Raw genomic sequence first — 144,179 nt, 5'->3', positions numbered from 1 at the left:
CTAAACTGTGATGTGGTTCTTAAAATCATCTGAAACTGGCCAAAGTGATCAAATAAGATAATTTTCATGACATTATGCATTTCCTGTACATACCTCACTGTGAGAACCTTATCCACAAATTTCCCAGTCAACTGTAAAGACTTGGTGCTGAAACAAGGTCCACTTATGTCTGTAGGATGAAGTTGCACAAAGAAATTAAAGAATAGGTGATAATTATTATTTTTCCCACTGCATATTAACAGAAATAAAATAAATATAATGGGCCCTTTGTATCCACTGGGATTTGGTTCCAAGACTAATTTCTTCTAATTTATCTGATCCCATGGTATTGTATGCATTGTATTTTATGTATTGTATTTCCTCATATCTTACCATGTTTGATGTTAACTGTTTTGATGTGGTTGATTGACCAGTCAATAAACTTTTAACTAACTAACACTGGGGTTTGGTTCCAGGATACCAAAATCCATGGATGCTCAAGTCCATTATATACAGTAGTATCGCAAAATGGTATCCCTTATATAAAATGGCAAAATCAAGGTTTGAATTTTGGAATTTTTTTCAGGTGTGTGGGGGGGTATATTTTCAAGCTGTGGACGGCTGAATAATAACAATAACACTTAACCCTATATCTTAGTTTTATTATATTGGAATCACTGCAAAATAAATGTATTTTTTCTTTGTAAAAAATTAACTAGCAGTACTTAGTCAGGCTGTATCAGAGTGCAAATACAGGATTATACTGGTAGTATTAATTACATGTTTTATTTCCATCTCATTTTTAATCTTGTTTATGCTGTGCTTCCTGTGACATCAGAGAAGCAACACCTTTCCAAATGGCAAGCTCCCAAAGTAAAACTTCCATATCAGAAAATACATCTGAATCGCAAGAGCCAGTGTGGTTATTTGAGGGTTGGACTAGGACTCTGGGAGACCAGACTTCAAAATCCTGTTCAGCATGGAAACCTACTTACTAGGTGACCTTGGGAAAATCTCAATCTCTTAGCCTTAGAGGAAGGCATTGGCAAACCTCCTCTGAATAAATCTCACCAACAAAATCCTTTGATAGGGTCACTGTAAGTTTAAGTTGACTTGATGACACATAACAATATTAAACCATTTATAAATAGGGAACATCATAAAACAAAACAGAATATTTGAACCACCTTTGTTCCATGAAACAGACAGAAAGCACAAAAGCTACTAAAATTTCTCTTACCTTTGTAAAACTGACAGTTACTGTGGGTCTGGTCTTCAATGGAGTGGCCAGTCTTTAAGGACTGCTGCAGTACAGGGAAACCCTCAGACTCCACACCCTGAAAAAGAGAAAACAACACAATGGTTTAGTCTTTGAGTTCAGTTAATCACTACATTTGTTTCCCCAAGTTTTACTGTTAGTACTTCAAGGATGGGCATAGTGGCCCACCAAGGCTAATACTGCATGCAGAGAACTGCAAGTCTGGAAGCTTTCAAGGAATGTGATTCTTGGCTGAAACATGGCAAGGCAGTACTCAAAGCTCACTTCTAAAAATGCCACCAATGCTGCCAGGCAGCTACATCCCAGCTCCCGGGTACTCTTAGCCCACCGCTTTTCAAAAATGGGAGCTTGGCCAGCTGACTGTTGCTGGGAGCCGGGATGCAGTCGCCTGGCAACATTGGTGGCATTTTTTACTGTGATAATTCCCTATTTCGTCCCCTAATTTGATTGTATCCTGGAAGGTGTAAATTGCTTTAATTTGAATGGGATAATCTCCTAAATTATAATATTTCCTAGTTTTCATACAGGATGCCAAACTTTCAGTCCTCCTGTATTCAGATGATATTGTCTTGATTTCTGCCACCTTAGTCAGGATGTGGAGCCTTTTAAAGAAGTTGAATGAGGTTTTGTTTGTTTGTTTGTTTTACTTAAAACAGTGATTAACAGTTAACCACTCCAAAACTAAAGTGGTAGTCTTTGTATATTGAATTGAGATGACTTATAGGTTTTAGCAATAAACAAACTCACAGTGATAATAGTGAGAAACATTCAAGTGCTGCGCTTCCATCAAGATTGATGGGGGTTAACATTGTTTGGTTAGATGGCACTCTTTGTTTTAAGCTCGACAAATTGCCTGGTTTAACCTTGATGGGAATTAAGGCAAGTTTTAATTGCAGTACTAAGGGTTTCTTCAGGCTTTTCTTTAAAAAAAAAATAATCCAAATCTTTATCACTTAAGGAAATCTTGGAGGTTTCTGCATGTGCATCAACTGAGGGATTGGGGGACAATTCATACTGCAGAACTATAGCATTATTATACTACTTTAACTGCCATGGTTCCATCCTGTCGAATGCTGTGGTTGTCAGTTTAGGAAAGGGCATTGAGGATTTTCAGCAAGAGAGCTCCAGTGCCTCACCAACCTATAAAACCCAGAATATCATAGGATGGAATCATGGCAGTGACCATGGAATAATAGCAGTACAGTTCTGTAGTGTGAATGGGTTCTAGGAATCACAGGCTTAAACTGGATTCATATAAAATTCTGGTTCCTACTGATCTCCACTATTGTAGATCTGTTCAGACATTCTTTTAAAATGGTCCATGAAGAGAGGATAGCAATGTCAAACAAGCAAACACCACCTTCATCTTCATTTCCCTTCTTGCACGCATTGGTATTTTCTGCAGTGAGAAGCCTCTTTTAAACATTGAGGACCTCCCTTGTCCAGCAAATCCTAATAATTCAGGGCTTTACCTTACTCAAGAGACTTCATGGATACAAAAGGCTCTCTGTTGCAAAGAGGATAGGGCTACAATATTTTCATTCTTGGTTATGCCCAACAACAGTTCAGTGAACTACAGTATTTAAAGACATGTCTCAATAGGGCTACAGCTTCTAAAGAAATGTATGTCTTAATGTGACTACCCACAATAATTCAGGAAAAAAATCCCTCTAGATCTTGAGTGCACTTGAATACAATCAAAGCACAAGAGAGCAAGAGCATAAGCTCAGTTCTTGGTGTCATTTACCAAGAAGCTGTTGTAGTTGGCTTTTCTGTTTAAACTATTCAAGTCTACTGCATTTCTCTTTAGTTACCTCAATATAAATTCATATAATTCTACCAGGGCTTTTTTTTAAAGGGGGGAGCAATAACTATGGTTTCCAAAATGCACACATGTGAGAGCTAAAGTTACACAGATGCTTACAATCACAGAAATATGTGGGTTCAAATGTTTCAGTGCAGCAGCTGAGCCCGCTAACAATCCACAGTGAGCTCCTGCTGGGAGTATCACTGCATCCAGATTTGGCACTTGCTCATAGATTTCCAGCCCCATGGTCCCCAGGCCTGACAAATAGATGGCACTGTCCTCTCTGCAAAAGCAAACAGAAAAGGGGGGGGGGGATAGCTTATCAACAAGAAACAATACCTCAGTTATCTCTTCCTAATATCTAAAACAAATGTTAACCTCCATGGGCATGTTGTTAAAGATGTTCCAAATCTGTCTCAAATGCTAGTACTGTAAACCTCTTACAAATTTGATGTAGATTTTCGTGCAAGAGAGATATCAGTATTACTTATATTTTTGCATATTTTGTTGATGATATTGACCACACTAAAAATACCTACAAGACACTTAAACGGCTGGCACTCTTCATCAAAAATTAGGTACTAGTTCTGCTCCCTTTATAATATTGTGAGAACTTTATTTAAAAAACAACAATAATGCAATTCTTACTGCTTATAGTGGAAAAGTTTTACTACATTCTATGAATTCGTGACACCAAGAGAGACAGTAAAGAGGTGACAACAAACAATATGAAAACACTACAGTTCTGTTTTCTGTGTTGTGAGGGGGGATAATTTATTTTATATTATGTTGATTTTCTTTAAAAGCTGCATAATTTAATTTATTAAGATCAACACTTTGGTTTTAATCTCTGCTCTCCCCCCCACGCCATCCTCAAAGAAATCTCACACTATTAGGTTACCTACTCCATCAGTGCAAGCTTCAGGAGACCCACTTGCAGAGAACTGCTATTCCATCCCATGTTATGATAGCATCATATCGAAAGTTATGCATGTCTGTTTCCTGAAGACATACAATATCTGGATTCAATTCCCTCACATCTCATAATATTGTGTGTTATTTCGTCACAGAGCCAAAACCACTGAAATTCAGGGAAACTACTTAGAGGTCAGTTCTACCTCATAAGATGTAGCTAGTAATTATGTTATCCTGGCTGTCTCCATAGTACACTAACACATTAACCATGGCTATTATACAAGAGTTCCATCTGCATTACATCATGTTTCTTCCTTGATTTCCATCTTCCTATTCCTTGTGGCGAATTATGTTTATAGGACTCCATTTCTTCCTACTTTGCCTAGTTCTCCACTCTGGTCAATATAGGTTCTGTCATCACTGTAAACTCTGGTGTGTTACAGACGCGCCGAAGGGGCATATTAGGGTTCGGAAGGGGCATGGTAGGGTTGAGAAGTCCGTACAAAATGGCAGCACCCGTCCACAGGGGGGGCGCTATTTTGATGTCGCGGATGCATAGCGTCTGGATGTCATGCGGCGGAAGTGATGCCATGAGTGCATGACTAGACCCTTGGAATGGACTTTAGACTACATTTATGCTAATCCCTTTTGCTTCTTGAAATATGTCTAGGCTTTGCAGTCTGGACTTTCACTCTGAACTCCTACTTCCTGTTTTCTGCCAGATAATGTAAACAGGACACCTCTTATTTCATCATGAGGGAAAACTTAGTTTAGTATTCACAATAGCACACAATACAGTACACAGTCAATTACAGTTTTCCATTTAGCCTGTTGTGCAAATAGAAAGCAGACCAAAACTGCTTAAGTCTCTCTTTCCATCATCCAAAGCCAAAATCTGATACTTTTAACAACAAATTTGGAAGATCTTCCTGAGCAGTGTGAGGAAGATTTCAGTCAGCCTAAGTGGTAAAACAGTTTCAATAAGTAAATCATGAATAAACACAAGCAAACTAAGGTGCTGTACACACAGCCCCTAAGGGATGGTGCAACAGCGCCTCTTTCCTAGCCAGATCTGGGCCACTGCAATCGCATGCCGTGGCTTCAATCCGGCCTTTCCAGGATGCAAAAAGGAGCTGCAAAAGCAGCTCCTTTTGCGCCCTGCAATGAGTGCGATAGCCACAGTGCTGCGGCTATGTGGCACTTCTTCGGCGCTGTGTCATACAGATGCAGCGCTGGAGGAGCGCCATGACACGTGCATTGTGTGGAGAGGCGCGTGGCATCAGGGTGCCCTGGGAGGCAAAGATGGGGCATGTGTCATGTGGATGTGATGCCCCAAATCTGCCCCCAGGCCAGTCTTAATGAACAGTCTGAAAAGCCCCTAGGTTTTGAAGTGGGGGTAGCTATATCAAACTGGAAAATTTGAGGATAAAATTATTCGTGATTGGGCGGGCTAGAAATAAATTATTATTATTATTATTATTATTATTTATTAGTTCTTCTTTGGTTTGTTAACCTGATGGATAATAAATTATTAAAATTCTTGTGCAAAATAGCACTTGGAAACTGTTTATTCCATTTACTTTCTCAAATAGAGAAACCAAGTCAAGATCAAGACACATATCACCCCAGGCTCCTGGCTGTGCAGGGAGGAAAATATTATTCTACTCCCAAAGCATCTCAACAAACAAAACTACTGTGACCATTATGGTGAACAAGTATGTGTTATGTTTTCCACTTGGAAAATCCAGAACCAAGTTGATTTATCCCTGTCTAGTTAGGAAAATTGCATAAGATAATTCATAGGTCACTAAATATTGCCTTTCCTCAGAGATCTGTGGTCTCATTTTGTTAAAATGATGATGTGTGAAAACAAAAAGCACAATTCCAAGATAATGACACTTTCTGTACATGACAATCCCAATAGCTCCAGAGCCCTACATACACATTTGTTTCGAACAGCAGCCAACTATGAAAATACCTTAGGGCCAAATACAGTACTGACTTCTTTTAAAAGACATGTTGATTTTGGAAAACCTACTACCCTGGATTCATAAACTGGATTCATACAAGTCATCTTTCAGTGCTGAAAAGGCTTCTGTGTGAATTTACTGTTGAGGAACTAGGTCAGTAGCTCTGGTTACTAACAACAGTTACCAAACAAATTCACAAAATGACAGCAGCTGTTTAATACAAGGTTTTGCTGTATATGACATTTGGTGTTTTCTCCCATTATTATATTTTTATTACTCCTGTGGGAATAATTCCTTGATGAAAGGAACTGAAGATAGCACTTTAAGAACTGCTGTCTCACAAATGAGTCGTATTCCCTTTTAAGACCTGTTGAAGTGCACAGATTGTCTTTCAACATGGTAAGATACAGAATATCTGAGAAAGAAGGAACAATGATCAAATGGGGAATTGATTTGTCTACACTGAACCAAGGGTTAAATGAAAGCTCAGATGCTGAGCAACTCTGATCAATTTTGAGAAGGTATTAACTGCCACAGTTTTAAACACAAACAAGCCCAAATTAAACGAAACAATGCATTGTTATCCTGGATCTAAGTCAAGTTTTATTTGGCATTATTTATTTGGCATTACCTCTCCACCCAATAAGAACTCAGAACAATTGTACAAATAAAAATGAGGATGCATAAAAGTGAGAAAACTGTTCCATAAAAGCAGGAATTAATAGCAGAGCTGCATTAAATATTAAAAGATTGCAGGACCAACATTTTCTTTACAAGCCATCTAAAGGACAAGCAAAAGAATACTAAACCTAATCTCCATGGAAATGGAGTTCCACACTGTTTACCGAAAAGGGTCTGTTTCCGATATCCACTACTCTCACATTTGTAGGCATGAGAAATGTAAAATGTACCCAGACAACAAGCCTTAATTTTGTAAAATGTCCACTTACTCTTCAAGATACAGGTAACCGTTTTCTTGTGCTAGCCTTCTAGCTTGCAGCTGGGAATCTCTTGCTGTAGAGCCATAGGAAATGACCATGGCTCCATATTCGCGGCACATTTTAACTCGAGCTGGCAAGGTGCTGGTGGACATGATGACAAACACAGGAATTTGGTGCTCCGAGGCATGATATGCAACTGCCATGGAAAAGTTACTGTCTGAGGCAACAATTACACCCTTTCTTTGCTGATCCTACAAACACACGAATGATCAAAACACAGGACATTGGTTAGCAACTAGATTTACTGGAGGTCTACTTTGAAGACAAGGCTAGTTCTTAAAACAGCTGCTACTTCCTCCACAGATCCTTTTTGTCTCTTGGTTGGCAAATGCAGAGCAGAACATTTCTCTAACATAAAGATTGGTTTTGAAGACTGTAAGCACCTGAGTCCAAATCATATAGCATATTGGATAATAACATTTATGATGCCAGTCAATTTATGTACTTTTACGTGTGAACATACTCATTAGTATGGTTTCAGAATATGTCTTGCCAAATGACTTAAATGGGTAAATGAAAAAGGTGAGCTAATAATCCTTCATCAGGTTTGTTGTTTTGTTATGTGCCTTCAAGTTAATTCCAATTTACAGCAACCCGATCCTAGAGTTTTCTTGGCAAAATTCATTGAAAAGAAGTTTGCCACTAACTTTCTCTAATGCTGAGAGAGTGTGACTTGCCCAAAGTCACTCAGTAGATTTCCATGACTGAGGAGAGATTCAAACCCTGGTCTCCTGGAGTCTTACTCCAATATTAAGACTGAAGGGCAGGGTATAAATACCATAACTAAATAATAAATAAATAATTTTTCAGATTTTTAAAAGTTTTCAGGGAGAAAGCAAGAAAAAGGATAGCATGAAGACATTGGGAGGTGAAGACATTTTCTAGTTCCTGTGCTACAGAAGGTGGATACATCAGTGCTTGAAGAGGTAAGGAGCTTTTTCCAACTCCATGTCGCAAAATGCTTTGCTGGTTTTGACTTAACAATCATGAGTCAGTTGTTAAAACTGCAGGAGCACAATCTATCTAATATCAGAGGCTGAAACCATGAAACTCAGGACTCAAACAGCATTTTCTCCAAGTCATTGGAGAAATAAGACAGGGCAGTGATATGTGTGGTGCATTGACAGAGTATGGCAGTAGGGTTTATCTATGGAAATCCTTCTTCAAAACCACACAGAGCTGTGAATATTGGGTAAGTCATTCTCAGCTTAGGCAATTTTGTGAAAAAGTAACAGGGAGAGGTGTTTGGGATCATTTGTCAGGCTAACCTAACTTTAACCTCATTGGGTTGTTAATAACATTTAGCAGACATCCAGTTCGTTCTGATGCTTAAATTTGCTTCACTAGTTTTCCTACCTGTTGTAAAGACATTAGAAGGTAAAGTACACCCCGCTCCTTCACAGATCCTGTGTACTGAAGGTATTCTTTCTTTAGATAAATGTCCATTCCATACTGCTTTGAAAGCCTAGAATACTGAAAACAGGGGGACATTACTGGGTTACGTTGTTCAGCCTGTTACACACGTACTTGTGTTAAACACATATTTTGCAGTCTAAGGGAAGAAGAGAAATGACCAAAAGAGAGAGAGAATTCAGTCAGTTTTGCAGTATTCATTCACAAGTCTGTTCCACCCTATTTCTACATCAAACACAGGACAGGTTTTCTCAGTGCTTCAGGCAAACTTCTTTTAAAGCTGCAGGGAAGGTAACAGTATTTTAGAACATTTAAAAAACAAATTTGTACAGATTTTACACCTTAAAATGTACACTTTTGTACATGTTTTGTGCCAAAATAGGACTTCTGGCATGTTGAGGGTTTTTTTACGTCAAGGTCTTCTATTGTAAAATTCAGATATAATGCAAAAAAAGAAAGGTGAACTACATTCTCACACCCTTTTTCATTTGGAAAACCAAGCTGACTTACTTAAAAATACAGATTAGCAAAATCTTCAAGCATCTGTACAATCAAGTCACTTGTAGTTTGAAAGAATTTTCCATTCTAATCACTTAGTGATGATTTCTACTTGCTGTAGACCAGTGTTTTTAAAGCTATCTGATGTGGTGGACCAGCACTTCCCCCCCAATGTGCCAAGACCAGTACCATGCTTATGCCACATTATTATCATATTTGCATAGTTTCAGGGAGACTTGACATGAACTGGGAGCCATTGACTCATGGACTGGTATCAATCAATCACTTTGAGTAGCGGTGCTCTAGATAAGTTGCCACTCTAGAAGACTGGCAATGTATATGCCTGATTGTGTTTACTTCACAAGACCTATTCTCTTTATGAGCTCTGCTCAGTCTATTGATTTCTGCCAAAGTCCAGCACCATGCAAGATGTGGCATATGAGCACCCATTAGATCAAGATTTTGTGTTAGATATAAAGATATAATATTCTGACTGACCATTGCTTTACAAAGGTAACCATGCCTTTGAACTGGAAGTACTAGACACTGAACATGGGACTTTGTGCATACAAAACGTGTGCTCTATTATCTAATGATGATGTCTACTTGGATTTTTGATGTAAATATTGGCAAGCAAGTGATGCTACTGTGGCTGTGCAAGCAAGTTAAACAGCTGCCTCCAGAAGCTGCCCACCCCATCCTATATACCTGACCATATGACACATAGGTATAACCACCTCCAATGTATGGCTTGTCTCACTTTTTTGCATCATCTAGGCTAATTCTTCATTCCTCATTTATTATTGTGGCATAAACATGGTTTATAGTTAGGATCATAATGATCTCTGTAAGACTCAGACTACATATAGAAAATATAAGTCTGGGGTGCAAATTATGTGGCCCTCCAGATATCATTGAACTACAACTCCCATAATTTCCTTACTCTTTGCTATGCTGGTGAGGGCTGATGGGATTTACAATTCAATAATTACTTGAGAGTCACACCATTCTCATCCCTTTTATGGATGCATAACATTTAGAATAATAATAATATTTCTGTAGACTGCCCCCATTTTCTTGCAGTCTCTATCCTCACATATTTTCTTCTTCAAACACAACCAGATATTTTTTAACATGTTAGTATCCAGCATATAAATTCCAAATATCTCATTGCATGTAAAGCCAATAGGATCAAGTCTGTTTCAGTTAGAATTGCTACCTTTTCCCATACTGCATTCCGCTGCTCATGCATAGAACTCCACATATCTGAATTCTGACATTCAGCATTTCACCACATGTTATTAATATATTTTCATATTTGTTATAAGACTCATCATAATGCTAGGACCTTTTCTTAAAAGCTGAGTTTCCTGAAACTCTCAGAATGTTGAATTCTATGACCATGACCAAAGACTGCATGTTTTCTGTGCAGTATACATGTATCCCTGAGTAATTTCACCATTATTGGTTCTGACATTGAACAGCAACATTAATACGGGAGAACAATGGCAAGCACGATGCCAAACACCACCAAACATGGACACAACCAATGTGAAACTAAGGGATGGTTTAATAATGGGAGAACAAAGCATGTGGATAGGACAGAAATGGCCAGGAGTAGACACTATAGAACAGGGGCAGCTCCAACATGACATTTTGTATTTGTAGACTAGGACCAGATCCACACTAGCAAAAAATAAATAAATCCTGCTCTCTCTGTCCATCCCATCTTCCCTCCATCCTGCTCTTTTGTACTGATTTGTATTGGGCCAGGAAAAATGTGTGTCAGTCAATACAAGTTTGAATCTAAATTTTTATATGTTAGCGTGGTGTAAGCAGGTGGAATCTGGAGGAAATACTGCACACTGAACCTGAATTAATTTGCTGGTATGGATTCAGCCAAAGTCCTTGCCTATGAGTATTCCTTGCTTAAGAAAACCCTATGAAATTGATGGGGTGGCCATAAGCTGACAGGTAACATCACACAAAATGCATCAGGGCTATTATTAAAACTGGGTTTCAGAGAGAAAGGTGCTTGTGTCAGAATTCTGGTGCAATGCCAGATTTTTTTTTTCAGGAATGCACTAAATACAAAATGATGTAATGTGTCTGAAAAAACACCTCAGACAATGCAGAGAAAAAGCAGTATCAAATGATTTACTTATTATGCCCTGGCATGTCACAAAAAATGAACCCAATGTCTTTGACTTTCTTCATGGCCATATTAGGTATCTAGAAGATAGCTAGTCAAACTTTCAAGCTCTTGAACATAATGAAGTATGAAAGGGGCATGTTGGCTTAGGTCTTTCACAGTTATCTATACTTAATATACAGAACACTGTAAAAGCTCAGCTTCAAATAGTTTTCAGGGACTCTGGCTTACATACCTTTGCTTGTCTTGGTTCTGATTTGACTTAAAGAGGCCTGTAGCTTCTCATCTTTGATGGAAACAATACTATGATATTTTCTCAGTAATCACCTTAGGTAGTCAGGTGGGACCTTTCTCACTAAACAATTATGGCACAAAGATTCCACTTTAACATGGCTGGATCCTAGGGAATCCTGTGGTTTGCAATTGAGTGAGAGATGCTGGAGGAGGTCTCTGGATACGAATTCTACATGTTCATTCCCAAACTGCAAATCCCTGGATTTTATAAGACAGACCCATGGCAGTTGAAATGAAATCATAGTGCTATAATTATGTAGTGTGGCAGACCTGCATAGATCATATCAGACCACACAAATCAAATACTACTCTGATATGATGAATAACATGGATGATAGAGAGGAAGCCAACATAAACATAGCCTATGGGACATCAGCTGGGATAATCAGAACAAAACCTGACTGAAATAACACTTGCCTTCTGCAAGCAAACTCAAACAAGGCCACAGTTTCCACAACAATTGTTCCACTGAAATCAATGAGGTGTCTCGCAATCAAAGGGTACCTCGGGTATTTTCACAAGCATTGTGAACTAACACTGTGAAACAAGAAATACCATACCATACAAGGTGTTTTCTGAACTCCACACTGGATTTTGAAAGCTGCTGCACTGATATCTTCAAATCTAATAGATTTATTGTAGGCCGGTTGGCTAATCCTATCTGGATGGGTGACTGAGTCCTTTAGCAATTCCTCATTATGGCCAATTATTTTCATTTCCCACGTCTTCACTCCCCCATTTAAATAATCTTCCTCGCCAAAATCTTTCAGTCTTTCCGGGTTGATACCAGGTGGCCGTTGTCCAATGTGGCCATTCCTGACAGGCCCATCCTTACAGCAATGAAGTTCACAATGTGGAGGGGCATCTAGTTTTCTTATTTTGCTTTCATCCCTAAAGAAAAAAGAAAGAACCATGTTATGAAACATTAACTAAAGCAAAACTTAGAATGTGAAAGAGGGAGAGACATACACCCAGTGCCTGGATTTCACTTACAATACCCATGTGTCAACACAAACAACACATATCAAAGCTCATGTGATTTGGGTGGCCACAAAATGTAAATCATACCAGAGAAGATACATTCATGAGTTAATTGTTCTTTTGTGATATTTGGCCAAAGAACATACAATGCACAGATCATCCAGCATCCAGAGCCAAGCATTTAAGTGGAGCCTAGAATCCTGCTATTCAGTATGGTGGTCCATGAACTGATTGATGCTGGTTCCTCAGCCATTTGGCTGCCAATTCTTGATGAATTTCCAGGAGAGAAAGAAACAATGGCCCCGTCCAGATGGACAGGAAAGGACGCCCTCATCACATGCAAGGGGCGGCGCTTCTAGAACCTCTCGCCCCTCGCATGTGATAAGGGCGTCAAAATGGCAGTACCCTGTACAGATGGGCGCCACCATTGTGACATGCCAGACACATAGCGTCCACATGTCACGGCGCTATTATGATGTTGTGAGTGCACCACTGGCGCACTGCGATGTTGTAATGACATCGCAAGAAGAACCCGCTTTTCGCGGGTTCTTTTTGGTCCGCAGGGAAGTCTCGCAGTCTGGAGGCTGCGGCTTCCCCGTGGACCAAAACTAGCTGCTGGGAGACTGTCCTTTTTGGATGGTCTGTCCCACGCCAATAGAAGCTAATGGATACAAATATGGTACTAGTTGGTCTCTCGAGTCAAACAGCTTGGGAAGCACAGGCCTAAAGGTCTGGTCTAACTCCAGTAGAAAATAAATGTCTTCTGTGCTGGTCAGCTGGACTTAGGGGTTCTGTTAAAGAACAAATTAGCTACCACAAACATGAAGTTTGTATCCCTGTGTCTTTGGGCTCAAGCTCACATGAGTTAGGGAAATTATCCTTGGGATTGTTGAAAGAGAGCTCAATTATGGGCATGAGCGAGTGGAGAGAATAGAGGCTATGCTCAGTTGTAGAGAGCATGCTTTGCCTGTGCAAGATTCCAAATTCAATTCCTAACTTCCCAAGTTAAAAGGAGTGTTTGATCTCAGCAGCTGGAATGGAAAAGACCTGAGATCAAGGTGTCAGAGCTCCTCTCCCATTTGAAGAATAGAAATACTGAGTTAAATGGATCAACTTGAAAAAGCATGCAAAAGGTACTATTTGAAGTACAACCTGCATGCTCCTGCTGGCTGGGAGATTCTGATAACTGTAGCCCCAAAGAAACATAGTGAACCTCAGACAGAATCAGTACAGTATATGACACTTCTTTACATGTAAATTTGTGTTTGAAGGTAGAGGAAGAAGTTCATGGTTATTCGGCCAGCCCACAAGAGTGATAGCCATTAGTGATAGCCCAGCCACTCTCATCATTTCTCATCACAATTAGATTATCAAAACATGACAAGGATTTGATCTCTCCCACCTTTAGTGATATGTTTGACATGTATAGCCATGCTTGGTACATCAGCCCTTCTGCCATGAAATTTATAGCATTACATTTATAGCAATGAATGTCACACACCAACAACTGCATCAAGAACAGCAACATCCATAACTGAAAGGTGCCAGAATGATTTCCATATACTCCATCTGGTCTTCCCAGCAGTGGTAAGAAGTCCAGGCCAATTTTTCCATGTTGCTGTCAGTTTTGAAAGAAAGGCTTGAGTGGGTATAGTCTAGCCACATTCCAAAACAGAATGGATTCATGAATGAAGCCATGTTAATTCATTGTAGCAAAACCAGCCTTCAGCATTTGCCACTCACATACACACACATATAAACACAGAAAGCTTATTAATAAAACATTCCAGACCAAAAGGGAAGAAAATTCAACAACACCATGGGTGCAACATATTTCAATGCAGAATAAAAACAGAATTTAAGAAGCCAAAATAGAGATGGCACTACCTTTATGAGGGAGTGTGATTGTGTGCTTCTGTGAGTGAAGAGGCTATGCTGATGGTAACTGTACTGCTAGCAGGTTTCCCATGTCAGACAGGCTTTTGCTGAGGAGCTAGACTGATGACTTTATCACACGAGGCTGTCTTTCCACTAAAATAATGTTATTTTCAAACATGCTATGCAAGCAGAATTGCTTTCTTCCCTACCACATTTTAGGGAATCTTTCTAGCACTGCAACTTTCATTCATGCTAACAGGTTATCTCACACAGCAGTTGGTGGCACTATAGTTAACACTTCTTAGTACTGTACTGAAGAAGGTACAGTAAACCTCTTTTGAATGTCTCTTATCATAAAATCCCAATGATGAGACAATCCAAAATGAAACATAAGATGACATCAGAAGATGAAATTCACAGGCTGAACAGCACTCAAAGAGCTATTATGGTATGATAGAGGATAACTACAGCAGCCCTGTGGCTAACGACACACCTGGGCTCAAGCCAAAAGGATGTTCAGCTTTTGACATGCTCAGAGGTGAAAGAAAAGTCTGAAGCTACACAACTCATGTTACAGGAACATGGAATGTGAGAAGCATGAATCAGGGGAAGCTAGACATAAACAAGAAACAGAACATATAAACATTGCAGTACTTGGGTTGAGTGAGCTAAATTGAACAGGAATGGGACATTTGAGCTGAATTATTACACTGTGTTTTGATCCGGAAATGAAAATATAAGAAGAAATGGAATTAATTAATTTGATTTAATTTGTTTTATTTATATACCGCTATACCAAAGATCATAGCGGTGAACAGCAAGTAAGCTAATTTGCCCCCCAACAGTCTGGGTACTCATTTTAGCGACCTTGGAAGGATGCAAGCCTGAGTCGAGCTTCATCCAGGGATGAAGCATTTGAAAATGAAGCTACAATTTTAGAAAGTGGAGTGCACTCAGAGCATTTGAGACAAATAAATCAGCAGGAACAGATGGCATACCAATAGAGCTGCTTCAGTCTGCAGAAGCAGAATCTACTCTAGCTCTAACAAAAATCTGTCAACAAATATGGAAACAAAACAATGGTGCACACACTGGGAATGCTCGATATACAGTACATCGCAGTCCCCAAGAAAGAGGACACAAGAGATTTCAGTAAGCACAGGACTATTGCATTAATTTCCCATGCAAGCAAAATGATGGTCAAAATTCTATAACAATAGCTTTTACCATATATGGAGCAAGAAATGCCAGGTATCCAACACTGGTTCAGAAAAGGAAGAACGCTAGGGATCATACTGCAAACATATATTTTATAATGGATCACATTAAAGAATTTCAGAAGAAAATCAGCCTGTGCTTTATAGATTATAGCAAAGCCTTCAGTTATATAGATCATGAAAAATTATGGATTCCTGTTAAAGAAATGGCTCTGCCATCACATTTTATGGTCTTATTGCATAACCTGTACTCAGGACAAGAGAAGAGAGTATGGAAAAACAGAATGGTCTCTAGTTGGCAAGGGGGCCAGGCAAGGGTGCATTTTATCACCCTATCTGTTTAACTTGTATGGTGAACATACAAGTAAAGCATGGTTAGACTTGGAAGAAGGAGGTGTGAAATTTGGAGGGAGGAACACCAACAATTTACGACATGCAGATGACACCACACTACTAGCAGAAAATAGCAAAAACCTAGAGCAATTACTGAAGAAAGTCAAGGAAGAAAGTATAAAGGCAATTTTAGAGTTGAACATTAAGAAAATAATAATAATGACCACAGATGACTTACATAACTTTAAAGACGAGGAAGATAATGAAATAGTTATAGATTTTCCATACTTTGGCTCAGTCATTAATCAGAATGGAGAGTTCTATGGACACTGTGAATGTTTAAAAAGAAAAAGGAGTTTATCGCATGGCTTCAAAATCTGGCTTACCCCTGCTACATTCCCAAAATCTCTTTTGGGATAAAATTTGGTATTATCACATGCAAAATGCTGCCAATGTCGCTGCCCGGCTAAATTTCGGCTAACTTCTGGCTAGAAGCCACACTCAGCCAGCCTCTTTCCAAAACCAGGAAGCTCCCGGCTTTGCAAATCAGCCAGCTGAGTGCAGCTTCTAGTCGGATGTTATCTGGAATTCAGCTGGGTGGCAGCATTGGCAGCATTTTGCATGTGATAATACCTAACTTTATCACGAAAGAGACTTCAACGCAGCAAGGGTAAGCTGGGTTTTTAAGCCATGTGATAAACTCCAAACAAATAAATCCTAGAGCAAATTAAGACTGGACTGTCCCTAGAAGGCAAGATGACTAAACTGAGACTGTTGTACTTTGCACACATCACATATGTACTTTGCACATAGGACTCACTAGTAAGGACAATAATGCTTGGTAAGGTAGAAGGCAATAGGAAAAGAGGAAGACCTCATTACAGGTGGATAGAAATCAAGGAAGCCATGGCCCTGAGTCTGCAAGACCCAAGCAAGGCTATCAATGATATAGAGACAGGGAGGTCTCTCATTCACGGGATCACCATAAGCCAAAGTCAACTTGACAGCAGCTAACAAGAAAAATAATGCTGGAAGTTACTCTCGTTACAGTCATAGCTTGTAGCTTTGACATCTGCTGAATCCTATCTAGAGCAATCTGCTCAGAATGCCACTCTCTCCTCCACAAAAGCAGCATGAGCCAGTGAAGTTACTGCTGGCAAGCCTTGCTTGTCAAAGGCATTGTTGTGATCAAAGAGTGGAAATAAAAAAATGCAGTTATATTACTATCATCATTGTAAAAAAGAGAAAGGATTAGATATATCCTAGTCAGTTTTATCAACCCATTTGGTTATTATCACAGTAATCCTGCGTCTGAAAACAAAGACTGACAGTATAATCCTTTGTGTGTTTACTCAGAATTAAGCCCCACTGTGTCCAGTCAGGTTTATTTGTAAGTTATCATGCTCAGAGCTTTCGGTTTGAGTTGTTTTCAGCAAACAGTGAGAGGTAGTTTTATTTTATATATTTGCATGCAGATGTTTTCAATTTTAGCATTAGATATATATTAAGATTTGGATCCATGGCTCTCCATATATATAGTCACAATTTGAACTTCAGTGGAATTAGTAAAACATGCAATGTGATTTTAAACCTACTTTTTGGCAAATAGCTTCTTGGTATGGCTGGGGAGAAAAAAACAACACAGAAAACTCATATGGATACATTATAAAGATAAATAAAAAGAGCAGAACAGAACAAGGATACTAAAAGTTTCCCTGGGATAGAAAATACTTAATATTCAATTTTTCTCCTTCATGAAAAAAGAGAGAGAGAGAGAGCAAGGGGGCTTTTGGTGTGATGTGTCAAATGACTTCATCCCAAGAGCCCTTTAACACTCTCTTTTTCACCATGAGCAGAAAGTAGTATAAAAATGAGATTCCACACACATTATTCAACATATTTATTTTCCAGTTACCTTTGATAAAGCATGCTCATAAATGCTTATAAATAAGTCTTTCAGGAAGGATCTCTATTCTAAAGTAAAATTAATCCTGCCTGTTTTATACATTCCTGTTGATTGTTCCTAAAGGATTGCTGATACTGTTGCATTGTTGTGTGCCTTCACATTTCTGAGTTATAGTGACACTAACAAAAATCTATCATGCTGTTTTGTAGCAAGATTTGTTCAGCAGGAGTTTGCCTTTGCCATTCTCTATGTCTGAGAGAGTATGACTTGGCCAGGATCACTCAGTGAGTTTCCATGGCCAAGTGGAGATCTGAACTCTGTTTTCCAGAGTCCTAGTAAACCACTACTCCACACTTGTCTCTATAGATCTCCTATTAAATGCCTCTTGAATAACCTCTCTTAATTGCCCTCTCTTAAAGTCAATTGCTGCTTCATAGCATTTTCATTTATTTTTAATACTAAAATGTCTGGTTGTTTCTTTTAAAGTCCCCTCTCCCTGTAGAAACTGATGCCTCTTCCAAATTGACTTAAAATGTACCATTTCTTGCAATATACAGTAGTTCCTTGAGTTTTGCTAGGTTTTGCTGGTTGTTGTTGATGCCTTCATGTCTACCTGCTCCATGCTTTGCAAAGGGAGGCTATGTGGAGTTATAGAGGTCTTCCAAAGCTTTGTTAACATTAGCAGATGGTTTGCTGAAGTGGTCCTCTGATTTGAAGGCCAATTTTTCTCCTCATTGACTTTTTTAAAAAAATTAAGAGTCATAGAATTATAGTGCTATTTCATTGTTCCAATATATGCACTTTAAAAAGAAGAGAAGAGAAGAGAAGAGAAGGAAACATATTGTTTTGATTATGTCTTGGAATTAAAAAAGAAATTATAATTTCACAGCAGCATCAGAAATTGGCAGAAAGTATTCCAGAACAATGGGAATATATAGAAGAAATATTGCAATCTGCCAATGCATTTGCCCCATTAGAAAAGCTGTTGAGTTTTTCAAGAGCCAATTAATGGATTATTTGCTATCAGTCACCAGCAGAATTAATGATTTTCAAGTTCATCTGCTTTCATCTCAGGGTGAGCAACTTTGATGAGTCTGAAGGGAAATTGTCTATAGTGGTTCCTTCTGAAGGTCAAAGCTACTTCCAGAATGTTCCCCAATATTAATGTCCCTGTATATGAAAACAATTTTAAAAACCAGAAGAGGCAAGTGGTCCACTTCCGGTTTGAATCATAGGTATTTCTGCTGTTCATTTGGTGTGTGTGTGTGTGTGTGTGTGTGTGTGTGTGCTACTACCTATTTGAAAAAGGTAGGAGGCTTCTAGTTTTGTTGTCTGTTGTTACTTCTCTGTCCATTTGTTCCACTGCTTTGGGAGGCTGTTTGTAGCTATTTCTTGGAAATGCACTAGAGGTCTTCCAAGGGTTTTTAAAGAACAGGGCATTGTTTGCTAAGGTGGTCCAATGGTTTAAATAGCATTTTTTCTCCTCTCTGCATTTTTTTAAAACAATCTTAATGTTATTGTATCCAGGGGTAGCCATGTTGGCCATACAGCAAAGTACAATAATATCCAAAATCCACACAACAGGGATCCCTTTATTGGTCAACCAAAATGCACAAAATACACGATGCAAGCTTTTGAATCTCCACTGGCTTCTTCATCAGAGAAAGGTGTTTAAAAAATCAAACAGAAGAGAGAGAAAAATGACAATGTTGGAGTCATAGGCATACATTTTGTTAAGATGTTGTCATAATGGTTCTCAGATAAGACGGTACAGAGAGATATCCATGTAGGCAGAAGCCCATTCTTTCTTCTTGGCCATATAGGCTCTGGGAGACAAAGGGTTGTAAACTCCAGGAAATAGAATTAAAAGTACATTAGCAATGCAAAAAGAAACTTCCATTGAGATCCATGTTGTCTCTGTCCTATGCCAGCCACAATTATTTTAAATTTAACACTTCCCAATAGAAGACTGAGTTCAGCTATTGCTTCCTAGCCTAGCCTAGGGGATTAGTGAGTCCATTCCCCTTGAATAACCTCTCACTGAATCACACATGTCACTTTTTGTTTCTGTGTGATGTTTAATTACCAGTGTCTTCTCTTTTGAAAATCATACAGTATTGTCATTAACAGGGCTGTGCTTTATTTCCACAGGACTTTTGTAGTAATTTCTGCCACTGTTTTAAAACTCTGTTTTACTGAGTGCCTTTTAAAGTTTATACTGATTTTCAAAGCCACGTGTAATGTTATCATTGTTGATAGTACGATCGGCGCTCAATATCCACAGATTCTTTATCCACGGGTTCAATCATCAACAGCTTGAAAATATTTTAAATATATATATAAATTCCAAAAAGCAAACCTTGATTTTGTCATTATATATATACAACACCATTTCACTATGCCATTGTATTTAATGGGACTTGAGCATCCGTGGATTTTGGTATCCATGAGGGGTCCTGGAAGCAAACCCCATTGGGTGCCAAGAGCCCACTGTAGTACTGTACACAGTTAACTAGTATAGGCTGCTCTACCCTGATAGTAAAAGAGTGAGAGGTATGTCTATTTAGTCAAAGGGAGCAACAAAAGCAGTTAAACCTACAGTCTCTAAACATCAGATGAAGTTGCTAGGGAACCCTAGTGAACGCAGCTTTCTACTGGGTACACACCGTTCATCCTTCACCAAAGAAAATGATATGATAGCCCTGTTTAAATATTTGAAAGGATGTCATATTGAGGAGGGAGCAAGCTTGTTTTCTGCTGCTCCAGAGACTAGGACCCGGAGCAATGGATGCAAGCTACAGGAAAAGAGATTCCACCTCAACATTAGGAAGAACTTCATGACAGTAAGGGCTGTTCGACAGTGGAACACACTTCCTAGGAGTGTAGTGGAGTCTCCCTCCTTGGAGGTCTTCAAACGGAGGCTGGATGGCCATCTGTTGGGGATGCTTTGATTTGGATTTCCTGCATGGCAGGGGGTTGGACTGGATGGCCCTTGTGGTCTCTTCCAACTCTATGATTCTATGATTCTATGAAAAGTGCATTGCTACTTAACGTAGCAGCATATGAAATTTAATGGATCCTCTAGTTCACCTGGTCTAATTCTACTTCTAGCTACTATGGAAAAAGCAATACCACAGCAGGAGAGGCATCAATTATTTAATTGCAATCAACAAGATTTATACAAGTGTATCTTCAATTATACTGTTTCCATCAATTAGGAAGATTGGTAATGGAGGTTCCAGTTTGGAAAATGCCTAAACATTGGCCTAATTTCTTCTGCAGGCTCAGCTCTTCGGACTCAAGATTGTAGGATGGGGGATGAAAGTGTCTTGAACCTTCCACAAGGCTCCTTAATCTCAACTGATGACCCCAGACACTTCTGTAATGCAATTAGCTTTAAGCACAACCCATAATGAGACCAGAGTGGTATAGTGGTTTGGGTGCTGCACTAGGATTCTGGAGACCAGCATTTGAATCCCCACTCAGCCATAGAAACCCACTGAGTAGCCCTGGCAAATCACACTTTTTCAGCCTCAGAGGAAGGCAAAGGCAAACCCCTTCTGAGCAAATCTTGCCAAGAAAACCCTGTGATAGTTTCGCCTTAGGGTTACCATAAATAGGAAATGACTTGAAGTCATACAACAGCAACAACAAACAGCCCATGTGACAGTTACCATCTTCTGATATTTTCTTCACCCATTTCAGCAAGGTCTTTACAGATATAGGTTTAAAAATAGAAAAAAAAAAAAAGATCCCAATCAGAAAGGGAAAACAAATCTCCTTGTTCCAGTCTGTAACATGATAAAGTAAATTGATGAATTCTAACCATTTATTCAGATATTAATACGTTTTATCCACATTCTGAAAATAAACAGTCTGACTTGAAATTCTTAGGAAAAAGGAGCAGTAAACATGGAACTTATTATTGTTGTTTCTATTATTATGATCATTATTATTATTACCTATAAAGTATGGCAATGCAATAAACAAAGAAGTGAAGCAACACTCCAACTACTACACCATACGGAGGCAGGAAGGATCCAGGGGAGGTGATGGCCACCGGCTTGGCCCCAGGTACAAACTTAGGGCTGTCCATAATTCCTAAAGGGGAGAAACCAACACTCTAAGTCTACGTCACATTGGCAACATTCTCCAACCTTTGCCAGAAAGGATCATATTCTTCCTCTTCTCGGATGCGTTCCCTGGGAGTTCGGTTCTTTAAAGCCCTGGAGTAGAGAAATTGTGCAACCAAATTCATAGCAATTCCTTGGTGGTTATTGAAATGGTGGAATTCCCAGACAATGGGCAAAACTTGCCTTTCCAAAACCTGCCAAGAAGGGCAGGGAACTACACAAAAAAGTGCGTGCCTGGTGAGCAGCCTGCTGCAAGCTGTCCTCCCACTCAAGATGGGACAAAGGAATGACTTTGAGTATTGGCCGCTGCTATATAAAGAGATTATTTTGCAGACCAACCTGTCCCTGTCAATTTCAGTCACAGCCTGGATTATACTTACTTGGCGATCTGTTAGCTGAATGTTTAAAGCTTTAGACACTTAACAGTGAACTAGAGAACGCTTTCCTGGTTTGTTATAAAGTGAAAGCATATTTGGGTTTGTTTGTTTTTTGAGAGAAAGCATACAGAATGATTAAAGTTTTGTAGCCCAATATAAACAGACATTTGGCAATGGTGTAGGATTTCTCTATAGAAGAGGTTCTTAACACGATGGCTGCTGCTCTCTCCTTTACTCATGCATTGTTGGGTTACCTATCTGTTTTATTGCATTGGTTATATTTTCTTTTCTTTTTTCTTTTTTGCATGAGTGCCATTATTTTGAAGAATGGTAAGGGTATAAATCCAATAAATCAATAAAAGCATACTTCTTACAGCAAACATATTGAAAGGCCAAAGGGTCCAAAGTCCAAAAATTAGGTACTGGTTGGAGACCATGGGACTGTACCAACAGTCAGATTGGGGCTGTGGCAACTGCACGCCGCAGCATTGATCAGGTCTTTCCAGGGTGCAAAAAGTATAGCGACTGCACCACAGCTAGCGCGCCCTTTCTAGGGCACAAAATGAAGACATTTTATGCAACTTCTTTTTGTGCCCTGGAAAGGCCAGATCAGGGCTGCAGTGTGCAGTTGCCATGACCTCATCTAGCTAGAAAAGGGGCGGCATCATGCCATCCCTTAGGGACTGTCTACAGCCCCAGCAGCTCCTTTTTGCACTATGGAAAGCGCGCAATATCTGTGGCACTGCATCATATGGATGTAACGCCAGAGGGGCGCTGTGACACCATGTATTGTGTGGAGTGGCGTGTGACATTATGCCACCTAGGGGCGGAGTTGGGGTGTGCATCATGTGGACATGATGCCCCGACTCCACCCGCAGGCCGGCCTAAATGGCCAGTCTGAAGAGCCCCTATGTGAAGGCTGACAATGGAGAGAATGAAGGCGAGGAGACAGAAAGACTATGGCTCTGTAACAAACAGTCAAGCTCTGTAACAAAATGTATGTCCAAACAGGCATTAGGCCCACTGAGCAAGGGATTCTACAATTTTTTCAGTCTCTTCTGGCTAGGCTGTTTGTTTCATTTTCCCAAGTATGGACTTTCCGAACACACATCAAGCACTGGTGCAATCATGATACATATTCAGTGATAGTGCCGAACAAATGCAAAGGAGCAAAATGAAGGAGTGTGTGTGTGTGTGTGTGTGTGTGTGACAAAATAATTTTTGTCACAAACTCAGATATTGTAACAGCTTCAAATCATAAATGAACATATACATTTTTGCCCCAATCCAGCAAGAAAGATTTTTACATAGAAGAATTTTTCATTAATGCTGCAGATATTAGTGAATAATTACCAGTGTATCTGTACAGCAACATCATTAAGCTCACTAAACTAACCAGATGCTTTTGTGATGTTAACAAGTGCAAAGGAAGCTGTAAGGGGCCCATCTATTATATAGAAGAAAGGTCTATGTTTGAAGAGCCTTCAGGGCAGTCTTCTATATGAAGAGCCAAAGCACCCTAAGAAGGGCAAGCACGGGCCTGGAAAATGACCATCAATCGTTGGCCCCTGAGTAGGTCACCTGGTCTTTACATACCTGCCACAGTGAGATGTATTCTATTTCCATTAAAATGACAGTAATTCTTTCTAAGTTGCATCTACATATGCATTAATCAACACACACAAATTCTATGCAATTCTATATTTTTTTAGTAATGTATTTTCTCTTTTCACAATACAGAACTGAAGACCCAAGAAGCTGCCTCATACCATCACATAGGTTTTATCTCTATGGCTCAGTATTGTCTGCTATGCAGCATTCTGGTTCTAAGGCAGAGGTCTGTGAAGAGACCACCTACTAATGTTTTGGAATGTTTTGCTTGGAATATTTTGCATTCCTAACTAGAGTACTGGAATGAGTTGCCTAGAACTAAAGCCAAAAGGAGCCATTCTGTTTTAATCTCAACTCTACAATCCAACATTTCAAATCTGAAGTCTCTATATAGTTGAAGTCTCCACAGAGTTTAGATTTATGTACAGAAGTTTAGGTTTCTTTTTAAAGAGCATAAACTTTGCAGCCCAGCAATGTCACTTGTAAAAAGCCCATTGTTTTGAATGAATTCAAATAGTCACCCACACACATAATTTTTCTTAAATTAGCCATTTGTTTTCTGCATTTTTAAAGCCATGACATGAACCTTAGGAAGCTTTTATGAAAGAAAGAAAGAAAGAAAGAAAGAAAGAAAGAAAGAAAGAAAGAGGTTCCCTTTCAGGGACAAGCCAGACCTACTTTATGTGATCTAGTCCAATGAGACTGTGATTTGGGTGCAGCTTACAACACATAGAGGACAAAGTTCAGCTATTTAGACACAGTAGGATCAGCACAGTGGGTGCAGGTTGAAGAACTGTAATTTTGTTAGCATATAGAACTGTGGTAGCAAACCTATGGCACAAAGCCATTTTTCAGGGCACAAGGAGGGCAGGAAAGAGGATGAACAGAACCTGTTCCCCCTCTTGCCGGCTGTCCTCAGCCTTCAGTTGTCTCTGGGGAAGTCCTGCCCGCAGAGGTCCCACCCCAGAAGGTGGAATTCCCACCCCTAGAAGGCAAAAGTCTCGCCCTCTGATGTCCTGCCCCCAGAAAGTCCCACCCACAGGCACCACATGTTTGGGCACTCACTCTCCAAAAGGTTCACCATCACTGATACAGAACATGGACATCTGCCTATAGGTATCAGGTTTGGGATCAGAGGATATTAGAGAACACAAACAAATAAGCTTCATTTATATACCACTTCATACCGCCTAAGCGGTTTACAACTGTAAGCTAATTTGCCCCCAACAATCTGGGTACTCATTTTAGTGACCTCGGAAGGATGCAAGCCTGAGTCAAGCTTGAGCCCTTTTGCTGATCTTGAACTCGCAACCTTGTGGTTTTGAGTGAGTGGCTGCAGTACAGGCATTTAACCACTGCGCCACCAGGGCTCCACCAGACACACTGTCTCAGGGCTTGTCTACACAAACCAAATACAGTGGACCCTTGTTATACGCTGGGATTTGGTTCCAAGATCCCCTGTGCATAACAAAATCTGTGTATGCTCAAGTCCCATTAAATATAATGACATAGCAAAATGTTGTTCCTTATAAAAAATGGAAAATCAAGGTTTGATATTTGAAATTTATACTTTTTGGGAACATTTTCAAACTGTGGATGCTTGAATCCATGTATAAAAAAATCAGTGTATAAGAAAGGTTGACTGTAAAATGGCATCATCCTATCATCATGTCAACTTGTCTTCATGATGCAGGGCTAAATCCCCAATTTGAGTACGGACTGTCTTCATGATATAAGGCCAGTTCTGCCTTGGATCCACCCTGTGTGTGCCTTCAAGTTGTTTCCAACTTATGTGACCCTAAAGTGAATCTATCATGAGCTTTTCTTGGCAAGAAACTTGTCATTGCCAACCTCTGAGGATGAGAGTGTATGACGTGCCCAAAGTCACTCAATGGGTTTCACAGCCAAGCAGAAATCAAACCCTGGTCTCCAGAGTCATAATCCAACACTCAAACTGTTACACCACATGGGCCACCCAATCCCTCCCTCAAATCAGATTTTTACAAAATTGCCCTTTGCTTCAGATTTTGCAGGAAAAACCAGAGCACTCTGGAGCAAAACCAGACAGCTGTTGGCGTGAGTTGCTCCTTCTGAGGTGCCAGTGAGGTGCGCAACCATGTGAGCGGAACTGAGAACTTCATTTTTTACCTCAGAAGGAGTGTCTTGTGCTGGCAGCAACTGATGACATAGTTGGAACACGTATTTAGACACCACCTGGCATTGCAATGAAGTGTGGAGGTAATGATGTGATCTGGGATAGCTCCGGGACCAGAATATTTTGGAAGCAGCCTGCAGTATTCTGGCCAGTGTAGACAAACTTTCACAGAGTCTTTTACTAAATCATAAAATGGGTATGTTAACCAGGGTCTACAGCTCTTTCTTGCAGCTCTCTCTGGTGTGGTCTGTTCTTTGTTCTCTCTCATATCCCTCAAGCACATGAGCACAGAGAATGAAGAGGAGACTCAGTCATTCGGAAACAGAGCAAACTGTCCTGAGGACAACATTCAAGTCCAGGTTACTCCCAGGCACCATTTTTTCCCATGAAAAAATGCAACCCCAAAATGTGCTTGGAAGACTCATTATGACAATGATTTTCAGATCAAACCTTTCACCAAGTTTAATTGCAATGATACTGTAACAGACTGAGCTCCATCAGAAAAGTTCTGAGTAGCCATTCTTGGTTTAAAATTAACTACGACCATAGCCAGAGCTGTTTAGCTTCTTAATGGCAGATAAACTGGTAAAGAAGCTATTATTATACTGGCCTTCCTATCATTCATGCCTGCCAAACATCATTGCTGGTGGAAAATCCTCTTATCTACTTCTCCATGCCTTTAATTGTCCAGACATAGCCTTCATAATTCTTGCAACAGATAATCTTTCACTACAGCATCCACTGTTATATATACAGAGAATATAGGGACAAAAGTGTTTTTCCCTTTCTTCTTATGGGCAACTAACTTTTTAAAAATGTGTCACACTGTTTCTTTAACTCTGGCCCCACTCTCTTTCCACTGTGTAATCTCATTCAAATCCTCTGCCTAACAAGGACAACAGTTACTAAAGAATTAATCTGGACTTTCCCACTGCCCTTTTTCTGTACACTCTTAGGAAATTTAGCATCAGCACCCTTCCTTTTTTACTAAGACTTTTTACAGGTAGATTATCCTCTGTGACCATCCCCTTCACTCCCCTCTGCAGGAATGCCTTTAAATATATTTTATTAGGTTTCAGACAAATACTTATATGATAAGAAATGAGTAATTTGTTCCCACAATTTCATATAATCTATCACAGAGTTTAGAAGTGATTTGTAACAAATAAAGAGCTTCATGCAATTTGTTCCATTTTGCAATAACTACAGCTGCATCTGCACTGCAGAAATAATCCAGTTTGACACCACTTTAACTGCCATGGAGCAAAGGTATAGAATTCTGGGAACTGTAGTATTGTGAGACATTTAGTCAGAGTGTGCTGATGCCATAACAAACTACAGTTCCCAGAATTCCATACGATTGAGCCATGGCAGTTAAAGTGGTGTCAAACTGGATTGTTTCTCAAGTGCAGATGCAGCCTCAAGTATAGTTATGTTACATTATGACTGTAGTACAACAAAGGATCACTTGTGTCTTTTTGTGATGTAACATATGAATCAATGTTTTGTCGTCTTCAGAGTATCACTAGCCCTGTCATTAATATCTAGATTTCACTGGGAAGAGATGTGTTTATAGGCAGACAGAGAGGATGCCAGCTTTACTAAGCTTGATCCTGATCAGCTTTCTCATGTGACATTGTTGTCTGTTCTTTGCAAAGAATGACCCCAATGTTCACTTATCACCAGAGGCTTTAGCAGAGGCACAAAAATATTTTTCCTCCACAATTTTTAATAAGATAAAGATTATCTGTATGTCGGACAACCACACACTCTCAAAACATCCCCCACTTGAAGTGGTGTGGCTCCAGCTGCAAAAACCAGAAGGCTAATTTTATTTCTGGTTTTGTAAATCTCTGAAAACTGGTATTGAGTCAGTGCATAAATGGCCCTGAGAGGATCAAAGTCTTGGGAGATTAAATAAACACAAAAAGGTGAATTGTACTGAGGAGGCCAGGAATCAGTACTAGAGGAACAGACTAGGCTGAAATGACTTACCAAAGGGCAAAGGCTCTATTACAAAAAGAACAATCAAATTAGGGATATAGCTATATCTGCCATATGGATCTGTAGACTTCCTCCCCTTCCCACTTCCATGACCAGTCCATGGTTGCTTCCCTCTTACCTGAGCTGACATGTTTACATGAACCAAAACTCTCATTTTGCTTTTTAAAAAATTGCATTTTGCAATTTATATATGTTGCCTCTCACTTACTGTTTGTGCTATGTTGTAAACACATTTGCATTTCCCCCCTTTATGCACATTTATAGTGGACTAGGAAGAGCCAGTGTGACATAGTGGTTGGAGTGTTGGACTATAACTCTGGAGACCAGGGTTCAATTCCAAGCTTGGCCATGAAATCCACAGGGTGACCTTGAGTAAGTCACATTCTCTCAGAGGAAGGCAATGACAAACCTCCTCTGAACAAATCATGCCAAGAAAACCCCAAGATAAATTTGCCTTAGGGTCACCATAAGTCAGAAACAACTTGAAGCCACACAACAACAACAACAACAACAACAACAACAATGTCATAGTGGAGTTGATGGCTTACAAAACCTTTTTAAACTCAGTGATTCTGAGAAGGTGTCAGCAAGTGCAGAATATTTTCCATAACCAATGAATAATGAAGAGTTTCTAGAATTAGGAGAAACTTTCAGGAATGTCTAGGTAGACATGAATTTGCAGTTCTTTCACTAGAAACCTGTTTGTTTTTTCTTGGCTGAAACTCAAGAAGGATTGAATCAGCCAACATACTGACTCCTGAGAACGGTTCTGCCAGCTGAACTATTTCGAGTTTTTGATAACAGCAACAGAAGACAAATCCCTCTTTATGTTTTAAATGTTTGTAGAATGAGCACTAGAGTTGAGACAGCAAAACACAACTATGTGGTCATTTGTGTGAATAACTAATACACATTCAAGCAGCCATTTGTCCCCGCTGTAATCATTTTACCAAGCCCCTAGTTCTGTTTCCATTTCATGGAAACCTAGCCATGAAATCACCCTCCTATATGATAGCAACAACAGGCTATTTAACTCAATATGCAAGTTGTAGAAGGAGATGGAGAGATAACTTCCAGAGAAGTAACTGGGTTTTTCTGCTGGGAAGAATAATCTTGTAGAATCCTGAAAAGAAACAAATGTACTATTGTATAAGTTATAAACTACAGTTAACGCTATCAGATACAAGAGGTATTATCTCCATGAAATTGGTAGAAAAAACTGTAGATAGTGGAAACACATGGCAGTGAAATGCAAAGTGTGGCAATGCAACTAAAATTTAAATGCATGTACACAAGCAAAATAGACAGCTGCTGGGTTTTTTCCAGCTCAGCATGGGCTCCAGTTCATAGTTTTAAGATACCTGAAAGTGTTTAAAGGAGGATGTCATTTCCCCTAGTGTCCAGCAGCCTTTCCCTTTAGAAGTGTTTGCCATTCTGGTCCTCTAAAGTCAGCATGGCCATGTTGGCAGGGAGCAATGGGAGTGGAAATCCAGCATAGCTGTATGGCTCTAGGTTGGGGGAGGCTATTGAATGCACCCATTTCTTCCATCTCACTGATTGTCCAGGTAGAAGTGTTTTTGCAGGTATTAAAACTACCAAAATCTTTATTTAAAAACCAGAGTAAAAAGTAATGTCAGATCTAGCATGAAAAGTGATCCTTTGTCCAAATAATCTTCAAATATATGTATTTTAAATATAGAATCTGTCTTCATCTATTATTTACATATTTTGCTAAGGAAAGAAGAAAGTGTATTTTCTAATTACTTGAAAAATCTAAATTGATAATTTCTCAGAACCGTCATTTTCTTTTATGCTACTGATCAAGAACATTCTTCCTTTGCCCCAAAGTATTCTGTTTCTGTCTGGACAGATACTGCAGAGTGAATCCTGGTGAGTGAAAATGCCATATATTGCCTTATGCAATCTATATCAGAGTAGTCAAAATGGGATGCTAAACTCCTTTGCTTTTCTGTCGGCATAAGCAGCCTCAAGGTTAAGTGCTTAAACATTCAAAGTCTCTTACCCTGTTCTAGACTCCCATTGATCTAAATCCCTTTACCCATCTTCCCTGTGGTGTCTAATTAGATCAACTTAGCTTTGAATCACAGTTCATGCTGGGTTTAAAAGCAACTTGCATAGCCATTTCAGTGGCACTTCAGAACTCACTCAACTCACTCTCTTTTGCTTCAGATCTTCTGGTGGGAAAGGGAAACTGAAACTTCAGGATTAGGATAGCCCACTGGACTGCCTGCCTGCCTGCCTGTCTGCTAGGCAACAGGTAGCTGTTTCATGCTTCAGGTGGTTAAAGGCCACTTGTCAAGAAAACAAGACAAGATCATGACCATTTTTATTTGTTATATAACTTGGTAACTTTTGCATCAGGACCCACACAAGGCTGGCCCTGTCTTTAGGCAGAGTGAGACAGCTGCTTCAGGTTGCAGGTCCCAGGGGTCAGAGCACCAGCAGTTTTGCTGCCCATTCTCCCTAATGTGGCTTGTAATTATTCTGTTGCCCTCAAGTATCCTGGAAGATGCCAACTTGTCACCAGTGGCGAAGTTAGATTTAGCTATTGGCTTGCATATATGAAATAGGAAGGGGTGTGGATTTTCCCTTTGCCTCAGGCTCCAGAATGCTTCAGGTCACCCTTACTCACGGTCCAGTGACCGTGAGTAATCCCCTGGCTTCAATCAAAACCTACTCTATGGACTTTATCACACCAGCCTGCTTTCTCACCACAACTGTGCTAGTTTAAGAATAGAAGCATACCAGTTTGGCATCATTTCGTAACACTTTTTCCCACTTCGGCAACTCATGGCCATACAATCTGTTTTCCGCACTGCTAAATGCCGCCTTCTGGGAAGAAGTGGGGGAACAATGAATCATGGCTGCCAACCACCTACCAAAGTCAGAAAAGCTGGATTTGGAAAGGTGTCGGCCACTGCAATTGCTGCGCCTCCCCAGTCCCAAAGCACATGAACACAGCAGCCAACACTTTGGAAGGGGATGGACAATGGAACGCAGCTGCCTACCACCTCCCAAAGCTGGCTGCTGTCTCTTTTACACCTGCTAGACACATAGCAGCTAGCTTCAGGAAGCTACTAGCAGTTGCAATTGCTGTGAGGAGGAGAAGAGGAGGAGCAGAATTACAACCACTCATACCATGTGACTTTTTGAGAAGCGGAACTGCAGCAAAAGGGACCTATGTATTGCACAAACACAGCAATATAATATCAGTGAGATTGAGAGCATATTGACAGGTTTTGCCCAACAATGAAAAGGTGCACTACAGTAAAAAAAATAAATAAAAATGGAATGAAAGGCAGCAGCAGAGCAGACACAACGTCATGCGATAAGTACCAACCAAAGACACTTTTATCCTGTTAAAATTCCTTTTTTATATTCTCATGTGATAAAGTTCTAGCTTTATCTCCAGCTCCTGGCCTGAAACCAGAGTTTTCTTTCCAATACTGGCAGTCCAAAGAGAATGTGAATAGTATACTAGAAATCATATATGGTGAAACATAACAGCATATAGTTGTTTGACTTTGGGACAGCTCAGGGACGTAGCCAAGGGGGGGGGTTCTTAGGGTCTGGACCCCCCTTCCGTTAGATAAAATGAATGGTATGTGCTGTTGCATCGCCGCACCCAAGCGCCATAATAATGGTGGCACTTAGTCTGGAACCCCCCCTTCCCAAAATCCTGGCTATGTCCCTGGACAGCTAAGTAATTTTAGACCCTTGACTTAATTGTGTTTTGGGGAAGGGTTAGATGTGTATGTGTATTCCTTTAGTTCTGAATTCCTTTAGTTCTAAATTGTTCTTGTCATTTCTCCCTGCTTGCCACAATTCCATATTTTTACAACAGCTTCTACATTCCTGATACATTAGAACAAACAAAAACCCATTTGCCAATCTGATTAGGATAAAGACATATTCCATGCAGGTTCATGCTTTAAACTCACATAAATCATCATGACTTCTCCTAGCAAAAACAAACAAACAAAAAACCCTTCAGTTGCCACTGGGCTATTTTGCCAGACTAACATAAGCCACACTCTCTCTCAACCAATACTATCCCTTTAAAAAAAAATTACACAATGAAATTTATCTGCATGCTTTGCCAGTACAGTTTATTAAATGTTTGCTAACTCAGAAAATATGTTTTAATAAGACCGAGCTTAGAAAGATATTAACCTCCTGTCTTTGCAGCCATTTTTTTTCTGGGTAGATAAACAATTGCCCTATCTCAGATACACAAAAACCCTGGATTTGTTATTATTTTTTCATTAATAGCAATCATGTACCAACAGGGAAGACCCCCCCCCCCTCAAAAGTGCCTTTAAAATAATACAGAAAATTCCTTCTCCAATAGTAGATATGCCAGTCAGTGAACAATGCAATCATTCATTGGCAGAATACACTGAAGGGTTTGAACAGCCTAGTTTCACGCACACCCAAAACAGCCACAAAAGCACCCACACATTTTTGCCATACTATCTCAGATTCTAGAAGAACCTGAGGCTTGTTTGTTTTAAAATAAACTAGAAATCTGGGGATAATGATTGGAGAGGATAAATAGAGTTGCTCCTCTTGTTGTGCCCTCTAAACACAGTTGAACACGAATGTGAAGCTAACCCATTAACCAGTTATAGGAAACAATGTTTAGCACCCTATTACTGGGACTCTAAAAAAAACTGCAGTTAGAAGGGTGATTCACTGTTGACAGGACCTCTTGGCATAGTACAAGCTCTATTGTGTTTGAACAGACTTGGCTCTTTGGCAGGGTCTGCTCCAGGATACATAACATTTGTGTCACTTTTTTGCCTTCCCTTCCAACATATGGTTCCCATTATGTAGTTATATGCACCTTTATGCATCTATTTGTTTTAAGATGCATCACTACAGAGCCAGTTATTTTGTATTTAAGTAGTATCCAAGGCCTACCAGCCAGCTGGATTAGTAAAACACGTGTAGCAGGGGACAGAACTCGAACTGTGTGAACTCCATGCTGAAAAGATTAGAACTATGCATCTTAACTGTGTACAAGAAAAAGCCACATTCTACAGTCTCTGTGTATTGCACAAATGCGAATGACTTTTCTCATTTTGAATAATTGATTTTGCATATTTATTGTGATCTCATTAACCATGTGAAAGAACAAGCAGCTGTGCAGGACACCAAAGCTATAATTTCAAACCCTGGAAATTTTATTGAGCCATATATCTAACTTCCAAGACCTCTGTCTTTCAAACACATCTCAACAACCATATAGGCTAGAAGCAATGGCATCACTAGGTGGGTGCAGACTATACTAGGTGTCATCCCAGAGTGGGATAGTACACCCTTGGGAGGGGACTGCTTTCTGAGTCCCACGAGGCAACCACCATGTGAGACTCAGAAGGTTTGGGTGGAGGTGGCATGAGTAGAATGGCACAGTGAGGGAGGGCACACTCAGTCCTCTCAGAAGGCAGCTGCCACCACCCCAGGCCTTCCAAGTCCCATGTGGCAGTTGCTGTGTGGGGCTTGGAACTCAGTCCCCACCACCTGAGGTCTTCCGAGTCCTGCATGATGGTTGCCTTGTGGGATTCAGAAGACAGGCTTCTCTGCCCCCCCCCCCCCCCAAAAATCCCCTGAGACCTTCCGTGACATGTGCAGCAACTAGAAGCCATTTTTTAATTGAGAATGGAAGCCAGCAACTAATACTACTACTACTATTATTATTATTATTATTATTATTATTATTATTATGGCATGTACAAGTGGCACAATAAACAGCATGATCTAATATAAAAAGCAACAGAGTTCTTTTACCTTAAATTGTAGAAAGCAGACACTTTAAGAGGTACAGCGTATCATCACTGGGAGGAGAGCTCTCTTTTCTATGTGATTTGTAATGAGAAATAATCTTTGTTTTCCTTTGCATCTTGTCACCCTAAACACCAAAGACCAGCTTCTAAATACAGTTGGCTCTCCTTATCCATGGATTTTTTATCCATGGATTCAAGCATCCACAGCTTGAAAATATTCAAAAAAAGTATACATTTCAAGTATCAAACCTTGATTTTCCCATTTTATGTAAGGGACGCCATTTTGCTATGCCATTGTATTTAATAGGACTTGAGCATCCATGGATTTTGTTATTCACGGGGGTTCCTGGAACCAAACCCCAGCGGATAACAAGGGTCCACTGTACTCCCATAGCAGTTGCTGTACTCCACCAGAGACAGGGCACTGGGGCCTTCCTCCTCAGTAATTTGCTCTCTTCCCTAATGTATAACAGCCAGCCCATTTGGGACTTTTTACTTCCCTCTGTGAGCATCCTATCTGCTCAAAGGCACCAGTCAGTGGAAGTCTCACCATCCATCTTGCCTTGTAGGGTTGCTATAAGTTGAAATAGAGTGGGAGAAAAGACGTATGCTACCTTGAGCTCCCTGGAGGTGAGTTATAAGAAGTGGTGACATAACATTGCCTCCCCAAATAAGAATTCTGTTCCCACCTCAAATAAAATTTTACTTCAGTCCCCAAATTTTTGGCATTGCAGAGAGCGAGATACAAAAAAAAAAATCATTCACACCTAGAACCCTTATATTTACTGTGTTTGCATTCCCTTGGCGACCCTTTTCTCTGGATGCCTAAACTCTACTGTATTTCTAAAAGCCTACCTCAAGTTTTAAGTTAGTGCAATTCTAGAAATTTGGGGTCAGATGGAAAATTCCATAGAAGCAGCAATGTCCTCATCCAACCCTATAGCTACAATCCAGGTGTAGAGTGACACTAGTGGCAGAGGCTGCTTCTTCATTCCCAGAGGCTCAAGAATGTTATCACACTAGCTACTGTTCCACCACAATTGTGCTAGTTTAAAGAATGGAAACATATTGATTTGGTATAATTTCTGATCACACTTTTCCCCATAAAATAAGCTTGGAGATCCATAGTCACACTGTCTATTTTTCACACTGCCAAACACCACTTTCAGGGAGGAAAGGGTGAGAATGAGTGGTCATGGCTGCCAACTATCTCCCAAGGCCGTCTGCTGTGTGAATATGCATACAGCAGCCAGCTTGAGGAAGCGTTGATGGCCACGATCACCGCAAAGGGGAGTGGGGAGAGGAGCACATTATGCCCATTCATACACAATTGCCTGAGAAGCGGAACTGCAGCAGAAGGGACCTATCATATATAAGCAGCAAGATTAAGAGCCTATTGACAGGTTTTGCCCATTGATGAAATAGTGCACTACAGTAACAAATGGAATACAAAGCAGCAGCAGGACAGATCCAATATTATGTGATAAGTACTGGCCAAAGACACTTTTATCCTTTTAAAATTCTGTTTTTAGCCTCATGTGATAAAGTCTGAAGAGCAGCTTAAATGCACTAGAGTTCACCCCATGCCAAAATGGTAGCTGAGAAATGTAGCTGCATCACAAGCCTTCAGATGCCATTGCACACCTAGGAAAGTACAGTAAGATGCTTCCACTCCCTGCACTGAAACCGCAAAAGACTGTTGGAGTCAGCACCTTATAATATTTTGGTTAACATGTGGCAATTACTTAGCAACCATACATACTGAAAGTGCTTTCTTAACATTCCCTGCTTGCATAAAAACACTGGCAGTCATGTTTGTGACATGTCTGGATACTAGCATTTTTGAAATATCACTAAACTCTGGTTTTTGTTCATACCTCTTATTCACATGATTTTGCTCATTTCTCCAATTAGACCATATTTGGGCTAGAGATACTTAAGGAATGCTTTCTCTCCTTTTTTCCAGACAGTCATTCTGCCAAAAATCCTTGGTATTATTTTAAGTTAGAAATATCTTCTGAGGTTTTTTGGAGATACTGGTATGCTTTATTATAATTTATGGTAGTACCATTTGGGACTATGACATTAAGCAAGTCAATACGTATTCAAACATACTTCTTTAGAAAGGGTATATAAAGACTGAAACTGAAACTGATCTTAAAATGTGCTGGTGAACAAACTTTTTAAACCAACCATCCAATATCTCTGTTTTTCAACTGTTAAAGACACAGCATTATTTGGATCAGTTACTGGTAAATTAAACATGGTTCTTCCACAGAAAAAAAGCTGCATGAAGGTAAAGCAGTTACAGTAAATAACAAAGTGAGAAGCACACAAGCTACAACCTACTCCATTGCCACATTCTATGTGAGGATCATAACAACTTAGATGATGTGGTTAGTGCATTCCCCTCTGTGTGTATTTTCTTTAGTTACATCAACCAATTGACCCCTTTTCACTACCCAGTTGTAGCACTATGATTCCACTTTAACCTATGAAATCATGGGATTTGCAGTTTTAAAAAATATTTTGATTCTATGATGAGTTACAGACCACCGAAAAGTGGCGGCCTGCACCCGCCCATTTCCCTGCCGGATCGGGGCCTCAGCAGCCAGAACAGCAGCCGCTGAGGCCCCGATCCGCCGCTTTCCAGGCCGCGGGGAAGCGGCAAAATGCCGCTTCCCTGCTGCCTGGAAAGGGGTGTCCTTGGGGCTCCAAGGGAGGAGGAGAAAGGGGCCGCTTGGCCCCTTTCTCCTCTGCGTCGCTGGGTGCAGCCATCTGAAGGCTGCGCCCAGCAATACAAAGCCAGGAAGCAGCTCCGAAACGGGGCCTTGGAAAGGGCGCACTAGGTACCCTGGGGTGGCCCCAATACATCACAACCACGCCGCCTCGTTTGGCCGCTGCCGTTTTCTACGCACAGAGCGCGTACTAGGGTTAGGGGCATCCGGAAAGGACACCCCTTTCTAACCCTAGTACGTGCTCGTCACGTACTTTAAGACCCGTTTCTAACGGGCCTAAGTTTGTTTTTGTTGTGTGCCTTCAAGCTATTCCAATTTATGGCAATCCTATCATGGAATTTTCTTCGCAAAGGTTATTTAGAGGATGTTTGCCACTGCTGTTTTTAAGGCTGACTGGCCCAGGGTCAAACAGTATAGGATTCACGGGGCTAATGGGGATTTTAAATCTAATCTCTTGGAGTTCTAGTGCAACATTTGAACTACCGCACCACAGTGGCTCTCTGATTACAAGTTGTTACATTGAAATACTTATGAAGCAAGTGGCATGTTTTATGTTTAAGATGTCTGGTGATCAATAAACCAGTGTTTTGTTCTTCTATTAAAGGGTTAAGAATCAATCTCACATTACCAAAATGAACACAAAACACATGTGCTTGTCTGCATTTAAAATCATATTGGAGCACATTACTAAAAACTGTGATAAAGATATCACTGTTTGGTGGATTTTTGCTATTATTGAATTCAGGATAGTGTGGACTTTAAAATGTTTAAATAAGCAAGTAATAGCAAGCCCTGCAGGTATACCACATGGCATTCTCCTCTACAGCATGATTAAAAACTATACAGAGAGCAATGCAAGTCTATTGCTCTGTGCTTCCCCCACTTGGATGTATTCAGTAGAGCTCTTTCGGCACATTCCATTCATGTACAGTATAAATAAATAGCAACTCCCCACCACCCTTCACTGTAACAGATTTGGCCTAAAATAAGCTTTCCTGGGTAAGCGGACCCTGTGTGGAATTTGAAGGTTGGTTTGGTTTAGGATGGAGAGGGAAAGGGAGGGGAGAGGAGATGGATGAGAGGGTTGGCTAAGAAACTTGGCTGAGCCAGAGACTGTTTCCTCCCAATTCTCCAGCTGCCAATCCAAACTTTCTGTCTTTTCTTCCCCTTGCAGAGAGGCAGTGTGCTGGGGAGAGAGGCTGCTTATTTCTCTGCATCTGCTGGACCAGGAGAAACACCTTTAAAGCGATATTCCGAAACCATGCTTTACATTTGGCCTCTGCTTTTTATGTTCATGTTGAATGGACCAGGAGGACTAGGTAAGAGTTTCAAAGCTCCCAAAGGTCTGCATTTTCTTCTAAAGGAAAAGTCGGCTAGAGTGAATGTAAAACACAATTGGTTTTGCTCTGAAAAAGCCAGATGATTACTTTAATTTTTGAAATTCCAGAAGAATATATGTATGGATGCATGAACTCTGTTAAGATAACATTTATATATGTTTTATAGAGCTGCACTTAATGCTCTTAAGCTTTTGCCAATAATTGCAACAAACAGGATGGCATGTTGGTTATTTCATCCAATCTACCTTTGTGGATACAGCAATGGTGTTACTAGGGGTGCAGGGGGTGCTGACCACTCCAGGTGACACCTTAAAGGGTGGTGGTGGTACCACTACTTCTCATATATCTCCTTTTTGACAGAAATGGGCTGTGGCATTTGTCTGTGTCTCATTAAAATGCTGAAGAGATGATGTGAGTGTGGTGAAGCTCAGTGGGAAGAGAAAGGAGAGATCCCAGAGTTTTTTAAAAAAAATTTTTTTTAAATATTTATTTATTTATTTTTAAAAACATGACATTGTACCAAATTTCCATTTCAGCCACATGAAACTAGGCATATGTAAATGCACTGAGGCTGTGCATATGATATTGTAATTTAAAGGTACACGTTAAATTTTGCTAGTTGTTTTATGTCACAACTGTGCCCATGGCATGCAATGATATGCAGGAATTATGATTAATGAGTAACAGTAGTCTAAAGATCATTACTAAAAGATTCTGTCTGGTGTGGTAGGGGAAGAGGTCAATGGGGGTGACAGCATCAATTACCACACTAAATGACACCAACTCTAGTGATGCCACTGGTGTACAGCATTCACATAAATATCTTATTTATTTATTTATTTATTTATTTATTAGTTTGTTTCAATAGGCAATATTTTGCAAATACTTAATTGTCTGACAGGAATGGGACGCAAAGCTGTTTTAGGTATAAGGGAGGCCTGGTGGCAGAGTGGTTAAATGCCAGTACTGCAGCCACAAAGTTGTGTCTTTGATCCCAGGCAGTGCTCCAAGGTCCACTCAGCCTTCCATCCTTTCGTAGGTTGGTAAAAGGGGTACACAGCTTGTTGGGGGCAAATGGATTACACATTGTAAACCACTGAAGGACTGCTAGTTCATTGATAAGCAGTAGAGAAATGTACAGTACTTGCTTTTGCTATTGCTATTTTAATTAGATTATGTTGAAAATCTGCAGATGCTTATATTCTAACATGGGATAGGCTTTCATGCTTCTCTCACATTCTCTCTTTGGGTACATCCCAGCTCTCACCTACTATAGTTATCTCTTTCTGCACTGAACAGAGTTTGTGAGTTTGTGAACACATTATATCACACACACACACACACACACACACACACACGGCACCCTTGGCTTATGCGGGGATCCGTTCTGGACCCCCCACATACGCCAAATACCACGCATGCTCAAGCCCTATTCAAGTGAATGGGGCTTGTGCATGCGGTGGCGGTGGCGCGGCGGTGCACATGTGCCACGGGCGCACACCTCATTAATATGAATGGGACATGCCACCCCTTGCACCCCGCATGCTCCCACATGGCTTTCAGCATATGCTGAAAGCCGTGTATAGTGTGCCCGCGTATGACGCGGGCACACTGAAAATACCATTTGTCCAGGGATGCCCAGTTATTTGGAACCCATAGCAAGTGTGTACTTGAGGGGCACTGTCAGGGGAGTTTTTGTATGCATCTCTTCCATGCTGTAGAAAGAAGTGGTTATTCCTTGCTATAAGGATAGGTAGGCACTGACAGAGACACATTACTAAGCAAATGGCTTAAGATATGAAGCTGAAGGCTTTCATGGCCGGCATCCATAGTTTTTGTGGGTTTTTTGGACTATGTGGCCAAGTTCTAGAAGAGTTTATTCCTGACTTTTTGCCAGCATCTATGGTTGGCATCTTCAAAGAATGCTTTTAGAACATAGCCACATAGCCCAAAAAATCCACAAAAAAACCAAAAATGGCTTAAGAATTTGCATCTGAAATACTACAATAACAACAAAATCTGATACCCTTTTGTCTGTTTAGGAACCTAAGAAGTTTGGTTTCTTGGACAGTAGGGATACAGGCTAAGGTAAAACAAACAAACAAACAAACAAACAAAAAACACTGCCTCTTAAAGCCTCCCATTGATTTCAGTGAGCTGAAACAGCCACATAAGCCTCCAGTTAACAACTGCAGTTAGAAATACATACAACTATTTGTAATATGCACTTCATTTTTCTCTCCCACCCCCAACATCTGGCAGGTTGTACTTACGTCCTGCTTGCTTCTCAGTTACCTCTAGTGATTAGCTCTAGCCATTTCTTTAAAAAGTACATTGGTTAAGTTTTAAAGGAATAAGCTATACATCAGGAAATTCCCAGCTCACTTCTAAATTCCCACCTCCAGCAACTGTCCTCTCGGCCCCAGTTCCAGATCTGATATATGTACGTAACAACACAGGCTTCATAACAGGGCTCTGCCCAGTTCCCCAGCCAGGATTAGATAAGCTGACAGATAGGCCAACATGGACAAAGTAATTTTAAATATAATGTATTTTAAACACACGGATATTAATTAATTGTAATTAATGCAATTAATTAATTTTGTTCTTTGTTGTCGGGTTGGCTTTGACTTATGTGACGCTATGAATGAGAAACCCCCAAGAAACCCTGTCATCAGCTGCACTGCTAAGGGCTTACAAACCCAGGATTGTCACTTTCTCTCTCAAGGCCCACCTGCCATACGGTCTTTCTTTGAGTCATTTTGTATCATGAAGACAATAAGACCAGTTTAGTAATTTTGACTTCTCTTTGGGAGTTCAGACTTGATTTGCTGTCAGACCCATTTTTGGTAGTTCATAGTATCCATAAAATTCTCCTCCAGCACCACATTTCAAATGAGTTGATATTTTTCCTCTCATTTTTCTTCACTGTCCAACTTTTCATAACCATATATGGAAAACAGAAATACTATGGCAGGGTTAATTTGGACTTAGATATTTAATTATCTGTCTTTACATATAAAGATCTTACCTAATTACTTCATAGCTGCCCTTCCAAGTCCTCGTCTTCTGGTGTTGTTGTTTTAACTACAGTCTCCATTTTGATAGGCATCTGAGCCTAATTTTAGAAAATCTGTAACTATTTCAATGCAGTTTTAAAAACCAAATAACTCCCATCTAAGAGTCATTCTCTGTTCATGTGCACACTGAGTTTCAGGTATATAGACGTCATAGTTTTTAAGTTATGGTGCATGCAGATAGAACAGAACATCAGCCAGTATTCTAGATCAGCTACTTACTCATCTGTGAATGTTCTGTATTCATAATTGTTACTTAGTGAAGAATGTGACATCATAGCTATGATCATAACTGCCTCTTCAACCTTCTTCACTGGGCATCAGCTGCATAGGAAGAAGGAAGTCCATTCTGCAGATGATTGGAACATTTCTGCCAGAGTTGGTGAAGGTGAGCCAGAGGAGGTTACATAGGCCCCATACAGACAGGCCAAAATAAAGCTGCTTCGGGTTATTTTGGAAGAATACTGTTTAAATGATGCATGCATACTAAGTCCGGAAGCTGTGCCAAAGCTGCACTCTAGTCCTTAGGACTGGATCGTGGCTTTGGTGCAGCTTCCGGCCTCTAAGGACGCATTCATCATTTAAACAGCATACCTCCAAAGTGACCCGAAGCAGCTTTATTTTGGCCTGTCTGTATAGGGCCATAGTCAGTTACTTAGATGTGTGTGTGTGTGTGGGAGTCTACTACAAATGTTCAAGCCAAACTGAGGAGTTGGATGTTGCCTTCCTAGAACAGATGACCACACATTCAGAAACGAGAGATATAGTAGTCATGGGGGATTTCAACTATCCTGATATTTGTTGGAAGTCAAACTCTGCCAAAAAATTAAGGTTCAGCAAATTTCTCGCTTGCCTTACAGGCCATTTAATTGTCCAGAAGGTGGGAAAGGCAACTACGGGATCAGCCATTTTTAATCTGTCCCTAACTATCAGTGATGAACTGGTTAATAATGTGGAAGTGGCAGGATCCTTAAGCGGGAGTGACCATGTTCTCTTGAAGTTTGTTATACAGTGGAAAGGGGAAGCCAAGAATAGTCAGATACGCATTCTAGACTTTAGGAAAGCTGACTTCATTAAACTTAGGGAAAGACTAGCAGCAATTCCATGGTCAGGAATTCTAATAAAGAAGAGTTTTCATGAAGGATGGGAGTTTCTTAAAAGTGACATATTGAAGGGGCAGTTTCAAAGCAATTGAAAACACAATTTCAGAACCGGGGGGGGGGGGGAGAAATAGGAGGCGACTAAAGAAATCAGGATGGATGTCTAAAGAACTTTCAACTGAGCTAAGAGTGAAAAGGGGCATGTACACGAAATGGAAAAAGGGGGAAATCTCCAAAGAAGAATTCAAACAAATAGCCAGCTTGTGTAGAGAGAAAGTCAGAAAAGCTAAAGCACAAAACAAGATCAGGCATGCTAGAGAGGTTAAAACAATTAAAACAATAAAATGGGATTTTTCGGTGTTCTGGTAAGGTCCATAGCAAAAGGAAGAAGGAAATGGTAGTGCTACTGCTCTAACTGGGTTTGCCATTTGTACACAGGTCTGGTGTCCATATTGGGGTCAGACTCGGGGTACAAACTCTTATTAATTTTATATTAAATAGTGAGGGTTGAATGGGACAAATCGTGAGGTAACAGAACTGACAGAAGTAATCTCAGAACCATTGTCAGTAATCTTTGAGAATTCCTGGAGAATAAGAGAGGTCCCAGTAGACTGGAGGAGGGCAAATGTCATCCTCATTTTCCAAAAAGGAAAAAAGAGGACCCAAATAATTACTGCATGGTCAGCCTGACACCAGAAAAGATTCTAGAGTAGATCATCAAATAGACAATATGTAAGCACATAGAAAGGAATGCCATGCTAACAGTCTGTATGGGTTTCTCAAAACAAGTCATTCCAGACTAATCTTATCTCTCTTTTTTGGTAGATGAAGGGAATGCTGTGGATGTAGTGCATCTTGATTTCAGCAAGGCCTTTGGCAAGGTTCCCCATTATATCCTTGCAAAAAAGCAAGTAAAATGTGGGCTAGACAATGTGACTCTTAGGTGGATTTATAACTGGTTGAGTGACCAAACCCAAAGGGAACTTAACAATGGCTTCTCCTCATCTGGAAAAGAAATTACTAGCAGAGTGCCACAGGGTTCTGTCCTGGATCCAGTGCTGTTCAATGACATGGATGATGGAATAGATGGCATGCTTATCAAATTTGTAGATGACACTAAATTAGGAAGGGAAGCTAATACTCCAGAGGGCAAGATCAGAATTCAAAATGAATTTAACAGATTAGACATCTGGGCCAAAGCTAACAAAATGAATTTCAACAGGGAGAAATGTAGGATACTGCACTTGGGCATTAAAAGTAACATGCATAGAAATCGATAAGGTGACACCTGGCTTTATGGCAGTACTTGCCAAAGGGATCTAGAAGTCGTAGTGGAGCACAGACTGAACATGAGTCAGCAATGTGATGCAGCAGCTAAGAAACCAAATAATTCTAGGCTGCATCAATATGAGTATAGTGTCTAGAGCAAGAGAAGTAATAGTACTACTCTATTTTGCTTTGATCAGACCTCAGCTGGAATATTGTGTCCAATTCTGGCACCACAATTCAAAAAGGATGTTGACGTGCTGGAGTGTGTCCTGGGGAGGGCAGCCAAAATTGTTAAAGGTCTGTAAACCATGGCCTATGAGGAGCAGTTTAGGGAGTTGGGTATGTTTAGCTTAGAGTAGAGAAGGTTAAGAGGTGACATGATAGCCATGTTTTAATATTTAAAGGGATGTCATATTTAGGATAGAGCAAGCTTATTGTTTGCTACTCCATCATTTAGGACTCTGAGCAATGGATTCAAGCTACAGGAAAAGAGATTCCACCTAAACATTAGGTAGAATTTTCTTATGGCAAGAGTTATTTAATAGTGGAGCAAGTTGCCTCAGAGAGGAGTCTTCTTCTTTGGAGGACTTTAAACAGAAGTTGGATGGCTATATGTCAGGAGTGCTTTGATTGTGTATTTATGCATGGCAGGGGGTTGGACTGGATAGCCCTTGTGGTCTCTTCCAATTCTATGATCCTAGTTACGTATACTTAACAATAAACAGAGCTGCTGATATAGAATATTGGCCATCCTCTTGTATTAAAATAGGTTGGGAACAGACCTGGCTTTAGAAAGGACTGCTCTGCTGTCATTGCTTCTAGCTTAGTCCAAAGTGGAATTTCCAGAGCAGCGTCTGAGACCGAAGAAACAATTTCTCTTCAAAGAAAAGGCAATCAAACATCAAATCCAATCAGTGTAGATCCAGATTCTTAGGCATGTTTAAAACTGCTTGTTGGATCATTTCTGATGGCTGCCATATCTCTCTGACGATTGCACACCTCCACTACTAGCTGAATAATGCTAGTGATGTACTTGAGAAATACAGTAATAGTGTTCTTTCCATAGAATAATAAAGAAACAGATGGCAAGTATTCTGTAAATTGTTGAGGTAGGCACAGGTTGTACAGTTTTAATGTAGTATTCACAGTAAGAAGAATGTTTCTCTTGCTACAGTTATCAATGAGACCTCATTGTTCTGGACAGTCCTGTAATGAGGAAAAGAGTGCACCTAAAAGTGCACAATTTCCTATTGAAATTTTTTTTAGCCAGGTTAGAGGTTTATATTCCCAGTGTAACCATAAAGCCTTGTTCTACACTTTGTGTTCTGTGCTTTCTAATAATGGGAACCAATCAGAATTTTATCCCTAAACTAACTTCACCAGAATGCAGAAAGTCCTGGTTTTATTAGATGGGGGACAGGTTTTCATTAAGAGAAATCACAATAGTAATCCATTCTATGATGGAGGGCTGGGCATTCTCTTGTTGTGTTATTGCTGGATTTTAGCTCTTGCAGTTATGCTTTTTTCCATTGGCAAATAATTATTTTAAATGGCTGTTTCAATTGTTCTTGAGGAGGTGCAGCCAGATTGGAAAAATACTTAGTTCCATAGTGCAAGCTATAAATAAATGATATTATTAATAGAGCTCTTCAGGGAGTTCAGATCTTAGAGGCTTGCTGGAAGGATTACAACAAAATAATATATGTGAAGTGCTCTAAACATTCTCTATAAACTGCTAAGTATTATTATAAGACACATTAGTGCAATCCATCACTTAGTGAAGAGCAATTGAAAGCCATTTAGTCCTCTCAAAAACAGTTATGTTGAATATTTCTGAATACAGATTTATCTTCTTTCTAAACACTAACTTTCTAAACACATCCAGAGCAGACAGAGAATTAAAGAAGTGAGTTCTTCCTTGAAGCAATATTTTAGACAGGGAAGTTGTCAAATAAAACTGCGGCTACAATCCTGTATCATCTTTGCTGGAAGAAAAATACTAATGGACTCATTGAAACACTATATTAATACATTACACTGTGAGTGGAACAGAACATGAAAGCAGAAATCTCCTCAGCTTTGTGAATTTTGTGTTTGACTTGGTAAAGGAAGAGAGATGCATCTAGGGTTTTCTTCTTCTTCTGGACTGTCAGATCTCAGGGCCTAGGCCTGGGCCTCTCATTTTCATGGTTCATCTCTGGGCAGATTCTCCAGACTTGGTGGACTCAGCTTCAGGGCTTTGTACTAATCTCCAGCTTTTGTAGCAGAGCAGCAACTTGCTACAGTTTGCAATGTTTAACTGATTTGAAGATGCAACTTGCAAAAACTCTCCAAAAGGGTTTATTAACTTAGTAAGGGGCTCTACAGGCAGCCCTGAAGGGGCAGCATGCAGCCACCCCTGTTTCAGGCAGTTCAGCCATGGCAACCGCATACCATGGTCCCTATCTGGCCTTTGCAGGGCACAGAAAGGAGGAGCCCTTAACATTTGTCTCATCTCTATAGTTCCCTGAAACACAGTTTGGGTTTATATCTGTTTTGGGGGTGGTGGTGGTGGGGGTTGTAAAGTAATTGTTTTTTCATTTATTTTTGTAGGATGTGTGCATGAAATAGTCTTTCCTGGAGAGAATGACCTCAGCAGAATTAAATTCCCTAGCAGTCACAGATTTCTTATTAGACATCAGTTCCCCACCCTTGGCTGCTATCCACTGCTAAGAATCTTTGTTTTCGTTCAGATAAAATCCTACTCTGTAGCTTCATGAGCCCAGCTCTCATGCAAGCATAGAAGATATACCAAAGAAACAGATTTACACAGTTCTATGAGCACAGGAAGAAACCACATTTCCCACAATTGCGAGGAGTTTTGCCAGCTCTGCTCCGGTACCTTTAGTTTAGTAGCAGACTGAAGTGGCAGAAAAGTGGCAGAGGAATCTTTTCCTGAGACAGAGTTAAATTGGTGGGAGAAATGTCACTTGTTGAATGTATTTACTAAGCTGCTTATAAAGCAAAGGTAGGAATTGTGTCTCCCTTGATACATTGTTGGATTGCATCTCCCAGAATTCTCCTAGACAATGGTGGGGAACTAGAGGCGTTACTGTGCAACATCATTTGGAGGGCTGCATAGTACCCACTACTCCTTGATAAGCCACTTAGCTCATAGCATCTCAGCATAGTTGTAAAAATGTAATGGGAACAAGGCAGGGCCTCATTCCCACTTATAAATTGCTTTGCAATCCAAATTCATGTATCGATTTGACAGTGGAACATGGTTCACACTACATTTGCCCCGATTGCATTTTACCCTGTAAAATAACCCACTTGTGATTCACATTCAAAAATGAATCGATTCAAAATGGACCTGCTCGAAAGACAAATTTAAATCTATTCTGACCCGCATCTGGTTAACACTTGTGCTGAATTGATTTATCCAAAAAGATGCAGAAAAAATCAGTGTCAAAAAGACGTGGGTCAAATGGGTCTATCGCATGTCCCCCCCCTCACTGAAATGCTTCAGCAATTCGGTTCAAGTGGGAACCAGGGTCATTTGAACCAGTTCAAACTGATTTGCGATCCGGTTTAAAAGATAGTGGGAATCAGGCCCAGAATTCCATAGGATGTAGCTATGGCAATTAAAGTGGAATCACAGAGCTATAATTGTGTGGTGTAAAAATCTGAAATGGTTGTAGAGCTGGTTGAGGTGCCATCTTCCCAACACCCCATTCTAGAAGGAGGTCCCCAACCCAACTCCCAGTTTGAGACTTTGGTTGTCATTGTTGTGTGCCTTCAAATTGTTTCCAACTTATGGCAACCCTAAGGTGAAACTATCATGGGGTTTTCTTGGAAAGATTTGTTCAGAGGGTGAGAGAGTGTGATTTGCACAATGTCATCCTGTGGGTTTATATGGCTGAGCTGGGATTCAAACTCTGGTCTCCAAAATTTGTCCAGCGCTGAAACCACTACACCACACTGGCTTGCAGTTTGAGACATATGACATTTTCTCTGAAGGGAGAATAAATACAGAGCAAGTTAAATTTGCATTAAAGAAGCCATCATCCCAGTTCCTTTCAGTAAGATATCAGCAGACTTTGACATGGAGTATTGATTGATCAGGTAGAAGCTTGTGCCAAAATCTAGATAGTGTGCCAGTTTGGACATAACATTTCCAACTTCATACAACACTTTTATGAGGCAAGAAACAAGCATTGAGACTTTGCACTCCTCCTTAGCATGCTGACTTTGGTGCATTGATCCTTGTAGTTTGTGAGGTGAGAAAGGATGAGTAAAAATGTTTGTCTGATGTTTGTTTCCAATTTCATAAAACACAAAGCTGGGAATTTTCTATTGGAACTGGCCTATTAGCTTTCACACTAAAAAAAATGTTTGTGGGGATTTATTGGTCATAGTCACACAATTACTTCATTCTCCATGGAAACTCCCAGCCTTTTATCTTCTAGAATTATGTTTCCCTGATCCGTCTTATACGATGCATGAAAAAAAAAAACCCAGGATCGTAAACTTGGTAGTGTTTTATCAGCATAATGAAGAGCAGAAGTATTTCAATAAAAATAGTAAAATTGAGGCTGCGAGAGTATATTGCATACAGCAAGAAGTTAAATTCTCTTTATGTACTCAGTGGCCCAAGAAATAACAAGCAGATGATGGTATCACATATGGAACCAATTATTCTGGTTGCACAGGCTTTATGTGGTTTTATATCACAGAGCTAGAAAGGTTCAATTTTAATTATAATAAACTTACATTAATTATTATGGGACCTCAGTCAAGGATGCTATCTACCTTTTACCTCATCCACCTCCATTGTTGAACAAATGATTCAAAATGTATAGTATATAGTGGTTAGAGTTGCGTGGGAGATATAGGCTCACTCCTTGTAAACGTTCACTGATTGTCCCTGGGCCAGTGACACTCTCTCAGCCCTAATCTACTTCATATAATTGTTAAGATGATAAGACAGACAGACAAGAATACCCTTGAAAAGGAGAAATGTTATCCAAGACAGGTTGTTGTTGCCTAATCTTCTATCTTCTACCCAGTCTCCATTTTCAAGGAAAAGTATTGATAAATTTAAGATGGTTACTTTTTTAAAAGCTACAGTCCAAAAGATGTTTTGCTAGGGGTTAAGGTCTGTTGAACTCAGTGAGTAAATATGCTTAAGTTTGCACTGGATCCTCTGCCAGATCATAAACCACCACATAAACTACAGCAAGAGCCAAATGTCACTGTTTAAAAGAGAGGCTGGATTGTTTGCTAGCACTGCACTCATGGTATAGTTCAGGGAATTTCATGGATCCTGTAACTCCCAGCAGCCCTAGCCAGCATAGCCAGTGATAAGGAAAAAGCAGGGGGTTGCTGTGCAGCAACATGCAGATTCCCAGCTGTGGTGTAGCCATTACAACTGTATGTCAGATATATGCCCTGCCAAGGTGCATTTGCCCAGTGCAAATGTTGCAATTTGACATGAGTTTAACTGCCATGGCTCTATCTTCCAGAATCCTGGGTTTGTATTTTTGTGAGGCACCAGCACTCTTTGGCAGAGAAGGCTAAATACTTTGTAAAACTATAAATCCCAGGACTTTGTAGGATGGTGCTACAGAACCTAAGGTGGTGTCAAACTGCATTATTTCTACAGAGTAGATGCACCCTCAGTTAAATGCGTCTTGTTGTTGTTAGCTGCCCTGACTCATGACGATCCTGTAGATGAGATATCTCCAAGATCCCTTATTCTCCACTGCTCTGCTTAGTTCCTGCAAATCCATGCCCATGACAACTCTGATTGAGTTTAGCCATGTGGCCTGTACTCTCCCTCTCTTTTTGCTTCCCTCTACCTTTCCTAATATTATTGTCTTTTCCAATGAGCTATGACTTCTCATGATGTGGCCAAAGTACATCAGCCTCAATTTGATCATCTTGGCATTTAAGGAGATTTATTTGTCTTCTTGGCCATCCACAATATCCTCAGTATTCTTCTCCAGCACCACATCTCAGATGAATTGATACTCTTCCTATCCCCTTCTTACACCTAAGTAAATGTGCCTAGCAAGCATGCATAGAAAATATAGGTATTTATTTCTCTCTGTGTGTGTGCACAAAGATATGCACATGCACATATGTAGGTATACACTTACAACATACACACGAGGGCCTGTTACAGACTGCCCAAATAAAGCTGCTTCGGGTCTCTTTGGAGGTATACTATTTAAATGATGCATGGGTCCTAAGAGTCCGGAGGTCGCGCCAAAGCCACACTCCATTCCTAAGCACTGGAGGGCAGCTTTGGTGCAGCTTCCGGATTATTAGGATGCATGCATCATTTAAACAGCATACCTCCAAAGAGACCCGAAGCAGCTTTATTTTGGCAGTCTGTAACAGGCCCTTGTATATGTGTATGGAGGCATTAAGGAATACTATTCTTGACTACCATGTTTCCCTGCATGGCAGTAGGGAATTCAATTACCAAATCAGTAAGAGGATGATGGGTGTAGAAAACATTCATATTAAAAAGTGGAAGCAAAATATAGAAAAGTAGTGAGAAGGCCAAACTATGTCTATCCTCACTATATTGGTACTTGTTTTGAAATACCTAGTTTCCCAAGTACAAAACACCACTTTTTTGTTGCAGTCATGTAGCATAGTTATATAACACATTTTCACACCCGTTTGTAATAGGACAGCAACTGCAGCATGAAACAAGGCAAGAAGTATGTGTAATAGGGCAGGATAAGAAAACAATTGTTGTTGTTGGTTTTGTGAGCCTTCAAGTTGTTTCTGACAGATGATGATCCTAAGGCAAACCTATAACGCGGTTTTCTCATCAGGAGTTGGAGGCAGTGCAGACCGGCACTTTGTGCCAGCCTGGCCACTTACTTGGGCTGCGGTAGGGCTGAGCATTCACATGCTCCAAGCCTTTGTTCCACTGCCTGTGTGCCATTGTGGCACGCACCCATCCACATGGGGTGCACCATGAGGATGCAATGGTGACACTGCACCCAAATGGTCCTCTGCAGAAGGGGCATTATCATGGTGCATGAGTGCACCTATGGCACCCCTTCTGGGACACAAAAAGAACCCATTGGAAAGCAGGTTCTTTTTGGTCCTTCTGGAGGCCACTGCATCTGGTTTCTGTGGTCTCCATCTGGGGCTCAAAGGGGCAGCACTGAGGTGCCTGTTGAGCCCCATGGTTAGAGTTGTTTTCCTCTGAGGCTGAAAGAGTGTGACTTGTCTAAAGTTACACAGTGGGTTTCCATGGCCAAGCAGGGATTTGAAACCCGGTCTTCAGAATTACATACCATAAAACCCTGTTTTTAAAATTTAGATCTATTTAAAAAATTTAAAACAATAAATTTTAAATTTAATTAAAAAAAACCTAGGGACTCTCCTTTTTCATCTCAATGAGCCTCATCACACTCACACCATCTCTTCAGTGCTTTAAAAGGACACAGGGGAATGCCACAGCCCACAGATGTTGGGCACTGCAACATTTTGTTTCAAACCTCTTTATAAACTGACAATCTGCATTGTTTAAACTAGAAACATTTGTAAATAACCACCACTGGTATTCTTTCTGGATTAACATCTTGACTGTGACCTGTGTAAGGAGGACATTATTGATATTTTTGCTCTCTTTTTTTTTTACCTCTTCCCCTCCAAGCTACAAAATAGGTTGCAAAGCACCACCGGCGGTGGGATATTTTTACACTTCCTTTCAATCCAAATTCCCTGACTTTGAGACAAGAAAGTTCCACATAGTTTGGGTTGGCTTCTTTCTGAAATGGATGGGGGATGTACACTCAGCCTTTTGGGGCTTTTAGCTGGCCAAACATTTGAGATCCTTGTGTTCTTGCTCTTTAATCACATCTTGTTTTTCTTCCCGGAAAGTCTTTTGAAAAGGCAGCTTGTGTTGCCTTTATGAGGAGACAGATTCCCTTAAAGAAAAACAATGCTAAGGACAAAATAAATAACGTGATATAAACAAATACCACTAAAAGTATTTCGCTTAGCCCTGCCAGGCAACAGATGTTGGGAAGGGACAGCAGATCTGCAACTATTCCTCCTGATGCCCCCAACCCTCTGGAAGAAGAGAGAGCTGCAATGTGCCACATTTGTTGCCCAGTGGTCTCGAAACTATTCAGCTGCCTCAGATCCTGCAGAGGATATTATCCTATCATCCTGATTCAGCTGTCAACCCAGGGTGCATCTATACTGTAGAAATAATGCAGTTTGATAACACTTTAACTGCTTTAGCTTCATCCTTGTTAGGCACCTTGAGTCTCTATACCAGAAGAAAGGCAGGATATTAATAACATCCTCCTCCTCCTCCTCCTCCAATGGAATCCTGGAATTTGTAGTTTTACAAGGTCTTTAGCCTTGTAAAGTGTGCTGGTACCTCACAAAAATACAAATCCTGGGATTCTGTAGGCTAGAACTATAACAGTTATACTGCATTATTCTACAGTGTGGATGCACCTCTAGTCATTTCTGTGCGTGGAATATGGAAGAAGCATCATCTTGTCTAACACCTCAGACAACAAAATATCCAAAACCAAACTGAGCCTGGGAGCCTAGCTGCTGGCTTAAATAGGCAGGGAGCAGATTTAGGCATAGTTTCTTCCATTTATGTTCCCTGAGACACATGTTAGTTTTTGTTTCATCAACTCTCTTATCCTTTTCTTCAAAGCTCATGGAAATGCAAAGACATTTGGGAAGAAGTCAGGAAGCCAAGCAGTACACTGGTTGTGCCCCAGCCACAAATTGCACTCTCTGTTAGTTGGGAGCACCATTATCTTGGACTGGCCATGTTAGGTTCTGTGAGTCCCAGCATCTAAGTCCTGAGTAAACATAGTTCAGGCTTAATAGGGACTGATGGTGATGATGATGATACCCTGACTGTTCAGCAAAACTGAGTCTTGAAACCCCTTGCAAATTAAAATAAGTACAAAATTGCTGAACAAATATGAAAGTACAAAAGATCTAAACACATAGAAAAGTTCAATACTAAAACAATATTAGCTTGTTGTTTTGTGCCTTCAGTGGGATGTGGTGACTCAGGGGTTAAACGTAATGATTGCAAGATTGGCTGGTCAGCAGTTCGAGGCCCAACTGCTGCAGGACGGAGTGAGCTCCTGTCACTAGTCCCAGCTTCTGGCAACCTAGCAGTTCAAAAGCATGTAAAAGTGCAAGTAGATAAATAGGAATCTCTTTGGTGGGAAGGTAACAGTGTCTCATCCAGTCATGCTGGCCACATGGTCACAGAGTCATCTTTGACAATGCTGGCTCTTTGGCTTCGTAATGGAGATGAGCACCAAGATGATTATCCATGTGAATTTTTTTTTCTTTTTTGTTTGAAATAAGAGGAATAAACTTTTAGCTTATAGTTTAGATATTTCCAAATGTAAAGGAAGGTGGGATAGGAAGAGTGATAAGAGTAGTAATAGCCTTGTAGAGAGTTTAGTTTTATGTGGTATGTTTATCAGACTAAATGAGTTGGTGGAATATCTAATGTAGTAAATGTATTATATGTTGTATGGTTAATGGTATATAATGGTATGTAATTGTAAATTTAAATGTTTATTTGTTTTTTGTTTTTTTTATTTTGTCATGTGTATTTGTTCGTTTTTAATTGTAATAAAGAAATTAAAAAAAGAAAAGAAAAACAGTGTGATTAAAACAAAACAGCACCCTTTTAGTAAGATTAAAATATTATTGGGCAGGCTTTTATATACTCCTTAATTTTACCGACTTTGTACAGCGCTGTGTATAATTACAACGCTCTAGAAATAAAGTTTAATAATAATAATAATAATAATAATAATAATAATAATATTAAATTTTGAATAAACTTACGGGAGTTAGATCAGTAATGTGAAAGAAACATAGTTTACTGGTGACTTGAAATAAACACATCTTAGAACAGGGGTAGGCAATCTTTTTGAGCCGGGGGCCGGGTTGCTGTCCCTCAGACAACTGGGGGGCCGAAGCCAAAAAATAAATAATTAAATAATTTTTTAAAAAATTAAATGTATAAATAAACCAGGACAAATGTAGGACAAAATTTTCAAATGGCAGACACTTTTTTTAAAAAATGGAGGACATGCGAAAAAATTTGCTGATTTTAAAAAAAATTTTAATATAAATGCATGTTTCTGAGGCTTCTATAGACAATTGCCTCCCAAAGGCCCCGGCGGCAATCGGCGGCAGGACCGGGCTGGGGCCAGTCCCAAGGCCTCGCTGGGCCGCATCCGGCCCGCGGGCCGCAGGTTGCCTACCCCTGTCTTAGAAGATCTGAATAGTTTTGGAGGTGAAATCAGGGATGGGATATACTAAGATGTAAATCAGTACTGTGGTAAGAAGGCTTCACAAGTCTTGAGTTTTTTAGTCCTCAGATATGAAAACAAAAAATTATGCCTACACACAACAGCCATTTCCATGATTGTGGGAAAGTCTTCAGGAGAAAATTCTATTGTTCTAAATGTAACGTTAATGAAAATACACACACATTAATATGTAGTGCACCAAGAAACCACTGTCTCTGTTTTTAACTCTGTTAATGTTTTGGAATTTATGAATATATTTTATTTTTTTAAAAATTCAAAAGAAGATTTGAAAGAGGGGAAAAAAGCTGAATTGGGATATACAGTATCCACAAATTGTAGCCCATTGTTATCAAAAAAAAAAATCCTATGCAAAACATCAATATTGCTTGTTTTCCCCTACAGTTGCTGCAGATCCTGTCACAGATCGCGAGACAATTTCAGAACAAAGTGACTGGTGTGATGATCACAATACAATTCATAGACGGTTAGATACTATCCAGGAGGTAAGAAGGATACATTAGAATAATGAGGCCATGTTTACTCTTGCAGGCCTTTACATTTCTTTGCTACTCGCCCTTTCTCCCCTGCCCTGTTTGAGGACTATGGCATATTTTCATAATGTTAAACGACATTTTATTGTTAATGTCTCAACAGAATTCCATCTCTGGAAAATGTTCAATGCCCTTGCCCACAAGAGGGCAGCACAAGATCATAAATCCTAACCCAACATTTTACACAACTTGTCATTTGTCACTGAGCTCAATGTACAGTATATGTGTGTAATCATTTTTATGGCAAAATGATGCTTATTTCCATGCAAATGTGTTTTGCATCAGCCCAGCACAAGCAAACTCAGTGGAGCCATGATGGTGCCATGATTTGGGTTTCAAAGGCAGACTTCATATGCTCAAAGTCTGTTTCCTCCCCCTTTCCACCCCCCCCTTTTTTTAAATCCAGGGCAAGCAAATGGTATTTCATATGTCTTTGTTTTGAAATGTCAGGAACGTAACATTTGTGAAGAGTGAAATGGTGGTACAAAAGTTTGGGGGAGGAAAAAAGGGGAAATACTGTAATGTGTATGGCTGTTTAAATGGACCCCATAAGACCATTAGGTCCAACAGCAGGTGCACTGACAAGCGGTATAGAAATAATAATAATAATAATAATAATAATAATAATAATAATAATAATAATAATAATATGTTTTAATTATATACCGCTATTCCAAAGATCATAGCGGTGAATAGCAAGTAAGCTAATTTGCCCCCAACAGTCTGGGTATTCATTTTAGCAACCTCGGAAGGATGCAAGCCTGAGTTGAGCTTGGGCCCTTTTGCTGGTCTTGAACTCGCAACCTTGTGGTTTTGAGTGAATGGCTGCAGTACAGGCATTTAACCACTGCGCCACCAGGGCTCCTATTGCTATTAATGGTGGATCCTGTTTACCATAGACAATTGGTTGTGTGTATGGGGTTTGGCTTTATGTGCTATTTTCTAACTCTGTTGTTATGAAGAGATCAACTCTTGAATGTGGATTGCTGTATTTTTACCACCAGAATTTCTCTCTCTCTCCTCACATTAGCAGGTAGAAAAAACAGTTGACCACCTGGACTCTGAAGTCAAATCATTGCTGAATACTATCAGTGAAACAGCATGGGCTGTTCCCCTTGCGCGGGGAACTCCCCTGGTGGATCTCTTTGAAGGTATGAATCATGCAGAGACCTCACATCTATTATATGAGTCGGGAGTAGGAAATCTTTGGCCTGGTAGATGTTTTGGCCTACAATTCCCACTCCTTTTCCAGTACCCATGCACTGTGGGCTGATGGGAGTTATAAGCCAAAACATCAGAAGAGCCCAAAGTTTCCACTGCTGGATTAACCCTACAAGTTCAACATTCCATCAAATCCATTTTTAACACAACGCCTCATCATGTCTTCATCATGGTCTTTCTACAGTCCCACAAAATAGTCGTACGTATGTCTTTGCACAACTCCAGTTAGGAACCCTCTTTACCTGGGCTAAAAGTTTGGCAGAATCCTCCCGCACCTTCAATTACACATACTAGGCATGTGCTTGTCGCACGGGGTGGGAACATCAGTCAGCTGTTTCCTGATTGACAGGACCAGACCCAATTGCAGCAGCTGATATTTTTGGGGGGAGGGGGGATCGGCTGACATTCATTATGTAGCACTGTATGGTATTTATGCATACATAAAACCCCAACAAAGTTCTGGCTATTTTTAACTGCCCTGAACCTTGCCCTCTGCTGAAGTGCTCTGGAGGATTAGAGAAAACCGCACAGGAGGAGGTGAAAATCATCTGTCTCGTTTGCATTTAGTAGAAGGACAACACCAAATGCAATGTTACCATCCAGTTTTGTTAGTGACCACTGTTGACTTCTCATGGAAAAATGTTTTGGTGTCTTCTCACCACAGTTTCCCCTCTCTTTTCCTCTTTAGATCCCAGCTGAACTCAAGAAGATGGATGAGAAGCACGCTTGCAAACCTGTGTGTCATCCATCTAAATAATTTACCTTGTTCGCACTTTGTATTTTTAAAGCCAAACTCATGTATTTAGTCTTGAAATGGACAGTGCTTCACAGCAAGTTCTTCATGATCAATACAAAATATAAAATATGAAGGTAAAATTAATGTTGGCCCTCATGAAGATTTTGTCATGTATTTACACACGACACACAATATTGGCAGGTGTCATTCTAGAAAGCCAAAATAACTTTTTTTCAAATGTGTTAGCAGCCTTAGGATGGCACAGGAAAAAGGAAAAGTAGTTAAAGAAACCACAATATAGGTTTTCCACTGTGACTGGAAAACCAGCTCTTGGCTAGAGAGTCATATTTTGCATGTCCAGGGGCAAGTCCACTCCACAACAAAGCACACAAGATGATTTTGGAAAAATCCACAACTATTTATTGATTAAAGCAGATTGACAAATGCACAGATTCAGATCTGGGCACTGACCAACCCACCTGTTGATCCATGAACCACCATTCTGTCCCACTTGCCAGAAAGAGAAGTGAGGCAAGAAACATCTGGGCTAGTAGTACTCACACCTTTTACTCTTGAGACCTCCCTTTACTGCTACATGTGAATATTGCAAACCTCCCCATTCAAAGCAGTACATGAATAAAAATATTTAATTTATTTAGTGTGCATAATTTCATTTGCACATTTGCGTATATTCATGCTTTAATATTTTATAAGGAAATAAGATCATTCAAATTCGTTTTTAGATAGATTCAATGTTTAATTCAACACCTGGGTAAATGTTACATATAAAAAGTTTGGGAGGAGGAGTAGGAGGGATCAGAGCCTCCAAGTGCACTTTACAGGGCACTTGAAACGAAGTCCAAGATCCCAGCCCCATACTAACCACCCCCGAATTTGTAACAGGTCATGAAATGTTACACCAACAATGACAAAAATGTTTATTAACACATAAAAATACCACTGAAGCCCTAAACTGAGGGCAGAGGGCAGGCTCTATTCCAAACAGAACTACCAAGGAGGGAGGAGGCAATGGCAGATAAACCCCTGCACCCAACTGGAATGAAAACTTTGTATTCACTCTGGTCAGGTTCATCAGCACCAGTTGTTGAAGAATATGAGTGGGAGGATGGTAACTATACAGACTTGTGGGAGAAAGATACACCAACAGCTATTGTAGTGAACTGCCAAGATATCCTTAAAAAGGCATCTTAAACATGGAAGCCTTTCTCCAGGCACAGCCAACAGTACACATATGCAACAACGTACATACAGACCAAGACAGTGGAGTACTTGATGCCATCTGCACTGTACACCTTGTGTCTGAATGTATAATGTTACATGGATGGGCAGGAAGGTCTCTTAGCTAAGATCATTGTCCTAAAGCAAAAGAATGATCACTTTTTTGGTTTTATTATGTCATTTATAAACTCTATAATTCTTTCTATCATTTTTTTTAGTGATAGGAATTAGGGTGCTGTATGAATTGCAGATTTTCACATTAAGGCGGCTGTATCAATCATACATGGCAAGTTTGACTGAAGAAATGCATGTAAGAACTGACGGAAGATTCTGTTGAAACAACTGCATATTTTCCGAAGTGATAGCATCAATTCTGTTTTTGATCTCTTATCATCATTCAATTAGCATGCTCCATTTGGACATTTAATATGGTGCACATTGTGTATACCACTTGACTGTACTTTTACTATTCCAAATATCACTTTGTTAGTTACATTTAATTTGGAAATGATCATGCTACAGATACATTGTTGGTGGTTTCTAGTATATTTTGCTGCCAGTTATTGTTTACCTGAATGCTACATGATTTGGATACCACTGCACATTGTATTTATTGTTATATGTTGCACTAATATATTAGTCGGTTCTTGAAGTGACATTCCTTTGCTTTAGGACAGTGAAAGGAGTGTGAACGTAACATGAATACAGTTGATGCAAAATTATTCATCCTATGGAGGGGGGGAATGTTGTCCTTGCTAGGCTGAAACAGTCTTTGGACATGAGAAACAGAATACTGTTTTAGCAGCCTGCCATTGAAACACAGGGAGTTAATGTTATAAGAAACATAGCAGTGGCACTCTTAAAAGTGCTGGAGAGTCTGGCTATACCATGAGACCAGACCTACATGAGACTCTTGTTTTCCCCTTCGTTGCTGTTGGTTGGGCTTCTCAGAGGCATCCATCTGGTCCCTTAACAACCAGGAAACTGGTCTATGCAGAATTTTCTAAAACTGAAATCTATGTTAAAATGTAGGAGTAGGACACAGAGGGATGTACTATAGCAACACACTGAAATGCTATTTTCTTCCATTGTTTGTGGCTTAACTTATCCCCACATCCCCCAAACGGTGGCCACCTGTGGTTTGAAACTTTCCAAAACAGCCAAGTCTGGACAATGCTGGAACAATAATCACTGGTAGACCAGTGATGACCATTTCAAAAATATATTCTTACCTATTTATTCCTTGGCTGGTATCCTATTAATGGCATAGAAAAGAGTAAGTCTACCACACACTTCCATGTGTATTTTTTCTGCTTGTTGCAGAAGATGTTATCGCCTTCTGCAATGTCCAAAGTCCCCTCAGGACCCAGTATTTTACTACGAAACTCTGTCCCCGATAGACATTTTACTGCTGGGAGAGACAGGAATTGGAGAAACATCTGGCTATGTCTCCATAGGTAGCCACAGACCAATAACATTAACTGTTCAGACCTCCAAGTGATCCCAGCACATCTTGGCAGAAGATGTTACCTGCTTCTGATTATAGGAACATACCCAAATAATTCTCCAGTTCCCCCATTCTCTAGTGGCACAGTAGTTAAATGCCTGTACTGCAGCCACTCACTCACAAACCACAAGGTTGTGAGTTCAATACCACCCAGGGGCTCGGGGTCAACTCAGCCGTGCATCCTTTCATGGTTACTAAAATGAGTACCCAGCTTGTTGGGGGCAATTAGCAACACTGTAAAACTCCTTAGGGAGTGCTTAAGAGCACTGATAAGCGGTATAGAAGTGTACTTACTATTGCTATATTCTCCACCAGCAATGGGATGGACAGAAGTGAGGAGCTATCACAGCAAAAATGGTGAGTTCTAGGGATGGTGACAAGGTTTCACATGTAGTTCCACATTATATTCAATGTTGTAAAGCCTCAGTCCTCATCTTTCTTTTGAGGTGGGCAATCTGGGGAGAATGTAAAGTACTGAATATGTGTAACACCCACACTATAATGGAACGTTTGTGTATCTGCCTTATTACTCCTGCTGTGCAAGCTAGAATCCACAAAGCTGCCAAAACCAGAGGACCCATTCACAAACTCTGTATCACCCACCGGTGTGATTCAGCTTGAGACAAGACCCATTCCCTAAAGGAATTATAAATAGTTCCATACAATTATCTTAAAGGATGGGTTTTGAAGGATGGGATATAAAAAAGATACTTAAATGGTGCTGTTGGAAGAGAACCTATGCCTATATGGCATAAGCAAGTAAACTGATTCCAGAGGCTTATAAGATAGATGTCTTTATTCGTACAAATCTGCTTTTTAAAAAGTTACATGTATTTGATTTTTAAAGGCACAATTCAAAACATATTGAAAAGGAAAGCTTTGGCATGCACTCAAAGGAAAGGCATTCTGAGTCCCAAAATATTTCTGGCACAACCCACTCAAAGCAGAACCCACATAGAAAACCCGAGGTTTGAATGAGAAAATCAAGCATGAGTCAGGCATTAAGATATGTGGGGACTTCTTTGTGCATAAAGGGAGCATGGTCCAGCCAATTCTCAAGATGTAATTTCCATTCGCTTCTGTACAAGTCTCAATTAAGTGAATGGAGTTTGTATAGCTTTGGTGCCTTGTATCCTAAAAGTGCAAAGTAAGACCTTTTTTTGTGTCTTATCTTGCCCAAGAAGCATAGTATGTCCCCCTGCAAATAAACAGCTGAGCAGTATTTAATTGGGGGGAATCTCTCAAGAGCCAAACCAGATATGATGTTACAGGTGACACTATGAAGTCAGTCCGGGTTTTAAATGTATTGGCTGGCATTCCATTCAGCATTTATCATGTTGTAAACTGGACTTATGAAATTGTAACTATTGAAATTCACATGTATAGTCATTACATCATTGCAATAATTGAAAGCTCTCCCCAAAACCTACCTCTGAATTTAGATGGTCCCCACCAAAGGATTTCTGAGGCTGGAGAATTGGGCTCTGATTATGCCTCCGGTAGCAGGGCAGACTGTGATGGACAGTAGCAGGGGCCCCTGTAGTGTCCTTTTGCTGCTGCCTGCCATATTGTGCCTCACTGCCAGGAGACAGCTGAGCATGTCATCAGTTAGCACCCTGTTCTCATCTACCTCGGAAATCCTTTGTGTGTGTGTGTGTTGTTGTTGTTGTGTGCTTTTAAGTCATTTGGACTTATGGAGACACTAAGGAGAACCTATCATAGGGTTTTCTTGGCAAATTTCTTCAGACAGGGTTTGCCATTGTCATCCCCTGAGACTGAGAGAATGTGACTTGCCCAAGGTCACCCAGTAGGTTTACCTGGCTGAGCTAGGATTCCTCGTTCAACGCTTAAACCATTATGCCACGTTGGCTCTCTGGGGGTGGATAGGTGGGTACTGTAGTCAAAGGTAGTTTGGGGGAGATATAGCTACAATGACAGAACTCTATGGCCTTAACTATGTCCCCCAATGCAGGATCTTGGACATTATTTTTAGTTGCAAGTGTGGAGGAAGGAGAGACAGTTTTCACAAAGGCCATAGCATGCAGAGAGATGAGGTATAACCTTTCCCTCCACTACCATTTTCTCCAATGAAAAGCCCAACTCCCATGCTGTAATTAGCTCCAGGGGGGAAAGAGCTCAGACTAGGGGCACAATGACATGCTTCCAAATTATATACTGAATTTCACACGTAGTTGCAATTTGTCATACCCGCTTTTCTTTCAAATTTAAGGATGGATCATAAGGTCAGGCAGATCTCACATTCTCACATTCAAATTCACATGGTATAGCCCAGTTCACTTGTCAATTCATTTTCCCCATGAAAGTCAGAATGAAGTTTCTCCTGAGCAATGTGCCAACAGGAGCTGAGTCTCTATCAATCACTTTTCAGAACAGGCACTTTTGAGTCAAACTACAATAAGCATGTAAATATAAAACCTGCCATGCATTACAGAAATAAAAATCCTTTATAATTTTTAAAAAAACAACAACATAAAGCTACATAGAACCATTGTGCACTCAAAAAAAGGACTTTCTCAAAAGAAAGACTATTCATACAGCACATGTCTTTGATATGGAGGACTCTTCTCTATCCTCAAGAATGCAAAATCTTATTTCTGATCTACAACTATCCAGTGCAACAGCTTCTATTATAGCAGAATTTCTGTATTTATGCACAATTACAGAAAGGAATATAATGAGAAATTTACCAAACATGGCACTGTAGAGGAAGAGATCTGGTAATATGTGAAATGATAACATAATGACAGATGGTATTTTTTTTAAACACACAAACAAGAAATCCCTAAATCTCTGGAAAGCTCCGCTTAGTCATTTCCACCACACAGTTTGAGCAGGATTTTCCGATAGTCCCCTGAAGTGTCACCCTAGCAACAACAAAACAAAACCCAAAGTGAGAAGAAACAAAAAGTTAAGGTGGTTCAAAGGTGATAGAAGCCAGCAAAAGAACCTATTCTGCCGGTGACAGTAGGCATAGGAGTTTAGGCAAGAAAATGTTTGACCTGCAATTCCCTGAAATTACCCACCCAGCAATTCTCCCAGAAGTACCATTTTCAAGTTCTGGTCATGTATCGGGATTCTTCAGAGTCCTGTTTTCAGTCCCCCCTCCCCATGAAAGTTAAAAACATTGGCTGGCATCCTGCTAGTGAGTTTGGATAGCATATGTCCAATTTCCACTACTGTAACCCACTTTTTGGGTCAATGACAAGATTTGATTTCTTGGAATTCTTTACTGAGCTTGCAAAAATATTTCCCTAAGCTCACTTTTTAAGTGATATGGGGCCTGAACATGACGAGCCAAAAAAGCCGGCTTCCACATGGCTTGGAGGTGTAGCCATTAGACAACACATGGCCCCCAAGGTGCTCAGAAGCCGCGCTGAAGCTGCTTCTGGGCTGCCCAAACCTGGCCCAAAAGGAGCGGATCTTTTCCGCTCCTATTTGTACCAGCAGCAGAGGGCACGCTTGGGACCGTGGTGTGTGCTTGCCACAGTGTCATGGCATCTCAGGTTAAGGTAGCTTCAAGCCCTTTTTTGTGGTTATCTTTTTCAGCCCATAGCCTCCCAATACCCTATATGTCAATTTCTGTGTTGCTGAAGAACAGGGGGAATCAGTGAAGACATGTTGATCTAGATATACACAATGCACAGGTGTTGCCAACAGCTACCACTCCCTGCTTGTATATTTCCTGTCCTTTCATTGATAAGGAAAGTGGAAACCCAGAAACAAAAATCCTGTTGACTGCATTTTCCCCCAGAGTCACACAGCAGTAGTAAAGGAATGCAGACTAAAGCCACCAACTCCATGCCATCTGTTTCTCCAGGGCCTTCACAGCTCCTGCACACATGGCCTTTTTCCTTCTACTGCCACTGACATTCCTGGTGTAGTGCACCAACAGCATTCCAGACACAATACCAAGCAGGCTGGATCTAGGGTCTGCCAGTTATTAATTGCCAATGAACACAGTTACATAATGTAACTATGTCCACCTCATTTGGATAGTTACCTTGCCCACCTCACTTTCATACCATCAGGCTGTCCAGAACAAGTATTTCTAGAGAAGTTGGGGCTTTTGTTCACAGAAAACTTTGACACAAAACATCACTTCCTGGGTCCAGTTCTAGTTAATTAGCTAACAAGTTGCCATTCTAAATTGACACACAAGGGCAGACTGCAGGATGAAAAAAGCCCTGTACAATCTTACCGTGATATCTGTGTAGAGAGATTTGCCATACATTCGTTTGTATTCTTGCCGTATATCCAGGAGGTCAACCTCACTGCGCGACACCATGATCCGAATAAGAGTCCTATCTTTGGTTCCAGCTCCCTGTAAAAATACATAAAGCTTTTTATGGGCCAGTCTGTATCAGATTTGATCCTTAACCTAAATCAATGGTGTACCCTTATTCCAAAAGGCCAGCCTCAAGTCTTCATGCTAATAAGTACAGCATCAAAGTGTTAATTGGCATATATAACTATAATCATTCAGCCTTCCCCAAAATGCCATGTTCTGGGTGTCATAGATTACAACTCCCATCATTCCAGCGCGCCCACTGCTTGTAAACTATGTAAGTTGCAGTTCGAGACATCAAAAGGGTGGCAGCTTGGGGAAGACTATACAATAACCTTGAATTTTTTTTAAAAAAACTGAAAAACTTTGAAGGTGTTTAAAGAATTTAAATTCAATTTAAAGAAGAGGGGAAGCAGCAAGGGAGAGAAAGAGACCTCTATAATCTTTTCCCTATCTGCTCTCTCTGGCACTTCCAATTATCCCCCCTCCAAAAATGTACAACCATTCCATGGCATTTAGTATGCAAAAATGCTTCTGAATACATTTGTGTATGCATGTGATGGGAGATTTGCATGGAAAATCAGCAAAAAGGGCCTAATCACCCTAGACTACTTTTTTGTATTTAAACACCACTTCTAATTGCGGCTTTTTCGCGCTAAAAAAGGGCACCAGCAACTGTTACATGTCAGTAGGGTAAGTTTTGTTAAAAGGGAAAATGCTTGAATGCCTGAGCATGTTAATGTAGAGAAGTCTGTGTTATTTCAAATCACTTACCTTCATGGCCTTGTACAGTCTCTCCGCAAAAAAAGCATGTGTGTTTTTTATACACTTAACTGCAAAAAGAAGTTGAGATGGCTTGTTAATGGCAGCTACAAATCTTCTACTATGTTCTAAAATTGTGTAGTCGTTTCTGAGAAAATGGCACACTAAGTGATAATACTTCCCATTCAATACAGCACTTTTTAAGAGCCCATCATATACTTTATCCCAATATAACCATACATTCTCAAAGTCCAGAAATTGGGTCAGTATTTTTATGCCCACACTACATAAGAAGGGGCCAAGAACAAAGAGAAGGTGGCCAGCCTAGAAAGGTAAAGTGGTGGAAAGGTTGTTTTTTGTGCCCTATTCTTTCACTCAGCCAGTCCTGGAATGTACTGATGACTGTAAGAATGTACAGTACCATATGGGTCCCATATGGTGGGCTATAAATTAAAAGATAATAAATAATTTTATTCAGCATGGCTACAATTAAATAATTTAGTCTGTGGAAACAATTTGGGGTGCTTCGGTACAGAAGTGTAGAGTTCCTAACTATCGTGGGCCTGCCACATTGCCATCTGCCGACTGGAGTTCCTGCAGATCACCCCACCCCTATTACTCATGAACATAGCTGCACCAACATGGGTGTGCACACATAACTGCCCACTGACCTATATGAGCTTGAACTCCCATGTTTTTTTCCATCTGTGGGGAACCCCAGAACTGAACCCCTAAAGATGGGAAGGGTGCACCGTTTAACCCACATGGCAAGGGTGGAAGCCAGCCAGTGTTCTTTAGAAAATTTTAAAGCATTTTCTAGGTGATATGACACCCCATCATGTATGCCCACTCCATTTTAAGTCCCACTGTATCCAGTACAAGCAGATATAGAAAATGTTTAATGGGTCTGAAAACCAGCAAAAACTTTTTGACAGCTAGTGCAATCTTCCCAACTTTGTGTCTTCCAGATCCATTGGACTACAACTCTCATCTTCCCCAGCCAGTTTGGCCAATTCTAGATTAAAAAAAATCTTAGGATATTGCATGCATAATGGGTAATGACAGCTGTGTCATACAAAGTCTCTTTGAATAAAAAAGCAGTGGCACTAAATTTGCTAGCTACAAAATAAATCAAAATCATTTTATAATCTGTTTATGTTTGCCTTTCTAATTTACCTAGATTTGAAGTGGACAAATGAATGAAACTGAATACATTTGCACTCAGCGCCCCCCCACCGCCCCCCCACAAGTATTCCAAAATGAACACAACAACGAAAATTGTTTTTCAGGTGGTAAACACACAGTCATGCAATCTAGATTATGTATTCTTTCAACTGAGCATTTCACAGGGGTAGAAAGAGCAAATATTTGTAAGGTTAAGGCTTACTCCTTTGACGAACAGCAATGTTAAATTAGTCATGTAGATGAACAAGTCACACAATTCACTTCAAAACAAAATAATGCAAGGGAATGAATTTAGCCACACATACTGCAAGAGCACTGCAGAAAGTTACCATACATACAATCCTGAAAGCTTTAACGAAGCCAAAAAAGAAAAGAAAAAGCACATATTTCCAGTTAGATTTGGTGGACAAGGTGCAAAATTGTAAAAGCCATTTTCCAGGACAAATAACAAGCATTATTTTCATCTATGTTTCATCTATCATTAACAATAATCCTGCAAGGTAAATCAGTATTATTCTCCCAGTATTGCAGATGAATGGCTATGGTGGAGAAAAAGGAACTTGTGTAAGGCCTCCCAGTGAGTTCATGGCAAATATGAGATCTGAGCTGGCTACGTCTAGTACACAGCTCAATCTCATTAGTACAACCATAGACTGGGCAAAATGGTTTACCCTACAATGGAACAGGAGGGAATGGGAAGCGGCACACCATTAAAATTACCAGAACCAAAGAGATACCTACTGTATAATAATTACTCCAATCTCAAACTGTATGTGAAGATTTACAAAAGTCAATCATCTGGTTGGTTTTGTTTTTTTTAATATTATGAAGAAATGAAGATTTGTTTGCAGGGTAATCTCTGGCCCATAGGCATAATTCAGTCTGTGGTGATTCTGAATATGCCCCAAAGCAGTCCAGGGATGTCCTTCCCCAAAGCTCCACTTCCACCCAAATTCCAATGCCCTTTTGCACTCTTCTCATTGGGAAGGTGAGCAGGAAGAGGCATTTTCCTGTTACCTCCAACTATTGGCTACAGGGAACATAAGGATACTTCTCTGTCCTGCTTATCCTTCCCACTGGGAGGCAAGCAAGGAGGAAGGAAGGTAGTCTGCTAGGAATTCTCAACGGAGACTCAGCCACAGAATTTGCAAACCCAGATGGGGGACAGTGCAGAAGAGTCAAGCATTCTCATCTGGGCTTGCCAAGTGCACTCTTCCTAAGTGGGAAAGAACAAAGTCCAGAGAACTAGCATACCACCCAGAACACACCTGATCTTGTATGACTTCAGGAGTGAAGTGAAGTGGAGCCTGTTTGGTGCTTGGAAGCAAGACCATTGGGGGATATCAGAGATCTCCAAATAGCAGATCGGAAAGTATTAGACCTTGGAAAGCTACTATCTCTGATCAGAACTGACATAGTGGGCTAGATGGACCAAGGTCTGACTTGGTATAAGGCAGCCTTCCATGTTCCCAAAGGAAATTCCCAGTGCTGGGCAGAAAAGTTCTAGTCAATGCTTTGGCCGGAAAATCCAAGGGCATCAGGAAGCATGGCCCTGTCCCAGATATCATCCAATACAAGGTATGCTGTGCATTGGGAATCCAGTCCCCAGCTCCCTCCCTCTGCCCTACACCTTGTACATGTATCTATGTGATTCCGCTGCTCTATTAGGTCTTAGTTTGCCCCCTTCCTTGTGCTTTAGAGCATGAAGTTTAACCTATATTTTAAGAACCTTATATTTTAAAGCAGGGCACTCCAGATCAGGCAAGAAAGGACCAAATCATAATTAAAATCTGACATCTATCTTTACCCTTAAAAGAGCTACCCACCTACTGCCAACATCCCGGATTCAAGGTCTCCAGACATCTCTCTGCTTATGCTCTTCTCAATGTCACGGTTACACATGCGCTGGTATTCATTGAAAACTGTATAGAGAAAAAGAGACGTAGTCACTAATTACTAATCACTAATTCAGTTAAGACACTTAAGCTACAGACCAAAGTTTTTGTTCTGCTGCAGTCATGTACATTACATGTAAAGTTTAATAACCACTATCTGTGCAAAATGCTACTTTATCTTGATAGGTTGGCCTTTGTATTATACAACTGCTGTTTTTCCAGTCACAGCAATATTTTTTTTTATAAAAGCTGCACCTTCCAAAGTTTTCCTCTGGACTATTAAAATAGTGGTCAGCAACTCGTGGACTCTCAGCTATATCCTGTCTCATATTCTTGTGCTCTCTAGGGTTCCTCCCCATCAAAAAATTTCAATAATAAAATTGAAAATAATAAATAGGTATGCTGCCAGGAGTTCTGAGTTGCTAATCAAGAAGAGGAACCTGCATCTATGGCAAGTGGAACTGCTAGCAAGACATTCTGCATAGTGGTGATTTGGTCCCATAATCCCCTAAAAGAGGCTCTCACACAGAAATCCTCTCCAGATTAGCCACGCTTGCTAGCAAGTGGAATTGCTAGCAAGACATTCTATATAGTGGTGATTTGGTCCCATAATACCCTACTTTCTTCTGAAAAAGGCTCTCTCACAGAAATCCTCTCCAGATTAGCAATTTTAAAAATCTTGTAGGTGAGGTATTACCTAAAACCACCAACTACATTAAGGAACTTCAGATATTCTTCAAGTATCACCTTAAGCAGGCATCTGTTTCAACCCCTTCTTGTGACTTCATTATAAGAATAAATTTCAAAATGAAATCACAGGAGTATTTCAGAACACACTACTTGTCAGTTTGTGGAATACAATTTTTCATGGATACTTTTGAGGCATACAAAATGTATTTTAAAACAGCAGCTGCCTTTAAGCACCCTCACACTTTCATTCAACTCCTTTCTTACTGTTTTTCTAACCTATCGCAAGTTTGCTAATTGCAGCTTTGGGAGGCAAATTAATTGGGAAATGTAATACAGGCAAACAGGAGAGATAAATGTATTGTCTTCAGTATACATTAAAAGGTTAAGCGATAATATGGATGAATTTAGAGGCTTTCAAACATCTTGGCTAGCTGGGTCTTAACTCTGTCACCAACCAATGACTTATACAGTGGTGCCTCGGGTTACGAAAGTAATTCGTTCCGCGGCCGCTTTCATAACCCGAAAAGCCTTCGTAAGCCGAATTGCCATAGGCGCTAATGGGGAAAAGCCGCGTTTCGTGCGAAAAAGCGCCGAAAAGCATCAAAAATTTTCTTCGTAACCCGAAAAAACATTCGTAACCCGGAACAATGATTTCCAATGGGATTTTTTCGTATCCCGAAAATTTCGTAACCTGGGTATTTCGTATCCCGAGGTACCACTGTACTGGTATTTGGAAGACCCTGAGCCCTAAAAGAGCCATAAGAACCAAGGAGCAGAAAGGTAGCCATGGGGTGACAAGGTGCAAAAGAGAATCCTCTTGCATTCTACATTTAGTAGTTGTATACAAGAAGGAGCTTTAAGTGGTACAGTTTTTCCCAAATTTTCTACAAGTTTACTGCAAAGGGTAGAAGTATACAGCCATCCTTTCTATTTAGTCAGTTGTAGTTCTTATGTGCCTTCAAGTTGTTTCTGACTTATGGCGACCCTAAGGCTATAATAGGGTTTTCTTGGCAATGTTTCTTCAGAGGGAGTTTGCCATTTCCATCCTCTGAAGCTGAGAGTGTGTGACTTTCCCATGACCAAGCCAAGAGTTGAACCCTAGTCACCAGAATCACAGTCCAACAATCAAACCACTATACCAGGCTGGCTCAGAGTCAAAGTGGACTGCAAATTTCCATTACAGCTCTGAACAGAAAACAATTTGCTTTTTATTACTTGCCACACTACACATAGTTATAGATAGAAATACCTGCTCTTAGGTGAGCTTTACTTCTGGAGCAAAGAATTGCATTGAACCTGGATTCATCAGTACCAAGTCGATTCTCTCCTGCTGCATACAGGGCCTAAAAACAAAACAAACACCATAAGTATTTCTTCTTCAATTTTTCTTGCCCAACTGCTATCAAAATTACCTCTTTCTAAACATTTCTTCTTTCAGTGTTTATTTTTCAGCAGTCCTGATTTTCTTTTCACTTGAGACTTGTTAACTTTATTTACAATCCACCTTTTTCTCAAAACTGGGACTGAAGGTGGTTTGCTGGCCTGCTTTGGTAATCTGACAGCTTCAACCTCTCTGTCTTCTAAATATAGTAAAAGGCCTAATGAAACCAGCAGTTGCATGCAAGATCACCCCCTTCCACAAATGCAGTATATAGTACACCTGTGAATTCTGTTATTGTGCCTGTTATCAAGCAATATATTTTTCTTATCATGGGCTGATACTGGTGAAAAAATCTTTATTATAATTACACCATGACAGGAAATGTCACTGAAAAGGACATTCCTGTGCATCTCACAACTAAAGCTGGGACAAAGTGAGGTCCAAAGCAAATATTTTCAATGTGAAGTACAGCTTTCGGGGAGATGACTGAAAGATTCCCCAAATTTCTTCAATTCTCTCCCCATGAGGACATCAAGAAAAGAAATGTGGATTTATGCTTCCTCTTTTCATGCATATTTCAGACTAATGCATATTTCAAAGCACTTTTAATGTGGCAATAATTTATTATACAGACAACTTAGAATATGATTCAGATGAATTTTACAATGTTTTATTTTAAATAAACCTTAACCCAATCTTATCATAATAACTGTTCCTGTCTCTAGATAATTTACTGGTCAATTTGAAAAAAACAAGGACCACTGTGAACACTGTCTAGTTTGTGTTATCCACTGTGTAGTCATAATCTGAAATTGAGAAATCCACACCAATCTCCTATTCTTCCCCTGGGTAGATGAGGAGATATATTAAAATCACACAGTTTGAGTTAAATCAAATCATGCTTCTAATCTATATAGATTAGAAAGAAGATAAATTGCAGAATAGCAGAACTGTCAAAATGAATACTAGTTTTTGATTTCATCAAAGTAGGAAATATTTGAAGGAAGAACACCTTTTATAGAAGTTTGGTGTTTTGTTTTTTACACTGAAGATTTTGTTCAGTGGAGTATGAAAAATTTTAACTAAGCAAACTTTTAAAAAAAATTAGTGAGAAACAGACATCATAAGATAGGAATTCTTACACTAACCTGAGCATCACTTTGGACAAGTGACATGTTCACACTGGTACTTTCATCTCTGTTTCCCTGGGGGAAAAATACAACAGGAGTTACATCAACACACAAACTGCAACTGTTAAAACATTGGCTGGTATCCTGTTGGGAAGTTACATCATAAACTGACTAATGATTGTGTGAAGCTGAACTGCACCACTGCATAACACTGGCATTCTCAGAAGAGGAGAAGAGACATAACTATGCCTTTGGAACGATCACATTAGCGCAGCAAGCAACATGGCCATTGCACAATGGGTCCTGATGCACAACATGTTCTGAAACACAATGTGTCTCCATGTACAATGGAAGCCCCTGTTGCACAATGGGACATCTTGCACTGTGCCCATTGCGTATTATCGCAATTCACTGGTTGCATATCATGGCAGGGCCATACCACCATCATCATAAATGTTATGTATTGTTACCTTTGATGTAGGAACTTAGCAATCACAAAAAATGCCAACAGCAAGTAGAAAGACAATGGTATGCTGAGGTGGCTGTTCAAGGAAAAAGAGGCTATTAAATTAAGGCTTTCTGTGTGTCATCCTATTTGTTATGTATGTAAGTTTTTCAAAACCATCTCGGAATACTGAGACAGTGGAATGAATTATTTTATGTAAATGAACATGCTATTTTATATTTCAGTTCTGAATTCTCTCTTAATATCCACACCTATTTTCAAAACCAGGAAAGAAAATGCAAACTATAAAGTAACAAGATATGTATGCTGAAAATGGAAACATCAGCATCAGGCACAAGTGGGACCTTTTCTCTCTCTTGTCCTCCCTCTCCAAGAGAAGCATCAACATCCTGATTGACTCTTATTATGCAATATGTGAGACCATTGGCTGTGCTATGTTTAAAAAAAATAAAAACTTGGATGATGAGGGTTACAGATTTTGACAGGTATCAGAAAAATAATTTTGGTGATCACTGTGGCGGGGTACAGACCGCCGCTTTGCAGCGGTCTGGCGCCGCCGCCAGAAGGTCCGCGGGGGAGCCGGAGCCTTCAAACGGCCCGACTCCCGCGCGGACCGAAAAAAGAAGCTCCAAAATGGAGCTTCTTTCTGCGTCGCGTTTGCGACGTAGCGAGGCGCCAGGGGCGCGCTCGCTACGTCAGCAGCGGCGCGACGCATCTGGACGCTGTGCGTCCGATACGTAAAGATGGCGCCGGCCATGTAGAAAGGCCGGCGCCATCTTGTACGGACGGAGTCCGTACGAGGCCCAGGGGCGTCTAAAAGAGACGCCCCTTTTTTAAAATGGGACGTCCTCCGGACGTCCCAAAGGGCCGTCTAGAAAGCCCCTATATCTTCTGAATTCAGATCTTCTAAAACAGTGGTTCCCAACCTGTGGGTCCGGACCCCTTTGGGGGTCGAATGACCCTTTCATGGGGGTCGCCTAAGATCATTGGAAAACACCTATTTAATTACAGTTATGAAGTAGCAACAAAAATAATTTCAGGGGTTTGGGTCACCACAACATGAGGAACTGTATTAAAGGGTCGCGGCATTAGGAAGGTTGGGAACCACTGTTCTAAAAGAATGCAAACACTTTGCTTATGCTAGAAATGATTGCTATGAGGCTTTCTCTCATGACACCAAAGACAGAGACAGTTTATTTCAATTATCTAGATGTTAATTAAGCTCAACTATGAAAATAAGAACTATCATTTTATACAATCAGAAAACAAGATGAAGACTTGTCATATGTGGTGGAATGGCCACTGGTAACAGATAAACTGGGAAGAAAATAATACATAGATCTATTGAAACATTTACATTATAATCGGTATCCTGCATGGTTATTATTGCCAGGATATGCTATGCTAGAAACTGAATACGGGGAATAATTGCTTCAGGAAAGTATACCGATGATGTGTGCTTTTTGCACTGATTACTATATTAACAAAACCCCTAATCAAAAATAGAGAAAATTTAGTGCCTTAGTCTCCTTATACTAATTTTCAAAAGGGATAAATCTGCATTTCCTGACTACTTTAGCTGTGGCAAGTTTTAGTGTTAAAATACTGTGGATTTTATTTCACATTATGAATTTAAACCTTGTATTTAAATAAAAAAAGATTTGTTTGTATGTGATTCTCTTTGAGATAGTATGATAAATCTGTTTATGCTAACAATAATAAAAACAGAAAAATAACAACCAGTTTTTATCAATCCTGTAGATACCTGAGCAAGTGAAATTAAAAGCCTTTGGAAATGCCCAGATGTGTCACTTCTAATGGCTTCTTCCAGAGTTTTCTTGAATTCTGAGACAGACAGACAGAAGAGACTCACTTTGTAAATGATTAACCATGAGCAAATGAAGACAGCACATACTTATTTGCATTATGCAAAACAAACACAAGCATGCCTGCTTTTATGTGTGCACTGTTCATATTTGTATGTATTTATGTGATTCACCTTCTGCTCTTCAAAGATAAGTGATTACACAGAATAGTTAGTACAGTGGGCTGTTGGCATCTGCTGGGGTTTGGTTCCAGGACCCTTGTAAATTCCAAAATCTGTGGATGCTGACATCCCTTTATATATAATGCCATAGTAAAATGGTGTCTCATAGACAATGCCAAAAGTAAATTTTGGATTTTGGATTTTTTTAAAAAACATATATTGTCAAGCTGTGGATGGCTGAATCTGTGGATGCAGAATCCACAGATATGGAGGGCCGACTCTATACAAAAGCTAACAACAAAAAAAAGGCATTTATTTATTTATTTATTTATTTATTTATTTTGAAAAGGAAAAGATCAACAAAAAATTCAAGACTGGAAAAGTTACCATAGTAGCATTACAATGCTCAGGATGCACCCAGTCTTACAGTGCAAATTCAGAAGTATCACTGAGTTCAGTGGGGCTTCCTCTTACGACAGTGCATATAAGGATATGGCCTAGATGAAAAAAATTAAGCCAAAGTGTTGTACATGCTCTGGTAACCTCGAGATTGGATTTCTGCAACGCACTCTACATGGGGCAACCCTTATACCAAACCCGGAAGCTACAAATGGTACAGAATATGGCAGCCAGGCTGGTCACTGGCACTCCCAGGGCCAGCCATATTACACCTGTGCTTAAAGATCTGCATTGGCTGCCTATTCGCTTCCGGGCACAATATAAGGTGTTGGTAATGACCTATAAAGCCCTAAATGGCTTGGGCCCAGGATACCTTGAAGGAACCGCCTCGCCCCTGTACATAGTCTTCCGCCCCCAACACTCAGAAACATCTGGGCAGCAACTTTTAGGGTGGCCAAAGGGGGCTAGGCTGTCCTCCACTACGAGGAGAACATTCTCCATCGCCGCTCCGGCCCTTTGGAACACGCTGCCCATAGAGCTCCGCTCGATTACCTCCCTGGCCCAATTTAGAAAGGACCTAAAAACCTTTCTTTTCCACCTTGCATTCCCCGAATAGAGTTCAGTGGGCCTCCCTTCCTCTCCTGTGGCAAAGAGGATGGGCTAACAGGGGTTTATATTGTTTTATATTCCTGCTGTGTTGTTTTTATTGGATTTTGTAATTATTGTATTGTATTTTTATGTTGTAAACCGCCCTGATCTATGGAAGGGTGGTACAGTATATAAATAAAACTTTTATTTTATTTATTTATTTAAAGTACTTTTGTAATCACTGCAAGCATAAACAGAGAGACAAGGTAGGAGGAGAAAATGTTTTTTAAAACACCAAGAGATAGGGAGAGAGACTTAATAGGCTAGAACTGTTGAGCTAAATTAAACTTTGGGCAATATAATACAGAAATAATTTAACAATATCATATCGCCAAAAGCTTTTTCTTCTCCACAGTCTCCTTCATCAAATAACTACTTGCAAAATGCAAAGTTACATAAACTCTGCCTCTGGCTATCACCCAAAACTGCAGGAAAAGTCCAACATATCCACCCAATACACTACCAAGCTCTAGTCTGAAGCAAAATAGCTGATCCATTCAGCAGATGTACAACACCAATAACCAAAAATCAATCCCTAATTCAAATGTGTCTACTTAATATGGCTCCATTTCCAAACTATGGTCGGTCCGTTAAGAATTAGAAGTATAGACTGTAGCAAACTAACCTGTTTTGTATGCCTTACTGATTTCTCGAATGTGTTCATTGCTGCGAGATGCCAGGATTTCTATCAGGCAAGCTTCATCTGTGCCAGCACCCTAAGGAAGAGAAAAGAAACTCATCTCACTATTGTATAGAAGTCTTTGACCTTTTTATAAGACTAAGGGCTGGAACAGTGACATAAAAAGCTGCAATTCTTTGGAAGGGGCGTTTTAAAGTTGTCTGTTTCAACGCTAAGAGAGCACTTGAACTAACTGACTTGACTGCCATTTGAAGAGCTCTGTGACTGCTGAGTGCAGGACCAGCCCCTACAATTGGCTGGTGGTTCCCCTGCTCTGGGGTGGTTCACTTACCCTTTGATTTACACTAAACTTTAAACAGGTATCCAAGAGACTAAATCTATTTTGAGAATACTGTATATTCTCATATATATTCATGCAGTAGAAATTTTAGCCAAAAATTGACCAAAAAACCTGGGTCCACTTCTCTACAGGTCAAGGTATGCACTGTACTTTAACTCTTATCAGAAAAGGAACCATCACATTCTCTGCAGCGAAAGGCCAGAGCTTAGTCCATCCCAAGAGAATCTTAAAGAAGCACTGACAACCCCACCACCACCGCCGCCACCGCACTGCTACTTCTAATCTTCTTGAGTGCCTAGACAGGAAAACTACAGTGGTGGCAACTCTTTGGAGCTTCCCCACAAAGGAGCACCGAGAGAAATTGGGCTCTGAAGGATATGAATAAGACACTTGTGTATGTTTGTCAGCTTTTCTGGTTTAAAATCAAGCAAAGTTATCGCATTAAAGTTACAGGCTATGATCACTGCTAATGTAGTCACCATTTGCTTTGCTTTGCCTTTATATCCTTTTTGACATGAGTGCATTTTCTTAGCTCTGTCTGTGTCAGGTCACCTCCCCTCAAATATGACACTGATACCATTTACCATCATTCCCTCTTCATCCATCCATTCTTTAGGGTGAACACAAACAGCTATTACTGCTGAAAATTTGTAAGATTTTGGCACCATTTCCCTTTGCTTTAGATCCTTTGTTACATGCCCTTAGATTTTATCCTCAACTTATCCATGGGTCATATCAAAGCCCATAATTTTGGCCCCCAAACCTGCCCTTGACTTATACATGAGGTTGACTTTTTCAGCCTCCTTGCTTCTTACTTCTAAAAAAAAATATTTCTGGGAAAAAATTAACATTAAAATGGTCTTAAGAACTCCTGAATACCTCACAGGTCAATTTGTTATTTCTGGTCATTTAGTTTTAGACTCCTACAGATCTCACACATATCTGGCAAAACAGGAAAAGGCCATGTCCTAAAACAGGTTTACTGGGGGAAATGGTCCCAAATGGCCAATTGTGCCTCCCCAAAAGGTCTGGGTGAATGCTACTGCATTTTTAATCCCCTCCAGCTGTGAACAAAAATTTTAAAGGATAGGCCTGAAAATGGAGGGGGGGGGAGATAAAGCTCTCTGAAATCCTGCAGATATGGATGCAGCTCCCCTATTCCTAGAAACTGTCTGTCCCTGAGTTATAACAATCTGCATGATTTAAAAACACAGGAACATTGCTTTTAAATGTTGTGATGATCCCCCTGTGGTCTAAGCAGCCAAACAGCAGGCCTGCCTTGACTCTTAGTCCCAGCAGATCCTTAGCTTCTCCCTGAGTCGCCTGGTCTATGTTCCTACTCCTTGTGGAGTTGAAGTTGACCCTTGGAGATCCTTGAATCACACTGCCACAACCCAGTGAATTCGTACTGAATTTTGCTTAACATACACTGGGAATTGTTAAGGACTACTAGTTCTACTTCTTGCTAATCTTCTCAAGCATCAACTGAGCTGGGATACGTGTAAAGGAGAGTCGAAGTAGCAGATACTTTTAAGGAAGTATTTATTATAATTAAACAAAACAGAACAAAAAGATAGAAATCATGCAAGATCCAAAGGGCCTTGCAGGTACAATATATGTAATTCTAAAAGTATTCATTTCATGCAAACAACCAGAAAAATAATAAATATGTCTAAACGTTCTAATCGGACACATTCTCACCTAACTGATATATTGATGTAATATGCTGGCCTTGATAGATTTGAAATATAGTTACAGGCCTTAGCTTAGCATAGACTATCAGCCTGAATTATGCCTTCTTTCTAAAGCTACAGAGCTACATAAATAAAGCATATTATTATTATTATTATTATTATTATTATTATTATTATTATTATTATCCTTTATTTATAAAGCACTGTAAATTTACACAACATATAATTACAACACTACAGTTTTCCTAACTTGTAAGACTAATTAGAGGGAGAGATTCCCACCTCGAATTCTTACTTTGGAAACCACTAACTGCTGAAGACTCTCTCTCTGCCTCTCTCTCTAACTGTCAGAGACCAACTGTCACTTGGTCTCAGAGGCTTTTTCTCTTACAAACTTCCGGAAGAAACTCTCACTCCTTCTCACTGATTGGTCAAGTGAGCCTTCCGTCAGCTGTGATGTCATTACTCATTTGCATGTGTCTCCCTTCCAACCTACTCTTATTACCAGGCAGAAGTCTTCCAATGACTGGAGACCCAGCCATTACACATGCATTGTATCTCATACACACAAACACACTGCTGCAGGGGGAAGCAGAGACTAAAAAGTAACTAGATCAGTTTCTCCTAATGTCTGCTCTCCAGATGTGCTGAACTATAACTCCCACAAGGCCCAGACGCTACTTCAATGACCATACGGCCCAGACATGAAGGGGAATTGTAGCCCAACACATCTGGAGAGCATCATGTTAGAGAAGATCACAAGGTATGAAAAGTGAGCAAACACAATCCAAACATGTTCTTTAGAGGATGAAGCTCAGGTATTAAAGCCAAAGGACTCCTGCAAAAAGTGAATTTAGAGGGCAGGTCTGAAGGGAGAATACGTGAAGGAGCAATAATTCAGGGATGTAAAACTCTGTCATAGTCACCGCTCTAATTTGAAATCATACAAACCTTGATGGCTTCTTTTATTTCATAAATGTCAAACTGGATAGGTGTCTTCATCATTGCCAAGATTGTCTTCTCAAAGTTGCCTGATAGCTCAGACTTCAGGTCCTTGATCAAATCCTGTTTTTAGATAAAATAAGATATATATTGTGGTTGTAAAATGAATTTTAACAGTGGTGGTGTTCTGAAAAAGGAGTTCAAAATTCATAGGGCTGTAAGATAGATTTTTCTGTTAAAGAGTTATGATTGGCCTGAGGATGCAATCCTATACAGATTTACCTGGAGGTAAATCTGGCTGAATTTAATTATACTTTTTTTCCAAGTGACAAAAGTACAGTCCACTTTTCTGCATTCTTAGCTGGCAACATCACATAATTCATTATGTAGTGTCATTCCTATTTATATACAGTGCCACCAGCATCCAGAGGGCTTTTGAGAATAAATCAAGGATAAGAACCAAGATCAGTGCTCAACAGTTTGGAGTGTAATGCCCTTCTAGAGACAAGGGAGAAGGGAAAAACAAGGGGGGGGGGACAGAAAGTAAAGCAAATGTAACAGAACAAATATTTGCAGTTATATAAATTTAAAATTTTTAATTTTTTCAGACGATAAAATACTACAACGAACTACAGTAACAAAACCTATCATTTTGAGAATGGATACCTCTTTCTTCTATCCATTGGGCATTCAGAGCAACAGCATAAATGACAGAATAACATGCATATATGAGGGATGGGGAAATGACAGGGGCCCAACAACCCCTTCTCTTAAAAAACACATATTAAAATGCTTTCCAGCACCCTTGTGGGTGTAGACAATAATTTTGACATATCTCTGTCTATTCTCCCTTTCTTGGAATTAGCTGTCTACATTCCTATGCGGTGGCACCTATGTGATGAAGCTGTACATTATTTCATCACGCACTAATCTACTTCATTACTTCATATTTTATCAGTGCAGGGGAAGTGACTTGCCTTTCCATAAGCTGTTTTAAATGAGAGCATTATTTGCTGTCGCTGCTTATTTGAACGACTTCCAAGACACTCTATGATAGCCTGCTCATCAGTTCCTGCAAACACAGAGAGGGACATTAAGCAAATAATGAAAAGTGCTTCCAGATGGATGTTTTTTTGTACTATCAAAACACATTGTGCACATTGAGACACAAAAACAACCTGTAATATTTAATAAAGTTCCTATAAAGCAATTTTTTCAAAAAGAAAGGGTGGGTGTGACATAAGCAAGCTGACACCTTATTAAAAGCCTGAATTCAAGAACCACTCACCAAATCCTTTCATGGCCTTCCTCAATACTTCGGCATCCCTCAGGGGGTCAAATGATGAAGCATCATGGATTGTGCCTCGATTTCCAGACTATGTCACCACAAGTAAAAGAGAGATATCAACTCTGATATAACAAAAGCTATATTTCACAATCAACTTTACAACATGTAGGAAGACAAAAAGGAATCAAATAGAGTCTTCATTTACAAACTTGAAGCAATTTGTTCTTGTAAATAATATTATTTGCTCATTTAGAAGTCTGACAAATTAATCATGAGAAGAATTTGATTGTTGAGACAGAATAGTTTAATACTTCTCCTTTAAGTTTTGCTGTGTTTACAATTGAAGCTAAGGAGTATCTCACAACTAGGGGCAGAACAAACTGTCAGGAGTAGAAGGAGATGACAACCTCTCAGGCACCAGCAGAAAACTGCAAAACAGCAGAAGGCCGGTAACAAGTAGCAAAGAAGAGGGAAATTCTCTTTAAACCTTTGGCCTATCCACTGTTCAATTTGTAAGCTGCTCTTAGAGCTTTTCTAAAAAGCGGGGTAAAAATACAAATAATAATAATAATAATAATAATAATAATAATAATAATAATCCTTGCAATTCCTCTGGAGTCTACATTCATCCCTTCCTTATCATTCAACCTGGCAAATATGTACTGGGGATTCTTGTCTGAAGGATAAGGGGTGGTTTTGGCTTGGGGAGTACAGTATTGCCAGGCTAATTGCCTGGCAAACGCTACACACCCTACCATACCCACTGCATGTCCTTTGCAGACAGAGCCTTTTCTCTACATCTAAATTCTGCCTTAAGTTTTCCCTTAAATTGAAAGCGGGAAGGAACATAAGTAAGCAATTCCTTACAACTCCAGGAGTAACTGTGGGCATTGTAGGTCCTGGATACGATGGCATAGAAGGACTAGCAGCTGGTCCAGAAGGATAATTTGGCATGGGCTGCTGCCCAGGATATGGCACTGCTTGGGGCTGCTGTCCTGCTGGTGGCATGGGGCTGCCTGGGTATGATGGATAAGACGGCATTCCTGATGGTGGATTTCCTCCTGGAGTTGGTGGGTAAATTCCGTAAGAAGATTGCTGTCCTTGTGGTGGTTGTCCAAATCCTCCTTGAGGGACAGGGGGATAGCCCCCAGGAGCTTGAGGGTATAAACCCTGCTGTGGCATATTGGCACCACCAAATGTCCCTGACATGTTCGAAGCCTGCAACAACAAAGAGCGAGCGAATCAATCAAAAGTAGATAATTAGCAAACAGGTAAGTCTCAGTAATCTTCATAAGCAGGTATTATTTGATGCTGTGAAGTGGAAGTTGTAGTTAAGAAACTATAGCCTGAATTCTTTACTAATGTGATCTAAAGTTTAAAAATATAAATATATATTTATAAGTCCTGCATATCCTGATGTGTTAAAAGGTTCCATTACAAAGTATACTGTTTTAAGCCTTGTGCACACATTCTTAAGTCATGCAGACTCTACATGTGAAGAAGAAGAGCAAGGATGACCACATCAATAAGTGGGCAGCCTTATGCCATGGAGGCTCCCTGCATGATGTAGAAACCTGGAAAATCCAGACCTGATGTCACACAGAAAGCTTCCACAGATACAAAAGATCCTCTGCTACAGACTTAATGGATACAATATATGAAAGGGAGCTTGTCACTGCTCCTGCTTCTCACACATACAGTATTTACTGATTAATTTTCAAAAGGGCAATAGTATTACTCTCTTCCAGCATTACAAAAAGAATCTTGTGACATCTTTAAGAGTAATTGTTGCAACTTACCATGATCTTTCTGGTTTACAATCTATCTCCGTTTTTGAATGCTTGCAAAGAACTTTAGACACAGAAGTATCAGAGTTTCCCCCACACATGATGGCACACTATACTGTATAGCATTTTATATTCTGTATATCATTTGCCTATCTGAATGGACATGCAAATAGCTGGAAATACTTTGCACATGCAAAATAGAAGAATTTTTAACCATATGAGGGCTTCAATGGCATAAAACTGAATCTTATGTTCTAAAACATTTGCCTGCCTGAGGTATGTGTATAAAGAAATACCCCACTTATCATGTTAAACAAAATTGGGGATACCTCATCACATACTGCATTTCAGATGAATATCCAACTCTTCAGAAACACAGCATGCTATAATGTAGAGAGATACAACACACAACAACTTCTGTTTTACATTATCAAGCCCTTCTTGAACAATTAATGGCAATGAGTTTTCTATTTATAGTTATAGCAGTTGGCAAACATTATCAAAATTCTGTCATCTCCTGATGATCTGGGTTTGGTTGCTATGAATAACAGTTCTAATTACTTTTTGTAATCAAAGAATCTCAGTATTCTTGCTGAAGGTGTTCAGTGAAACTGTGCTGTTATTCTTCATGTCCCTTTTGGTTTTGTTGCTGATATGATCAGCACTCATTGTGGCAACCTGGTAATCCCAACAGAAGGCTCTTGTGAAGTAGTGGTGTGATAAACCCCATAATTTGCAATCATCAAGATGTATGTAAATGTAGGTGCTTAGAATCCTATGAGTTTCTCAGCTTTGTTTTACACTGCACAGAGAATGTTGTGTAAAGGCAACCTACTTCTGAAAAAACCTATGTGTGTATGTTTCTATATTTCTTACTTTACAAACCAATAGGGAAGGCAGGAAAAAACTATGGAAAAAAAGGAAGAGCACAGAAGAAGATGGGTGGGTAAAGTAGACAAAATGTGATTAAAAAGGGAGGAATGGGGAAAGTATTTTTTTAAAAAATAATAATAATTTTAAATTATTTTTGGTATAAGGCTCTTTGAGTCCATCTCCTAAACACCAGGATCTAAAGCAGGGGTGGGAAAGTACTAGCGGATAGGAGATGATTCCTGTCTCCAAAAGGTCCTGGATGACTATGGGCCCATACAGACAGGCCAAAATAAAGCTGCTTCGGGTCACTTTGGAAGTATGCTATTTAAATTATGCATGCGTCCCAAGTGTCCGGAAGCAACGCCAAAGCCATACTACACTCCTTAGGACTGGAACGTGGCTCTGGCGTGGCTTCCGGCCTCTTAGGACGTGTGCATCATTTAAACAGCATGTCTCCAAAGTGACCCAAAGCAGCTGTATTTTGGCCTGTCTGTATGGGGCCTATATTTTGTTCCATTTGGGATCCTTTTGCAACTCTTTGTCCTCTTACAGGCCCAGATTCAGGTACTGCTGGCCATTATAGCCAGTTTGCCCCCAAATTGGGGCAGGCTATAGGATATCTATATCTGAGAGCCAATGTGGTGTAGTGGCGTGAGTGCTGGACTATGACTCTGGAGACAATGGTTTGATTCCTTGCTCAGACATGAAAACCACTGGGTGACCTTGGGCAAGTCACATGCTCTCAGCCTCAGGGGAAGACACCGCAGACTTCATTTGGACAAATCTTACCAGGAAAACACCATGATAGGGTTGCCTTAGGGTCGCCATGAGTCAAAAACAAACGGAAGGTATCCAACAAATAGGGTATCTTAGGAAGTTTAAAAAATTGGGGGGGCACTTGTAGCCCATAATTTGTGCTTCTCCCCACCCTGATCTGAATATATTGTTAACATGCTTAATTATAACAAGGAGAATGCACAGGCAGCAGAATTCTGTAACTAACGTCAGTGGAAAGAGTGAGTGCCATCCAATTTAAACAGTACAGTAATTACTTACCATGCGCGCCATATAGTTAGGATCGAACTGACCGGCATAGTTTCCAACATTTTCTAGTCCAATTGGAGGAGGGTTTGCAGGAGGATAGCTGGGAGGACCCCAGGGATTGTTGCCTGGTATTAAAATAAAAACAAAACAGTATTCATAGACCAAATTACTAGATGCTTCTTTTTTATGTGCATGGCTTTCTGCCGCAGAAGTTTAATGACCAATGGCTAAGAGAAAAGAAATTATCTACTCCAAGCTCTGTTTTTAATATTAAAAACTAAAATTATTTTTACAAGCAAAAGTAGTTATTCTGACAACTTTGGGTCTGTAGTACTGTTTGGTTCTCCATTCCCAATAGCTTCGTTTCAATCCCCAGCACAGACACCCCAACAAAGACCCTCCTGGAGCAAAAGGCAATCCAATATAAGTAGAACAGTCATTGACAACTATTCTAAAATCACCACAATATTTCAAAGGTCAATGAACAGCCATAAAACAGCATGCCATCTGGCCGTGCTGTATGAAAACCATATGGGCATAAAGCATATGAGAAAAGGAAAAGTCTTTTCTCTCTCTTTGTTTTACCCATGGAAGACAGCAGATGATAACAGCAGGAAAAACAAAACAGAGTCCCTGGGGTTCCCTGGCTACCACACCCATTTCATTTATTGTAATATTTGCAGGCTATATTTTAGTACAGTTCCTAAGGCAGGAAATCATAACAGAGATCACAGTTCCAAAGATTAACTCAGCTACATCCGGATATAGTTTTAGGCAAGGAGGGGCCACATTTGGATACAGAGATCCCTTATTTTGAAAGGCATGTGACTGCATTTCAGATCTTAAAACTGTCATGAGAACCACAACAAAATCACTCTTGTAGGACCTGGCCGTGTCAAATGGGACAAGTTACTTGCTCAGGTGGTTGGATTTGAACCAGAAATCCCAACTGTGATAACTGACTGCACAACGAGATATTCTAAATATTTAGAAAGCTACAAATCTGCACACTTTTGAAGGTGTCACACAGTTCTAGGTCCCAAGTCCTGTCATTTTTTAGATTTTAAAAAATGCTAGAAACATTACCTATCTTAGCAAAGTTGCAAACCTAGGATCAAAACAAAGAAGATGATTGAATGTATTTGATGTTGAGGTCCATCTGTTGTTGTTTTCTGCATAGAACTGTTTACAAAGTTATGTCATGTCACTGGTCTCTCTAACACCATTTGAGTGCTCTGAATGACTGCTGTTCCTCAAGGGCGTCCTCTACCCCCCAATGTGGCTACACAAGATCCTTTAAACTGTCAATGTGGGGAAATAAAACTGTGGTCTTCTGCACTCATATTCATTTGATTTAGGCCCTTCTAGTAATCCTGTCCCCCGCCCCACTCTATTTAGTCTGATCCACCAACCTAAATGAGAAACAATAAACTCACCAGGAGCAGCCGGGGGATACCCACTAGCAGGTGGATATCCACCTGTGGGGGGATATCCTGGATAGCTCATTCTGTAAACCTGGAACAAAGATAAAATATATTAATACACTGCAGCTTGTTAAAACACACACCAAACTAGCACATTAAGGATGATGTATAGTACGTATTGCCTTTGAAAGATGTAAATTGCACACAGAAAATATTTTGTCAGTGTAAAATATGTTGAAAAGGAAGTATGTACACCAATTTTACAGTCTGAAGAAGAAAAGACAGTTTAAATGTGTCTTTTATTCTTCAGACTGTAAAATTGGTGTACATACTTCCTTTTCAACATATAGTGGACCCTTGTTATACGCTGGGGTTTGGTTCCAAGATCCCCTGTGTATAACAAAATCCGTGTATGCTCAAGTCCCATTAAATATAATGACATAGCAAAATGGTGTCCCTTATAACAAATGGAACATCAAGGTAAATTTATACTTTTTTGGAACATTTTCAAACCGTGTATGCTTGAATCCGTGTATAAAAAAATCCGTGTATAAGAAGGGCTGACTGTATTTTACAGTCACGGAAAAAATATTTTCTGTGTGCAATTTACATCTTTCAAAAGCAATACGTACTATACATCATCCTTAATGCGAAGCAACAGTGTTCAGACTGAGGTACAAACCTGCTGCAATTCCAGTGCAGTCTGCTTTACTTAGGAACATACCCAGATTGTAGTAATATTACATTTCTGAACTACATCTCCCAGAATCCCCAAGCAAGCATCACTACTGGTCATATGGGCTAGGGAATTCTGAGAGCCATAGTCTAAAAAGGTAACTTCTCTAACTCTGAATACTGCAGATATTTATCAAAGTTGATTTAAACATTATACAGCTCTGAATGCATACTGATCCTCCTTTTTATACAGTAGAGAACTACACCCACTTTTGAGTTTGGAACAATGCATACAGGATGAGATATATGTGCTTGTTGCATGCAGTTGTTATATTTTAACTTGCAAATATAAAATAGCTTTCATTGTGCATGTCAAAAAGTAAATATGTGATGCCACTCTAGCTTTGAGTTGTTCCTTCAGCTTCTCCCAGAATTAGTACTTCTATTTTCTTTTCTATTTAATTTCTTCCCTTTCCCCAGAAAAAGTAAGTCATTTCTGCTTTTGGTTAGTTTTATGACTTCTGCATTTCAAAAGAAGGGCTTCAAAAGGCAAGACACAAGAAGTCACATACATTACACTTTGGGTTGGAGAGTAGGCTCAGCCTCCTAGAAATACAACCTACGAATCAGCCCACCCTTAAAAAGAGGGAGCCTCACTCAGATGTGGCACGCTTACCACATCTGTTCTATTAATAACATGAACAAATCCAAGAAAGCAAGTTTTTCATGCTATACTTAGGTCCCACTAAAACTGTAACGCCTTTAAGGCTATAACGCATCTACCACAATGCACTTATTCATTCCTACCAGCCACTGAATGCCAGTAAGGGAAGAGGTAATGAGCAGCACAAGAAGAGAACTGTGCTAGGACCCAGTGGGCAGAAACATTTGTTGATTTAGCTACCTACCTGAGCTTGGAATTTGTTTTGCTAGCAGTCTAATACCAAATCAGTTTGCTATGTCAATTTTCCAAACCTACCCTGGCTCTAGGGATTATACTAATACTGTGGGGTACATGTGCCAGTTACTCAAGAGAGTGCTGATCAGAAGTCACATATGAACAATGTTGAAGGCTCCAAAGTTAAGCTGCTCCAAATGACAGCTCAGATAGATGTGACAGCCAGGAGAGCATACTATCGGCTTTTGCTGTTCTGCCAGCTGTGCCTCTACCTAGATAGAGCTGGAGGACCTAAAGATCGTAATTCATGCTCTGGTAACCTCAAGGCTGGACTTTTGTAATGTGCTGTACACTGGGATACCTCTGTATTAAGTTTGAAAGCCTCAGGTAGTTCAAAACACTGCAGGCAGATTGATTACTGGGACATCCAGGAATAATCACATTACACTAATATTAAAATCACTCTGCTGGCTGCCAATTAGTTTCCAGGCATGGTACAAAGTGTTGGTTATTACCATTAAAGTGCTACATGGTTTGGGTCCAGGTTACCTATGGGATCACCTCATACTATATAATCTGCCCCATATGCTCCAGTTAGCCAGGACTAGATTGACAACTGTCAGACAGAGGACTTTTTCTTCAGCCACCTCTAGACTGTGGATTGACTAGCCAGAATAGATTTGATAGCTGGATATGCTGTCTACATTTAAAAGAGCATTAAATATCAGTCTCTTCTGGCAGGTTTATCCACATGATTTTTAAATCATGAATTTTAAATGTTGAATTATAGATGCAGATTGGTTTAATATGTGTACATCTTATTTGTCCTTTTAAACTGATGTGTATGTTTAATTGACATGTTTTAACTGATATTGTTTGTTTGTTAATTGTTGTTGTCCCCCACCTCATTCCATGGTTAGAGGCAGGTAAGAAATAAAAATTGTTGTTGTTGTTAAGGGAGAATGAACCAGCAGGATGGTTAAGCTGTTCCCATTTTGCTGGGCTAGAGATAGACAAAAGAACATTCACTAACAAGCACAGACCAATAGAGCTCCGATAGCCATAACAATGTTGGTTACAGCTGTTTGAGCGATGATGTAGCATACGTAGGGCATGGATCCAAGCACCAAATGACCCACCTGTCATCTGATGACACCCATCTCTATAGGGGAAGACTCACAGGGTGGCAGTAACTGGGAACCACATGGGTGAAAGCCACTGTGTGATTCCTACTGTCACCAGAGGTGAGCCAGTGATGAGAGGCTTCTGAGCAGGGCCTACCCTGAATATTTCAGCACCAAATTACCTGCAAGGAAACCCTGAAAGCAGTGAAGGTGGCACATAGGCGTTGATTTCCCCCAAAATATGCCCCAAATGTTCTCACTGCTGCACTGTCCAAGTGCTTGATAGTATCACATCACAACCATGTACTTCCTTGCTACTACTATTATGCACAACAGTTGTTTTGCTTTGCTTTCTCATCTTTGCCATCACAGTGACACACAATCCATTAAAAAAGTACACTGACAATCACATAACTGCTCTGAGCCCAGTCAGAGGACCTGCCACACTATAGCCTTTCTGTGTTATTGAGCACTGCTTTTCTGCAGTTACCAAAAAAAGAAATTGAGGGTCCTGAATAGCACTTACAATACTGCTATATTATCCAGCTATACTATACTGTTCCCTATAACAAAGGGTTAGATGATGTCTACTCACAAGTTAGTTTCATTTGGCAAATGCTTTTTTAGTGTCTCTCGTTTGTGGCTTCTAACCTTTTACTAGCTTTTATCGATTCCCACTGGCCTGAGGCATTTCAGAAGAGTGGCAAAGATCTTCTGAATTTATTCCCTGAATAAATCCTTTTTAAATTGCCCACTGCCCACCATAAAAATTGCTATTTTGCCATTGTAATAAAGAGAAACAATATAATAAAATGAGAAAAAACGCAAAATCTCCCCCTTTGCCTTCCCTGATATTATGTGAGTTTTGCCCTCCTCTTGCTATGGTTTTCTTTACTGCACTGTTACCTCTGCAATATGTGGCACTAGCCCAATCCAATCAGTGATTATAGCTGACATGTGGCAGAGGCCCAAGTAATCAAGGTGGTGAGAGTGAACATGCCACCTCTCTTTCCACCTCCAGAATAAACCGGGTTTTCAGTTATATCAAGCAAGAACCCACACATGGAAGGAGGTGTGGTAATGCAGGGGCAGTTCACATTTGTACATGCTAGCTGTGAGCCTCTGGCATGCACAAACGTGAACTCTGCCTATTTCTTGCACTGAAAAGTGAAAGGAGGAGGAGGAGGAGGAACAAAACACTTTCAGTGAGCACTTACAGAAGCTGACTTCCAACTGAACCGGCTCCCAAAAGCACTGGCTGAGAGCAAGAAAGGAAATATAGAGATTGGAATACTACCATAATAAAACCTAATCCATTAAGATTGTAGTTAGAAGACCCAGTTCAGTTTACATTATCATTATGGAGGAGATTTTTAATGCAGTAAGTTAATTGTTGTGGTTGCTGTGTGCCTTTCAAAGTCCGTTCTGACTTATGGCAACCCTAAAGCAAACCTACCATGGGATAGTCTTGGCAAGATTTGTTCAGAGGTTGTTTGCCATTGCTTTTGCCTGAGGCTGAGAGCATGTGACAGTGGTTTCATGGCTGAGCTGGGAATCGAACCCTGGCCTCCAGAGTCCTAGTCCAACTGAGTTAAATGGTAAGTTAATAGTTTGGAAAGAAATTCTAGAAAAAGATGGCATGTGTTACTATGGCTGATACTGTTGCCCTGAGTAGAATACTGTCATGCTTACTTACACCTTTAAATTTGTTGTTTTTGTTTGTACATTATGTTGTCTTCCTCAACCTTGCATTTTCTAGATAATTTGGCCTGGAAGCCCCATAATTCAATTGCTGGCATGATATGATGAGATTTTTATTTCAACACAACTGTTACCTATCATGCTGTGGAATGCTGCCCTAAAGCATGGTATTTAATAATGCTGCCAATTATGCTTTGTCAACAATTAGCACCTCTCTTCTCCTGCACTGCACACCACAATTCTTTTCAACATGTATTACATTCTCTCACTATCAAACCACCATGAATGGTTTGTCTGAATTAAAGAGTTTTAATAAAGAATTAAAATTGAAATGCTGTACCAACTAGAGTAGATCCAGTTAAATGAATGGGATTTGGTAAAACAACACTAATATCTCATTGTTTCTGTAGGTCTAATCCATCTGGAACTTGTAATTCCATTTAGTCTCATGTTTTTATTCCAGTTAGAGAACAATAATATCCTGAAATGGATCTGTGAATCCTTGCCCAGAGGAGAAATTTGAGGTGAGTCCAAATACCCTAAAGCAGCACTGTCCAAACTCTGGCTCTCCATGTTTTGGATTTTCCCAGAAACCTCAGCTATCTTGGCCAATGGTCTGGGATGTTGGGAGCTGAAGTCCAAAACACCTGGAGGGCCAGTGTCAGGGACGTAGCCGGGGGGGGGGGGGGGTCTTGGGGTCCAGACCGCCCCTTCCATTAGATAAAATAAATGGTGCGTGCCGCGCCACTGCACTCAAGCCCCATTATAATGGTGGCACTTAGTCTGCCCCCCCTTTCCCAAAATCCTGGCTACGTCCCTGCCAGCGTTTGGACATCACTGCCCTAAAGATACCAGATCCTGTCTGCTCTGGTTAGTACTTGGATAGGAGACCACCAATGAATACCAAGTGGTATAGAAAGGAACTGGCAAAAACACCTCTGTTTCTTGCCTATGAAAACCTTATGAAATTGATGGGGTCATCATAAGACAACAGGCGACTTGAAGGCACACACACACTGTGCTCTCTGCTCTGCTCAATTTCTACATGCAGTGAAGATGGGGAGTGAAAACAATGTGCCACTCTCCACAGCACCAGCATAAAGATAACCCTGGAAAAGCATCCCCACTTGGCTCGTCTGCATGAATGAACTATACTGGAGGCTTCTATTTACTATGCAATGTGAACTTTGCCTTGAAAGAAGAATTTGTTAAAGATGTCTGTAAAAAAAACCACCTTCCCCCAAACTTGGGCAAAGTAGGCATGGTTGAAAATGGGCCTGGATTGTTTTATCTGCTATGGACTGGTGGTAAGGAAACAGGCAAAGTGACAAGAAAGAGAAGCAGCCCAGCCTCAACATTTTCATATTTGTCCCCTATATGGAAGTAGTTAATAATTAATAATTATTGCCTAATTAATTTTGGAAAAACTTCAGAACTTGAATTATTCTGAAGAAAGCACTTTGTTTGACAAAACTGTACCTATTTTTGCGTAGGTTTTGCTATATCAAGCATAAGGAATTATAAATGCAATTCATGTATATCTTCTTGGAAAACAGCAATTGCTACTCCAAGAAAACAGGTACTAGCCTTAAGTAAAATGGACCTCTGAAAAGGCCCAGTTGATAGAAAGCCCTCAAAATATGTAACTGAAAGTACTGGGATTGAGGGAACAAAGGGGCTGGAATTGAAATGCAGCCCTCCCCTAATACCATCTTGATTCTCTCTTAGGCCCCATACAGACAGGCCAAAATAAAGCTGCTTCACGTCACTTTGGAGGTATGCTTTTTCAGTGATGCATGCGTCCTAAGAGTCCAGAAGCTGCACCAAAGCTGAGCTCTAGTCCTTATGACTGGATCGTGGCTTTCGCATGGCTTCCATACTCTTAGGACAGATGCATCATTTAAACAGCATACCTCCAAAGTGACCCAAAGCAGCTTTATTTTGGCCTGTCTGTATGGGACCATTGTTAACCTGCCCTGATGTGTTCTTAAATAACACTTGGCTAAAGGGCCCTGGAGAGGTGAAATACCATTCTGCTCCATCCCATTTGTCACCCCATTTTCCCCAGGCCAGGCCTTGCTCCACAACTAACTTCTTCTTATCTCCACTCTTTAAACCGCTCCGAGGTCTAGGGCTACTCTGAACTACAAGGGAGTCACCCAGCAGCAGAGAGCCATAAATCCAATTTAGTGCTTCCTTCTTCTTCCCTCCTTCCAGCACCCCAGAGTAAACATGGCAAAATTATACTATTTCCAATAATCTATTAAAGTGGTGAGCATGCCTGCAATTTTTTGGTCTATATTAAGTTCTATGACACAGCCCTAGCTGGATGGAAAATTAATTAATTATGAAAACAAACCATGAATTAATTCATTTATTCCAAGCTCTAAGAAGTCCATACTGTCTACAATAAAAGACTGGAGAGAAGAAGGGGCCCTTCTTCTCTCCATTCTCAGGAGAGGTTGGGGAGACCTGGATCTCTCTGTAGGCCAGAACTGTTTCCCTTCAGCAAAACCAAAAAAGCCCTTCCTGGGCTATCATTCAGAGCTAGTGGGCTCCACTTGGTTTGGTGAGTCACAAATGATACTGACTGATTAACACATGCTAAGCATCACTACAGTTTACAACCTGCCACCAGTTGATAAGGAGCTGTAGAACAAGGGAAAAAGCTCCATTGGTACTCATCAACAGGATGCCATAGTGGAATTTTAAGCCTCACGTAGTTTCCAGACCAAAAGAAGGGCAATTTCCAGGAAAGGCCAAGGAAACAGAAGGAAAGTGGACAGAACGGTTTAGATTTCCTACTCCCTTGCCAATTTTCCAGGAATAGAGAGGAGGAAAAACTGTTATTTGACAATTAAATGAAGACAGGTGGAGCAGGAGCCTGAAGAGTAAAATTTGAACTCAGAATGCAGGTAACACATTATGAGAGCGGATCAGTACAACTTGTGGCTCACTAAGATGAATGCAGATCGCTAACCATGGATGTTAGTCCACCAGGGCAGTGAAAAGGCCACTATTCCTTTCAAGAGGAACACACACACAAACACAGTCAGCATGATGGTGAGCTGCACATGATTTGATAAACCACTAGGCCTATCATCTGTTGTTGTGTGTCTTCAAGTCATTTATGACATACGTTGACCCTAAGGCAAACATATCACAGGGTTTTCTGGAGCTGAGAATGTGTGACTTTGCTCAAGGTCACCCAGTGGGTTTCTATGGCCAAGCGGGGAACTGAACCCTAATCTCCAGAGTTATAGTCCAATGCTCAAACCATTATACCACGTTGGCTCTCAGGCCTGTTATTAACACGGCGAAATTTCCAATACTGAAACAGAAATTGGTCAGTACTTCCACTTCTGGGTTACTTAGTGCCTTCCTAAAGATGTCTTCAGCTTTTGGGAGAAAATCCAGAGGGGTCATCATCTTAGTATGTTACAGAAGGTGCGGAGAGGGGACCCTCTTGTACCTTCTTAAAACCTAACAACATTATTTTAAAATTCGGGTTCCACACAATGTTTTTTAGACTGCTCTAGTCCTTACAACATCCCCACTGTACAAGTGGTACCCCGGGTTACGAAATTAATTCGTTCCGCGGTTAATTTCGTAACCCGAAATACCTTCGTAAGCCGAATTCCCATAGGCGCTAATGGAAAAATAGCTCGCTGCTGCCCTCCGGTGGCGGAAAATAGCGCCGCGGTTTTTTCGTAACCCGAAGAAACCTTCGTAAGCCGAAGCAATAAATCCCTATGGGATTTTTTCGTATCCCGAAAAATTCGTAACCCGGCGCATTCGTGTACTCTTACCTATAGGCAAGATTCCAATCTATGTTTACTAAGAAGTAACATCTATTCAACAGAGTCCACCTTCTTTCTGTTTAATAAATTGGTTTAATTAGGAGCAAAACAGACTGGAATAATACGCTGGCTTTGGGGCGGCGTGAGGCATGGCTTTTAGATGACACATGTCTCGATGACACCCCCAAGCCGGCATCACACCACCTGACTGATGGCGGGCAGCATTGCAGCACACTGCAGGAGTACCGTAAAGGCACCACCGCAGTGGAAAGGGTGGCTTTTTTCAGCCCCCCAAAAGGAGAAAAATGCTGGATCGGGAGGTTGCTGCAGCCCCAATCCGATGATCAAGCTGCCCCTTTAGTGCCATTTGTACTGACCCTCAGTTCTCTCTTTAATTCATTGTTTCATGTTGAAACTAGGGAATGTGTCACCATCCAACATGAAAGATGGTACCACCAACCACCATCCAACATGAAAGATGGTACCACCATCAGCACCCTTCTATCTGCCTCAGTTGCATCTACACTTCTGCAAGGTGTTTTCAAAAGCAGAAATGTTCTTTTAAAAAAAAACTGGCTGAAGCAGGAGACATCACTTCATCACCATCAAGTCAACACACAACATCTGCTGAAACCTGCCTTTCAACGGTCTAAAAGCAATATGGTAGGTAGTAGATGAGAGAACTGAGCATCCAGCTGCTTGCTATCAATCCAGGCAATCTACTGCTGCAATAATGAGAAAGAGTTCATGAAAAATCCCACAGTTTTCTATCAGCAAGCTCAACCTGAAATCCTGAATGCTATGGAAATGTTACATCACACTAACATGGGCAAGGAAGTAAGCAACAGAAATACTCACAAGCCACTGAGTTCATTCTCACTAATCTTGATTGGCCAGTAATAAACTATTTTCACTAATCTTGATTAGCTGGTAATAAACTATCAAGATATCTTAAACTGAGGCTTTTCAAAGAGGGCCCTGAAGCCAACTCTGGAAATTCATAGTCCAAATCGAATGGGACTCTTGTGGCATTTTGCAATCCCAGTGAACAGATTTATATATCTGCCCCGATTAGGTCCAGCCTTAAAAGAAAAACCAACTTGAAGAAAAAACTGCGGATGGCAAACCAACCTCTCACTCTCCTAAGCAGCCAACACTAAGCCACACATTCTTTTTCCACACTCCTTGCACTTCACTTGGCAAATGGGAACAGCTATTATTCCTTCGGTGAGAGTTCATTTGGTCCTGTGTCCAGTTTTCAGTTTCTCATGTACCAATATGATCTAAGAAATTGTTTCTGCAAAACTCATAAACTAAAGCCCTCTTCATATATTACTTGCATGTAATACACACAATCAACATTATAAGGGCTTCTGATATTTATTTGCAAATTGTATTGGAGGGAAATGTTTTCATTTTAACAGAACAGAGTACTGTATAAAACTTCTCAGCATGTAAAGAAATTTTAACTGATCAACAATTAAATATTAAAATGAGTAAAACAATACTTTTGAAGAAAAATGCACACAGTACTTTGTTTTTAGATAGATGCATATATGTGCATCAAGGCAGGCTTCACCTCACAAGAGATTGTCCCACTTACAGTGGGCCTGCCATATCAGAGGGCTAGTCATCCGCAGACTCAGCATCCACAGATTGCCCTGCTCCATACTTGTCAAGGCACATCAGCACCCATTGACTATAATGAGGCTTGAGTATGTACATTTTTCTCACCTGTGGAGGAGGCAGGACCAAACCCCCATTGGTGAGAATGTTGTCTGTATATGGGAGAGAAAGATGAATCATAGTGCATCTAAAACATGAGCTCAGAAGAGACTTTTCAAATGAAGAGGTAATATTGACAAAGGGAGGAAAATGCAAACAAAAATGTACAGAGTAGCAGGATGAGTTACCCAAGAGCATACAGGAAGAACTGGTTGGAAATATTACCTTTGGGGCTGTGTCCTTATGCAAGCTCTGCGGTCTTTCCCTCATTTTGTTATTTTACATAGTTTCCGACAAGACAAGCCTTTGCAGCTAGCAGAACACATGGTCAAATTTTCATTCATCTGGATTACATCAGGCTAGTAAAGTATTGTACAGCTTGAATGTCATGATGAATGTGGGATGGGAGGAGAAATACTGCCATACTACAGGATCATCACACAGGATTACTCACACACCTAAGCACTCCCACTTTGAAAAAACTAAAGCAACTACATTAACCCATGTAGCTGTACAGGCAATACCTTAAAGCAGTGGTTCCCAACCTTCCTAATGCCGTGACCCCTTAATACAGTTCCTCATGTTGTGGTGACCCAAACCCATTAAATTATTTTTGTTGCTACTTCATAACTGTAATTAAATAGGTGTTTTCCAATGGTCTTACGTGACCCCCATGAAAGAGTCATCGGCCCCCAAAGGGGTCCCGACCCACAGGTTGGGAACCACTGCCTTAAAGGATCAAGGAGAGTATTTTCTATAACCAGTAAGAATTATTACTGCAATGGTTTAAAACTAAGTGAGGTACAAATTTTAAAAAGGGGAGGCATTTGTTAACAAGAGAAGTATATATTTGCATGTGGCTTCACCCTCAATCTAAAATAATACTGTATTTTGGCTTCACAGCTGTAAATGTGAACTGGGGTCACTCAGGAGAATTTTGCAGTTAAACCAAAGCTGGTGAAGCAGGGACTCTAGTAGTTGATGTCCAAAGCAACTAGCATGGAGATTGGTGCAAACTGCAGCTCACACAGGGCCCATCCTTTTTGGCCCAGGGGGTGGGGGCAATTTCACTACAGTTCTGGCAATCCTGGGAGCTGTTTTAGGCCCAGAAAAGACCTTTTTCCCAACTGGGTAAAATTGGCTTAATTGTCATCCTGTTGAAATAAAGGTATCTTCTGGGTCTAAAATGGCCCAGAGAGTTACTAAACCAGTGAAACATTGCTCTCATACTCTCAAGGTGATATTAAGGGATGTCTTTCTGCACAAATAAAATAAAATAAAATAAATGTAGTTTGCTTATTTATGAAGCTGAACCAATTATGGTGCCCACTTGAGAAACATGGGTGTTCCAAGTCGCCAAGGGCCACTCACCAAACAGGTTTCTTAATGTACTAATGTCACATACAACTATACAAGGTATACAATGAATATGCACTCAAAAGGAAATCCCTACTGAGTGCAATGTGACTTACTTTTAGTAAAAGTAAGAGGCAGGGGTGGGGAACTCCAGATGTTGCAAGATTGCAACTCCTATTATTGCCTTCCTTTGGTTATGCTGACTAGGGCTAATGGAAGTTGGAATCCACCAACATTTGTAGGCTTTCAATTTGCTCATCCCTCACTGACTGGATTGAACACATACTGTGTGCACATCATAAATGTTAGCCACATGAAGATGATTTCACTAGAATGATGTGGCTGTGGCATACAGTACATCAAAATCCAGGAAAGACTTGTACTTCTGACGTTTGTAACAGAATTAGAATCGTGTTCCAGCCCCTCCTTATGAAGGAAGTATTTTAGCTGCAGCCATGAACTTATCTTTATGACACCTCATTTCCGGTGATAAGAGGTAACTAACTCTGATAAAGGAGCAAACTCCATTGGATCTGCCTCTAAACCACTGATACAAGCAAATACTGTACTACTTCATAAATGAAAATCACAGAAGAAAGTTAGAAATAGGGAACACAATGAGCAATTGTTGTTGTTATTTTTGCATCCATTGTGTGGTGGTGGGATAGGAAAGAAAAATGCCATCCTAGCTAGTAAAAAGCAGCGAAAGTGATGATGCTTCACATCCTTGGGCAGCTGCTAGCGTCTCAGCAAGCCAAGCATGGTACAATAGTACCCCTTATCCTGGATCCCTCTTAAATTCAATAAAAACCCAACGCTTTTAAGCTGGGGGAGGCAACTGTGGAGGACCAGGGCCAATTTTTGTGCCCAGTAACCCTCAGGGGCTGAACTCTTCCTAAACAACATTGAATCACTTCCTGTCATTATTTTGAGAGGAAATATCACCATTTTGAGAAGAGATACTTGAGAGTAGTACAAAGGTCTGGGTGTTTGTGGGGGTACTTTGCATGTTTTCAGTGTCTGGTAGGCTCTCTGTATTGTTTTGAGGCCAACATTCGCACTGACTTTTTTTAAGGGGAGAAGGTGAATTTGAGGGGATGGTGAGGGTTAGAAAAGAGCCAGAAAAGTGGATCTAGGGCTTAGATGCAGCCTGTGGGCTGCACCATGCTCACCCTCGCTCTAAAGACTCCCTGAAAGCTAGGTATAGTTGCCAGATGGTTTTACAAGAACCATAAAGGCACTTTTACACTTCCTGCTGGTTGATTATATAGAAACAAAATACAGAAGAGAGTCTACTTGTAAACAAGAATTCACGCTAATGTATATTTTTAACTATTTGCACTACACATTGATTTGAAGCAAAAACTGGCTTGGAGCCTCCCAATGTACAGCTACTGTGGCTCGGTATTCCATATCCTGCTTGCACTCCTATGACTATCACTTGTGAGTTGTTAGATTATAAGTGATATAAATTCCATGGCCTGAAAGACAAATAAATGGATAAAGGAGCAAATCAAGCTTGAACTCTCCTTAGCAGCCAAAATGACTAAATTGAGACTATTGTACTTTAGACATAGCATGAGATAACATGAGATGACATGATGATAATGATTGGCAAATTTGAAGGGAACAGGAAGAGAGGAAGATCAGAACACAGTTGGAATGACTCAATCCAGGAAGCCATAGCCCTGAATTTGCAAGACTTGCACAGCAGTTGATGACAGGGTGTCTTGGAAGTCTCTCATTCATAGGGTTGCCATAAGTTGAAACCAACTTTACCACCATTAACAGCCAAAAATAATATAAAACATAACTTGATGAGGTTTATTGAACTAATAGCAACCCAGCATCTGCCTAAACGTTTCTCTGAACATAAAATATCCTATGATATTCAGAAGGTTTAATAATCTAATCAACTTCATTCTTGTTGAATGGAAAGGGTAATGGACATTAAAAATATGCCTCCTCTTTAAAATAAATGTCCATAAAAATAGTTATTCTGATAACTCTTCAGTGACTGCTCGCAATCCAGCAACTCTCAGCTGAAAGATGGGGGCCGAAGCATTAAGAAAGGAGCCATATCCTTGCAGCAACCTCCTTGCTTGCTTGGACCCTTGTGTCTACAATAAATGCTTTGGGAATGTAACTTCAAACTAGAAAATGTTTACTTTAGCCAAGATGATCTTAAGTAAAATAAACTGAGATCACCCAAGATTTTAGAAATTCCTGCTTCAATTACCATTAAAACAAACTCGAAAGTTTCCCAACTGAAAGTTAGGGAGAGGTGTCTGTACCCCATTATGCAGACTGGGAAACATAGGGCCACAGGTGGTTCCCCTAAGGATCTGGAGTATGGCCCCAAAACTCTCTCTTCCGCTGCAATACACAGAGCAGCTGATGATGATCTACCACTGTTTATAAGCATAGTTGACTTGTCCACTGGAGCTGCTGCACTGAACCCCTCCACTTGACTTACCAACTTTATGTCATAGAGCACCTGTATCCATCACAGTATCACTGGGTGACACTGGGAGAAAGCATCTCTCCCACCATAGTATAGCATTGCTACAAAAAAAATGTAAGGTGCACCATAATTACAACTTCCCGTAAAGCGTTCACAGCCGTGGCCCCTACACTCTGGATCAACTTACCAGAAGAGATCCTGAAGTGCCTTTAAGAAGGCACTTAAGACGAATCTCTTCCGGCGGGCCTATCCACCTGATCTTTTATAGTGGATCTTATAAAATTTTCTACACCTGATTCAACAGTACAGAAACAGACGACGACTGGGCTATGTTAATGATTGTTTTGCATCTCAGTGTGTTTTAATTGATTATTTTATGTATTATGGTATTGTGTAATTGTATTGTTTGATTTTATTGGTTGTAATCCCGCCTCGATCCGCAGGGAGAGGAGGGAAATATTATTATTATTAGTAGTAGTAGTAGTATTAGTATTAGTATTATGGAGCAGACTAAAGTCCTATCAAGTCCAACCTTATGTCCACATAGTGGCCAATATTACAACAGCATCCTCTGTCTCACGTTTCCCAGCCACTGATATGTAAAGGCACACTGCTTCTAGTACTGAAGGGAATATATAGCCATATTGATTCATAATAACTACTTGCCCCATCCTTCACCCATTTATCCAGTCTCCTTTTAAAGCCATCCTGACAGCCATCACTTCATCTTGTGACAGTGAATCCCACAGTTTAGTCCTAAGTACATGCTGTGTGAAAAATAACACCTTCATCCTTCCTGAGTCTTTCACCAGAATCCCCCACTTCCATAACAGTGGATGTCCTCTGCATATCAGCTGCTGGGAAACATGAGACAGAGGGTGGAGTTGTAATATTATTAGAGAAGAAGAAAAACTTTTCCTTATATACTTTCTTCACACCATGCATAGTATTACTAATCTCTGTCACATCTCCTCTTAGTCATCATTTTTAAGAAAGTTGAAATGGAGAACAGAGCTTTTAACACTGCCTTCATTGCAGGAAGATTTCTCAATATAATACTGTTACAATGAATGTTAAAATTTCTCCTCATCCTCCAACAATAGAATTCCATGGCAGTTAAAGTGGTGTCAAACCAGATGATTTCTGCCATGCAGATGCAGCATTAAATGTCCTCATCAAATGCGTCAGTGTCGGTGGTGGAACTAAGAGAAAGGTTTTCACAAAAGCTCTTAAAACTAAAACGGGCTCATGCAGGTAAGTGTCAGATGGCTTCTGCAGGCCAACTCCATCCTCCCACAATCCATAGTTTCCCTTTCTAAAAGATATTCAATATCCTGTGGTTTCCAAATATGCTTCATCCTCATGAGGGTAATTTGAATGTTGTTGCTCACTATGTTTTTTTTTTTTTTTTTTTTTTGCTGCTGGGGATGTGTCAAAGCATTGATTGAAAATCAATGGGTATGTCACCACCATCACCCCGTTTCTCAGTACAGTAGTCCCAATTTGGCTCTAATCATGTCAGTACCCAGCCATCCAAATTCCTATTAAAGGGAATATTATGTTCCTAGCAAGTATGTTTACCAGATATACTGTGGGGGAAAGCCATTAGTTTACAGCTAGACAAAATTCTTACACAACCTGGACTTTAGCACATTCTAAAATCTTTGGTCATGTAGTCAACATGCAAAGCAGAACTATATATGTTGAGACAAGAGAGGGAAATGGACATTAAAAATATGCTTCCTCTTTTAAAAAAAGTTCTTAAAATAGTTATTACTGCTCACAATCCAACAACTCTCAAGTGACAGTCATGTGGTTAGAAGTTTTTCCATATCCTTCTTGTTTTGCTTTAATAGATGGCTGTGATTCAGTTCACAGTGTATAAGCATAGATATTAACATATTTGTTCTATTACATTCAGATTTATTTTCAAAACAGATTTTTAAAAAGGATAAAAGCCATTTTAATAAAGAAAATCTTTTTTAAAGAGCGCGCACACACACCATGAATTCTCATTTATTTCAACTACTGCCCACTTTCTCACCAGAGGTTGACAAATTTATTTGGAGTATATCCCACTCTTCAGCCTAAAGAGCTCCCAGACCATCTAAAATAGTTAAAACAATAAAATTAATCATTGTACTACTCATGATGCTAGAAGGGTCTAAATCTGGACCTGGGGTATCATGAGCGGATGGCTGTCCAGCCTTTGGTTGATCCTTCTCAGTCTTCAACAAGCGAGAACCCACCATTGCTGAACTTCTACCAACATCAAATGTTTCTTCTAACATTCATCTGAAAGCCAATCTCTTTTAACTTAAATCCAGTATATCTAACTTTCTGGAGGGAACAAAAGAAAACAAGTTTCTGTCCTCTTCTAGATTTCAGTTTTTGGAAGAGTACTATGATGTCTTTCTCTTCCCCATTCCCCAGTTCACACAGCTTGTCTTTGCTATAAATGAGCCATTCCTCCAAGTACTTGTTTTCCATACTACTGGCCATTTTGCATCCTTCAAGTTTTTCTATACCCTTTTTAAAATGTAATGCCTGGAAACAGTTCACCAGACACAGGTTGATTATTGCTGCATAGAGTAAAACTACTGTAGTTTAAGGCATCCTTAAATTGCTTTCCATTAATGCAGCCTCAAATCACTACAGCCAACTGAGAGCTCTACTCTCTTCCTTCCTCTTCCCAGCCAGAGAAGGAGCAAAGTCTAATTCCTAGATGAAGAATAGGTGGAAAACTCCCTCCAGTGCTCCAGCCTGAAATTATTTTAAGCCAGAAAGTCTATGACTACCTTCAGGCCCATTTTTTTCAATGACACTGCTGTATGCTTTATCCAATCCATTCTTACAAATTCTCTTTATGTGTTTGTACCTAATTCAGTCCCTTCCACCTTATATGCCTGTCCTTCTCATTCATATCCTTCTTTCTCTCTCTTGTTTTTATTTCAGTCCATTTTTGTTGTTACATATCTTTCAGTCATTTCTGACTTATGACAACCCTAAGGTTAACAAAGACTTTTCTTAGCAAGATCTGTTCAGAGCGGGCTTGTTTTTGCCTTCCTCTTACCCAAGGTTACCCAATGGGTTTCCATGGCCAAGCAGTGATTTGAACTCTGGTCTCCAGAATCAGAGTCTAATGCTCAAACTGCCACACCAGCTAGCCCTCCTATTTGCATAGAGGTTTTTTAAATCATACACACACACAAACACACACACACTCATTTAAAATTTTTAATGTCAGTTTTCTGAAAGTCTTGTTCAACTATATTGATTGAAAGCCCTGTATTTATTTATGCAGTTAATCTGAGATATTATTACTACTGGCAATAAAAAAATAAACAAAAGAACTTGAATTCATATACTGTACAGTGGACCCTTGTTATACGCTGGGGTTTGGTTCCAAGGTCCCCCGTGTATAACAAAATCCGTGTATGCTCAAGTCCCATTAAATATAATGACATAGCAAAATGGTGCCCCTAATAAAAAATGGAACATCAAGGTAAATTTATACTTTTTTTGAACATTTTCAATCCGTGTATGCTTAAATCCGTGTATAAAAAATCCGTGTATAAGAAGGGCCGACTGTACAGTATTTTATGCTGGCAGATAATAATGGTCAACTAGCATTCTAGCAAAAAGGTGGATGACATTTTGTTCACTGTTCTTTTAAATGTCTTATTGCATCTGTTTTGTTCATACGGTGCTAAAAAGCTGCATCATACACCACATACTGTCTCTGCTGGTTTCCTTTTGATAAGAAATGAGAAGACAATATTCCCACACCCAAAAAAATAAAATTAATTAAGAAGCACAGATAGGAAAGCAAATAATGAATCACAGAACTCTGACAAACATGTGGCTAGATAGACTTATTTACACTAGATAGATGTTATATTAATTTACTTAAAGGTAACAGAAAGGTTTTAAAAAATCACATATGAGAACTCTCTCATTAAAGACTAAATAAGGCTGCTCCTTCAAGGAAACAGTCTAAATAGAGTCCTTGTAACCGTTACAGTTTGTATGAGTTTAGCATATTTTTGACCAAATGGCATTAATAAAGCCACTATTTTTACATTCCAAACATTTTCCTTGTACAGGTTTTAACTAAATGACTATAAGGTTTCATGCCATACATGGTGCCTCTGGCTCTAGGATAGGATGAGATACAGAATTTCTGAAAAGGTAACACACAAACCTCTTATGTTCTTACAGTTGTTCTTACATAGTAGAGGTAGTGATGGCCACCAAATTAGATATGAATTAAAAATAGACAAATTCATGGAATAAAGTCAAACACAGGTGGTGTGATATGCATACTAAGCATCCTGAACAACAATGCATCCAGTTCACATCTTTCCTAAAACATTTTCTATGTTATAGTATTTTATTTTTATAAATATGAAAAGTTTCAGTATAAAACATTCGGTGGCCATCACTACCTCTACTGAGTAAGAACAACTTTAAAATTCTAAGAGGGGTGTGTCTTACTTTTTTCAAAGGTTTCAGACAAAAATTCATGGAAAATAAAGCTACTAATGGTTATTAGTTGTAATGGTTATCTCCTGTCCGCAGGATCTGAGAGACAGCCATCTGAGAGTTGCCAGAGATGGTTATTATGACTCTTGTTTCCTGCTTCTGGACATCCTTTATGCTTCTGGTTCCAAAGCAAGAAAGAAGATCCTGATCTAGAGAAGCCTCCTATCTCATCCAGCAGGGTTTGTTTTAAATATATCAGTATTTCTGTATATACTCATGTATAAGTCTAGAAATTTCAGGCAAAAAAATCAATCCAATAAACCTAGGTCAACTTACCCACAGGACAATGTACCTTAACTCTTATTTTAAAGTAGAGTGGTGAAAGGTAATAGCTTAGTCCATCCCAGGAGAACTTAAAAGAAGCACCAAACTCCTCTCTCTAAAAATGGCCCTTCCAAACAAACCACAGAAGGCAAGCTGCATAGTAGAAAAGACCTGTTACAAAGGCCCTTATGTTGCAAATGAATTCAGAGCCAAGGGAATTCCCAGTTCTCCCCTCTTAGGACAGAGCGGAGTATTATCTTGGTACAGGAATGCTCCTAAAGCCATACTTGCCAAACTACAAATTAGTAATGGGAAGGGGGGCACCTCTTGTAGGGAGGAGTAATAATTCAAAGGGATGAGTTCTTACTCATATAATTTCTGTCCGTGTTCATCTGCAAATGACTTTCTCAAGGTGTTTTCCCCCTAACTGCTCCTGTTTCCAATTGAAGATCCCCCCCAAGCTTGTTTACTGCTGCTTCAGAGACACGGAACAATGGATGCAAGGTTCAGGAAAAGAGATTCCACCTAAACATTAGGAAGAACTTCCTGGCAATAAGTTCTGTTCGACAGTGGAACATACTCCCTGGGAGAGTGGTGGAGGCTCCTTCTTTGGAGGTCTTTAAACAGAGGCCGGATGGCAATCTGTTGGGGGTGCTTTGATTGTGAGTTCCTGCATGGCAGGGAGTTGGACTGGATGGCCCTTGGGGTTTCTTCCAACTCTGTGATGCTGTGCTTCTATGATTCTGTGCTTCTTGTCCTGCCTTTTAAGTGCTACACTGCCTCTCTTTAAGCTCCTTTTGCCACAAGGCCATATCCCAAAATAATCTTTGGTGCAGCAGATGCCTTTAGATGTGCAGGAAGCAGTATTAGGGGGTTACATCTATGCGTAAACCAGATTGATCTGCTATAGAACAACCAAAACCAGGATAACAGAAATAACAATGTTATTACAAACAACATGAAGAGATAACAGACAAGAGGCCTTCTTTGTTGTGGGTTCAGACACAGAAAGAAAAAGGAAGAGAGAAGAAAAATTCTATCATTTAGGCCTGTTACAGACTGCCAAAATAAAGCTGCTTCGGGTTTCTTTGGAGGTATGCTATTTAAATGATGCATTGGTCCTAAGAGTCCGGAGGTCGCGCCAAAGCCACACTCCATTCCTAAGCACTGGAGTGCAGCTTTGGTGCAGCTTCCGGATTCCTAGGATGCATGCATCATTTAAACAGCATACCTCCAAAGAGACCTGAAGCAGCTTTATTTTGGCAGTCTGTAGGAAATAACCAAGACTGAGGCAAGGTGTTTTGGACTGTGAATGCATACAGAGCCCTGTATACTTCTAGAAAAAATATTATTGCACAGCACCTAATGCACTTTATAATTTTAAAAAATATTATAGTATGTAATCCCTGCTTGGCCATGGAAACCCAGTAGGTGACCCTGGGCAGGTCACATTTTCTCAGCCTCATCAAAAGGCAATGGCAACCCCCTTTGAACAAATAATGCCAAGAAAAGCCTGTGATAGGGTCGCCATAACTCAGAAGTGACATGAAGGCACATAACAAGAGATGTAACCTATGATATAATAATATTATTATAGCATTTTTACTTTCTACCTCACAGAATCTCATTTAATCACCTACGTGTAACACACGCTTTAAGAAGAGGATCCTTTCCCAAGCAGCCCATATGCTGCATTAGTATAATGTACCCATATAGACAAATCATCATACCTTTGTCTACCTCAGTCTATCTCTGCTAGTCATAGGAGGGGCAAGGTGCTATGAAAAGCATCTCCATCTCTCTTCTAAATCCTCCTCATCCCACATTTGAGAGGGATCAGGCGCTGCCTGCCTGTTTGCAGGCTTATATTCAATTATCAAGGGCTAGAAACCTTCTGACATTTAAACCAAGAGCAGCTAGTCCCTTTTGTTTCCCATAACATAACATACATTCTAAAACTACATACGTTCTGAAACCACAGAACTAGAGACCAAATTCAATGTGATGAAGGAAGTGCTTGGTAATTTTTGTTTCATTTTATTGCAACTACAAAAAAGCGTCAGAGGCATATGGAGGAGGCATAACAGGGGAGATAAATTTCCCTCTTCAAGCTATTCCTCCGATCACAAGCCACCCCAAGGTACTTTCCCATAAACAGGGGGAAAGATTCCAGGTCTGTAAGGAGAAAAGAAGCTTGAGGCTGGTGATTTGTTTAATAATAATAATCAGGTATCTTTCTGGAAAAGAATGAAGCACAGTCTGGTACCACTCGAATTAACTCCCTAGCTTTCTCATGGAAGAATATGGCACTTTAAACTGGCCTTCTTGGGGGGAAAACAAGGATCAGAAAAGTAATTTCCAATCTGATGATGATGATGATGATGACTGCCCCCTTCAGATAAACATAAGTACCGTATATACTCGACTATAAGTCGACCTCCTGTATAAGTTGAGGGCAAGTTTTAGGGTCAAAATTATGGATTTCGCTATGACCCGTGGATAAGTCGAGGGTAATATTTAGGGGCATATGGCAAAGGATCTAAAGGATGAAGCAAAGCAAAACAATGTCAAAGAAGTTACAAAATTCCAGCAGACTTAACTCTTTCTGCTTACTCTTAAGGCTGGATGGATGAGAGAGTAGAGAGGGTCAGTGCTTCCAGGAAAGACTGTACTCTTGCTTTTCGTCAGGGGATGGCTCCTTCTTTTAAATAAGAGCTAAGATACAGTACACGTACACTGACCCATGGATAAATTGGTTCAGGTTTTTGGGGTCAATTTCTTGACCTAAATTTCTAGACTTATACATGAGTATACTGTATACCAGTGATGGTGAACCTTTTAGCAGATGAGTGCCCAAACTGCAACCTAAAACCCACTTATTTATTGCAAAGTGCTGTGTCCCTCTAGCTTTCTAGTAACAAACTCTGGCAAACTCTCTGCTGAGGTGATGGAACATGTGCCCACACAGAGGGCTCTGAGTGCCACCTCCGACACACATGCCATAGGTTCGCCATCACTGGTATAGACAGTAATAATCTTGCTATATCAGACATGGGGTCCATTTAAGGTCCAAGCAAAACTGCAGAAATAATCGAGTTTGACATTGCTTTAACTGCCCTGGCTCAATGCTAGGGAATTCTGGAAACTGTAGGGTTTTTTTTTTTTAAGACATCTACCCTTCCCTGTCAGAAAACCCTGGAGCCACAATAAACTACACTTACTGGGATTCCCTAGCATTGAGCCAGGGCAGTTACAGCAGTCCCAAACTGGATTATTTCTGCAGTGTGGATTGGACCTAAGTCTACACTGTCTCCAACAGTGGTTAAATGTATTCCAGGGCAAGGCCCTGGGGCTGAACAAAAGAAGAATTACACTATTAAAATTCTTATTTGATTTCAATAGACAAGCCTGCTGATAGACACTGACTAACCCTTTCTGCTGCAAGTGGGTGCGGCTAAATAAACCACAGATCCTTTTGCCCATGGTTTATTTACTGTGACATCCAAATCCTATATGACCCAGCACTCTGGCATCTCTCCACCCCAAACAAGCCACAGAAACAACTCTCATTCTGTTTTAGTTTTATTTCTCTGGCTTCATAGAAGAGACATAGTGGGATGCCATATTTTGCCAGGTTTGGACATCACAATAAACAAACCACAGATTGCAGGGAATCACTTGGGACAGTAGCACACTTATAATGAATAATACGCTACAGTTCCCACAAAACCTTGGCTTATCACTGTGAGGTCTGAACTAGTCTTTCATTGAGTTTTGCTGTAAGAAAAAAAGAGGGGAAGGGGGAAGAAAACCATATGTGTTCTCTTAAATTCCTTGGAGAAAAAAGACAGGGTGTAAACGTAATAAAAGAAAGAATAAAACACCTGTACTAAAAGACCCTCTTTTCAGAAAACTTTTCACAGGTAAGGCAGAGAGAATAGTGTAAAGGCTGTGCAGAATAACATGCAAAAAAAAAACCCATTACTAATGAATATGGACAGTGCAGTGGATGGTTAGGAATATCAGGCTGTCTTTAATTCATTACACTTCCATAGGGGATCAAATACCTTTCAAACAACAAGCTAACAAGGAACAAGGGTTTATTGTAACTTAACAATTTGCCACTGTACACAGTTTCTCAAACAATGCCATCCCAAATCCATTCAGAGCAGTCACTTTCATTTATAAAGGAATCATAAAAATTACTGATTACATACACGAAGTAGTTAAACACTTGTTGTTGTTGTTGTGTGCCTTTAAGAAATGACGTGTAATGAGTTAAGGACAGCCTGAACTAGGAACTTCCACTGTATATTCTTATATACAGTACTTAACTGTTCAGTGCACTATCCATATTCATTAGGAAGGCAACGGCAAACTTCCTCTGAACCAATCTGGTCAAGAAAACCCCATGATTGGTTTGCCTTAGGGTCGCTGTAAATCAGAAACGACTTGTAATATGCAACAACATCAAAAACCACAACCCAATCCTCTTTGCCAGTGGGTTGTGCCAGGAAAGAAAGACGCAACAGAGCAGGGCAAGGGTTGCTGATGAGTCAAAGAGATAAAAGTATCTGCTGTACAATCGGCATTTTGTTGTTGTGTGACTTCAAGTTGTTTCTGACTTATGGAGACGCTATCCTGGGGTTTTCTTGCCAAGATTTCTTCAGAGGAGGTTTGCCGTGGTCTTCCCCTGAGGCTGAGAGAGTGTGACTTGCCCAAAGTGGGACTCAAACCCTGCTCTCCAGAGTCATAGTCCAACACTCAAACCACACTTAGAATATTAATATTAATATTATTCCTTATTATTATTGCAGAAAAGTCAAAACAGCTGCACAGGTCAGGGTCCTATCTACATAATTTGCTTGTCACTAAGGAGTTCATCACACGAAGGAGATTGAGAGTTTCTCCTGTAAATATCCGGGGAGAATGGCGCAATTACACAAAACGGTTTCACGCGACGTCATCCAAAACGCGCCGTTAAAAGGGGTCACAAAGAGGTATTAACCTGCATCTTTTTTTACTTTCAGGATATCAGTGACAATGCATTTCTGATATCGCTTTGTTGGTGCAGTTTTTGTGTGTGGTAGTCATTCGCGCAACTATTCGCCACTTTCGCTTCATTCGCGGGATGCTTTACATGCGCTTTAATCTCTCTTTAATGCTGATAACAGCCCCGATGTGATAAACTCCTAAGAAGCAATAGTGGTCAGGAGCGTTGGAGTAGGACTCCGAAGACCAGGGTTCGAATCCTGACCATGGAAGCCCACTGGGTGACCTTGGGCAAGAAGTCACACTCTCTCAGCTTCAGGGGAAGGCTATGGCAAACCCTCTCTGAAGAAATCGTGCCAAGGAAACCTCATGATAGGGTTGCCTGAGGGTTGCCATAAGTCAGAACAGCCTTGAAGGCAAACAGGAAGAAGAAGAAGAAGCTTAAGGAGCCTCCCTTTTCCCTATGAACATACAGTATTTGCAGCTCCAAAAGGGAAGAAACAGGGGAAGCCTTTCAGCCTTCAGTGTCTCTTTCACTGATTCCTTGTAGGGAATAAAAGTGCCTCCCTGGAAAACAGAGAGAGAGGATGGCAGCCATGTTGGGAGTCAGTCCCTCTCACCTCAAAGGAGGACAAGGCACCACAAAATGGAGGACCTCCCAGGAATATAGGACCAAACAAAAGCTCAAAAACAGTCCTCCTGTTAATGTAAAATTCACCCTTCTTAGGTCCAAACCACACTGCAGAAAACAAACCCAGTTTGAGACTGCTTTGACTGTCCTGGTTAAATGCTTGGGAATCCTGGGGATTGTAGTTTTCTGAGAGCTCTGGGTGCCACAATAAACTACAATTCCCAGGATTCCCTAGCACTGAGCCAGGGCTGTTAAAACGGTCTCAAACTGGGTTATTTCTCCAGTGTGGACGCAGATCCCCCTCTTACCTGGATGAGAAAAGGGGAATCCCAGGAAGGCTTCTGTCTCTCTTTTGCAGTGGCTGAGTCGAATGTTTTCCAGGAAGGGAAGAAATAAGAGCAATAATAAGAGGAGGAGGAGGAGCTCCATGTCTCCTCCTCGGCCCTCCTCCTTCCCTCTCAGGGCTTGGGAGGAGTAGGCAAGCCTCGGGTTTCAAGAGAGGAGGAGGCCTGGAGGGCAGGGGAAAAGTGGCAGCTGACTGGCAGGGCTCCCCCACAAAACAGGAGCAACACAAGCTCAAAAAACTCATGAAATGCTGCATAGCCATGCTCAAATGGAGGGCCTTTTCGAGGACCAAATGGAGGACCAAAGCTCAAAAACACTCCTCTAAATGCTTCTTTGTCGTGTCAAATGGAGGGCCTTCTTCGAGGACCAAATGGAGGACAAAAGCTCAAAACACTCATGTAAATGTTTTCTAGTCGTGCCAAATGGCGGGCCTCTTTGTGACCACCTGGCGGAACACAAAAAAAACACTCATATAAATGCTTCTTAGTCGTGCTCAAAATGGAGGACCCTCTTCGAGGACCAAATGGAGGACAAAAGCTCAAAAACACTCATATGAATGGTTCTTAGTCATGCTCAAAATGGAGGGCCTTCGAGGACCAAATGGAGGACAAAAGCTCAAAAACACTCATGTAAATGCTTCTTAGTCATGCTCAAAATGGAGGGCCTTCTTCGAGGACCAAATGGACGACAAAAGCTCAAAAACATTCATGTAAATGCTTCTTAGTCATGCTCAAAATGGAGGACCTTCTTCTAGGACCAAATAGAGGACAAAAGCTCAAAAACACTCATGTAAATGCTTGTTAGTCGTGCTCAAAATAGAGGACCAAATGGAGGACAAAAGCTCAAAAAAACCTCATATAATTCGTAGCCATGCTCAAAAGGGAGGGCCTTCTTCAAGGACCAAATGGAGGACAAAAGCTCAAAAAAAACACTCATATAAATGCTTTATAGCCATGCTCAAAATGGAGGACCTTCAAGGACAAAATGGAGGGCATGCCTAAAGAAAATAGCAAGCAAGTACATTTGTCAGCTCAAATCACTGATAAAAAGGAAATCCATGCCTCTTACTCATGCTCAAAATGGAGGACATTCAAGGACAAAATGGAGGAGATCACCAAAGAAAAGCTCAAAAACACTGATATCTATGTAAATCAATGCATCTTAGTGATGCTCAAAATGGAGGGCCTTTGAGAAAAAAAGGGAGGACATGACTAAAGAAAAGCTCACAATGTGTAAATCCAGGATTCTTAGTCATGCTCAAAATGGAGGACGTTTTGGAATTCCTCCTGGCAGAATGGAGGGTGTGTCCTGGAAAAGGAGGACATCTGGTCAACCTGCACCTGCATGAATACTTTTCCCTGCCATCTGAACTGAAGACAGCCACCACAACATTTCTTGTCCCTGGCCCTTCATCTTCCTGACCTTCCCACACAATTTGGGTTTGCGCTTATCCTGTTTCAGATGGGGTTTGCGCTTATCCTGTCTGGGAAGCGCAAATGAAGGCGAATGTGCGAAAGGCTTTCAGATGAAGTCACGCAAATCCTATCATTATCCCGCCACTAACTTTATCATTAATATGACATTGGCCATTAACCTTATCATTAAAGTGACATTTCAGAGCTCCTTCGCACGCCGTGCCCAGGCCGCCCTAAGTAGCCTGGGGCGGCACGAAGACGTCACACCTGCACCGCACCGTTTGGATGCAGCCGTGACATCATAATAGCAGCGCCTGTGTGCACAGGGCGCTGCCATTATCATGCCACCATTACATGCTAGGGTTGGGGACCGTACGGTTGCCGCATGGTCCTGTCACCCTAGCACGGACACAAGCATGGTGCTTTAGTGCCATGTGTACCGTGCCATAGTTAAGAATGAACATCCTTCTGCCCATGATGCAGAATACTGGCCAACATTTTTTATTGTCAGGGGCAGGGTTGCCATAAGTCAGAAAATGACAATTACTAGAAGGTTGGCCACAAAAATGGCAATCATAAGAGAAGTGAAGGCTTGGTAAATGAAAATTAATCCCTGGATTAATTTTGGAAGCAGCTTTCAAGTGGTCTGGAGAAGATTTTAAAAATGTTTTTGTTTACTTAAGCAAGGCTTACATGACCTAGTTATTTCATTTCATATGTGCATATTGTTAGTTTTTAATACAAAGTCTGCTGAAACATATTGAACTACTCTTCTTTTTGTTATGTAGGGACTGATCTCTATTCTTTTCATTTCTACATCTTATTTTTGTGAAGTAGCGACTGATCTCTATTCTTTCAACATCTACTTCATTCACTGAGATACGCCTGTATATGGTTTGTTATAGCATTCTTGAGCCAAGTTTCCTTTTCCACACCTTCAGATAAATCAGCTGTTGTGGATGAAATAAATCCATCTTTTTACCAACTTGTCTATGGTTTCTGGGTCAAGCTAACCCATGCTAACTCATTTCCCTGAGGCACAGCCACAGAAAGAAAACCTTCTAATCTTCAGATTTTCTGTCAGCTATACTACTAACTTCTGGCAAATCAAGAAGTGACTTGAGGGACACATCTGGTTTTTCAAAAGCTGCTTCGGTGCAAAAATTCTGTACTGTCTTGTAGAAAAAAAATCAATGGAGGATTGCTGTTGATAGCTGTCCTTTGAGTTGGCTCCAACTCATAGTGACCCTGTGGATGAAACATCTCCAAGACACCCCCCCCCCCCCCCCCCCCCCCCCGTCCCCCGGTGTGCTTACGTCTTGTGGATTCATGCATGTGGCCTGCCTAATTGAATCTACTCATCTGATGCATAGTCTTTCTCTCTTCCTACTGCCTTCCACCCTTCCTAACAATATCATATTTTCCATGGAATTATGCCTTTTTATGATGTGGCCAAAGTACAACAGCGTCAGTTTTGTCATCTTGGCTTCTGATTTGATCTGTTTTAGGACCCATTTATTTGAGTTTTTTGCTGTCCAATGTATCCTTAGCACTTTTCTCCAGCACCACATCTCAAATAAGTTGATTTTTTTTTCTCCCTTATTTTTTGTTTTGTTTTGGTGATGGGGTGGAAGGCTTTGGTGGCTCAGGGGGTGGTGGCTTGCAGTGGTCACACAGAAGGCCTTTATTGTCTCCATGTGACCCACAGATTACACAATTTCTACCCTTGCCCTATAGTAATAAAAATTAACCAAGTTATTTTGGCACCTGGAACAGAAAATCTCACAAAACCCTTTCCCCCTGAGTAGACCTATTCATTTTTATCATGCTAGCAGTAGCTGATGAGGCAGGCTTATCTATCCTCTTATTTTCTCTCTGTTTATTTGTCAACACATGCTCAGCAAGGGATTCTGGCGGTAGCTGCAGTTTACCTTGCTTGTAGGTAAACAGCTGCAGTTTACCTTGCTTGTTGTGCCTTGCTTGTAGGTGTCATGGCCCTGAGCCCTTTACGGCTGCTTACATGTGTGCTTGCATGCACACAACTACATTAGATTCAGCTATGGCAGAAACCCACTCTTTCTCACCTCAGGATTTGCTTATTTCATTGTTTACTGCACACAAACTGCTGCAAACTAACATCAAAAATCTGTGTTACTCTAGCACTCCTTCATATTCTTCCCAATGCTGATGCTGCTATAAAATATCCAGCTAGACAAAGGAAAGGAGCTAGACTGGTATTAAAACCCTTGGATTTTTTTAAAGGTGTTTTAATGTTAGGGGCTTCATTATTCATAAATACACATTATTCATGCCCACTATTCCATCTAAGCACAGTGACCAGGTGTCACACCCTCAAAGGAGGACAAGGCACCACAAAATGTAGTGCATTCAAGAAAAATGTAGGACATGACCAAATAAAAGCTAAAAACACTCATATAAATGTAAATCCATGCTTCTCTGGTCCAAAACACACTACAGAAATAATCCAGTTTGAGACCACTTTAACTGGCCTGGCTCAATGCTAGGGAATTCTGGGAAGTGTAGTTTTGTGAGACATTGAGCTTTCTCTGTCAGAGAGCTCTGGTGCCACAGTTCCCAGGATTCCCTTGCACTGAGCCAGGGCAATTAAAGCAGTTTCAAATTGGATTGTTTCTGCAGTGTGTTTGGGAGCTCAGTCATGCTCAAAATGGAGGGCATTCATGAAATTCCTCCTGAACAGAAGGTTGACATGTAAGACAGGTCCTGGAAAAGAAGGATGTCTGGTCACCCAGCATATAAGTGACAATATTGTCTAGTCTGCAAATATGGTTCACCAATTTAAGCCACACTTCCACTTATCACGGAAGGCATCTACTACAAGGTTGCAGCTCATTCATAATTTTCATGGACTGTTAGGCTCTCCAAAGCTAAGACTACAGTAAGTAGTACATACATTAGACAGAGATTGTTGCTGTTTTCCATGAAGGCAAGATGGCTAAAGGCTAAACATTGAAAAATGTTTTGATGAGCTACAGAAAACAATAGCAAATAAACTTACAGAGAAAAGCCTAATGCATTGTTTTGTGGAAATATAATGCACATGTTTTTTCATCTGTCAGCCTTACACCAGAGAATAGGTTTGCCACGAGAGATGAAAAGGAGCTGTAATAGCAGTGAGGGGTTCAAAGTCTGTTTTTCAGTTATTATATATTTTAAAACAACACTGTGTGGGTTACATCATGCCTTCTTAAGGTGGGGCTGGCTGTCCTCAGGTCTTATGAAGCTGGAGGATGCTGTCCAGTCACCAGAGTTGAAATAAGAGTCAAATATCCAACCAGCTTCTATAACCGGATGGAGAAAGGAAGTATCTTGCTATTGGACGTCAGTTAGCAAGATATGTTAGGCTGGCCCTGTGGTTGCTCTATGTAGAATAAACCACACCCTCCTGCTTCTATTTATATATACAGCCATCTTACCAAAAATGCGATGCCTATAATTAGCAAGAAGCAATTACATTATGTCAACGACTGCGTGTCATACAAAAGCGGTAGTGTATTACCAAAGCAATAGGGAAATTTATTTCAAGGGAAACTACTATGACACACATGCCCTTTCAGTGGGGCCACTTCCTCATCAAATCAAAGTAACTGATACAGTAAAAAGACCTTTTTAAAAACACATTTTATTTATTGCACTTTATATTTTTGTAACCAACCACTTTATTAAATGATTCACATAATAAACAGAAACTGTCAAATGCACTATGACAGTACAGAAGTAACTATGTTATGGATTGAAAAATCCACATAAAATCAAAAGATGAAAAGTACCCTTGGAAATTTTTGAAAGCTGCCTACAGGTATCAAATATAATAATCAGTGTGTGTTTTTTTTAAAAACATGGGCCTCATTCTCACTTACAAAAAAAAAGCGGTTAGCAATCCAAATCAATGGAACGATTTGACAGTGGAGCGTGGTTCCCACTACATTTGCCCCAATCACATTTTTCCCCTGTAAAATAACCCACTTGTGGTTCACATTCACAAATGGATCAGTTCAAAATGGACCCACTCCGGCCGTCCGAAGGGCAAATTTAAACCAATTCCGATCCACATCTGGTTCACACTCACGCAGAATCGATTTATCCAAAAAGATGCAGAAAATATCAGCGTCAAAAAGACATGGGTTAAACGAGTCTAGCGTGTGCCCCCCCCCTCGCCAAATCGCTTTATTCAGTTTAAGTGGGAACCAGGGTCATTTGAACCGGTTCAAACTGAACTGTGATCCAATTTAAAAGGTATTAAGAATGAGGCCATGATTTGAAAATGAGCTAACAGAGAATGTCTCAGCTTTTGTCAACTCGATAGTTCTGTTCAAAAACAGATGAGCTTACCTGCCTCTATTGAGCACTTTATTGAGCCAAACACAATTTCCGAAGGTCAAGAATAATAGAATCACAGGGGAAGAAGAAAGAAGTTAAGAATGGTAAGGAAATGAGAAACTATTCTCGGTGTAACGTTTGAGCACTGTATGTTTGATTTGTTGTAGGCGGATTGTTTATTTTGTATATTTGTTTTAGTGTGTATGTTTTTAAATTTAATAAACTTTATAAAAAAAGAATCATAGAATCATAGAGTTGGAAGAAACCTCAAGAGCTATCCAGTCTAATCCCCTGCCATGCAAGAATATGTGATCAAAGCACTCCTGACGGATGGCCATCCAGCCTCTATTTACAAACCTCCAAAGAAGGAGACTCCACCACTCTCAGAGTCACTGTGTTCCACTGTTAAACAGCTCTTACCATCAGGAAGTTCTTAATGTTTAGCTAGAATCTCTTTTCCTGGAATCCATTGCTCTGTGTCCTAGTTTCTGGAGCAGCAGAAAACAAGCTTGCTCCATTTTCAATATGATAGCCTTTCAAATATTTAAGCATGGCTATCATGTCATTTCTTAATCTTCTCTTCCTCTGTCTGAACATATCCAGCACCCTAAGCAACCCCTCCAATGACATGGTTTCTAGACCATTCACCATTTTGGTTAGCTCCCCTTGGGACACGCTCCAGTTTGTCATTCTCCTTCTTGAACTGAGATGCCCAGAACGGTACACGTTATTCCAGATAATGTCTGACCAAAGCAGAATACAATAGTACTATTACTTCTCTCTATCTGTACACTATACTCATATTGATACAGCCAAGAATCATATTAGCTTTTTTAACAGTCACATCACACTGTTGACTCATATTCACCGAAAGCTTCTTTGTACAAGTTCCAGTTTTTTGCCTATGTAGTTCAGTACCAGAGATTAGACTGACATTTTTGGAGCAGAATCCCCAGAGAAACCCCTAGAAATTGTAGTTCAAAAAGTAACTTGTAGAAACACTGTTCTGCCTGTTCTAACAGGCAATGATTTTCCTGGAGCTCAAGTAGAGGCTTTTTCCAGCACCTTCTTACTGATTCTGGACAGGCCAAGCGCTGAATCTAGCACCACCTGTATGAACCCATACAGTCCGTCATATAGATACCAGCAGCCACTGGAATACCAGGGTCAGCTTCCTTTGGAGACAGTGCTAGGGATTCTATTGCAGCTATAAAAGTAATCCTTCACTTCATAATTAAACATGCTGGCCAGGTGTTATAGGCATGTAGAAACAAACACACAAGTTACTTCCAGCATACCTTTAGACCACTCCTTAGACTAACTAGTTCAGGGTTGGAGCAAACTGCTTCCTCAAACTACACATTTAGCAACTGCAAACATTTTTCAGTTTGCATATACAGTATGTTTTTGCAAGGCAGGTGCAACTTCCAGGAAAGCTCTGTGTATTCCATGCATTCTAAGCAACTGGCAATCGAAACAGGACCAAAAGGTTTCTTGCTCAACATTGGACTGTTTCCATTAATCAAAGGATGACACTTTACACCTAGAAAGAAGGCTCCTGAACTATTTGCCTAGGGGCAGCTACTACAATATTATGGCAATAGTCATTATAGTAATTTTACTCTAAGATCATCTGGATAATTCCAGGTTATTTACATCCATTCCATTCTGGTTTCCAGACAGGTTTTGGACTGAAACTGTTGGTCTCTCATATGGATGACTTCACTAGGTGAGAGAGTCTCTATATGCAACCTGGACCTCACCTTGCTTTATGATATCACTGGCCACAAGGTCGTTTTGCATCATCTCACTGGAGTGAGAGTTGGATCAGGGCCTGGAAAAGTTTAGTTTGTAGATAACAACTCCCAAAATTTCCTAGCCACCATAACTACTGGCCATAACAGGCAAAGATTTTAGAATCTGTCACAAAACAAAACAAAAGCAAAAGTCTTTTCCAAACTCTGTCTTGGATTTATGGTATCGGCCCTTTGGATGCATGGTGTTATGACGGCTCTGATTTGTGCTCCCAGAAGGCAATGTTAGGAGTGTCTACTATTTTTCCCCAAGGCCATAGTCACCTGGCATGCCTTAGCGTTCCACTTTGTCCTCCATCTTGTCTCCTATGCTTAGTAAAAGTGCTGGCAAAGGTTGTTTGCCCATTCTGGACATTTTTAACAGCTCCTGAAGAAGGCCATACAAACATTTATTGAGCAAAAAGCATTGGGCATTTTAAACACACACGCACATACACATGTGCGCACACACAGACATTAATCCCAAAATAATTTAGACAGTTCTGTGGAGCAATGACAAAGTCTATGGATCTTAATGGGCACCCTACACAATTTAGCACTGCACACTGGAACAAACCCTCAAACCTTTGGCAATACAGGTATTCCATGGACAACCAACCAATCAGCTCAATACAGCTAGCCTTAAAAAATACTGCTCTGGTAATGAATACATACAGAGCCCTCTTGTGGCAGATTAGAGCTATTTTGGAGTTTAGTCAGGTGCAAGCATTGTGTTCATAAGTAGTGAAACAAAGGGAGAGCCGGCGTGGTATAGTGATTTGAGCATTGGACTACTACTCTGGAGACCAGGGTTCAAATCCCTGCTCAAGCGTAAATACCCACTGGGTGACCTTGGGAAAGTCACACTATCTCAGCCTCAGAGGAAGAGAATGGCAAACCCCCTCTGAAGAAACCTGCCGAGAATCCCCTATGAAAGTTTTCACCTTAGGCTCTCCATATGTCAGAAATGACTTGGAGGCACACCACTACAACAGTGAGATCAAAATAAAGTACTGGTATCTGGGGGTCTGGAGGAAACAGTCAGGGCCGATTAGAGTGCAGAGGACATTTTGGCCTTGTGAAGTCAAATTAGAGACTTTCCCAGTCCCAAGGTTGCCACAAGAACAGGCATACTCCCTTCTTCCCTTTCTCCCATCACATTTCTGACAGTGAATCAGAAGAAGAATGAAATTTTAAGATCCCTCCCTTAAATCCGTCACTGGGCCACAAAGGGGTAAAGGAGAGTAGGTGTGACAGGCATCCAGTGAGAGTGCAGGTTTGGTGGTAAGACTGGCAGGTAAACAATAAAAGCTATCAGTTGATAGTTTTATGCACGTATGTCCTTTGTGTACCTGTTTGAATTTGGGCACATGTAGATGTCAATGCAATTTCAATCTGGTTTATTTTGACAAGGTGTGGTGCTAATGGAGTGAATCCAATGCAAGATGGGTACCAATTTTTTTATTATTATTATTTGCTAGTCTAGACAACCTTTTCTGATCCACTAAACCACTTGGAAACATGTGATATGGTCCTGTGATCTATCATATTTTTCCCTCCACCGTCTATGAAGTAATTTAACAATACATTCCTTATTGCTATAATTTTCCCCAGGTTTTTGGTAAAGACTTTTTATTAAAGTATATATACATATATATTTTCATTTACAAAGCAAAACAAGTCTTACAGTGCAATTTAAAAGTGTGGGGAAGGTAAAGGACTCTTGCATTACCTTGGAGACAAATTTATTTCAGCACGAGCTTTCATGGATGTCAATTTACTTCTTCAGATGCACTGCAATAAATTTGTTGGTCTCAAATGTGCTGTTTGATTCCTTCATCCTCCTGTTTCTTTTTTACGTTGATACAGACTAACACAGCTATCTCTCTGCAAATGAATGCAATTTGATATGACATATGCAAATATACACAATTTTATCATCTTCCCAGATATGGTTAGGAAAAAGGAGAATAAAATAAAATTTTAAAAATCAAGTAAAATTTAAAAATAATAAAATAAAATTAAAACGTTATCTATTTCTTTATTTGTGTGCTAAATGAATGTTCCCCTTCAGTAATTATGTATTTGAAACTTGCAAACAGCTCCTCACCTGATTGCTTATGGCAAAAATGAGGCAGGAAAAACTCTGGGTAGTGGAAGACAGTCTCTTCTTCCCTCCTTTCTATTTGTCTGCCAAAGTATCAAGTCTGGCTGACTTAGGGCCTGAACAGACAAGCCAAAATAAAGCTGTTTCGGGTCACTTTGGACGTATGCTGTTTAAATGACACATGCATCTTAAGAGGCCACAAGCTGAAACAAAGCTATGCTCTAGTCCTTAGAACTGGAGCGTGTCTTTGGCACAGCTTCCGGCCTCTTAGGACACATGCATCATTTAAACAGCATACCTCCAAAGTGACCCAAAGCAGCTTTATTTTGGCCTGTCTGTTTAGGACCATAGATATGTGTGGGCATTTTTTATAATATTTAATAAATTTAAAATATAACACATAGCAAGTACATATCTATAACACTTACTGATGTACTAAGTGGTTTAGAAAGTGTAAGCTAACTGCCCTCAACAAGCTGAGTACTCATTGTAGTGACCCATGGAAGGATGCCAGGCTGAGCTGACCCTGAGCCCCTGGCTGGGATTGAACTCAAAACCTTGACAACCTTGTGGTTTGTGAGTGAGTGGCTGCAGTACAGGCATTTAACCACTGTGCCACCAGGGCTCCATATACACAAAAACCCCACTAAACACACCAAAATAAATTTAAAAGTAACATGAGACAACATCAAAGCAATCAAACATCATACTATATAAAACAACAAATAAACCTAATCCCCTAACTTAATCCCTCCTTCCACCCACTTAAAATACTAAATCAAACAATTATATAAACTAACTTAAATTAAATTAAACATTTGCATAATATAACATAACTAAAATTGACTTCCCACCCTCCCACCCCAGGAACTTCAAAACAAAATAATTAACTAAAATACTTTTCTACATCAATTCCACTTCTATTCTAATAATGCAACATCAAAAATGCTTCAAGCATTCCAGTCTGCAAGCATAAACTTTTTTTCTTTCTTCTTCAAGCTAATGTTTTTTTAAAAAGAAATCTGCTGTTGCTTTTATTCATTAATGCTTTTTTACTTCTTGATAATTGTTCCATCCATGCTATACAATTATAACCATCTAATAGCTCTTTAAATGCCAAACTGGGATCTGCTGTTTAGTTCTAGTGTTGCAGTGTAATGGAGTGAACCAGCGCTCTCTAGCGTAGAATTTTAAGTACGTCTAGGCTACGAATTCAGGATCTTTCAGAGTAGAAGTATAGCTGCCATTAAAATGATATCAAACTTCTCTCATATTGCAGTGTGGATATTCACAATATTGGCATTAATTTGGTCATTATACACTTTTGCTGTGAGTCATGTTGGCAAACTAAGCTTGATTCAAATGTTACAGCCACTCAGAAACTATCCCATAAGGTGTGTGTGGAATATTTGTAATTACTTTACATTGGGAACAAATAAGTATAGAAATTTCACACTGATGATTCAGCAGCTTCAAGGTCTTCCATGGGGAACCTCTTCAGTTTCCCCGTGGGTTAGGCTAACCTCTTTGTTGTTTCTGGCTGGGTTGTGCTACAGAAATTGAATTACAATCATCCACTACCTCTTACTTTCAAGACCTATGGGAAGCATAAATCTTGATGGTTCTGACCATGTTTGGAACATTATCTAGTTGTGGCTGCAGGTTCTTTAAGAGTTGATAACTTCCATTTTTGCTGCTTGCATAAATAGTTTCATACAAATTATATTGATGGTGGTCAGGGAGTTTATCACATGGGACTTTAAATCTGTTGTTAAAGCTAAAAGATAGCACCTTTGCAGGGACGTAGCAAGGATTTTAGGAAGGGGGGTCCAGACTAAGTGCCACCACTGTAATGGGGCTTGGGCGCGGCGGCGCAGCAGCACACACCATTCATTTTTCTAATGGAAGGGGGGGGTCCGGACCCCATGAACCCCCCCTTGGCTACATCCCTTACCTTTGGCTATACTTACCACAGTGTTGTTGCCATTTTGACACTGCTTTGCTGTTAGAGTTTCCCTTTTTATTTACAGGGAAAACCCATTAATAAGCTCCCAAACTTGCTGCTGTAGCATTTCTCTTCAAGTGTGATAACTGCCTCATGTGGGAGTTCCAGTATTGGCCAGTCATAGAATCCTAGAATCATGGGACCCTTTTACATGTGGCACTTACCATGTGGTAATCATAGCCCAAATGCTCCAGAAGCGCAGAGGTAGGATCCTCCGTTGTGCTTCTAAAACGTAATTGAGTCATTTTGCTGTTCTTCTGTTGATGAATTGTTCACGGAGAGGCCATTTTTGGCCCAGCTTTCTAATCTATTAAGGTCATTGCGAATTTTGATCCTATCATGTGGAGTACCCCTAATTTGGTGTCATCTGCACATTTGATAAACATGCCCTCTAGCCATCCATCCAAGTCATTGATAAAAATATTGAAAAGCACTGAGCCCAAGACAGACCCTGTGGCAGTCCCCTGCTCACTGAGGAGGAGTCACTGGTGAGCACCCTTTGGTTTAGTGGCCAACCAATTACAAATCCATCTAATGATCACATTGTCTAGCCCACATTTTACTAGCTTATTTGCTAGAATGTTATGGGAGACTTTGTCAAAGGCCTTACTGAAATCAAGATACACTTTATCCACAACATTCCTTTCATCTAGCAAGCTGGTCATTTTATCAAAAAGGGATCAGTTTAAGTCTGGCATGACTTCTTTTTGAGAAACCCATGCTGACTTTTAGTGATTGTGGGACTCCTTTCTAATTGCTTACAGACTGTCTGTTTAATAAACTGCTCTACACTCTTTCCTGGTATTGATGTCAATTACCCAACAGAGGGAGCTCTTCATCACAAATTTGCACCGATAAATCCCTGAACTTTTATTTCAAATGTACCAACTAGTGCAATATTAGACAAGAATAAAGTCTGTGCAATGCATGAAGGCAGAAGTAGTTAGAGCACATAATCCCATGACAGAAATAGCAACATTCAGACTTTTGAAATATGCAAAATAAATGTGAATATCTTCTTGAAAGCATTTTTTGTCCTACAAAATAAATGCACTGTGAGATCATATGTGTACTTTTGAACTACAACTCCCATTATCTCCCCTCCCAGCCAACATGAGGGGGCAGTGACTATGCTAACTGGAAGATCTAATTAATTTTCCAAGCTCCAGTGCTTTTTTATATACCAGTGATTGCCATGACTAACACTGAGACCTGTCAAGGGAAGGCATGGGTGTGTAAACATGCAGTGGGCAGATGCCAGCAAAGCCCTGCCAACCACAGGGCTGTATCTTTAATATCATGCAATCTCCATTTCACAGCACAAAACATGGAACAATTTACTGGGTTCCAATTCAGTTTGTTTTAGGGATGAGTTATGTGTTAAGAGCCTATATAAACAAACCTCTTGCTGTATTTGCCTCATGATAACGCTGGAGGACCAGGGATAATGTTTAAGGGAATATAGGCAGTTACGTGTATGAAAGCGGTACTTTATCTTTTTATTTTCTACTCACCAATTCTCCCTTATAAATCCTTGTTCTTACTCTAGTCTAGTTTTCTGGCAAGACATGAAATAAGCCTGGAACGACCTCCTGTGCAAGGCATTTCTTTAAAGGATTCAGAAAATGAAGATTTAGGGCACACATCCTTCCTATGTTTCCAAGATCGTCATGTTTCTTATTTAAACATGGGCTATGTAAACTTTTTTTCCTGGAATAATGTATAATTTTGGCCATACTCAGTCCTGAGATATCATCAAAATTTAATTGATCTCAGTGGGAGAAATACACACAGTGGCATCACCTGGAATATGGGGGCTGCTGGGGGAGTGCCGAGTGTGTGCGCAAAAGGATGCGCTCTGCCTTCTCTTTTGCTATGCCAACACTGGCCTCCTCATCAGCAGGAGAGAAGGCAGTAGGGGACCATTAGGCCCTCTCTGCTGCTGTGGTTCTGGCTTCCTCAGGAGGAGACAGGTACCCCTGTAGCAAAGGCAGAAGATGACCACTTGGCCCTCTCCTGTGCTGCTGCGGCACCAGCCTTCTCATGAGGAGACCAACACCACCGCAGGGAAGGCAATTGGAGATGGCTTGGCTCTTTTCACCCCACAGTGGGAGGAGGGCCCAACCATGTGTCACCCTTCTTCTGGGGTGTCACCTGGTGCAGGCCACAACCCCCTAGTCATGCCACTGAGTACACTTTTTCAAGATGTCTGCTAGGCAAGACTTTGCATAGCAGTTCCTCTGCTAAATATATTAAGAAATGCATGACAAGACATTTGTGGTGAAGTAACAAATGAACAGAAAAAAATGATTTTGTAAAAATCCTTTTGGTTGGTACCTTCATATCCAGTTAAAGCTCAGCCATGCTACATGTATACAAACTGTGCACTTTGCAGGTCATTGCTTGGGTAACCTTGGAATGCCTTCATATGTGACATCACAGTTGCCTTCTGGATGTATGAAAAAGACAGTTTAGTTTGAATTCTTTCCAGAGAGCAAAAGTATCTTAGACGATTCTACTCACTGGATTTTACTGTACGGACCCAAAATAGAATTAAAAGGGGTAAGTGCAATAGTATCTTGTTTTTAGCTAGTTAAAACTATCTGGGTTTGCTTAGATGATTTGTAAAGTTCTTTCACAATTTGCTTAAAGATGTACTAGTTTGTGTAAAGATATAAACTATGATCTCTTCCATATTGGTCTAAAGAAGCATGAGTTTTCACAAAATAGCTGCTTGGGTTTTATTGGTTGTTATTGCATCTGCGTACATCCACTCCATTATTTTGGAGGGCTGTTATAGCAATTTCCTAGATTTATATTAAGGCTTTTCCAAAGGTTTTTTTTTTTAAAGTGAGGGTATGATGTGTTGAGATGTTACTATCATATAACAAGGAAATTTTCTCCTTTCTGAATTTCTGTAGAAAAAATTCTTAGAGTTATAAAGCCATAATGCAACAATGCTATTTCACTAATGTACTGAAGCACTACAGCAATTTTTTTTTTCAAGCTGAGAGAAAGGCGTAGAAGACATAAGTTATCTTTTTATTGTGATGTGTCCCAGAATTAAAAAGAAACGTACTGGAGGCTGGGAATGAAATGTTGCAGCTGCTGCTGGGAATTGTCAAAAAATAATCTGGGACGACAGAAAAGCTGTTTGGATATTTGAAACAAGCAAACCAACAAGGATACTACCTTCAGTAACATTTGCCCTGAAGGAGCCTGTGTTGTATTGTTATCCAGCCAGTGTTCCAATATCAAAAGCAGATTTAAGAATATTAGATTGACTGATCAATAGATAATCAGCAAGGAATAATTGAGGACATTGCTAACAGTCCAAATTAGCAACAGACCAACAAACACTTTCAATGATAGCCTAGATTTGGTGTTCATCGTAAAGGACAAGGCTGAGATTTTGTTGTCCTTTTCAGTTACCTAGAGAAATATAATCCTACATGAAATCCATCCCTAGACTCCTTTGGTCCATTTCCAATAATGGAGAACAGTTTGTGCCTACCTTCAAAAACAGAGTTGACTGCCTGGTCCTCTGCAAACTCATAGATCAGGTTACCTATTACAGCTGTGTGGAATAGCGCTGTTGTACAGAAGGAAAACTATTAAACAAGACCATGTAACCTTTAGGAATGCCATTTAAGTTTTCTGATCTTCTGACCTCTGAATTTATACAATTTAAGAAATGGACAGTAATGCATAGGCAGTAAATATCCCAAAGGGTTCTTTTGGCAATGGCAGCTTAAACTAAAAGGAATATTGGATACAGTCCATATCTCATTTGTTGAGGGAAGATAAGGGTGAATGTTTTCTGAACAAAAAGAAAGCAAAACGATAAAATAAATGTGGATAGTTTTGTTTCGTTTGAAATTTGTTCCAAAAGATAACCTCTTTGCTTTATATCCGTACTCAAGCATTATACAAGGCTATTTAAATCAGGAGTATCATGGAGAAAAGGCCCTTCTTTCACTCCTTTAGTTCCCTGAGTGTGTTTATTTCAGAAACTGACATAGAATCAATTCTGTGGTAGCTTGCATGAACAGAACTCGCAATGTAATCTAAACAGTTCAGTTTCACAGACATTTTATAGACAAATTACAAGAGGAATAGTTTTTTGTGGGTTTTTGGGGCTATGTGGCCACATTTATTCCTGACATTTTGCCAGCATCTTCAGAGGAATGTTTGAAGAGGAAAGCGACTGATACAATTGTTTCGTTCAGAGCGGTGTAATGTTGAACTATTCTGAATGGTATTCTCCTGCAAACTTTTTGATCTATTCCCCTTGTCAATGGGAAACCATTCAGTTTCTTCCTGTTGTGTCCAGAGCATAGATTATGCATCAGGACATTCAAATGTTGTGGCATACCCATTTCTTTTAGAGCAGTGTATAGTTTTTCATGATCCAGACAAAGCACAGGTTGATTTTCTTCTGAAATTCTTTTATGCGTTCCATTATCCAGCATTTGTTCGCAATATTATCCCCGGTGGCTCTTGAAAGTCTAGCATTTCTCACTCCAGACATAGTAAAAGCCTTTCTTGTAAAATCTTGAGCATAATTTGCTTGCATGGGGGATCAGTGCAGTTGTCCAGTGGTTACTGCAATCCATGGTTTACCCTTTCTTGGAGACTGGGATGCATCTTGTGGACCAGACTGATTTTATTTTGTTATCCATATTTGTTGGTAATCCTTTTGTTAGAATTTTGATGGATTTTGTCTCTTAAAGAGCCCTGGTGGCACAGTGGTTAAATGCCAATATTGCAGCCACTTAAGCCATAAGATTGTGAGTTCGATCCTGCAGGGGCTTCAGGATCCACTCAGCCTTTCATCCTTTCGTAGGTCGGTAAAATGAGTACCCAGCTTGTTGGTAGCAACTGACTTACACATTGTAAACTGCTTAGGGAGTGCTAGAATGAGGTTCAACCCAACAAACAAATGCTCACCTTGTGCACAAAATACTGCTGGCCCTGCTTGTTAACAGAGCTCCTGTTCCAACTCTTACTAATATGATTGCACAGGCCACAAGGTCCACACTGCTAGCCCTCAGAAACTGAGCTTACTTTTTAAAAGATATCATTCCAGGTGTTAAATGTCTGTGAATTAGGGTTTCAAGAGTTGGGATGTTTGTAGCAGTCATTGGAGGAGTTATAGCTCTAGGGAGTCATTGAAACATAAGCAGACACAAGGTATCTTACAGCCTGGTGTCCCCCCCACAGATGGCAAAGTAAATAATCCAATGCTTCCCATTTACCAGGCTAGCCCAAGCAATTGGATACATAATTCCTTTTTAAAATGTTGCACTTTTAATGTTTGAGAAATGCTTTCTTATAATTACCAAATCTCTGCTTTTTTAAAAAGCTAAACTAAAAACACCCCGTTTTCTACCTATAACCATTTGCAATGTACGCCATCTCATATCCAGGGGCCCTTTCACGTTACACATTTATAGTGCTATGGGTCCACTTTTACTGCCATGTTTCCATCCGATGGGATCCTGGGATTTTCACTTTAGGGAACAGATATTTAGTATTCTCAGATAGAGAGCCCTGGTGCATAGTCCATAGAAGATAACCTTGACAATTAAAATGTGCTATACTTGTTAAGTGTAAAAAGGTCCTAATTTGTTGTTATATATTTCAAAGTGACTGGCTTATAGTAGCCCTCTCATACAGTTTTCTTATCAAGATTTATTCAGAGAAGGTTTGCCATTGTCTTCCTCTTAGGCTATATCATGCCCATGGTCACTCAATGGGTTTTCATGGCTAAGTGGGAATTTGAACCCTACTCCCCTGGAGTCCTAATCTACCGCTCATACTACTACACCATACTGACTCCACATCCAGGCTTACAGTTTTAAATGATATGTTTTCACTTGTTAAAGTTTGGTTTTTTTATTTTATTTTTCTTAAGAAAAGGAAAAGCGTGAAATAGCAAGGAGGAAGAAGAGATACTTCCAACAGACATTACAAATAAAGTTCTGACAACAGATCACAAATAAAATACATTTTAGAAATCAGAATATGTTAATATGAACACATTGTGTTCTCACTTTCATCCGTGAGAGTTAAAGTGTCTGATAATGTTCCCAGTGCGTTTCAGACCCAGTGACACAACAGTGTAATCTGGAACGACGTGAGTGTTGCACATCACAAACCTGCCAAGTGATTCATTAAGTGGGGCTCCAGAATAAATGTTGAATTCCATAACAAATATTGAACTGTTTCTGGGAGTGAAGTCGTTACAAACATAATTGAAACCATTTGAGGCAGGCCCCTGGTTACAAGTATAGTAAGGCAATTTTATGGAAAAGCCAGCAGAGGGAGTAAATGCGTCTATGATTTAGAGACATCTGAAGAAAACTAACATTTTGGCATGCAGTGCTTTGTCTCAAAAACCACTCAAGTAGGGCAAAGGGTACCGTGTGCTCACATGTGAGGAACTTGTCTGCTTTGCAAACTTGGAGAAAAAACTTTGTAAACTTTCAAGCTGCTACTTCCAGAGCCTGCTTCAGGAGATCCTAAATGTATTTTATTAGTTTTGGCCCATATCCCTCACAGAACGCTTTCTTTCTTTGGGTGATCTGGCCCATCTGCCTGTATGTTATATTCTTTTTCTTCATGTCTCTTCCAGTGAATGTTTGATATGACTGTGGTAACTTGAGGATTCACACATCTAAGTAATGTCTGATTCATTGTCACTCTTCTTTTATAGGAGTTAGGTGATGCAAATATAAAGACATAATTTTGAAGTTTGTGTGAGAGTTTGTATCATTTGTGTGAGAGTCTGTATCTGTATCAAGTTAACTATGATGGTGGAGCTTCATCATGCAGGACTCTCCTGGTTGTAGGGCACATCAAGAACTGGCAGCTGAAGTGATCCCATGGCGTCCTGCCACAACTGCTTGTCTCATTGCTTTTTTGTGACTGGGAGAGCATTGCAGAACCATTTCCCAGCACCCTGGTTTGACAAGCCTCAGTAGTCCTTCCACTGGTGTGCTGCCAGGCTGAAAAGATTGATCTTGAGGGCCATGTTTGGTCATTGATGACCATGAAAGTCAATTCCTAGCATGAAGGCTGGCAACCTGTTAAGTAGTTAGAAGATCATAAGCTGAAGGTCATACGTTCAACTTATGATCTTCTAACTACTTAACAGGTTGCCAGCCTTCATGCTTAAATCTTCTTCATCTCATCCCTAGTGTTGTAAAATATACATCTCGCAGAAAGATAGACATGCAACCCATCCCTTTCTTTTGCAAGACATCTCTTTCCTGGGAAAGATAACATGCATCTCCTTGCTGGGAAGATAATAAGAATTAGTGATTAAGTAGTGAGCTTCTCAAGGTTGGCCCTATCCCTAGGGAGAGAAAGGCAGTTATCAGTAAAGGTATGGAAGGAGATATATGCTATTTCCCCCAGCCTCCCCTGCTGCCTTCAGATGCCAGTGACCCATTACCAGTTCTAAAGAAAAATTCCATTGCCGCTCAGGTTGGCTTTTATATATGGAATGGGAGGAGTGCCATTTTGTTCTTCACTCCAGGCAAATGTCTCTTCTTGTTCAAAGACTGTTGCACACACATACTGCACTTTTTCATATGGAGCATCCCACAGATGCACTTATATCTAATGGCTTTTAGCTCGTTCTTCCAGACTTTGTAGTATATTGCCTGTTGAAGGTGCCTGAGTATCTCAAAAGCTTGTTCACAAGTGATTATCTTTTTGTTGCCCTCATAAAAATATTATGACAATATGGATTCTTTTGGCCAAGATGGCAACTTGGAGAATTTTAGCCAATCAGCAGTGGGACCCTAGAGAATGGATTTCATACCATCCAAGCCTGGTATTTTACAGTGAATTCACTTTCTGATGATTTATTCCTTCAGTTAGTAAAGTTGGTAAACCACCCAGTTGGTAAAGCTGTCCAGGTTGGCTCCTATTGACCTATTTTGTCTAATCCAGAATTTAAAATTATATCTAGCATTGTATGTGTATACACACACACACACACACACACCTGCCTACTTACTTCCTGATCTTCCCTGACAAAAAGCTTTATAGACTTCCAATGGAATGAAAGCAAACCTGAGAGAGGGGGTCTTGTGTTGTCAAAATGAAGACTGACATGTTATGGTCTTTCTCCATCCCAGTAAGCCCAGGAGGCTATTCTAGTTGAAACATAGTACCATCTGGGCACCTGATGGATTCCATTTATGAGTCCCATTGCAGCTCAAGACAGCAAGGTGCAGACAACATGATTCAGACATCAAATATTCCACTCTTTCCCTTGCCCTACCTGATTTTATAGCATTGTGGTGGATGAAGGGATGTTAAGCTTGCACACCGTGTTTTGTTTTATGGAATGGACTATTAAAGGTATTGCCACAATACGGATTGTGGAATTTTCTTTTCTCTTATTTTCAACATCATGTGTGCTTTCTTGTGTGCGCATACATGGGTAACAATTACACAACAAAGAGCACAGAAAAACTGATGAAATCACAGGCGGGTGTGTGTGTGTAAGTAAATAATAAAATATTATTTACATACACGTTTTTAAACTTTGATCTGGCATAAATATCAAAGTACCTATCTGTCTGCATTTGTCCAGGGAACCAGTTTAGGGGGCACCTCTGTGATGCAGGCATACCAACTGTTCACAGAACCACAGGAGAGCAAAAAGAAATTCTGTCCTGAATGTACGGACCAAAAGAAGCAGCTTCTAGCCACCTTGGGGGCATGGCATTCAGATGGTGCACACCTCCAAAGTGGGTGCAAGCCGCTCTTCCACTGTAATCCAGTCCTTTGGAACCATTTAAAAGGAGCCATTTACAGTAAATCCAGCTCCCGGGTGTGCTGGCTTGGGACTGTAGTGGCAGCCCACTTTGGAAGCAGGTCATGCAGTTGCCTCTGGTTGTTTCTGGTAGCCAGTGTTCTTCACTCCTCCCTTTTGAGTCCCCAACAAAACCAATTTTAAAGTCAGTTCACATAGTACTCCTGAATCTATCATTCTGAAATTTTACAGAGCACTTCTAAAATATATGTCATTTCAAATATATTGCCCTCCAATGCACACACACTGCTTACATGTACACCAAGGGGATAACTGGGGCTGGATTGATGATTAAGCAAAATAAGCATGTGCTTAGACAGAAAGTTTCTATCGCTGGATTTACCATGGACCATATGGGGCTGTACAAACAGCCCGTAAAGAGTGGCTTTGTGCCACCCCTCGAAGCATTGAGTTAGGGACACAGCAACTGCATGCCATGCCCTCAACCTGGTACAAAAAGGAGCCGTGAAACACGGCTTCTATCTGCAGCACTACAGGGGTGCCATAAGTGGTGCAACCTTATGCCCCTTGTGTGCAGTGCTATTTGGGCACTGTGCATGAGCAACATCATCATGGCGCCGAACATCTGGTCGGACGTGCACCAAAATGGCGCCTGGGTGCTGGCAGAAGGGCTTCAAGTGTGTAAATGCTCAGCCCTTGCTGAACCCTAGTTCAGGTCCAGGCTGGCACAAAGTGCCAGTCTGTACACCCTCATATGGTACAAAACTACAGCTGAACCAGATTCCACAAAAAAAAAAAAAAACCTTCTACAATTAATGAAAAAAATACATAATAATAATAATAATAATAATAATAATAATATAGTAAGAAAAGAGGTTAATGATGTACATTAATTTTGGGAATACAACAAAATTAGACTCTGGTAACTGGTAAACTGCCACAGAGTTAGTCTTGAAGTTGCCCTGAAACTCTACCTTAGTTCTTCTACAATAGACTGCAATAGACTAACATGACTAGCCCTTTGGAAAGGAATGATCTGCAACTATAGTGGTAGTTAACTATTTGAAAGACCTGAAACTTTATCAGTAGCTAATTATTTTTCAAAGGTAAATTTCCAAGCTCTGCTCCCTGCATCTCAAAACACTTCTTTAGTCTGCTTCTGCTGTCTGAGATGGCAATAACCATACTGACTTCTCTTACTAGGAGAGAAGAAGGGTACTCAGTATTCCATACTTCTGACCAAACACTGTCCTTTTGTTATCTCTCAAAGTTCCTTGCAGTTTCAGTTTATTATGGTAAAGGCAGAGATTAGATATTCTCTGTGTTTTGATTTCCTTTATGGCTTTTTGAAGCTTATCACTGAACCAATGTTGTCCAAATAATGGCAGCTTGAAGGGGGCCTTCCCTTTCCATCTGCATCCAATTACATGTCTACCTTATAATTTAATGAAATATTAGATTTAAGGAGGAGCTCTGCTTTAAAATCTGCATTCTTGGGGGAAAAAGAAAATGGTTACAGAAAATGGTGTTTTAAATTAGGCTAGCAAGTGTGATCTGTGTAACTGGAAGCAATTGTACATTAGAAAGATAGAGGTGTTTCAATAACCCTAACCCTAAGACAATGGCCTGTTACAGACAGCCAAAATAAAGCTGCTGCGGGTCTCCTTGGAGGTATGCTGTTTAAATGATGCATGCATCCTAAGAATCTGGAAGCTGCACCAAAGCTGCACTCCGGTGCTTAGGAATGGAGTATGGCTTTGGTGCGACCTAAATTTAGGGAGAAATTAAACCCAGTTGTAAGCATGTTTACTCAGAAATAAATCTCACCAAACTGAGTGGGACTTCATCCCATGGAAGTATGTCTACAATTACAGTCACAACAAGAGTTCTTTTTTTATAATTCACTTAATCTTACAGCTCTACACTCTGGCCCTCTCAAACAGCAGATCTCCTCCAAAGATAGCCCTTCCACAAAAGAACTTGTTCAGAAATATGATAGGCAACCAGGGAAATTAAACACCAGGGAATGTCCTGTTAAAACTTCAGAGCAATGTAAGCATGATTTAAAAAAACAACAACCCCAAAACAGACAGTTCTGTGGTTCCATTTATTTTTCAGGGAAAATGAACTGAAATTAGAACAGATCCTGAAGTTTAAGCTACTTTAGCAACATGCAAACAAGCAAAGCAAAACAGTCAGAGGTGGGGAAAGATATGCAGACAGAAGAGAGACATCTTTATGCAACTCCTGAAGTGACCACTAACATAAAATTCTTTCTCTGAATAATTAAAATTATGAAGATGTTAAAAACATTCCCTGTATTGTCCAACAATTTAAATGCTTACATGCTGCCCCAAAATGTGCCTAAAAAAGATGCGATAGAGCTTTATACAGGTGAATTTGGCATGCATACAGGTAAACTTGTGGTCCTCCAGATTTTTTGGACTGCAACTCCCAGCATTCCTCACCCATGGCTATGTTGTCTTGGGCTGATGGGAAATCAACAATAATATAAACATGTGCAAATAGAATCATAGAATCGTAGAGTTGGAAATATGAGCATCTGTCCGTCTCCATGTCTGAAAGTGCTCCTTTGATACTGAATTAAAGTTGGAACGGTTGGAAAGGTTGGGAAGGTATTAACAGCCCTTTTTGGAGAATCCCTACCACTTTTCTAGAACTGGAAAAGTAATTTTTTAAGACTTCAACTCCCTGAATCTCCTGTCCAGTATGGCCACTTTCTTACCCTTTCAGAATACCATACAGCAAGCAGCCCAGCTGACAAGAGGAGGGATTAGAAATACATCATTATCAGGAGAAAGGATTAGCAAGTAGGGTTGCAAGATCAGAACTATCCCAGGCCCTGAGATTTGGGAGCTAAAACATGAGACCAAGGGATAACTCCCTTCTGGTGTCATAGGGAGTTGGCACTGATAATGTAATTATTCTATATAGTCATATAGAAATTTAGTCAAAAAATTGACCCCAAAAAACCGAGTCAACTTATCCATATGTATTATAAAGGAACCATCTCCTGGTGAAAAGCAAGAGTATAATCTATCCTGGAAGCACTGACGCAGCTCTGCTCAATTATCCATCCATTCTTTAGTGTGAGCACAAACAGTTATGTCTGCTGGAATTTTGTAAGTTTTTTGCCATTGTTTTCCTTTGCTTCATTCTTTAGATCCTTTGTCAGATGCCCTTAGATTCTATCCACAGGCCATATCAAAATCCATAATGTTGGCCCTCAAACCTTATAGTCGAGTATATATGGTAATTATGTTATAGTTTGGGGGGGCATTTAGATCCCTTTGGCAGATAGCTCTAGTACCTGACCCAACTGTAAATCCCAAGATTCCACAGGATGTAGCCATTGCAGTTAAGGTGGAATCACAGTGCTATACAGTAACTGTTTAGTGTGAGAGACTGGAGAGAGAAGGATGCCATGATCAACAGTGCAACAGACGGGACACAGTGGAAAGTATGAGTGGGCTATTGACAGGCAGTCAGCATCTTCATGTAAAGTGTAGAATGTCACACAAAATCGTGCTCCACTCCACTTTATTGCTTTTCAACAGCTGGCTTCAGACCAGAAGTGGAGAACTCTTTACTCTCTAAATTGTCAAATGTTGATTGATTACAGGTGGCAGACATTTCTTGACTCTAAATATGACTGTTTCTAGGGTCAACTATTATATTTTATTTAAATCTCACCCATATTAATCCCAAACTCTGGCAAATTAATCATGATTAGCTAATGTTTGGCTTTGAGCTGGCATAATTTAATCATGTCACTGCTATGGAGGGAAAAATATTAGAGAGATACAGAAATGAAAGCAAGATGGAAGAAGCTAAGGGGATATCGAGTTCATCTACTCAAGATTAAGCACTCCTCCATTGCTCTATAGCAGATTTCTTCAGCAGTTACATCTTCTACAATCTGTCCCTTGCCCACTTCACAATAAATGCAGAACATAATACTTTGAATTATGGACTTTAAAGAAGTGTAGTGTTTTCTCCATTTTCTTCTGGAATGTACGGTTTTGAAAAATAGACCAAACTGTAAAACAAATTTGGCTGTGGAGATGATTTGTACAGGCATGCAGCTCACTTGTTCTTTCACTTGGTAAACCTTGGTTGAACATGGGGTGTAAACTGCTCTCTTTCATTTGACATAAAACAAAATGAAATCACATTTTCTTGTGACGATTAATCTGTGTAACCGAAGCACTATTCAGGCATTGGCCTGCTTGAGAGTAAAACTAAATGGGCAGTGGGGATATGGGCATGCAAGCGCCATCCGCAAATGTTCTCATGCTCCCAAGCAGGGTGAACAAATGTCATACCCTCAAAGGAGGACAAGGCATCGCAAAATGTAGGATATTCAAGAAAAATGCAGGGCATTACAAAATAAAAGCTAAAAACATTAAATATAAATTCATTTCATATGGTTTATTTACTGCTATATAACATATACATATACTGTATTATTATTATCCTTTAAAAATATATATATTTCCCTGGTCCCAAGGGTACCCCAGTTTGGAAATTGTTTTCACCTTTCCCGAAGGTTCCCGGGTATGGAAATTTTTTCACTTTTACCGAAGGTCCGTGGGTATGGGAATTATTTCACCGTTCCGGAAGCGACCTTCGAATTGGATATTTTTGACAGTTTCCAAATTTCATGGGGCTGGGGATTACTTTCCCGGGTCCCAAGGCTACCCCAGTGAGGAAATTATTTTCATCTTTCCTGAAGGTCCCTGGATATGGGATTGTTTTCCCTTTTACTGAAGGACCACTGGTGTATGCCTTCAAGTCGTCTGCCAACTTATAGTGACCCCATGAATTTCATAGTATTTTGTTAGGCAAGGAATCCCCAGTGGTGGTTTTGCCAGTTATTTCCTGTGAAATATAGCCTATAGCATTTGGTATTCACTGGCAGTCTCTCATCCAAGTACTAAGTAGAGCTGCTTAGCTTCCAAGATGATATGGGATCTGGTGCCTTTAGGTTTCTTTAGGCTAACTAGGATGCTCATAGCGGGAGATAAAAGTCCCAAATGGGCTAGTTGGTATACATTAAGAAAGAGTGCAATTTACCGAGGAGCAATTTACTACCTCTGCTGTAGTTCAGCAACTGCTGTGGGAGTATTTAGAAGCTGGTGTAAAATAAAAGTAAGAAGGTCAACCATTCTTGCTTAAACACATGATACCCTCTATACTGCATTATTATTACATATAGGCAGAAGAGCAATTGGAAGCAAAATAATATGTCCAGAATCACAAAGGAAAGTGAGTGGAGGAGTGGGCACTGGCTTTCCTTTAACTCATTTCTCTTCTTCATGACTTGCTAAGCCATACCATGTGAATGATGGATGTTGTCATCATTCTTTGTCCTCTGTCTAGAAGCTGAAAAGATGTACAAAGTTCAGAAGCGTGGTGGCTGTCAATGGGTCATTGTTCATTGCCTTCCCTGTAATTCATTGTGCCCTGAGATGGTGTGACACAAGATTTATTGGATCTCTCCAGGAAACAAGGCAGTCCTTCTTCATCCTAGTAGAAACATGCTTTTCATGGTTTCATTTCAACCAAAGCACTTCAGCTAGTGAAATATTTCAAATTACTTGCTATACATATACCAAGGGCTGTAGGAGAGAGAAAGAGTGGCAGGCGCAGGAGCAGAAGCCAAAATAGAGTGGGGAGGAATTGGTCAGTACTGCTTATCTTGGAAGGAAAATGCAACAGGGTACATGGCTTTTGCAGATGTTCTTCCAAAACAATGTACATATTTTCAGTGGCTTTTCTAGAAACAGTGAAATATTAATTACTGTTAGGTTCCCATGTTGCTTTTTTTAAAAACACACTCATGATTTTGTTAAGGAAAATGGATGATAATGAAAACTTTATTTTGCCTTGATACAAACATTAAGAATTAACGCTTCTCGTGTTACAAAATAAGTCCCTTGTCTGTCTGCCTGCCTATCTTCTAACAGATATATATGTGCACCATTCTTTCACATAAAGACTGCAATACACGTGTCCTCCCCTTTGCACATCAGTTAGGAGGGCAAGCATCCCTGCTGCCCAATTTCTACTCATCTCTGTTCAGAACTTACTCTCAATTAAAGATTAATGTTCTTTCAGTCCTTACAATTTCTGCTGCTGAGATTTTTTCTTTGCAGTTCTCCAGACTGTATTCCACAACTAGGGCTAAATAGGCCTGCATCTACATGGCAGAAATAATGCAGTTAGACACCACTTTAACTGCCATGGCTCAATGCTTTGGAATTCTGGCATTTGCAGTTTGTTGCTCTCTGCCAGAGAAAACTAAAATCTCACAAAACTATAAATCCCAGGATTCCATAGTATTGAGCCAAGGCAATTAAGGTGGTGTCAATCTGCATTATTTCTGATAATGGACAACATTCTACTACAAAACAGGAGCCAACCTGCTGTTCAATTGACCAGAAGAAGGGTGACTTCTCACAACATAGGCATAGTACATACTGCCCCAAAATGGCAGACTGGAGGTGCCGGTTTTTCTTCCGGAGGGATGCCGCAAATTGCACAGCATCCCCCAGAAGTAAAAAGAACCCAGAAAAACCAGGTTCTTTTGGTGGTCCCCAGCGCATGTCACAAATGCGCCATTGACACGCCGGTGATGTAAGTGATGCACAGCAATGTCTGTACGCTGCATATCACTTACATCAAGATGGCAGCCCCTGTATTGGTGGGAGGCTGCCATTAGGCCGTCACCGTGATGTGCTCAGGTTCTGGAGCATGCGGTTGCTGCACGCTCCGGATACCTTGTATCAACTGCGGCACACTGCTTTTGGCCCATCTGTCCCGGACCATAGTTCCTTGGTTTTTCCCCCTAGTTTTGCTACCTCTACATTCAGTCATTCCATCCTTTTCAGGTGTTGTTTGTATTGAATCCTGGAATCTTTACTAGGACTTTTCCAAAAGGTATTTTATAATGAGGTATGGTTTGGTGGCTCTATGGTTTGAGGAACAAGTTGTTCCTCCTCCTCCTCCTCTCTCAGCTTTTTTTTTTTTTTTGCAGTGTCGTAATGCTATAGTTGAAAATATAGTAGTATTCCACTGGTGCATTATAACTCTAACAAAGAAAGTTGTACAGCAAGTATGGTTATGGTTTGGGGCTCTTTGTACCTTGCAACAGCCTGAAAAAAGGTCATAGGGAGATTATATCCTTTCATTTCATAATGATCATGCACAAGAAGGAAGAATATAGATATGGCAAATGAGGAGGAAAAAATGTGCCCCGCCCTTATACTGAAGTATTAGTATCAACTGTAAAAATTGTTTCACTTCACTATGACTGCTCCTGAGCTGTGAAATTCCCTTATCAATGATTTCATTTATTAATTAAATAAAGTTCCTTTCATGGATGGTCCAGTTGGTTCACACTGTTCTCTTTCCATCAGCACGCAGGCAGACCTCTGAGATTTAAAGTATGTATCAGTAGTGTGTATGAAATAGCCAGCTTCATGTAGTGGTTTGAGCATTGGACTGTAACTCTGGAGACCATGGAAACCCACTGGGTAACTTTGGGCAAGCCACAATCTCTCAGCCTCAAAAAAAATGCAAAGGCAAACATCCTTTGAACAAATCTTGCTGAGAAAACCTTGTGATACGTTCACCGAATGCTGCAAGCAACTCGAAGGCATACAGCAACAAAGTGTGTATGAAGTGGTATGCTGCATTTCATATAGTTTATTAGTAATTATGTTTCTAATGCATTTTAACCACTCTTTAAAAATAATACTGTTATTTAATTTTTTAAACTTTTGTTAATTAAGACTTTACACTGCCTTGGGCCCAGTCCTGGGAGAAAGATAAGATATAAATTAAATATTAATTAATTAATTAATTAAATCAGAATTTCAGCAGAAACCAATGCAAGTTAACTTGGAAATCAGTTCCACTCTCAGATGGGTGTGCATAGGCCTACAGATTTAGCAGCTTTCCCAGTGTCTCACTAAACATAATCTCAAAATCTGGTATTGGTTGGATCTTATCTTTGTATGTATATCAATGTGCACATATTGTAAAGCAGTATCAAGTGCACAAGCTGCCATTTACTTCTGTGGACAGGATGGTTGCTGTTTTTAATAATGTATTATAAAACAATAACAGTTTAAGTCTGTCATCTTTTTGCATTTTTGGTGGTTGCCAGATCCTGAACTCTTTGTAGCATTTGAAATGGATGTGCTATTTAGGGCCCCTTCAAAAAATCAAATCAAATAAAAATGAAGTTCTGGAATGCAAAGAAGATGCCAAGTTTTCTCCTATAAGTGACTAACCAGCACCTGATTGGGAGGACTGCATCTTTTTCACTAAAGACTGCCAACAACAGGGGAAAGTGTGTAGATTCATTTGCTGTAAACTATTACAGAGATCTGAAAATATGAGAAATGCATTCTGATATAACATTTAAATGTTACCTTTCACCCTTCTCCTTAGCAATGTTATTTATTGTATCAGTAAATCTTGTCTCTTGTAAGAGTTTGTATATACTGCACAATTTTTAATTTTGACAATTTTGTTTTAATTATTGATTCTGAATGACATTTATTGTACTTTTATGTATGCTTTGTCGCTTGCTTTGCTGCTGTAATTCAAAGACTAAAAGAGCAAATACTATTGATTCAAATGGATACATTACCTTGAAGCAACAACTCAACAGAGAGACCAACTTCTCCATTAGTCAATACCAATCATAGGATGTGTCCTTTCATTGTATGCTATACTTATGATTAATTTGTAGTGGGAGAGGCTACCTTGCTTATCTCCCTGGTAATATTCATTGTTTGGGCCCTAATACTGGTATTTGAGAGAGCCAGTGTGGTGTAGTGGATTGAGCATTGGATCAGGGTTCGAATCCCCACTCAGCCATGGAATCCTACTAGGTGACCTTAAGCAAGTCATTTTTCTCTCAGGTCCAAAACACACTGCAGAAATAATCCAGTTCGAGACCACTTTAACTGTCCTGGTTCAATGCTAGGGAATTCTTGGAACTGTAGTTTTATGAGACATTTAGCCTTCTCTGTCAGAGATGTTTATCACACTATGCTCTTAAAGAGGTACTATTCCAGTGTGACTCCTCTAGCAGCCTCCTGTTGCATGCTGGGATTGGCAGTTTTAAGGAGCTGAACTTCTCTGCCTGAGAATTCTAAATATCCCTCCTTAAAACTGCCAATCCCAGCATGCAACAGGAGGCAGCTAGAGGAGTCACACTGGAATAGTACCTCTTTAAGAGCTCGTCTGATAAACACCAGAGAGATCTGGTACCACAATAAGCTACAATTTCCAGGATTCCCTGTCACTGAGCCAGGGCAGTTAAAGCGCTCTCAAACTGGATTATTTCTGCAGTGTGTTTTGGACCTCAATGGAAAGCAAAGGCAAAAACCCCTCTGAGCAAATCTTGCCAAGAAAACCCTGCGATAGGGTAACCTTAGAGTCGCTATCAAAAAGCAACTGCTATTTGAGAATTGTATCTTGACTTGGCAATCTGCATGATCATACTTTCTCCTTCGCTGGACTAGCTTCACTAACTACCAATCGACTTCTAGACAGAATTCAAAGGGCTGCTTATGATATATAAAGCCCTATAAATCTTAGGTCCAGACTATCTGAAAGTCCTTGTCTCCACATATGAATCTGCTTAAGTCTTACCATCTTCAGGGAAAGGCTTTCTCTCCATCCCACAACCCTCACAGGTTTCTCTGATGAAGCTACAGGAGAGAGCCTTCTAAGTAGCTGCTCTTAGGTTATGGAACTCTCTCCCAAGGAAAGCATGATTCGCTCCCTCTCCACTTTCTTTCCGCTGCCAAGCAAAGACCTTCTTATTCAAATAGACCTTCAGGCTTTAACTGGCTGAGGGACGTACAATGGATGTGGCGGGTTGTTAAAATTATTTGATTTGTGCTTAATGAGTTCATAATTGTTTTAAATCAATGTTTCAATTAGATTTATTGTTTAATGCTTTAAAATCTCTGTGCCATATATATATATATATATATATATATATATATATATATAATTTTATTTCAACTTATCTTATTAGCCACTTCTTTTCCCTTCTGTTTTTGTTATGTGAAATAATTCCACAAAATAATTCCTAGACTAAAAAAGAAGGCTAGTTTTCAGTGCTCATTTACATGGGTGTAGCCTTTGCGGCCATGTAATAGCACAGATGGTAAAAATGTCAATGGGCTGAAGTCTAGAACAACACAGACAGTAAAAGGTCTGCAGAGCAGTTTTATTAGTATTTGACAGAGCTAATAATCCTGACTTGAAATCCACCCTGCATCAACATGACAGAAAACAGAAAAGCCTGGACTCTGTGCTGTGGTTTTCACTGAAAATAGGTCTCAAAGTTAAAGCTAGTGGTAAATTAGTATAGGCTTGGAACATCAAAAGTTGGAGAGACACTCAAAACTAGCGCATATATGGCCAAGCAAACCCAAAATGATCTTAACATTCCCTGGCCACTGTTTAAAGGGTTTGGTTTTCATTATCTTAAGCTTAACAAGGTTCTTTCCAACATCTTGGCACTACAGAGAGATTGTGACTTTAACCATCACCGCTCCCTCTGTGTGCAAGGCAAAGAGCAAATGTATTGCTTTTGTTTTTGGACATAAGAAAATAAATTTAAGAAGAGCTATGTTGCATCAGGCAAAAAGCCTATCTGGTCCAACTCACTGATAATGGTCATGGTGCAGGGACGTAGCCAGGATTTTGGGAAGGGGGGGTCCAGACTAAGTGCCACCATTATAATGGGGCTTGGGTGCGGTGGCGCAGCAGCACACACCATTCCTTTTATCTAACAGAAGGGGGGGGGGGGGTCCGGACCCCAAGAACCCTCCCCCTTGGCTACGTCCCTGCATGGGGGGGGACTCCAAAGAAACATAATCTTGAAAATTTTACGTGCTTGTAGTAGGGATGCCAAGTTACATTTTATATTTAAAGTGAGACTGATGTGTGAAAATAAATCAAGACCCTGTATAGACTTCTTCACTCTTTGACTGAAATCCTGCAATATGTAAATACTAACAAATACCTACCAGTTATCCTGATTTGGCAGGGACAGTCACTAATTCTCTGTTATCTCACTTTTCCAGCTGCTTTTAAAAGGCCCCAGTTTCTCACTGCTACTCTCATTCCCCTTTTATCCTCAGCTTACTTCAGTTTGACTACAAACTGAATCCAAAGTGCACAAGTACTTTGCATTCAATTAATTTAGGGGGGGGGGGGGAAGGGGAGGGAGGAAACTTTCCCTTTCCAGTAGGCTCAAGCAAAAGCAAACGGCTGCAGGCTATCCTAGCTTGTGAGTCTCTCCTCATTACTGTTTGCCAACTTGATCACACTCTGACATTGCTTAGCTACATGTGACCCGGTTTTAATCTGTGAAATACTGAATAGTATGTTGTGAAATAAGTCTCAACTGGAGTGGGCCCCAATGGCATTTACAATTGGCTGTTGTATGGTGAGGTATGCTTTGACCGAGGGTTCCTGCATGGCAGGGGGTTGGACTGGATGGCCCTTGTGGTCTCTTCCAACTCTATGATTCTAGGTCAGCCCAATTGCTTCAATGGTTCTGTTCTAGTTCAGACTAATGACTAAAGCAGGCAGTCATTCCAAGTGATCCCATCCTGGCTTGGATAAACTTGGAGAGAGAATATTCCACTTGAGAGCATAAAGATGACCAGGATCCATGGGCTGGTGCAAAATGTGCAAATTTAAATGAAAGAAGTAAGTTGTCAGTTAGGATTCACACCAGTTGGAGTTGCAGTTGCTAATCTGCCAGAAGCAGCTGGTTGCTTCCATCTCATTGGGGTGGTGAATATAGGGCCGGTACATACCAGCCCTTCGTGACACCCTTGTCACATGCTAGGGTTACCTGGGGGCGGAGCTCCCACACGCCCCACAACCCTAGCACATGATGAGCGCATAACAATGGCGACGCCCTTATACATGGGTGCTGCCATTGTTACGTAAGCACTGCACGGCATCCACACAGCTCCACATGGCACTTACGTAACCTTATGCTGCTGCCATGGCTTGAAAAGAACCTGCTTTTTGTGGGTTCTTTTTCCGCTGGCGGGAAGCCATGCGGTTTGGCAGCTGCAGCTTCCCTCTGGTGGAAAAACAGGCACCAGCAGGCCGCCGTTTTTCAGTGGTCTGTCCCTCACCATACTCTGGCTTTTAGTCTGAACTTAAACAAAAGCTATCCGAGGTGCTGAATCCTAGCCCTAAATATGTTGTGTACCTTGGATAGTTCCTTTAAACATTGAACTAAAATGCAAAGTGGATTAACTGCTTGTCCAATGAAGGAGCCATCTATCCCCACTGCAATCTGCCAATATTGTAGTGGACTGACTAGTAAAATTATTAGTTTCAGTTAGTCTTAATGGTGCTACAAGATCTCTTTACATACTAATATATGTCAGTTTGCAATTTATTTAAAAAGTCTGTGTGAAAAGGGATTCGACTCATATAAGGCTGTGATAGTAAATATATTGAATGCACCGAGGCATAATTAATTCACTTCCTATATAATTCACTTCTTAGCATGCTATTTACAGTAATTCCCCAGCTAGAACTGGGAGGGTTGCGAAGGATCTTCATTTTTCACTTTCAAACTCGTTACATAAGGGCACACTATCTAATTGCTTGACAGTAGGTTCAGAACATGAAGTACAACTTTGATCCAAAACACACTGCAGAAATAATCCAGTTTGAGACCGCTTTAACTACCCTAGCTCAATGGTAGGGAATTTTGAGAGCTATAGTTTTGTAAGACATTTAGCCTCCTCTGTCAGAGTGCTCTGGTGCCACAATAAATAACAGTTCCCAAGATTCATTAGCACTGACCCAGGGTAGTTAAGGCAGTCTCAGACTGGGTTATTTCTGCAGTGTGTTTTTGACCGCAAGAGAATATGCATTTAACTTGTGGAATTCACTGCCATAAGGTGTGATGATGGAGACAGGTTAGTTAGATGAATTCATGAAGCATAGGTATAGCAACCATGTTTATTAGTTATCATAACTATATAGAAATTGCATGTTTATTTATTGCTTCTCTGCCAGTGGGGCTGAGTAAGCATACATGCCCTTCTTTTTCCTTTCATCTAGACTGACAAATAGCTGAGAAAGAGAGTGAAAGTCATCTAATGAGTGTCATGTCTTCACGGAGATTAGAAGTCCTATTGCAGCACTCTAATACCTAAACCATACTGCCTCTCTGTGTTTAAATGTGTAAATCCTGGAATAGCAGGGGCTCATCAACAATGAATTTATGTGCTGTTTATGCAGCTTTTAGGAGTATCTGCTGGCTACAGTTGGAAACAATTAAGTTATAAGTAATTCGTTACAGTTATTATTAGAAGTATGCCTAAAGTGATCTTCACCCTCCTTGTTGTGATTTTAGAAAGCAGCTCTTTATATTTTCATTTCTCCTAAGTATCTCAAAAGGTATTTTTAGTTACTTTGAATGTAATGTCTGGAAGTGAGAAGCTGCTGGCTTGTAGTATAAGACATGCTCTCTTCTTATCCGCTTCCTCAACAACCAAGAAGCACAAGGCATGAGCCTGAAACAGCTGCCAGTAACCACTTGCAATTTGACCTCCAAAATTTATTGAGACCACATCTTCCATCAATATAAAAATAATTACAAATTAACTACATTGTGAAGTTGTTCCTTGTCAAGTTGTAACCATTATGTAATGTTGTATTACATTCCTTACTGGAGGAAATAATAAATACAAAATAACTACTTGTTTGCAACTAGTTACTTCTAAGATCTTGATTTTTTTTTTAATCCTTAGATGTAAGCCATGTGTTTTAGGAAAGAGAAGAATCAAGCTGATCAATAGGTACGGTGTTGTCAACAAAGCAAGGCAGTGTGATCATGTTACTTCAGGCAAATTGCTGTAACCAGAGGGTCAGCTGAAGGAGGGTCAAGGGCTGCATTAAGGCCTACAAAATCCACATGAGCCCCAAACCAGGAGGAGGCTCATAAAGTGCTATTTATATCCCTTGTTGCAGTCTCTTGTAGCAGTTGTAAAGTGAATACATAGACATATTTATGACAAGCATGTGGGGCAGCCCTGCAACCTGATACTCTATAGTTTCTGTACGGTTTGATGACAGATGTACAAGTAATTTTGTGAGACTGCCTGGAATGCAAGTCGTGGCAGGGATCTGTGCAGTTTCCTCCACGATCTAGCATACCCTTCCTCACAGCTTGACATTAAACAATTTTGCAAGAACTGTATGAGTGCAAGTTTGCAGGTTAATGGGAATCCATTAATAACAATTGTATATCAGTATTACCAATTGGTTGGTCATTTAAAGAAAATATGTAAGTTTTATGTACAAAGTGCAACTCAATATTTATATGTGATATTTGATGGGACTACAATAAATCAGACATCTGAACCATATCTGCAGACGGTTGACATGTAGGCCTCATTTGCCAATAAGTAATAAATTGCTACATATTTGCCTTGTTTCTCTCTCAAATACAGTTAGCAAATTTGGACAGGATAGCTTATTCATGTAGGTTGCTAACTTGTTTAAGTACAAATCAGACTGATGTAATTATTCCAATGGCTACTATACTACGGGCAGCAAGATTACAACAATAATTTATTTATATGTGCTTTGTATAAAGTAATAGAAATACTAATAGAACTAAGTGTAATTCTGAACTGGTTATTTGTTGATTGGCCTTATTGAGGTGGGGGTGAATACAGATATTTAATGTTTTCTCTGTTTCTTATTGGGCAAATACTTCACATGTGGACATATGAAATGTTCATTTTGACACATCTGACATTGTGAATTTTACATGCCTGTTACTTTATGTAATTTTTTAAAAGGAACATTCAGTTATGTCACAGATTTAAAACAACAATGTGCTAAGTGAATATACAATGATTAGCCATTATTATGTTTCCAATTATAATCCCATATATAGTGCACCCTTGGCATACATTCCCTTGTCATAAGTGGTTTTAAGCTTACACAGATGGCGAGAGGCGAGGGACAAAATTGTGCACATGCCGGTGGTGCAAGAACACATCGCCATTCAACTCAATGGGACTCCAGCATATATGAAATATGCCTTACACAGAGGTGTGTGTGTCCAGAATGGATCCCCGCATATGGCAAGGACAAACTCTGTGTGTGTGTGTGTGTGTGTGTGTGCACGCGCGCATGTGTGTGTGTGGAGTGCCAATATTTTGTTCCCATCTACTAAAATACTTGTTCCAACAATAATGTGAAGGGTCTTAAATATTAACAGCTATAGCACTATGGTTCCATTTTAACTGCCATGGTTCTCTCCAGTGGAATCATGGATTTTACTGTATAGGGAGGATCACTTAGCATTCTTAGCCAGTGTGTTCTTGTGCCTTACCAAACTAGAAACTCCATGATTCCATGGGAAATAGCCATAGCAGGTAA

At 40.2% G+C, this 144,179-nt stretch overlaps 3 protein-coding genes across 3 annotated transcripts in view; 1 reads left to right on the top strand and 2 right to left on the bottom strand.

The window, feature by feature from the left end:
* The window catches only part of LOC121925874 (putative threonine dehydratase), a 28,244-nt gene extending 6,346 nt beyond the window's left edge, over positions 1-21,898 (bottom strand). The window contains exons 1-8 of the mRNA XM_042458445.1: positions 21,586-21,898; positions 17,313-17,339; positions 11,869-12,199; positions 8,308-8,424; positions 6,901-7,142; positions 3,183-3,348; positions 1,220-1,316; positions 94-169 (exon numbers count right to left, since the gene is read on the bottom strand). Of these exons, the coding sequence (XP_042314379.1) occupies positions 94-169; positions 1,220-1,316; positions 3,183-3,348; positions 6,901-7,142; positions 8,308-8,424; positions 11,869-12,199; positions 17,313-17,339; positions 21,586-21,719 (1,190 nt within the window). The 5' untranslated portion in view covers positions 21,720-21,898. The remainder of the gene's footprint in view (positions 1-93; positions 170-1,219; positions 1,317-3,182; positions 3,349-6,900; positions 7,143-8,307; positions 8,425-11,868; positions 12,200-17,312; positions 17,340-21,585) is intronic.
* Positions 21,899-37,457: 15,559 nt separating this feature from the next.
* On the top strand, positions 37,458-57,961 carry PLAC9 (placenta associated 9). The gene is made up of 5 exons (XM_042456993.1): positions 37,458-37,475; positions 37,623-37,767; positions 53,965-54,065; positions 55,144-55,264; positions 56,023-57,961. Exons 2-5 carry the CDS (start codon positions 37,710-37,712, stop codon positions 56,031-56,033), a joined length of 291 nt encoding a protein of 96 aa, XP_042312927.1. The 5' UTR covers positions 37,458-37,475; positions 37,623-37,709; the 3' UTR covers positions 56,034-57,961.
* A 1,633-nt stretch (positions 57,962-59,594) lies between these two features.
* Positions 59,595-108,329, bottom strand: ANXA11 (annexin A11). Its single transcript, XM_042456992.1, has 15 exons — positions 108,181-108,329; positions 83,710-83,788; positions 82,286-82,398; positions 79,437-79,787; positions 78,570-78,657; positions 78,259-78,353; positions 77,291-77,404; positions 74,291-74,381; positions 72,397-72,476; positions 70,184-70,240; positions 68,904-68,997; positions 66,896-66,991; positions 63,897-63,955; positions 63,036-63,158; positions 59,595-61,701 (listed from the first exon to the last, which is right to left on the bottom strand). Exons 2-15 carry the CDS (start codon positions 83,777-83,779, stop codon positions 61,642-61,644), a joined length of 1,491 nt encoding a protein of 496 aa, XP_042312926.1. The 5' UTR covers positions 83,780-83,788; positions 108,181-108,329; the 3' UTR covers positions 59,595-61,641.
* Positions 108,330-144,179: the final 35,850 nt, after the last annotated feature.

This window comes from Sceloporus undulatus, chromosome 3 (assembly GCF_019175285.1).
Source record: "Sceloporus undulatus isolate JIND9_A2432 ecotype Alabama chromosome 3, SceUnd_v1.1, whole genome shotgun sequence".
Classification (NCBI taxonomy): Eukaryota; Metazoa; Chordata; class Lepidosauria; order Squamata; family Phrynosomatidae; genus Sceloporus; species Sceloporus undulatus.
The sequence above is the reverse complement of the archived record's forward strand: the minus strand, read 5'-3'. Positions and strand labels throughout refer to the sequence as shown.

Bases quoted from the DNA above. Each gene is read 5' to 3' on its own strand.
- PLAC9 (XM_042456993.1), top strand. From the start codon at position 37,710: ATGCTTTACATTTGGCCTCTGCTTTTTATGTTCATGTTGAATGGACCA. The intron at 37,768-53,964 runs GTAAGAGTTTCA...TTTCCCCTACAG, and splicing joins GAATGGACCAGGAGGACTAG to TTGCTGCAGATCCTGTCACA. The intron at 54,066-55,143 runs GTAAGAAGGATA...TCCTCACATTAG, and splicing joins GGTTAGATACTATCCAGGAG to CAGGTAGAAAAAACAGTTGA.
- ANXA11 (XM_042456992.1), bottom strand. From the start codon at position 83,779: ATGAGCTATCCAGGATATCCCCCCACAGGTGGATATCCACCTGCTAGT. The intron at 79,788-82,285 runs GTAAGTAATTAC...TTGTTGTTGCAG, and splicing joins CTAACTATATGGCGCGCATG to GCTTCGAACATGTCAGGGAC. The intron at 77,405-78,258 runs GCAAGTCACTTC...ATCTAAAAACAG, and splicing joins TTAAAACAGCTTATGGAAAG to GATTTGATCAAGGACCTGAA.